The sequence below is a fragment of the Sciurus vulgaris genome, assembly GCF_902686455.1.
Source record: "Sciurus vulgaris genome assembly, chromosome: 6".
In the NCBI taxonomy this organism is placed as follows: domain Eukaryota; kingdom Metazoa; phylum Chordata; class Mammalia; order Rodentia; family Sciuridae; genus Sciurus; species Sciurus vulgaris.
Genome location: NC_136466.1, coordinates 56,805,667 through 56,931,801, shown reverse-complemented (window position 1 = coordinate 56,931,801; position 126,135 = coordinate 56,805,667). Strand labels below are relative to the sequence as shown.

The following is a 126,135-nucleotide window of genomic DNA, read 5'->3' as shown; positions in this document are numbered from 1 at the left end:
TTCTCCAGGTTGACCTCCGCCTCCAGAGTCGCTGGGATTACAGGCATGCACCGCCGGGCCGGCTTCCTTAAAGCTTTTGCAGGGGCTTTCCTGCAGCCACCGCACGTACAGAACGCCTGGCTCTGACCATCTGGGTGATAATAGTGCGCACCTCCCAAGACGTGAGCAATAATAGCAGGCAGAAGGCTTGCGCCAGCCCCAGACTACAAACTACTCGCTTTCTCAAAGAGCCGGACTGGGAACCTGCCTGGTGAGCTGTCTCCCTTACGCTCGAGCATAAGCCCCAATAAAGCCTTGTTAGGATGATATTACTTACCTGTTTGTGATTTCTATCTCAAATAAAGCAAAAGAACCCTCGATTGGTTGGTGATTAAAGCAATCTATTAAGAGAGAATGCTGCCGGCCGCCAAAATCCATTCCAAAGAACTTCAGTGCCCGCCTCCTATAACTTCAGGGCAGAGTACTGGCTCCTTGCCCACCACATCCAAATTATTCTATTTAGGAATTTTGGAACAACTTTGAAGGTACTCTGCCCAGATTTTGTTCAGGGCTCAGGAACTCATTCCGCTGCTGCAGGAAGTGTCAGTGGGAATTGCCCAGAGATGTTGGAGCTGCCCTTTCCAGCCTTTCTCAGAGGCAGCCCTAAGCAAATGACTACCTGCAGGGCTGGTGGGTACAAAGCTCTGGTTTCCTTGCTTCGATGTGGGACAATGCAGAAGGACAATCCCACTCCAGAGCTCTCCGTGGGACTGCAGAACAGGCTCAGGACTCTGTTGCAACTGCACTGTGAGCCAGCTTCTCCCAGCCCAAAGCAGCCATTCTCCATACCAGATTAATCTGCACTCATTTTTGTTTGAGTCTTTTCCGGAAAATTCGATTTAAAACAATTGGCAAAAAGTCTTCTCCCACCCTTATTCTCCAGCCACACAATTTCTTTGGAGTCAATCATATTTATCAGTCTGCTGTATATGTTTGCCATGAATTTATAAAAATAGATGCATATATTCTCTCATTTTTTTTTACACAAATGATAACTTACTACACAAACCACCTCCTAATACTATATCTTACAAAGTTGCCTTATTATTTTTAATGGATGTTTATAGTAAATGCACCACAATTTATCTAACCGTCACTCTATTATTATTGTGCATAGCACTCATTGTGTGTATACACTGTTTCCAGTCTCTTGTTATTACATATCATGCTATGATATATAACTTCTGTATGTATGTGTCTTTTCAGAAATATGTGATTATATCTCTTGTTTACTAGCTATTAGTAGAATTATCTGGTCAAAAAGTTCATGCCTTTAAAATAATAATAGAAGGGATGGGGGTGTAGCTCAGTGGGAGTGCATGCTTGGCATGCACAAGGCTGCAGGTTCAATCCTTGGCACTAAAAATAATAATGATGACAATGATAGATGTTGCCAGCGTGTTCTCCATGGAAGCTGATAAATGAGAATGCTATTCCCCTGTGCTTTAGCCAATGCCCTGAATTACTACCTTTTTGGATCTTTATCAATGTAATAGTGAAGAAATTGCTTAATCATAGCTTTAATTTGCTGTTTTGAGACATATTGAATGTCTTGTATTTAAAAGTCATCATAGTTGTTTTTTGTCTGTATATGCACATGTGAACTGTTTGTTCAAATCCCATCGTCCACTTTCCCACTGAGTTGTTGCTCTTGTTTTTATCTATTTGTAGGAACTCTTTATATGTTAGGAAACCTAGTTCTATAATATAAACAAAAACATTTTTTTTTTTCAGTTTTTCATCTGCATTTAAACTTTGTGGGCAGTTTTGCCACGCTCATTTTTAATTAACAGTTAATTAATTAATTTTCAGACAGGGTCTCGGTAAGTTACCCAAGCTGACCTTGAACTATGATCTTCCTGCCTCAGCCTCCTTGAGCAGCTGGGACTACTCAAGAGGTGTTCACCACCAAACCCAGCTTGCTTTGCTAATTTTTAAGATGTAGTTTATTAATCTACTGTGGCTTCTGAGATTTGTGTTATAATAGTACTGGAGAAAAAGACTTTAAGGTAAAATTCAAGAAGAACTAGTAAGAACTCAATTAAAACTTTGGATAAGATCAGAACTATTTTATCCCTGATAACCTCTCTATCTTCCCTCCATCCCACCCTCTAAAACTTGCTTCTCTCCTCATCTAACACATCTCCATAAATGAGAATTTGATCTTTCTATTTGCTAAAGGATAGCCTTGGAATCAACTCCTTTTATCTCACATCCTTTATTTAACCTATTGGTTCATCTTGTCAACTTTACTTTTTCTTTTTCTGGTGTTGGAGATTGAACCTAGGACCTTGTGAACACTAAGTATACCCTGTACCACTGAGCGATGCTCACAGCCCAGCTCTACCTTCAAAATATCTCTGGAATTTGTCTTCTTTTCATAGCTTCCCCCTCAAGTAGTCCAAGCCACCATCACTGGTTATTGTAGAGGCTCCTATGTGATTTTTCCTGCTTCTGCTCTGGCCTTTCCACAGTTCACTCTCAAGCAGGCACAGAACTTTTTTTTTCTTTCTTTCTTTCTTTTTTTGGGTACTGGGGATTGAACTCAGGGGCACTTGACACTGAGACACATCCCCAGACCCTACGTTGAATTTTATTAGAGACAGGATCTTACTGAGTTGCTTAGGTCCTCACTTTTGTGCCGAGACTGACTTTGAATTTCGATCCTCCTGCCTCAGTCTCCGCACCCACTGCAATAACAGGCATGTGGCCACCCCACCCAGCTCAAAGAAACTCTTCTTAAATAAAATTTGGATCTGTTTTAAGCACTCCTGTGCTCAGATCCCGCAAAGGGTCCTCAATCTAGCTTGGAGTAAATATCTGAACTCCACACAATGTCTTCTGGTCCACGTTGACCCGCAACTGTGTCTTCCACTGCACGTTGCCCAGCCTGCTCTGCTCTCCTTGTTATCTATTACTCGAACATTGCAAAACTCATGCCTCCAGGACTTTGCATATCTTTGCCTCTTTCCTTAGAAATCACAAACTCATTTCTTTACTCCTTTCAGGATTTTGCTCAAATGTCACCCTTTTATTGGGACCCTTTTGAATTACTCTAATTCAAATTTCACTTCTCACCCCACCACATCTGGTACTACTCCTACCCTCTTCCTACCCTACCTTTCTCCATAGATCACATTTCACTTGGTATTTTAGATATGTTTCATGTCTACTTGCTTAACATCTTCCTTCCTTACTCCTGCCCCCAGTTTTCCCCATGAAAGTATCCTGTGTCCCATTGCATTCACTTCTGTGTCCTTAGCCCTCAAACAGTGCCTGTCACATAACTGTGATTGAATGGATCCTGAATTGCATCCAAGGGATTTACTTATCTAATTCCCTTCCATAACATACTAAACACTAACAATGTAAATGGTTCTGTCCTTGTAATAGTGGAGGTTATGAAGAAAAACAAAGCCAGACCTTAACCATATGGGAAAAAAATTCTAAGGACACTTAAGATTCTCCTAAAAGCCCAGGTAAAAGTAGAATAATCTTTAAGGGTAGAAGGCATAACATGAAGAAAGGCATAGATGTTAAGAAAACTTAAACTTTTCCAGGTAGATGTGTTAAATTGGTACTAAAATATTAATGCTGGAAAATGCAAGTTTAGCTTGCTTTTAAGAGATCTCGGGGTAAGGTTATATATACTTAATTACATATGGAGTTGGGAAACACTGAGGAGAAATGAACAGAAAATAATATACGGGGAAATGGGTCTAAAGTGCTTAGTCTGCTAGCATGGCAGATGTGTGGGGATTGCACATGTCAGAGAGCACTGCCATCCATGAGCAAGGCTGAAATAATAGTGAAATGATAGTTTCAGAAAGGGATTCTACGGAAACCCCTGTATGTCTGCATAGATATAAGTTGGCAAGTGGTGGTGAAAAATGGAGTTTGAAGATGAAACTCTATTTCTGCTTGTGCTGGTTCAGTGGAGTCCATGTAAGTTGCTGATCTCTGCAGCCAAAAAAGCCCATTTTTAGTGTTAGCAGCTCATCACCAGCAAGGGGACACCTGCTGGTGTCAGCTCCTAGATGTCAGTTCGGCAGAGGGTTGCAGCGGCAAAGCCCAATTCTTTTCCACTACCACTGAATGGCATTTGACAGCTGTTGGTACTAGCAGTTCTAAATGGGGGGCTATTGCCCTCTGGTGTTGCAATAGACTCCAGCAGCTCACTGCCAACTATCTTTCCAACTTCTTGTTCACAAATCTAGGAAAAGAGAAGGTAGAGTGAAAGGAGTAGGACTTATTCAAGTGTGGAAGACAGAGAACAACTTGCAGGGACAAGAAGGAACCTCCCATGGGGGTTGCCTCCTGAATATGTTAGCCTAGGGTTCATATAGCACTTTGTTCAATTATATTAGTCCAAATTATGATAATCAGGGTTTGGAAAGTACCAATGTCTGTTCCACTTCTGTTGTCCTCCTACGTCCCCAGGAGGAAGAGGTTCTAGGCTGCGTGGGGGTTCTAGGCTGTGGCATTGTATGGAGCAGGTGTCTCTTCCAGGTTGGGCTGGGCTGACGTTCACGACAGTTTCATGTGCCCTGGCTTGCTTCAATGCTGGTTTATTGCACCTCAGGCCCAAACCAGCATGGTGGCTCATGTAGATGCACAGAGCCCAAGATACTGGCTTGCCCTTGGCTAGGGGTAGCAGCAGGTAGTTGAGATGTGGCTGGACCTCTGTGTACTTGAGCCTGCCCTGGTCACCACTCCATCACTCTGGGACAAGTGCTTGACTTCACTGGATTATAGAAGATAAACAAGGAAGACAGAGAGTGCTGAGATTTAAAGTCTGGATGATACAATAGTCGTTCCTTAACAGCATGTCCTAAATGCTATTGGTTCCTTATGGAACCAGGACTCTGATTCCTCGATAGTTCCTCCAGGGGTTTGATGTATTTGCCTATAAGGAGAAAATCACCTAATTGAGAAAATAGTTGTTCCCTTTATACTTAAGTAGGAAAACCTGGAATAGAACACTTCAATATTGGGGAGCCAGGTTTGCACAAGTCAAATAGAGCAAAATGCTTGGTAAAGAGGCTGAAGAACTTCTGGGGCTGTTGCTTGGTGGTTGCACACTTGCCTAGCTTGCCTGAGTCCCTGGGTTCAATCCCCAGAACTCGCCCTCCCCTACCAACACACATATACAGCTACAGTCATCTACATTTTCTGTTTCTCTGTCTCTTTAAATGCTTCATGGGATGTTATTGATCATGCAGAATTTGACAAGGACTTTCCTGGCTGTCCAGTGAGGCAAGATCCAACAGTCAAAACTGAAATCCGGTAGCTCCTCCAGTCTCCCAGGATTGCTTAGAATCTTCACTTGTGTTAAAGTTTCCCCACTGAAGACATGAGTGTTATAGTTATATAACAGGTAAGACTTAGATATCCCAGAAAAAGGTCAGAGAAAGTCCCAGATACTTCCCAGTCCCTCCATTATCTACATTTGGCCTAACTTTCTTACATAAGCACCAAGTGATTAAATGCTGTGCTCCATACAAAAAAGAAAGTCTATGGGATTCAGAGGGACAGGTCATCCAAAGACTGACTTTCTACCAAGAAAACAGATTCATCTACAAATCTTTTCTTTATTCATTTTGCTTCTTCTAAATTAATTTCCTTAGGCTTGTTAATTTTTTTAAAAAAGTGATTACTGAAATCTGTAAATAAAATTTTATTGAAACATAGCCATGCCTATTTACAAAGGAAATGAAACTTTAATCAGCTTGTAGCTTAATGTTGTATTCATTCTCAGCTTGGGCCATGTGTCACTGACAGGGTCATGGCCAGGTGCCCTGGAGCGTTCCTTGGCCTTGCCAAACACAACCATTTCCCTCTGGGTTTTCTTGGCCCCAATTCCTACTACTCTGAAACATGAATCATCCCCAATCACTGCTTTACTTGAATGGAGTATTTGAGCAGTCTCAAATACTGTGTCAAGCTCAAAAAGCAAAGAACCTAATGTATTTGACTCATCTCCAAATTTTAAAGTCCAACAATAAAAGATATTCAGTGACCAAAGGGTTTATTTATTATAGGGTAAGCTTGTCATAATATTTAGCATAGTCAAGTTCTGTGCTCCTATTCTTCCAAGTTATAAAGAACCCTTGCTGTACATTTCTTGAAGAAATTTTAATACAATATAGGGAACTGTCAAGTGTAAGGTAGAAAGTTCCTTTTGAGGTCACACTGTCCTCTCTTCCATTTCACATTTTGCAATGAAATGTAAGAAAGTGAAAGGAAATAAGCTCTGCAAGGTAATTATTTGTTACAGCCCCTAAAACAGTCTAGTAGAGGAACCAGAACTGGAATCCAGGTCCTCTGACTCAGTGGCCTTTAACTTTACCATGTTTACTATTGGGTAATTAGGTACACTATTTGGCAATATAAACTTTGAGTAGAATTAGCAGATAAACAATTTAGTCATGTTTCAGAGGAAATGTACCAGAGATTTGTATCATAAGGGACCTTTGGAAGCCTCCATTTAACTTCCTACTGCATGAGGAAGCCCATTAGAGTTCACAGGTGCAGTATATTAGTTGGAGTGATGCCAGTTGCTGTAACAAAATAACTCCCAGACTTTAGTGGCTAAACACAGTTTATTTCTCACTCGTTTAACAGCATGGGTGTTCCTTACTGGTGGAAGTCTTTCACATGATGATTTGGATACTCAAGCTTCCCATTTTAAGGTTTCCATATTTAGGATTTCCATATCCTCCCCATGTAGGAGGAGGATAGGGAAAGACTAATCAGAGAAGCCTTCTTGCTCCTTTTGATCTTGAGAGAATACAACTCTTCTCTCACATTTTGTGGGTGAAAACTATTCATGTGTCCCCATCTGGCTGAAAATGCAGTTAGTGACTGACACTGCCTCTTGTGCTGTGGAAGGGGAAGCACAAATGTTTGAGCCCACTCAAAAGCAAAGGGTCTACACCTACATCCCTGCATCTGTCATTCAGTGGCCCTCATATATTCATGAGCTGGGAACTGCATTAACCTCTCAGTCACATCTGGCTTGGGCAGCACCTTTAGCCAAAAGCAAACCCCTTGGGAGAAGTGCAAACATAAGCTACTAGGAGCCAACATTGGTGTGCCAGCCTGGGAAGTGGATATAGGAGCACACCAAGAGCATCTGGTACAGTCTAACATTTGTGTCACTCAGCTTCAATTGCTTCTCATGGTAATGTCATCCCATCTGGCTGCTGGTCCTCTAGGATTCTGGCTGATAGGATTTTGGGGTGCTTATAAGGAGAGGGTTAGTGGACCAACACTGACTGCTGCAGCTGGTCTTCAGCCCATGGTAAATACAATCAAGCCCAAATGAATTCCTGCTCCTTCCAGGATGAAAGGGGCTGAATATAATAATTTTGCCACCAAGCAGCTGATTGGTTTTCTCCAGGGCTTGTTCTGTACAGAGGGCTCAGCTTTGCTCTATTCCTGCTGGCTGTCCACATGGCAGCAGCAGTAACTATGTCAGCTTGATGATGGAGCCCATGCTGTTAATCGTGCATAGCCCCGGTTCTCAAGTGGGTTGTGCAAGGGCTGGTGTGGCTGGTGATAGAGGCTAGCTGGCCTCTTCTGGTTGACTTCCTGTCCTTGGTTGCTTAGTGCTTCATCTGCAGTGGATGCTCTGGTGCATACTATTGGGCACACTTCTTGCTCACTCACTGATCCGTACTCATGTTTCTTTTTCTAGACCTCCTTTATGATTTCCCTAGTCTCATTCTTTCTAGGCCCCTCACTAACCCAACAGACCCTTTGCCACTGCCTGTGATCTGTGTATACACTTTTGTTGGGCCGTTTTTCTCTCTACACAAAGTAGATAACCAGGAAACCCATCTGAAGTTCTGGTTACTGAGGAAATCTGTCTCCACCATTGTCCTTCAGTCCAAGTGGAACTTTTCTTCTTACACCAACTAGTCCCTTAAGCATGCTTCATGAACCTATTTATATGAACCAAAGGAAAAATGTCTGTGTAAGAGTAGAAGGTGATGTGTCATCCTGGACTACTTGTTTGTACAACCTATGTGCTTTTTGGACTTGTTTGAGCCAGTTCCAGATATATCATTTCTGTTTTATGATTGAATGCTGCTGTATATTCAATATTATAACTTGGTAGGTCTAACAAAACCCATCTCATAGCCAGGTGCTGTGATAATATCTGTAATCACAGCAGCAGGTTGAGGTAGGAGGATCACAAGTTCGAGGCCAACATCAGCCACTTAGTAAGGTTCTAAGTGAAAGCACCCAGAAACCACTCCAGATGCGGGAATTCACACAAGAGATTTTATTAAATAGACAGGCAGAGTGTCTGCTCGCAGGGTGAGAGAGAGAGCGAGCGTGAGTGAGAGAGTGAGCAAGAGTGAGGAGACAGAGAGAGAGAGTGCGGAGGAGAGAGTGAAAGTGGCGGGGGAGCTATTAAGCAGTGGAATTTTGAGGGCTAATAAGAACGGATCAATGGCTGGCAAGGAGGTTTTCATGGGCTAACAATCTGGATCAATGACTGACAAGAATATTTGCAGGCTGAGGAGTGGACCAATGGCTGACTAGTATGTTCACAGACTGACGATCTGGGTTGTAAAATGGTGTGGAGTGGCAGAATACTGGCCACAGCAAAATGGCAGATGTGATGCCAAAACTACGTAACTTAGGGAGAACCTGTCTCGAAAGAAAGAAAGAAAGAAAGAAGGAAGGAAGGAAGGAGGGAAGGAAGGAAGGAAGGAAGGAAGGAAGGAAGGAAGGAAGGAAGGAAGGAAGGAAGGAAGGAAGGAAGAGGAAGGAAGGAAGGAAGGAAGGAAGGAAGGAAGGAAGGAAGGAAGGAAGGAAGGAAGGAAGGAAGGAAAGGATGAGCATATAGTTCCCCAGGTGTTACGGTGAGATTGCAATAAATCACTGAGTCAAGCTTGGAGCAGGAGATGGAATTTATTCACCAGCTGGTGGGCTGAGGCAGACAGCAAGTCTGCACTCCTTGACCCCTTCAGGGTTTAGAGCACACCTTTTATAGATCAAAACCACAAAGAAGGCATGTCAGTACATTAATCATAAGTGGCTATAGCTGTGATTCAAAACCACAAACAAAAATCACGAGATCTAAAATAATAATCAGAAAGGAAAGTATCAAAATAACCCTAGTTGAGTTGACATTCTATGGGATCAGGGTACATTGCATTGCCAAATATGCTATGCTAAGCAACTCTTGATGGGTACAGAGGCTAGGTTTTCCCATGGAAGAAGCATTTCTTTCATGACATAGAGTCTCAGGGTAAAATGGAGTCTGTTTGGTCATTGCCCATACAGCCTGGCCCATAGCATGCATTCTTTCCCAGTACCAAAGGTACAGGGTGTGGGGAGCCCAACTTATGAGGACAGGCCGCTCTAATTTCGTGATCACTTGAAGTCTCTTAATCACATAGTCTTTTTTGGGGGGAGTATTGAGGATGAACTCAGGGGCACTCAACCACTGAGCCACATCCGCAGCCCTATTTTGCATTTTATTTAGAGACAGTGTCTCACTGAGTTGCTTAGCACCTCACCGTTGCCGAGGCTGGCTTTGAACTCGCCATCCTCCTGTCTCAGCCTCCCAAGCCACTGGGCTTACAGGCATGTGCCACCACACCTGACTTCACATAGTCTTTTCTAGGTCCCAATAGTGTACCCTAGAACCCTTCTAGTCTGCCTGGCAACTCTCATGTGTGTGTGTGTGTGTGTGTGTGTGTGTGTGTGTGTTCTACTGAGGATCGTACCCAGGGTCACATGCAGGCTAGGCAAATGCTCTACCATTGAGCTATATCTTCAGCTCCTTCTTATTTTATTTTGAGACAGGTTCTCCATAAGTTGTTCAGTTTGGCCTAGAACTCATTCCTCCCCCTTAAGCCTCTGTAGTAGCTGGGATTACAGGCATGTGACACTGCACCAGGCAGTAACTCTCATATTCGAGCTTTCCAAATGTTTCACATGGTATCTATGGATACATTTAGCACTCTAGAATTTCCTGTGTCATATGAACCGAGTGGCAAATGTTTCTTATACTGGAACTCAGATATACTTACTGAGCTCTTTTCTGCTCTGTGTCTCACCTGATATGGTACACTTCCTCATCACCTAATAAGTGGGTCAGAGTGGTATTCCCCCAATGTGATGTATACTGTCTTCAAACTGCAAAGTAGCCAACCATGCTCTGTGCTTTCTTCTTTCTTTCTCCCCTCCCTCCCTTCCCTCCCTCCCTCCCTCCCTCTCTCCCTCCCTTCCTTCCTTCCTTCCTTCCTTCCTTCCTTCCCTCCTTTTACCAGGGATTGAAGCCAGAACCCTGCACGTGCTAGGCAAGTGCACTGCCATTGAGCTACCTCATCAACCCTTCTTTTTCATTTTTTTCTTGCAGCATTGTGTATCAAACCCAAGGCCAGGCACATGCAAGGCAAATGTTCACTGAGCTCCATCCCCAGCCCTGTGGTATTTTCTTAGTGGTAAGAGACACAAAGTACACTATCTTGTTCTCTCCCAGAGGGAAGATGTCCTGGCATGCCCCAGAGCTCTGAACCCTTAAACACTTCACAAATATGGCAGGCTCCTTCATCTTTTTAGGGGTTGTCTTCCACAACATACACCGATGTGTTTTAACAGCATCCCAGAGCACCTGCAAATTCCTTCTTATCAGGTTCACTTAACATCAAGGCATCAGCGTAATTGACCAATGTGAAATTCTATGGAATGGCACATGATCCAGGTCCCTTTGGACTGCATTATGACTAAGAGTAGGAGAGTTAACATAATTCTGGGACGAAGTCATAAAAGTGTACAATTATCCATTCCTTGTGAATGCAGACTGGTTCACATTCACCTTCCTAAAGGATATGAAGAATTTAGTGGGCAACTATCTGCATGTCACATACCAAATTCCACATTAATCTGGTCTAGTAATGATGCCCTGTCCAGTCCAACAGCTCCAGTTGGGACAACTGTTTTGTTTCTAGTAGTCTATGTTGTGTTCCCTAATTCATTTTATTTTTGCAGAAATCAAGCTATTGTCTCTGCACCCCTAAGTCTTTGAGGGTGGTATTAATGCCTACCATTCTACCTACGATACAATATTGTTTTCATGTTGTTGCTGTTTATTTGTTTTCATTTTTAATAATTGCAGATTCACAAGAAGTTTCAAAACAGAAGCACTTTGGGTGAGGTTTCTCTGTTTTCTCCACATCTCAAATGCTGGAGCCCCACTATTTAATGAAGTCTCTTCTATTTAATTTTTAATATTTATTTATTTAAATTTTTTTTTTTTTTTTTTTTTTTTTTTTTTTGTGGTCAAGAGGATGGAACCCAGGGGCACTCTGAGACTGGCCTCAAACTTGTAATGCTCCCAGCCACTTAATGCAGTTTTTTAAAAAATATAATTTGTTTAAGTAAACTACATACAGGTGAACATTCTTAACAATTGCATCACTTTGGTAATGTAATCCCAGCAGCTCAGGAGGCTGAGGAAGGAGGATTCCAAGTTCAAAGCCAGCCTCAGTAACTTATCCTGTCTCAGAAAAAAAGGCAGGGGATGTGGTTCAGTGATTAAGTTGGTTCAATTCCCGCTACCAAAAACAAACAAACAAACAAACAAAACTAATGATATTTCGCCCCCCATTGATGATGGAATTCTCGTTGCCATCTAGTGGATGAGTGATTCAACATTTCCTAAGACTACCTCCATTGCCAACTCTGTTAGCCCATGTTCCCTCAAAACCAGAGGTAGGAATTCTTGCTTCAGTGAAAAGGTAGAAGACAGCAGGATAAGAAGTTAGGCAAAGATCTGACTTTAAGAGCAGTCACAGACAGATCCACAAGGCAAGTCCCGATAGTGAATTGCTCCATACAGGTTGTCCTGCTCAGGGGCTAGTCCAGTATAGCCCCTTATCAGTTAGTCTTTGGCCATGGCCCTCCCCTAGTTGCCAGTCTTTTAACCATTATTTCCAGGACCATGCCCCTGCAAGCAGGACCATCCTCCATAAAGAGACGAAGTCCTGAACCACTGGCAGCCAGCACCCACAACTGGAGGATGAGTAGAGTCTGCTAAAGGGCAGGGCGGCCACCAGCATTCACTCTGCCTCTCAGAGGAGACATAAAAATGGAATGATAAAAAGGAGTCGCCATGCGAATATCTCAGGAAGGGCATTTGAGTAGTTCTGAGATGGGGACAAATTTAGCATGACCAGAACTGGGTTTGAAGTCCAGAAATTAGGTCACTCATTTCTGAGTAAAATGTGGTAAAGGCGGGGAGACGGGGAGCCTGTGCTTGTGCATCTAACAGAGCATGAGGTCATGCAGAGGCCTCCTTTTCCTCTGACTACAGCTTCCTCAGGGCACTTTATATATCCTCAAGGCAGGTTGAGAAAGTGATTATTTTCTAAATAAATAATTGTAGACTTTTTTTTTTTATAATCACAGAAACAAGAGTCATAGTGTTAAATTTGATTTGCACCACGGCACAGAGAAATTTGAGTTAGTGACAAGATTAGATATGCCATCCCTATTTTCATTAAAAACACACACCCACATATTGGCTCATAGCTCATTCCAAATGTATCAGATCTTAGATATTGCCACTTTCATGAATTTTTATAAGGTAACAAAGCTAGTCCGATGTTGACCTTGGGTTGTCTTATCTATTCCCTCCTTAATTAGGCTGAACTTAAATGAACCATCTGTGAAGGGGAAAACACATTAGTCATACTAAATGGCTTTCTTAAAATACTTCAACATAAAAGAATGCCCCGCACCTCTTACTACTTCTGACATTACACATTGATTTCCCTCCACTACATCACCATCTGTCTTTCTAGTAGAAGTATTTTGTTACTTTTCTTGGATGTTAATTTACTCTCTTTAATAGTGCATTACTGACCTCATTTAAGAAAGTACCAAGTGCAGTTCAACAGTTTCAGTGTGGGTCAAGTCGGTCTTCAAGTGCTCAAGCCTCTTTGGCATACTTCATTCACACCAATGTAAAATTATTCTCCACTCATATAGCTTTGATCACAATCCAGTACTTCCTGTCTGAATTTGTTTCCAGACAAGTGTTCCTGTCTCTTAGTCTCCAATTCATTCTTTAAACTACTGCCAGATTAATTTTTGTCAAAACCAGTTCTGATCATTAATATCACCCTCTAATCCATAATAATCTGGTTCAATTACTTGATTGAGGATTTAAAGTTCTTTGTGAGCCAGGTCCCTTCTCCTGTCTAGAAGCATCTTTTTTTGTTCTCCAACAGAAGCCTTCTTCTCTGTCCAGGATGCTCTTCTCACCTTCCCATAGACATGGCACCTTTCCGCCTCCTTGTGGCTTCTATTTGTGCTTTTCCCACAAGTAGAAAGCCCACTCTGGTTCTCATCTCCGCAGAGCTTGCCCATTGTTGGAATCCTGTGTCCTCCTGGATTCTGCTCTGACTCCTTTGGCTCTTAGGATTTCTTTTCTCTGAAAGATAGTGCCAGTCAAGGACTGCTCACCTAGTACACACTTGGAATAAACGTAGGTGCGATGCTTGAGAAAACTAGGATGCAACCACCATTCCTTGTCTTCCAAGACCAGAGTGACAATGAACCCATTCCTGTACATGCAGAGTTCTTTCAATTCCCTAGAAAGACCAAAGGATGAACAGTTCGTTATCCTGACCACAAAACCAAACCAAAACAAAAAACAAACAAACAAAATTAAAAAAAAAAAAAAAAAAGAGATCATTTTGAAGATATGAGGTTCCAAACTTTAGAAAAGTGATTCATGAGCCAGGTGTGGTGGTGCATGCCTGTAATCCCAACCATTCAAGAGGCTGAGGCAGGAGGATTCCAAGTTCTAGACTAGCCTCAGTAATTTAGTGAGACCCTCAGCAAATTAGATAGACCCTGTCTCACAATTTTTTTAAAAAAAGGGTGGGGGATGTAGCCCAGTGAGAAAATGCCCCTGTATTCAATTCTAAAAAAAGAAAAGAAAGAAAGAGAAGAAAAGAAAATGGTTCATGAATTCAGAAAAGAGAAACTGTACGCATTGAAAACAAACTCAAAAAGGTTACAATCTTGTGGACTGATCCTAAGAAAGAATGATTAATAAATCTAAAGAGTACCTTTCTTATAGGGGTTATTGTAATAAAAGACATAATGATTATAGGGTACTTAACAGTGCCTATGTTAGCATCTTAAGATGTTAGCATTTTTAAAATTCATTTTTATTGTAAGCAAATGGGATACATCTTGTTTCTCTGTACATGAAGTAGAGGCATACCATTTGTATAATCATACATTTACCTAGGGTAATAGTTTTTGATTCATTCTGTTATTTTTTTCCCTCCCCCCCACCTCTCCCACCCCTTTTATCCCTCTATAGAATCCCTCCTTCCTCCATTCTTGCCCCCTTCCAACCCCCTATATGTGTCATCATCCGCTTATCAGTGAGATCATTCGTACTTTGGTTTTTTGAGATTGGCTTATCTCACTTAGCATAATATTCTCCAACTGCATCCATTTGCCTGCAAATGCCATAATTTTATTATTCTTTATGGCTGAGTAATATTCCATGGTATATATACCACAGTTTCTTTATCCATTCATCAATTGAGGGACATCTAGTTTGGTTCCACAATCTGCCTATTGTGAATTGAGCAGCCATGAACATTGTTGTGGCTGTATCTCTGTAGTATGCTGATTTTAAGTCCTTTGGGTATAGGCAGAGGAGTGGGATAGCTGGGTCAAATGGTGGGTTCATTCCAAGTTCTCTAAGGAATCTCCACACTGCTTTCCAGAGTGGCTGCACTAATTTGCAGCCCCACCAGCAATGTATGAGTGTACCTTTCTCCCCACATCCTCTCTAACACCTATTGTTGCTTGTATTCTTAATAATTGCCATTCTAATTGGGGTGAGATGGAATCTTAGGGTGGTTTTGATTTGCATTTCTCCTATTACTAAAGATGTTGAATTTTTTTTTCATATGTTTGTTGATTGCTTGTAGATCTTCTTCTGTGAAGTGTCTGTTCATATCCTTAGCCCATTTGTTGACTGGGTTATTTGTTTTCTTGGTGTAGAGTTTTTTGAGTTCTTTATATATTCCAGAAATTAGTGCTCTATCTGAAGTATGAGTAGCAAAGATTTTCTCCCACTCTGTAGGCTCTCTCTTCGCATTGCTGATAGTTTCCTTTGCTGAGAGAAAGCTATTTAGTTTGAATCTATCCCAGTTATTGATTCTTGCTTTTATTTCTTGTGCTATGGGAGTCCTGTTAAGGAAGTCTGATCCTAAGCCAACAAGTTGAAGATTTGGACCTACTTTTTCTTCTTTAAAATGTAGGGTCTCTGGTCTGATTCCAAGGTCCTTGATCCATTGTGAGTTGATTTTTGTGCAAGGTGAGAGATAGGGGTTTAGTTTCATTCTGTTGCATATGGATTTCCAGTTTTCCCAGCACCATTTGTTGAAGAGGCTATCTTTTCTCCATTGCATATTTTTGACACCTTTGTCTAGTATGAGAAAATTGTATTTATTTGGGTTTGTGTCCGTGTCCTCTATTCTGTACCATTGATCTACCTATCTATTTTGGCGCCAGCACCATGCCATTTTTGTTACTATTGCTTTGTAGTATAGTGAAGATCTGGTATTGTGATATGCCCTGCTTCACTCTTCCTGCTAAGGATTGCTTTAGCTATTTTGGGTTTCTTATTCTTCCAGATGAATTTCATGATTCTTGCCTATTTCTGTAAGGTACATCATTGGGATTTTAATTGGAATTGCATTGAATCAGTATAGCACTTTTGGTAGTATGGCCATTTTGACAATATTAGTTCTGCCTATTCAAGAACATGGGGAGATCTTTCCATCTTCTAAGGTTTTTCTTAATTTCTTTCTTTAGAGTTCTGTAGTTCTCATTGTAGAGGTCTTTCACCTCTTTTGTGAGATTGATTCCCAAGTATTTTATTTTATTTTTTTGAGGCTATTGTGAATGGGGTAGTTTTTCTAACTTCTTTTTCTGAAGATTCATCACTTATGCATAAAAATGCATTGGATTTATGGGCATTGATCTTGTAACCTGCTACTTTACTGAATTCATGTATGAGTTCTAAAAGTTTTCTGGTAGAATTTTCTGGTTCCTCTAAATATATAATCATGTCATCAGCAAATAGGGATAGTTTGAGTTCTTCTTTTCCAATTCGTATCCCTTTAATTTCTTTGGTTTGTCTAATTGCTCTGGCTAGAGTCTCAACAATGATGTTAAATAGAAGTGGTGAAAGAGGGCATCCCTGCCTTGTTCCAGTTTTTAGGGGGAATGCTTTCAGTTTTTCACCATTTAGAATGATATTAGCCATGGGCTTAGCATAAATGGCCTTCACGATGTTAAGGAATGTTCCCACTATCCCTATTTTTTCTAGTGTTTTGAGCATGAAGGGGTGCTGTATTTTATCAAATGCTTTTTCTGCATCTATTGAAATAATCATGTGATTCTTGACTTTAAGTCTATTGATATGGTGAATTACATTTATTGATTTCCTGATGTTGAACCAACCTTGCATCCCTGGGATGAAACCCACTTGATCATGGTGCACTATCTTTTTAATATGTTTTTGTATGCGATTTGCTAAAATTTTGTTGAGAATTTTTGCGTCGATGTTCATTAAGGATATTGGTCTGAAATTTTCTTTCCGCCATGTGTCTCTGTCTGGTTTAGGTATTAGGGTAATATTGCCTTCATAGAATAAGTTTGGGAGGGTTCCCTCCTCTTTTATTTTATGAAATACTTTGAGGAGTATTGCAATGAGCTCTTCTTTAAAGGTTTTGTAGAACTCGGCTGAGAATCCATCTGGTCCCGGACTTTTCTTTGTTGGTAGGCTTTTGATGACCTCTTCTATTTCATTACTTGAAATTGATCTATTTAAATTGTGTATGTCCTCCTGCTTCAGTTTAGGTAATTCATATGTCTCTAGAAACTTGTTGATGTCTTCGAGGTTTTCTATTTTGTTGGAGTATAGATTTTCAAAATAGCTTCTAATTATTTTTTGTATTTCAGTTGTGTCTGTTGTGATATTTCCTTGTTCATTGTGAATTTTAATAATTTGGGTTTTCTCTCTTTTTCTCTTTGTTAGTGTGGCTAAGGGTTTATCAAATTTGTTTATTTTTTCAAAGAACCAACTATTTATTTTGTCAATTTTTTGATTGTTTCTTTTGTTTCAATTTTGTTGATTTCAGCTCTGATTTTAAGTATTTTCTGTCTTCTACTACTTTTGATGTTGCTCTGATCTTCTTTTTCTAGGGCTTTGAGTTGTAGTGTTAGGTCATTTATTTGTTGATTTTTTCTTCTTTTATTGAATGCACTCAATGAAATAAATTTTCCTCTAAGAACTGCTTTCATAGTGTCCCAGAGATTTTGATATGTTGTTTCTTTGTTCTCATTTACCTCTAAGAATTTTTAAATTTCCTTCCTGATATCTTCTGTTATCCATTCATCATACAATAACGTATTATTTAATCTCCAGGTGTTGGAGTAGTTTCTGTTTTTTACTCTGCCATTCATTTCTAATTTCAATCCATTATGATCTGATAGAATATAAGGTATTATCTCTATCCTCTTGTATTTGCTAACAGTAGCTTTGTGGCATAATATATGGTCTATTTCAGCGAAGGATCCATGTGCTGCTGAGAAGAAAGTGTATTCACTCTTTGTTGAATGGTATATTCTGTGAATGTCCGTTAAATTTAAATTATTGATTGTGTTATTGAGATCTATGGTTTCTTTGTTCAATTTTGTTCAGAGGATCTGGTCCAGTGGTGAGAGAGGTGTGTTAAAATCACCTACTATTATTGTGTTGTGGTCTATTTGATTTCTGGCATTCAGAAGGATTTGTTTGATGTATATGGATGAGCCACTGTTTGAGGCATAGATATTTATGATTGTTATATCTTGCTGATTTATGCTTCCCTTAAGCAGTATGAAATGTCCTTCTTTACCCCTTCTGACTAACTTTGGCTTGAAGTCCACATTATCTGATATGAGGATGGATACTCCTGCTTGTTTGCTGTGTCCATGTGCATGGTATGTTTTTCCCCATCCTTTCACCTTTAGTCTGTGGGCATCTCTTTCTATGAGATGAGTCTCTTGCAGGCAGCAAATTGTTGGATCTTTCTTTTTTTTTTTTTTTTTTGCGGTACTGGGGATCGAACTCAGGGTCTTGCGCATGCGAGGCAAGCACTCTACCGACTGAGCTATCTCCCCAGCCCTCGATCTTTCTTTTTAATCCAATCTATCAGTCTATGTCTTTTGATTGATGAGTTCAGGCCATTAACATTCAGGGTTATTATTGAGATATGATTTGTATTCCCCGGTCATTTGGCTCATTTTTTTTTTTTTGACACGACTTGATTTCTCCTTTATTTGGCTGTTCCTTTAGGTAGTTCCTCCCTTTGATGATTTACATCATTGTTTTTCATCTCTTCTTCATGGAATATTTTGCTGAGAATGTTCTGTAATGCCAGCTTTCTTTTTGTAAATTCTTTTAGCTTTTGTTTATCATGGAAGGTTTTTATTTCGTTGTCAAATATGGAGGTAAGTTTTGCTGGGTATAAGATTCTTGGTTGGCATCCATTTTCTTTCAGAGCTTGAAAAATGTTGTTCCAGGCCTTCTAGCTTTTACAGTCTGGATTGAAAAATCTGCTGATATCCATATTTGGTTTCCCCCTGAATGTAATTTGATTCTTTTCTCTCACAGCCTTTAAATTCTGTCTTATTTTGTATGTTAGATATTTCATTATAATGTGCCTTGGTGTGGGTCTATTGTAATTTTGTATTTGGAGTCCTATAAGCCTCTTGTACTTGATTTTCCATTTCATTCTTCAGGTTTGGGAAATTGTCTGATATTATTTCATTGACTAGATTGTTCATTCCTTTGGCTTGTTTCTCTAAGCCTTCCTCAATCCCAATAATTCTTAAATTTGGCCTTTTCATGATATCCCATAGTTCTTGTAGACTCTGTTTATGATTTCTTACCGTCTTTTCTGTTTGGTCAACTTTGTTTTCAAGATTAAATATTTTGTCTTCAATGTCTGAGGTTCTGTCTTCCAGGTGTTCTATCCTATTGATTATGCTTTCTATGGAGTTTTTAAGTTGGTTTATTGTTTCCTTCATGTCAAGGATTTCCGTTTGTTTTTTTTTTTCAATATCTCTAACTCTTTATTGAAATGATCGTTTGCTTCCTGTATTTGCTCTTTTAACTGTCGATTAGTGCGATCATTCAATGCCTGAATTTGCCCTTTCATCTCCTCCTTCAATGCCTGCATTTGCTCTTTCATCTCCTCGTTTGCTTCCCTGATCGTTTTGATTATGTACATTCTGAACTCCCTTTCTGACATTTCTTCTGCCATGCTGTCATTGGATTTTATTGCTATACCATCTAGGTTTGTTTGGGACATTTTCTTCCCTTGTTTTCTCATGTTTTTCAGGTATCTACCCCTCTAGTAGTGAAACTCTGGGATATTGCAGATTTCCTCTTTGACTGATATTGTCTCTGTAGATTTCCAGTAACTCACCTCTTAGCCTTCAGTAGCCTGAAGTCTTGGAGGAACTTAATAATGCAGTGCTCCACTAGGAAGCTGGCCTTCTAGGGGTGGTGGCCTTCAGGTGGGGTATATTACCCGGTGGTTCTGAGTTGGTCCTGAGTCTCTCAATACCTCCTCTTCTTGGCCCCTGGGTCTTGTCAAAGGTCCTCTAGCCTCCTGTAGGTGTCTCAGGAAGGGAGTTGCCCTTCCAGTGATGATGGCCACGCCCTCGGAGTAATTCAAAATGCCTGCACCAGCCTATAAAGAAGCCTCTGGCTAACTCCATGATGGCGACAGACCTCAGCATGGTGGTCGGGCGGGGTTGTTCAATGATGGCGTCTGTCTTTGGCCTGGTGGTTGGGCTGGTTGGCTACCTGCCACCCAGCTCTGCAAGGCAGGCAGGTTGGGTGCCCGCCAACTACCTCTGTGATGGAAGCGGCCTGACTTGCCCGCCCACTCACTCCGTGACTGGGACCAACCAGTGAAGGCACCAACCTAGGTGCAGGGGTCAGGCGGGGTCGCTCAGTTATGACGTCTGTCCTTGGCCTGCTGGCTGCTTGGTCCACTGCCTACCTCCGCGATGTAGGCGGCCTGACACACCCGCCCACTAGCTGTGCAACTGCAACCAACCAGTGATCAAGATCTTAAAGAAAGCATCTTAAAGAAAGGAAAAAGATTCTAGTGTTTGAGTGTAAGGGATCCAGAATCACATTACATGGGCTCAACTACTGGGCCAGATACTTAAAATTTGAATCTGTACATGTTAACTTCATTAACTTATATGTCCCATTTTGCTCATTTGAGAACTAGGATTATAATGGTGTTATTGTGAGCATTCAGTTATATATATGAGATGCACAGCATCTTGGCATGTAGCTCTCAATAAATGTCAGCCAATTGAAGAATCATCTTTGGTATGATATCACTTATGTCCAAAAGAAAATGTGCTGTATTAGGAGGTCCAACACAGCTTTATTCGTAATTGCCAAATCTGGAAACAAGTAGTACAGAAAAAAGTTCCTAGAGCATTCTCTTTTTTAGGCAGGGGAGGTGGGTACTAGGAATTGAACTCAGAGGCACTAGACCACTGAGTCATATCCCCAGCCTATTTTGTATTTTATTTAGAGACAGTCTCACTGAGTTGCTTAGCACCTTGCTTTTGCTGAGGCTGTCTTTTGAACTCACAATTCTCCTGCCTCCTGAGCTGCTAGAATTACAGGTGTGAACCATTGCACTTGGCCCTACAGCATTCTGGAATGGCTATCTTTGGAATGAGTCTGTTTGCAAGGTCAGTCTTTGGCTGGCATCTGGGAATTTAGGTTTCTGGAAGGTTCTTACCTTTAACTGATGAGAGTGGCTTACTGTTCCTAAATTGTTTATACAAACTAATGGTTTATCCTGAATATCCACTTTCCTTCTGGAACTCTGGAATTTGCCAGGCAGAAGGTTCTATGTGATCGGCACCCCCAAGATGTATTCTGTATGACCAATCAGGCTTTTGATCCAATGCCGAGAACTCAGTATTCTGTCTTTGGTGGTGAGGAATAGTTCTACTGTTTCTAGACCATTTTCTTTTCTTTATTTTTCATACTGGAGATTGAATCCAGGAGTGCTTTACCACTGAGTTTCATCCCCAGCTCTTTTTATTTTTTTTTGAGACAAGATTTTGCACGTTGCTTAGGGCCTCACTAATTGCTGAGACTGGCCTTCAACTTGTAATTCTCCCTCCCCAGTCTCCTCAGTCACTGGCATTATAGGTGTATACCACTGTGCCCAGCTATTTCTATTTTCAAATGAGGTATGAAGCTTTTTATTTATTTATTTATTTTTTTATTTTTATTTTTTTTTGTGTATCTATAAAGCACCAATTTATTTTTTTTTATTTTATTGTAAACAAATGGGATACATGTTGTTTCTCTGTTTGTACATGGCGTAAAGGCATACCATTTGTGTAATCATAAATTTACATAGAGTAATGTTGTTTGATTCATTCTGTTATTTTTTCCCTTCCCCCTACCCCTCCCACCCCTCTTTACCCTCTATACAGTACTTCCTTCCTCCATACTTGCGCCCCTCCATAACCCTAACTCTAACCCTAACACTAACCCTTCCCTCCCCCCATTATGTGTCATCCTCCACTTATTAGCGATATCATTCTTCCTTTGGCTTTTTGAGATTGGCTTATCTCACTTAGCATGATATTCTTCAATTTCATCCATTTGCCTGCAAATGCCATAATTTTATCATTCTTTATGGCTGAGTAATATTCCATTGTATATATCAGTTTCTTTATCCATTCATCAATTGAAGGGCATCTAGGTTGGTTCCACAGTCTGGCTATTGTGAATTGAGCAGCTATGAACATTGATGTGGCTGTATCTCTGTAGTATGCTGATTTTAAGTCCTTTGTGTATAGGCCAAGGAGTGGGATAGCTGGGTCAAATGGAGGGTCCATTCCAAATTTTCTAAGGAATCTCCACACTGCTTTCCAGAGTGGCTGCACTAATTTGCAGCCCCACCAGCAATGTATGAGTGTACCTTTCTCCCCACATCCTCGCCAACACCTGTTGTTGCTCGTATTCTTGATAATCGCCATTCTAATTGGGGTGAGATGGAATCTTAGGGTGGTTTTGATTTGCATTTCTCTTATTACCAGAGATGTTGAACATTTTTCCATATGTTTGTTGATTGCTTGTAGATCTTCTTCTGTGAAGTGTCTATTCATTTCCTTAGCCCATTTGTCAACTGGATTATTTGAATTCTTGGAGTAGAGTTTTTAGAGTTCTTTATAGATTCTGGAGATTAGTGCTCTATCTGAAGTATGATTGGCAAAGATATTCTCCCACTCTGTAGGTTCTTTCTTCGCATTGCTGATAGTTTCCTTTGCTGAGAGAAAGCTTTTTAGTTTGAATCTATCCCAGTGGTTGATTCTAGCTTTTATTTCTTGTACAAAACCTTTAAAGAAGAGCTCATTCCAATACTTCTCAAAGTATTCCATAAAATAGAAGAGGAGGGAACCCTTCCAAACTCATTCTATGAAGCCAATATCACACTGATACCTAAACCAGACAGAGACACGTGACGGAAAGAAAATTTCAGACCAATATCCTTAATGAACATCGACGCAAAAATTCTCAACAAAATTTTAGCAAATCGCATACAAAAACATATTAAAAAGATAGTGCACCATGATCAAGTGGGTTTCATCCCAGGGATGCAAGGTTGGTTCAACATCAGGAAATCAATAAATGTAATTCACCATATCAATAGACTTAAAGTCAAGAATCACATGATTATTTCAATAGATGCAGAAAAAGCATTTGATAAAATACAGCACCCCTTCATGCTCAAAACACTAGAAAAAATAGGGATAGTGGGAACATTCCTTAACATCGTGAAGGCCATTTATGCTAAGCCCATGGCTAATATCAGTCGTAATGGTGAAACTGAAAGCATTCCCCCTAAAAACTGGAACAAGGCAGGGATGCCCTCTTTCACCACTTCTATTTAACATCATTGTTGAGACTCTAGCCAGAGCAATTAGACAAACCAAAGAAATTAAAGGGATACGAATTGGAAAAGAAGAACTCAAACTATCCCTATTTGCTGATGACATGATTATATATTTAGAGGAACCAGAAAATTCTACCAGAAAACTTTTAGAACTCATACATGAATTCAGTAAAGTAGCAGGTTACAAGATCAATGCCCATAAATCCAATGCATTTTTATGCATAAGTGATGAATCTTCAGAAAAAGAAGTTAGAAAAACTACCCCATTCACAATAGCCTCAAAAAAAATAAAATAAAATACTTGGGAATCAATCTCACAAAAGAGGTGAAAGACCTCTACAATGAGAACTACAGAACTCTAAAGAAAGAAATTAAGAAAACCTTAGAAGATGGAAAGATCTCCCATGTTCTTGAATAGGCAGAACTAATATTGTCAAAATGGCCATACTACCAAAAGTGCTATACTGATTCAATGCAATTCCAATTAAAATCCCAATGATGTACCTTACAGAAATAGGCAAGAATCATGAAATTCATCTGGAAGAATAAGAAACCCAAAATAGCTAAAGCAATCCTTAGCAGGAAGAGTGAAACAGGGGGTAATGCAATACCAGATCTTCAACTCTACTACAAAGCAATAGTAACAAAAACGGCATGGTATTGGTACCAAAAATAGAAAGGTAGATCAATGGTACAGAATAGAGGACACGGACACAAACCCAAATAAATACAATTTTCTCATACTAGACAAAGGTGTCAAAAATATGCAATGGAGAAAAGATAGCCTCTTCAACAAATGGTGCTGGGAAAACTGGAAATCCATATGCAACAGAATGAAACCAAACCCATATTTCTCACTATGCACGAAACTAAACTCAAAATGGATTAAGGACCTCGGAATCAGACCAGAGACCCTGCAGATTATAGAAGAAAAAGTAGGTCCAGATCTTCAACATGTCGGCTTAGGACCAGACTTCCTTAACAGGACTCCCATAGCACAAGAAGTATGAAGCTTTTTAAAAAAATTTTAAAAAACATTTTTCAGTTGTAGATGGACACAATACCTTTATTTTATTTATTTATTTTTATGTGGTGCTGAGGATGGAATCCAGTGCCTAAGAGGTGCTAGGCAAGCACTCTATCACTGAGCTACAGGTATGAAGCTCTTAGGAAGCGGGGATAATCAAAATAATTGGTGTTCTGTCTAGTGCTAGTTTCCATTCATCAGAATGGGTGCTGCTTGCTCTCAGCCTGTGCTAGCAAAATGGCAACATCACCAACCCTGCTGACAGGGAATGAAGACAGTTTACCTGTGATCCACTTTCTCTAAATCTGTCAGCAGTGTGGATTGTGGCTTTGGTTACCTTCGGATGAACATGATCTTTGTGGAAATACTTGATGTAGGAGGCTTCTTGTACAGCAGCACTGCTTGCATTCAAGGATCCTCACTGGAAGTTGGCTAAAAATGTGAATTATTTGGTCCCATCCTACACTGACTGAATCAGAATCTCTGGAGTTGAGGTCCGTAAAGCTGTGTTTTAATATTTTTTCCTGGTGATTTTTATGTACACTAAATTATGAGAACCTCTGCAGAACAAAATATCTACCAAAATAAACAGAAAACTTAAGATTTGTCCCCAAATTAAGCACCTGACACCTAACACATGCTCAGTAAATGTTTGATGAACAAGAATTTGATTGCATGAATGAATGTGGAAACAATGATTAAAACCACGAACTACACTTAGTCTTACTGCTGTTCATATGTATTCAGTTGCCAACACATGCCGCATATCTTCCAGTCATTTAAAATTAGCCACGCACAGTGCATGCCTATAATCCCAGCAACTCAGGAGGCTGAGGCAGCAGGATCGTAAATTCGAAGTCAGAGGCAGCAACTTAGAGAGACCCTCAACAACTAACAAGACCCTGTCTCAAAATTAAAAAATCAAAAGGGCTGGGGATATAGCTCAGTAGTAAAAAGTCCCTGAGTTCAATCCCTAGTACCAAAAAGAAAACAAAATAAAACAAAACAAAAACAGCAACAACAAAAAACCACTTTAAGGTAGGCCTATGGGGGAAAAAAAAAGTTTACTTGTATTTGATCCATTAAAAAAAAAAAAAGACACAGGATTAAAGGAAATATGATGATTGGTTGGTATATTTCAAGGTCTTTGTGAGAACTCTTCCTTCCTTCCTTCCTTCCTTCTATCCTTCCTTCCTTCCTTCCTTCCTTCTATCCTTCCTTCCTTCCTTCCCTCCCTCCTTCCCTCCCTCCTTCTTTCCATTTGCAGTGCAGTGCATCAATCCTAGGACTTGTGCTTGCTAGGCAAGGGCTCTAGTCTGAGTTACATCCCCAATCTATTATTTTCTTTATATTTACCATAGACCCAGTCCTTAGGAGTGTTCAAATTCTTTGTTTTGTAGTTTCATTTTCTTGTTATTTAAGAGTCAAACTTTTTCTCTAATATAAAAATGGCTTCCTTTCCCCTCTGGCTGAGAAGTTGGAATCCATTTTTAGCTCAGGAAAATAATTTATGGTGAAGATTCACTTTTTTTTTCTTCTTCTTGTTTTTATAATGGCAACACTGATCTGTTAACTTTTTGCAATACTGGAGGCAAAGTTATATCATGGACAACCACGCATTCTTCTGGGATTATGTAATTTCTTGCAAGGTGAAATATTGCTCAAGGAGAGTTCATTCATAAGGTAATAGAGCACTGGGGGTGTGGCTCAGTGGTAGAGTGCTTACCTAGCTTGCATAAGGTCTTGGGTTTGATGCCCAGCACTAGGGAAAAAAATAAAACATAAACTTGTACACTTTTCTAATAATTTTTTGAAATTATGTCCTTAGACCATCTAACAGCATCCAATGCTGCTGGTGCACCCCCAAAATAAGTAGAATTAAAAGACACAGGATTTTTTCAAGATGGCGGCCTAGAGGGTGGCTGCATTTCATGTTGCTCCAGGACTCAGGATTCAAAAGAGGAGATATTGAGACGCTTGGGACCAACTCAAAGCAGCCGGGTGACTCTCACCCCCTGGGGAGGCATCCCGGATGGGACGGTGGTCCCGGAACGTAGGAAACTTTGTGAAGTAGAACTGCCGGTGAGACGCCCCTCCCCCCCGCTGGAGCAGTGAACTCGGACAGCTGGGAGCGCCGTAAAGGAGGCCGCTCGGCACAGTGCTGGGACTCGGAGCAACCACTGGGGCTCCAGCGGCTGCCCAGGGGAAGAGTGGTGAGGAGAGCTGTGTGGACTCAGGACACCGGGGCCTGCCCTGAGGAGGAGGAGGAGGAACGTGGCCACTTGGATTTGGAGTGACTGCACCAGAGCTACAGGCAGTTGCCAGAGGAGAAGCCGTGCGGCGAGCTGTTTGGACTCAGAAGGACGCTTCTGAACACCGGGGCCTGCCCTGAGGACGAGGAGGAGGAAGAGGAGCGCGGCCGCTTGGATTCGGGGTGACTACACCAGAGCTACAGGCGGTTGCCAGAGAAGGGGCTGCGTGGCGAGCTGTTTGGACTCAGACCACTTCTGAACCCCGGGGCCTGCCCGGAGGAGTAGGAGGAGGAGGAGGAGGAGCGCGGCGGGTCCTTTGGACTCGCAGTGACTGCATTAGCGCTCCAGGCGGCTGCTCAGAGGAGAAGGCGAGTGGTGAGTTGTTTGGACTTAAAGTGACAGCTCCTGAACACAGGGGGGCTGCCTGGAGGAGAAGCGTGGTGGGACGCTTGGTCTTGAGTGGCCGCACCAGAGCTCCGGGCGGTTGCCCAGAGGACCCGTGCTGCGGGTCACGTGGACTCAGAGCCACCCAGAGCGACCGCTCCTGAACACCCCGGGGGTTATCTGGAGAAGGAGGAGGAACGGGGAGGGTCACTTCGACTCAGAGTGATTGATTGCCCAGGGCTACGGGTGGTTGGTGGAGGTGGAGGCACGCAGTGAGTTTCTTGGACTCCTAGTGACCCCACCGGAATACTGGGCGGCTGTCTGGAGGAAGAGGCGTGTGGCGGGTCTCTGGGATTCAGAGCGATTGTACAGGGCCCCAGGTGGCTGCTCAGAGGAGGGGCCGCATAGCCAGGCGATTAGGTGCAGAGCAGGGTCCCAGGATATAGGAGGCTTCTTGGTGGAAGAGTCGCACAGAGACAGGCTTAAGGCAGAGCGAAGGTTCCAGGCCTGCGGGCAGATTCTCTGAGGAAGGGCAGCCTAAGGAGAGTCATCTGCAAAGGGTGAGGCTCCCAGGCCCAGGAGGTACGGCCGGGCCCCTGGGAACTTTGCAGAGGAAGGCAGCCCAGCCCAGGCGGTAGCTGTAAATTGAGGGGAACCTCTAGGAGGGAACTGACCAGCGAGACCTCCCCACCGGGTGAGTCTTCCCTGCTGGGTGAGGTTTCCCCACAAGGACTGTAAAACCAGAGACTCAGGCCCAAACAGGCCTTGCCTCAGCCCACAGCCTAGGTCCCATTTGGATGACCATTGGTCAACAAGTGGAAGCACCTCTGCCCACTAGCAGGGATTATACCCCACCTGAAGGCCACCACTCCTAGAGAGGCAGCTTCCTTGTGGAGCACCGCATAATCAACTTCCTCCAAGACTTCAGCCTACTGAAGGCTAAGGGAGGATATATATAGAAATCTTCAGGGACATTGTAAGTCAATAGAGGAAATCTGCAATATCTCAGCGGTCCTCTGATACCTGAACAATATGAGAAAACAAGGAAAGAAAATGCTGCAAACAAATCTAGATGTTACAATCAATAAAACCCAGTGACAGCATGGCAGAAGAAATGACAGAAAAGGAGTTCAGAATGTACATAATTAAAATGATCAGAGAAGCAAACGATGAGATGAAAGAGCAAATGCACGCACTGAATGATGAGATGAAAGAGCAAATGCAAGCATTGATTGATCGCACCAATCGACAGTTAAAAGAGCAAATACAGGAAGCAAACGATCATTTCAATAAAGAGTTAGAGATATTGAAAAAAAACCAAACAGAAATCCTTGACATGAAGGAAACAATAAACCAAATTAAGAACTCCATAGAAAGCATATCCAATAGGATAGAACACCTGGAAGACAGAACCTCAGACATTGAAGACAAAATATTTAACCTTGAAAACGAAGTTGAACAAACAGAGAAGATGGTAAGAAATCATGAACAGAATCTACAAGAACTATGGGATATCATGAAAAGGCCAAATTTAAGAATTATTGGGATTGAGGAAGGCCTAGAGAAACAAACCAAAGGAATGAACAATCTATTCAATGAAATAATATCAGAAAATTTCCCAATCTGAAGAATGAAATGGAAAATCAAGTTCAAGAGGCTTATAGGACTCCAAATACACAAAATTACAACAGACCCACCCAAGGCACATTATAATGAAAATACCGAACATACAAAATAAAGACAGAATTTTAAAGGCTGTGAGAGAAAAGAACCAAATTACATTCAGGGGGAAACCAATACGGATATCAGCAGATTTTTCAATCCAGACTGTAAAAGCTAGAAGGGCCTGGAACAACATTTTTCAAGCCCTGAAAGAAAATGGATGCCAACCAAGAATCTTAAACCCAGCAAAACTTACCTTCAAATTTGACGATGAAATAAAATCCTTCCATGATAAACAAAAGCTAAAAGAATTTACAAAAAGAAAGCCAGCATTACAGAACATTCTCAGCAAAATATTCTATGAGGAAGAGATGAAAAACAAAGAAGCAAATCAGCAAAGGGAGGAATTATCCTAAGGAATTGTCAAATAAAGGAGGAACCAAGTTGTGTCAAACAAATAAATAAATAAAATTTTAAAATGAACCAAACGACCGGGAAACCAAATCATATCTCTATAATAACCCTGAATGTTAATGGCCTGAATTCATCAATCAAAAGACATAGACTGGCAGATTGGATTAAAAAGAAAGATCCAACAATATGTGCCTGCAAGAGACCTCACCTCATAGAAAAAGATACCCATAGACTAAAGGTGAAAGGATGGGGAAAAACATACCATGCACATGGACTCAGCAAAAAAAGCTGGAGTATCCATCCTCATTTCCGATAATGTGGACTTCAAGCCAAGTTAGTCAGAAGGGATAAAGAAGGTCATTTCATACTGCTTAAGGGAAGCATAAATCAGCAAGATATAACAATCATAAACATCTATGCCCCAAACAGTGGCTCATCCATGTATGTCAAACAAATTCTTCTCAATTTCAGAAACCAAATAGACCATAACACAGTAATACTAGGTGATTTTAACACGCCTCTCTCACCACTGGACAGATCTTCCAGACAAAAATTGAACAAAGAAACCATAGATCTCAATAACACAATCAATAATTTAGACTTAACGGACATTTATAGAATATACCATCCAACCAAGAGCGAATACACTTTCTTCTCAGCAGCACATGGATCCTTCTCTAAAATAGACCATATATTATGCCACAAAGCTAATGTTAGCAAATACAAGAAGATAGAGACACTAGCATGTATTCTATCAGATCATAATGGATTGAAGTTAGAAATAAATGAAAGAGTAAAACACAGAAACTATTCCAACATCTGGAGATTAAACAATATGCTATTATATGATGAATGGATAACAGAAGATATTAGGAAGGAAATTAAAAAATTCTTAGAGGTAAATGAGAACAAAGAAACATCATATCAAAATCTCTGGGACACTATGAAAGCAGTACTTAGAGGGAAATTTATTTCCTGGAGCGCATTTAATAAAAGAAGTAAAACTCAACAAATAAACGACCTAACACTACAGCTCAAAGCCCTAGAAAAAGAAGAACAGAACAGCACCAAAAGTAGTAGAAGACAGGAAATAGTTAAACTCAGAGCTGAAATCAATGAAATTGAAACAAAAGAAACAATACAAAAAATTGACAAATAAATAGTTGGTTCTTCGAAAAAATAAACAAAATTGATAAACCTTTAGCCACACTAACAAAGAGAAGACGAGAGAAAACCCAAATCACTAAAATTCAGAATGAACAAGGAAATATCACAACAGACAGGATGAAATACAAAACATAATTAGAAGCTATTTTGAAAATCTATACTCCAACAAAATAGAAAATTTTGAAGGCATCACACAGGTTTCTAGAGACATATGAATTGCCTAAACTGAACGAGGAGGACATAAACAATTTAAATAGACCAATTTCAAGTACTGAAATAGAAGAAGTCATCAAAAGCCTACCAACAAAGAAAACTCCGGGACCAGATGGGTTCTCAGCCGAGTTCTACAAAACCTTTAAAGAAGAGCTCATTCCAATACTTCTCAAAGTATTCCATAAAATAGAAGAGGAGGGAACCCTCCCAAACTCATTCTATGAAGCCAATATCACCCTGATACCTAAACCAGACAGAGACTCATCAAGGAAAGAAAATTTCAGACCAATATCCTTAATGAACATCGATGCAAAAATTCTCAACAAAATTTTAGCAAATCGCATACAAAAACATATTAAAAAGATAGTGCACCATGATCAAGTTGGTTTCATCCCAGGGATGCAAGGTTGGTTCAACATCAGGAAATCATAAATGTAATTCACCATATCAATAGACTTAAAGTCAAGAATCACATGATTATTTCAATAGATGCAGAAAAAGCATTTGATAAAATACAGCACCCCTTCATGCTCAAAACACTAGAAAAAATAGGGATAGTGGGAACATTCCTTAACATTGTAAAGGCCATTTATGCTAAGCCCATGGCTAATATCATTCTAAATGGTGAAAAAACTGAAAGCATTCCCCCTAAAAACTGGAACAAGGCAGGGATGCCCTCTTTCACCACTTCTATTCAACATCGTTCTTGAGACTCTGGCCAGAGCAATTAGACAAACCAAAGAGATTAAAGGGATACGAATTGGGAAAGAAGAACTCAAACTATCCCTGTTCGCTGATGACATGATTATATATTTAGAGGAACCTGGAAATTCCACCAGAAAACTCTTAGAACTCATAAGTGAATTCAGTAAAGTAGCAGGTTACAAGATCAATGCCCATAAATCCAACGCATTTTTATACATAAGTGATGAATCTTCAGAAAGAGAAATTAGGAAAACTACCCCATTCACAATAGCTTCGAAAAAAATAAAATACTTGGGAATCAATCTCACAAAAGAGGTGAAAGACCTCTACAATGAGAACTATACAACACTAAAGAAAGAAATTAAAGAATACCTTAGAAGATGGAAAGATCTTCCATGTTCTTGGATAGGAAGAATTAATATTGTCAAAATGGCCATACTACCTAAAGTGCTATACAAATTCAATGCAATTCCAATTAAAATCCCAATGATGCACCTTACAGAAATAGAGCAAGCAATTATGAAATTCATCTGGAAGAATAAGAAACCCAGAATAGCTAAAGCAATCCTTAGCAGGAAGAGTGAAACAGGGGATATTGCAATACCAGATCTTCAACTCTACTACAAAGCAATAGTAACAAAAACGGCATGGTATTGGTACCAAAATAGAAAGGTAGATCAATGGTATAGAATAGAGGACACGGACACAAACCCAAATAAATACAATTTTCTCATACTAGACAAAGGTGCCAAAAATATGCAATGGAGAAAAGATAGCCTCTTCAACAAATGGTGCTGGGAGAATTGGAAATCCATATGCAACAGAATGAAACTAAACCCATATCTCTCACATTGCACGAAACTAAACTGAAAATGGATTAAGGACCTCGGAATCAGACCAGAGACCCTGCAGATTATAGAAGAAAAAGTAGGTCCAAATCTTCACCTTGTTGGTCTAGGACCAGACTTCCTTAACAGGACTCCCATAGCACAAGAAATAAAAGCTAGAATCAACCACTGGGATAGATTCAAACTAAAAAGCTTTCTCTCAGCAAAGGAAACTATCAGCAATGCGAAGAAAGCGCCTACAGAATGGGAGAATATCTTTGCCAATCATACTTCAGATAGAGCACTAATCTCCAGAATCTATAAAGAACTCAAAAAACTCTACTCCAAGAATTCAAATAATCCAGTCGACAAATGGGCTAAGGAAATGAATAGACACTTCACAGAAGAAGATCTACAAGCAATCAACAAACATATGGAAAAATGTTCAACATCTCTAGTAATAAGAGAAATGCAAATCAAAACCACCCTAAGATTCCATCTCACCCCAATTAGAATGGCGATTATCAAGAATACGAGCAACAACAGGTGTTGGCGAGGATGTGGGAGAAAGGTACACTCATACATTGCTGGTGGGGCTGCAAATTAGTGCAGCCACTCTGGAAAGCAGTGTGGAGATTCCTTAGAAAACTTGGAATGGACCCGCCATTTGACCCAGCTATCCCACTCCTTGGCCTATACCCAAAGGACTTAAAATCAGCATACTACAGAGATACAGCCACATCAATGTTCATAGCTGCTCAATTCACAATAGCCAGACTGTGGAACCAACCTAGATGCCCTTCAATTGATGAATGGATAAAGAAACTGTGGTATATATATACAATGGAATATTACTCAGCCATAACGAATGATATAATTATGGCATTTGCAGGCAAATGGATGAAATTGGAGAATATCATGCTAAGTGAGATAAGCCAATCTCAAAAGGCCAAAGGACGAATGATATCGCTAATAAGTGGAGGATGACACATAATGGGGGGGAGGGAAGGGTTAGTGTTAGGGTTAGAGTTAGGGTTAGGGAGGGGGGCAAGTATGGAGGAAGGAAGTACTGTATAGAGGGTAAAGAGGGGTGGGAGGGGTGGGGGGAAGGGAAAAAATAACAGAATGAATCAAACAACATTACTGTATGTAAATTTATGATTACACAAATGGTATGCCTTTACGCCTTGTACAAACAGAGAAACAACATGTATCCCATTTGTTTACAATAAAAAAAAAAAAGAAAAAAAAAAGACACAGGATATTCCTTTTCTATAGGTTGTTATAGGACTCTAAGGGAAATTAGCTGCAAATCTATTATATATCAGTAGTACAATTAACATAAAAGTTCACAATTTGGAATTTAGTGGCTAATGAAATGAAGAAAATAGGAAAGCTAACATTTCCAAGCCCCAGCAAAATAAAATGTTATAACAGGTCACATAAAGCCCATTATACAGCTGCATGGGCAGGATGGGCAGTATGAGGCTGGATATTCAGATTCAGGTGTGGTGCAAAGCTCCATGGGCTCCAGGCTTAAGCTCCTGGGCTCCTCTTTTGTTTTTCACTTCAGTCACTCCGTGAACATCTGCTGTAGAATTGTTCTGTGCAAAGCACTGTGGTGAAAGCAAGGGGAAATACCAGGAGGATTAGGGGATGGCCTCAGGAAGAGCAGTATGGGCAGAGTAGTGAGTAAAGTGCCATCGGAGCCCTGAGAAAGCGGGGATTGTCGGGAAGGGATTGTGGCCCAGTGGTAGAGCACTTGCCTAGCGTGAATGAGGCACTGGGATCGATCCTCAGCACCATGTAATAAACAAAATAAAGGCACTGTGTCCATCTACAACTAAAGAAAAAAAGAAAGCGGGGATTGTTTCACAAGAGATACAGAGGGATGGCTTAGTGGACAAAATACAGTTGAACTGGCTTTGAATGACTAGAAGGCCAAAATATGAGGCAGGATGGGAAAATGAGAAGGTCGAAAGGAAAGTGTTTGCAAGGAAAGGAGTTCATGCTCCTTGTGTGCTTGTGTGGGGTGGGGAGGAGACATATGAGGGCCCTGTGGAAAAAGACTACCATTTGCACATCCTTTCTTATCCATCGGTCAAACACTATACAAATGAAGATTGGTTAGGGTCAGGGTTAGATGTTGATGGTCCTAATAGAACATTTTGCGGTGAGTATTTGAACTATTATTTTTTTGTACTAAGATACATAAATAGGGCTGGGGAGGTAGCTCAGTCGGTAGAGCGCTTGCCTTGTAAGCACAAGGCCCTGGGTTTGATTCCCCAGCAAGGCAAAAAAAGAAAAAAAAAAAAAAGATACATATATTAAACATAGTATTTATCTTTTTAACCATTTTTAGGCATATAGTCAGTGTCATTAAGTATACCATCCACATTACTATACAACCATCTTTATGCATTCACTTTAACTCTACATGAGTGGTTTTATTTATTTATTATGTTTTGTTTTATTTTATTTTATTTTATTTTATTTTATTTTATTTTATTTTATTTTATTGGTACTGGGGATTGAAGCCAGGGGTGTTTAACCACTGAGCCACATCTCCAGTCCTTTTAATATTTTATTTTGAGACAGGGTCTCACTGAGTTGCTTTAGGGCCTCAATAAGTTGCTGAGGCTGACTTTGAATTCTCAAGCCTCCTGTCTCAGCCTCCTGAGCCACTGGGATAACAGGTTTACACCACCTCACCTGGCTCCATGAATGGTTTTGAGCAGAAGGATGAAGGGCTACAATGAACTTTATTAAGATCTCTTTAGTAACAGGTTGCGGAACTGAAGGACTGAGCTGACACATTACTTAAGGGAAAAGAGAAAGAAGACAGGGAACAAAGCAGGAGGTTATCCTAAGAAATGTGATGCAAGGAGGAGAGTAGGGATGGGGAGAGCAGGTAGCTATAGAAAGCTCCACCATCCACCTACAAGGACCAGAGGCCACTAAGTGGCTTTGAGTGGGGTGGAGGGAATATGGAATCCAGAGCTATTTCTAAGACCCAGAAAACTGAGAACATGAGGATATCATGAGTTGATGGCGATTATCAATACTAAAGAACTTTCAGAAATACAAGTCTAGAGAGAAGAGGAAGTGTGAAAAGAAGAGTGGGAAGATGAGGTGCATCTGATGAACTGGAGGCTCTGGGGAGACAGTTATGTCAGACAAGCGATTTATAGTCAGAAATTCCAGCCCAGATTGAAAAAGAGATCAGACCTGTAAGTTTGTGGTTTTCTTTTAGAGGTGGCATTTGAAAGCACCATTGTAGATTACAGACATTCCCTTTTCCTATCTTTTGGCACTTTCTATTTTTTCCACGTTTTTATTGGTGCATTATAGATATAATGTTGGGATTTGTTCTTACATATTCATACGTGCACACAATGTAACAATATAATTTGACCAATATCGCTATTGGCCAAATTTCTATTTCTTGCATTCACTATATTCTTCCTTATGGAAAAAGTTACTTTTTAATTAAATTAGGAACTCAATCCATATGCCTGTCCACAGGCCTAATAACGAGAGTAAGTACACTGGTTTAATACTGCCATATATCATGCTAAGTACTTTATATCTGTAATCTACATACTATTTACCACAACCCTAGGAATTATCATTTTTTTTTTACCTCCATTTTCCAGATGAGAAATTGAGAGAGAGGCATGTGATGTTTGGAGCTTGCTTGAGGTTGCACAGTATGTAACAGAGTCAAAATTCAAACCTAGGTCAGTTTAACTCTGAAGTCCATGTTTTTGTGAAGTTGAAGTACTGTACTGGTGGTTCTTAATTTGTTCTTGGATAAATTATGTTTTCCTGTCTAAATTTATTCTCCCGTCTTTTCTCTTTTTCTACCTTCAATCTTTTACATATTGGTTAAAATTCCTCTTACTCAACATAGAGCTATGTACTAAGGAGAGCAGTCCAAAGGATGTAAGTTCCCATTTATTGATGAAATACTCGACCTGAAAACTTGTTAGTTACAGAGGCACTGATGAATTTTTATCTCTAACTTGTATAATATTATAATATCTCCAAAGAAACAGATTTCTCTTATTAAAAAGAGCCCAAAAAAACCACATTTATTTAAAAAAAGAAAAAAATCTTAAGCAATGCAACAGAGACCTCTTCTGGTCAAGAAGAGAAATTATTAGGCAAGTAACGAACTTGGAAAAGTTAAGAGAGTGGAACAGGTCTCACTGGAGTTGGCCTTTCTGTTGGATTTGGAATTGAGAGAGAAGGATAGAGGGAGGAGCGTGCTTCATACATGAGGAGCAGCTTCTGTGGGAGGGACAGGCATCCCTTCTTTCCTTTGATAAAATGCCTGTTTGTTGTAGGTGATTTATACAGGTACAGGGATGTAAATATGAATCATCCATAATTCCACCACCCAGAAATAATGCTAGAAACATCTTGGTGTGCTGACTTTCAGCATTGTCTTCTGGTTGTATCCATTATTGTTATGCACAAAACTGTGTTCTAACCAATGTCTTTTTTTTTGGTATTGGGAGTTGAACCCAGGTATACTTTACCCCTGAGTCACATTCCCAACCCTTTTTTATTTTTCATTTTGAGACAGGGTCTCACTAAGTTGCTTAGGCCCTCAGTAAGTTGCTGAGGCCATCCTGGAACTTGCAATCCTCTTGACTCAGCCTCCTGAGTAGCTGGGATTATAGGTGTGCACCACGACACTAGGTCACTGCATTATACTAATCCCAGTTTGCCAGGGCCCCATGCACATAGTGCCATTTAGATTCCAGCCTCTGCTCACCTTCTCTACTAGTTGCCCCAAGTGAAACTACCTGTGCAGCTGCTCCAGGTGACCCCTCAGCCTGCCTGGAAGCAAATTTCCAGTATTTACCAATATTCCCAGTATATGAAAACTATATCCATCAGCATTTTTTACTTTGGGAATCCTGAGAACTCACAATCACTGAGACCAACCCATTTAGCCTAAAATGTAGGATACTATTCCGTTCTCTTGGGAGGATTTAAAACCTCAACCTAGCTCACAGACTGGGTACAGTGGCATCTGCCTGTAATCTTAGTAACTTAGGAGCTAAGTCAGGATGATTGTAAGTTCAAGGCCAAACTTGGCCATTTAGAGATGCCCTGTTTCAAACAAACAAAACTAACTGATGATGAAGAAGGGGAACCCTGAAGGGAGTAGACCAATGGTACAAATTCATTAGTGCTTATATTCAGGAGAGTGAAATTAAGCAAAGAGCAATCCGAAAGAGAATCACTCACTAGGAAATAACTTGAGCATCATAGAAAGTGGGAAAATTGAGAATGAAATATTGATATTATAGGATAATAAAGCTGCCTCTGAGAGGACCTTACAGAAAGGTGAATGGGTTGTCTGTTTTTTGTTGTTATAACAATATACCTGAAGCTAGGTGGCTCTATAAAGAAAAGAATTTGGATGGGGGAGGTGGCTCAGTGATAGAACACTTGCCTAACATATGTGAAGCAAGTTTATTTAATTCAGAGGTTTGAAGGCTGAAAGTCCAAGATCAGGCAACCCCATTGATTCAGCCTCTGGCAAGGGTCTAACGGCAAATGGCATCATGGTAGGAGCATGTGTGGGGTTGAGATCACATCAAATGATGAGAAACTAAAGAGCATCTCAGGGGTCAGACTCAGACTTTATAATAAGTTGCTCTTAAAAGTTGATCTCTGGGTCAAATGAGAACTACCTTAATGTCTTCTGAGGGCATGTCCCCAATGATCTAAAGACTTTTCATTAGGCTCCAGAGCTTAACATTGCCAAATTGGGGACCATTGCCTATCACATGAACCCTTGAGGGACAATTGTATCTGAACCATAGAAGGTTCTCATGTGGCGGGAACCAAGCACCATACAATGTCTAATGCAACTCTTCAGTACTCATTTCTCATTTATTTCCAGAAATGAACAAAGATTCAAATCAGATCAGCTCTTGGAGCTCAAGTTATACCTTTTTAGAAGTCTTGGGCTTTTTTTTTTTTTTTTTTGGTAATTGCTGCATTATAATTATATAATATTGGAAATCATTGTTATATTTTTATACATGATCACAATATAAACAGCATAATTTGGTTAATTTCATTTCCCAGCATAAAGCTTAGGCTCTTTTTTAAGATGTCGTATAACATTCCCATTCCTTATTCCTGAGAAGTTGGACCTCAATCGTCATGTTGGATTTTAAACTCTAGTTGAATGGTATACACGTAAAAACTATCTCAAAATTTAAGTTGAAGGTCTTGCTAGAAATTATCTCATTACCAGTCAAATTTGCTTGTTTTCAAAGGAAGATAAAATAGTGGAGCGATTCTTAGCAGGAGCAGAGTCCTGGGAATGTTTACTCTCAGAAAAAATGGGTTAATTGGCTCAGGTCTATTTTAGAGGGAAGGTAGTATTAAGAGATTATAAGAAGTAAAAATCTTCTACTTATCCTAAATAGCTTTTAGGAACTCAGGATGACCAGCTTTTCATTTCTTAAATTAGATGTGTAAAATAACTATTCTATTGGGAACTCCAGTTATTTCTCAATCCTTGGACTGAATCAGTGGATAGAGTTACATAATTATGTAAATCATATTTCACTGTTTTTCTTTCTCATGTACCCTTATTCAGGTTCTAGTACATGTCAGAGGAGGAGACAAAATTTTTATGGTGTTTTTCCTAATTCTTCTGACTGAGCTTTGTGTTCTCTAGAGAGGCTGACTCTAAAGGACAATAAGATTCTTTAGAACTGCTTTTAAAAGCATAAGCCTGGAACTTCAGGTGCTGGGTATTATGGTTTGGATTTTAAAATGGCCCCCAAAGAGCTCATGTGTCAGGCAATGCAGCAATGTTCAGAGGTAAATCGACTGGGTTTTGACAGCTTGTGCTAGTTTTTCATCACTGTCTTCAAAACACCTGACAAGAATAGCTTAGAGTAGGAAAAGTTTATTTTGACTCATGGTTTCGGAGTTTTGGTCCATGGTCAGCTGAAACCATTGCTCTGGGCCCAAGATGTGGAGGAGGGCTGCTCATCTCAGGGCAGCCAGGAAGCAGTAAGAGAAAGGGAAAGGAGTTCATCAGGGAAGACGCACCCTTCCAGGGCATGCCCCCAGTGACCCATCTCCTGCAGCCGCACGCACCTGCCTACAGTTGCCACCCAGTTAGTCCTTTCAAACAAAGATTAACTGCTTAGGTTGTAGTTCTCATAATCCAATCATTTAACCTTTGAACATTCCTACATTAACACAGAAACTTTTAATACCTACTATCTAAATCATAACAACTTGAATCTCATCAGTGGATGAATCCATTTGATTAATCCATTTGATGGATTAATAATTCGAATGGGTTACTAGATGGTGACTGTAGGCCGGTGGGGTTTGGCTGATGGAAGTAGGCCACTCGGGCGGGGTTGGGGAAGATGCATTTGGGTACTATATCTGGTCCCTGGCTCCTCTCATGAGTGTCCTCCCCTCCCCAATCTCTCTCTCCTGGCAGCTTTCCTCTACCACACCCTTCTGCCGTGGTGTTCTGCCTCATCTTGGGCCCAGAGCCATGGAGTTGTTTGACCATGGACTGATCCCTGAAACCATGAGTCAAAATATACTTTTCCTCCTCTAAGCTGTCTTTTTTTTTTTTTTTTTTTTTTTTTTTTTTTTTTTTTTTGGTACTGGGTGAAGGGTTATGGAAAATAATATTCCTACAGACAGCTCCCCAAGAAAAACAGAGGAACAGTGTGGCTCTGGAGGAGGGAGAGGAAATTGGCCAAACATTAAACCTCTTCCAGTGCACCCTTTCCTAATAACAATGGGCCCTAAAGGAAAGGGGCAAAAACTAAATGCTGGGCCCTAAACTTTGACCTTCCCCCATGGCAAATTAGTCCTATATGGAGGCACAGTAGAATTTGAGTATTCATCCCTCGGGATCTAGACTCCTCTTTCCCCAGATAACAATGGGTTTCAACCTTTTTATAACTACCTTCCCTAAGTTAAAGTTGTAACCTGTACAACTAACCCCTGACTGTCCAAACTGCACCTCCACAGTCTCCACTGAGACTATAAAACCCAGACTCCTTCTGTAACTCAGGGGCCATCTCCATACCCAGAAAATGGGCCTGATTAACGGATCTCGCTGCAGAATAAAGGAAAGCTTGCCGATCTGAGGTTTGCTTCCCGTCTCCTGTCTCCGTCATTTGTGGGCCATGAGCTTACACTGGGGATTGAACCCAGGGGCACTTAATCACTGAGCCATGTCCCACCCTTTTTAAAAAATTTACTTATTTAGAGACAAAGCCTTGCTAAGTTGCTGAGGCTGGCTTTGAACTTGCAATACCTCCTGCCTCAGTCTCCTGAGCTGCTAGGATTACAGGCGTGTGCCACTGTGCCTGACTCTAAGTCGTTCCTGTCAAGCTTTTTTGGTACAGCAACACAAAGTTGACTAAAACACAGCATGATAATGTGAAACTACTCCCCAGCACAACTAGTGACAATTTAAAAGGGAAACTATGTAAAATCTCTATGAACAGTCTTGGGGGAAACATGTTTTTTTTTTTTTTTTTTTTTTTTTTAATATTTACAAAAGTTCAGAAGAACCTGAAATGTGTGAATCAGGATACACTCTTTTCTTCTTTCCTCCCAGCTTGAGATGGAGTTTCATTTCAAATGCATGTGGCCAAGAATATAGGGTACCCTCTTCCCCAGTCCTTAATTCTAAATTCCAACCAACTGTGGATAAATGGAGGCTCCCTTCTTTTACTCACATCCAACCCATGGAATGGACGCTCTACCTTGGGCATAGTGCCACTGAAGGTACTGTGACCCCGACTTCCCTTGCCAAGGGTGGTGGCTCCATGCTGGGAGAGGTACACTGAGGTCAGAATATTATCCTCACATCCACTGAGTGCTCAGTTCCAAGTGGGGGATGTCTCTTGGAAAGAAGTGTGCCATTGTGCTCACTCCAAGCTTCAAACCTAGGGCTTAAAGATTTTTTCTGAGAGAAGTAGGTCATAAAACAGATACTTCCTAGTTTTTTCCCATAAGAACTAACTCTTCTGCAATGGTGTTTGAGGGGAAATCTAAGCTTGAGGATACTCTCAAAAAACAAGGAACTAAGGACTGGGGAGGTACAGCACTTGGCTAGCATGAACAAGTCCCTGGGTTCACTTCCCAGTACCCCAAACAAACAAACAAAAAACAAGGGACTATTTAGAGGCCGAGGTGGGAGGATGATTTGACCTCATGAGTTGGAGATCACCCTGGGCAACACAGTGAGATACCCATCTCTCAAAAAAACAAAACCAACAAAAGCAAAGACTAGTAAGGGAGGTTGTGGTGGAAGACAATTGGGAGACTGGTAGAATCATCAGAGATATAAGCTAAACCATAAGCTGTCTAGTTTACCTGAAAGAACCAGGGAAAGAGGCAGCTAGAAGGAGCCCTCCAGAGGTCAGAAAAGACCTCACTGACTTTGGGAACTGTCTTTTCAAGAATTCAGTTCTGATGCCAGTGGTTTCTGGAGCAATTTTATTTCCTAGAGCAAAGTTGAAAACAATAGAGCAGTCAGCCTGCAATTAGTAGAGTCTAATAGCTGGGTGTGGTCAGGGAACAAGACAGCAAAGAGAATCCTGCCAAAGCATACCTCAGGGAGTGAATGTGGGCATACCCAAGGCTGAGGCCCTGAGGATCAGCCTGGGAGGCTGCACACTGGGTGTGGGAGTGGGGATGGGAATGGGGCGCAGACAGATTAGGTTTAACTAAAACAATCCAGTCTGTCACTAAATAAATCAACAAGCAAATAACAATAAAATACCCAAGAGTAGGGTAGAAGTAGAAGGAACCAGTAGCTAGAGTTGCTACAATATATTTTCTAAAATATCCAGTTGCCAACAAAAAATTATGAGATATGCAAAGAATAAGAAAGTAAAATTTCTACATCGAAGAAAAAAACAAAACAAGAAAGCAACACAATCTGCCAGATGTCAGTTTTAACGGACAAAGCCTTCAAAGGAGCACTTACAAATATGTTTAAAAACGAAAGAAAAATATCATTAGAGAAGTAGTTCCAGCTAGGTGTGGTGGCACATGCCTGTAATTCTAGCTACTCAGGAGACTGAGAGAGCCGAGGCAATTTAGACCTTTCTTGTTTGAAAATAAAATAAAAAGGAGTTGGGATATAGCTCAGTGTGTGACTGGGTTCAATCCACAGTGCAGGAGGGAGAGGAAGAAAGAAGCTCCAGGTTGCAGAGCAAAAGGAAGTGCTGAGCAGGTGACCTACCTGGAGAAGGCACGGAAGTTCATGTCCCTTTTTCCATACCTCCCCTGCACATCTTCCATTCGGCTGCTCCTGAGTGATAGATTCTTTTAATAATAAACTGGTAATATAGTAGGTGAAAAAAAGGTAATGTATGATGACAATGTTGCATCAAATAGAGAATATGGATAGAGAGATAGAAATTCTAAAAAATGAAAATTCTGGAATTGAAAAAAATACAATAATTGAAAAATTCACTAGGGGGTTTCAACAGTGTATTTAAGCCAGCAGAAGGAAAAAGCAGTGAATTTGAAGATAAATTTATATTATGTATGCAATATGAAGAACAGAAAGAAAAAAGAAAAATGAACAGAGCTTCAGAGAAATGTGGAACAATCTAAGTTCATCAACATACATGTGAGGAGAGTACCAAAAAGACAGGAGAGAGAGAAAGGAGAAGAAAAAGTTGATCACATCATGGTTGAAACCTTGCCAGATTTATTGAAAAAACAGGAGGCACAATGAACTACAAATAGGATGAACACAACACACAAACAGTTTCATAATAAAACTGGGTGAAGTCAGAAACAAAGAGCGCTGAGAAAACGATATGTTACAAGGGAACACCAGTTAGTATTAACAGCTGACTAGGCAGAAAAATGGCAGCCAGAAGATAGTGAGATAACAGATCCAAAGTGTTCAACAACAAACAAACAAAAAAAAGAAATTCTACATCTACTAGAGCTTCTTTCAAAAATAATGGTGAAATAAAGATTTTCTAGATAAGCAAAGACTGAATTTGTGGCTAGCAGTCATGCCCTAAAAAACAGTAAGGCAGTTCTTCATGCTGAAAGAAATTGACTCCAAAAGGTTATCTGAATCCACACAAGAAGCACTGGTGTCTTAGCCAGTTCGAGCTGCTATAACAAAATATCATACAAGTGGCTCAAACATTCCCTTTTCATAGTTTGGGGACGGGGGTGAGAAGCCCAAGCAGAGGTGCCAGCAGTATATTCCTGGTGAAGTTCCTCTTTCTGGCTTGCAACCACTGCTGTGTCTTTGACATGGTGATATTATCGGTGGAATTGGGATGAGGTTCATGTACCATGGAGTAGATGAATGAACACCATGAACACCACTTAGGTAAGCAAGCCAGCAGGAATTTTATTAAAAAGGAAAGTGAAGGTTGGGGATACAGCTCAGTTGGTAGAGTGCCTGCTTCACAAGCACAAGGCCCTGCGTTCAATCCCCAGCATCCCCAGCACCGCAAAAAAAAAAAAAAAAAAAAAGGAAAGTGAGAGAAACATTCAGAACTCCTGGCCCAGTGCACCTGGGAGGTCTTGCAGCACTCCTCTTTTAAAGGCAGAAGTTAATAGGCTCCTCTTGATTGGCTTTCAATATTTCAATTGTCCTGCATCTGGCGTGGGCCAGATTGTGGATTATGCAGTTGCTTTTAGCAATATGGAGACTTAGGCCCTTTCTGAGCAACAGGAACTATCTTATAACATGTTGGGGCATGGTAAAATGGCTGTCCTTGTGCTTGGCCTCTTGTTGGCCTTTATTGTCCCTTCCCTTCTCTCCACTGCCTAGCCTTTTCTACCTCAGTGACACAGACAGAAGTGGATGTGAGGATTATTTTATTTAGTGTGATATTTTTCAGGTTCCTCCATGCAGTAGCATGTATCAGAAGCGTATTCTTTTTATGGTTGAATAATATTCCATCAGATGTATACACCAATTTTTATGTTGATGACATTTGGACCATTCTACCTTTTTACTATTGTGAATAATGCTAAGAGCATCATTATACAAATATCTGTTTGTGTCCCTGCTTTCAATTTTTTTGAGGATATACCCAAGAGTGAAATTGCTGAGTCATGTGGTAATTTTGTTTCATTTTTTTGAGAAACCACTATATGAACTTCTCTGTATAGGTAAAATGACTGCACCATTTTATATATGATTGCTTTAGTTATTTAATTTTTATTTATTTTTATGGTACTGGGGATTGAACCCTGGGTTGTTCTACTTCTGAGCTACATTTCCAGTCCTTTTTATTTTGAGACAGGGTCTAAGTTGTTCAGGCTGTCCTTGAACTTGTGATCTTCTTGCATAGCCTCTCAAGTAGTTGGTACCACCATGTCTGCTATGGGTTTACTTTTATGTTAAATTATGTGAATCAATTCTTTACTGTAGGAAATTGACACTTCTGTACACTGAACCAATACAGAAAGTACCTCTCTTTGTTTTCCTGTCCTTATTTGATTTGAGATAGGATCTATGTTGCCTAGGCTGGCCTTCAACTTGCAATCTTCCTGCCTCAGCCCACATACCTGGAATCATAGGTATACACCACCCTTTCTGGCTGAAAATAATCTCTCCCAGCTAAGATTATATGATGTATAATAGAGTTATCTGCCAAACACTTCTAATTATCATGGTGATTAATTATCATGGTCCAGAGCCTTAGGAGTGTGTATTGGAGGGGGGTGGGTTGTGAAGAAGGGTGGTGGGGGCAGTCAGCAGAGTAGCAAAAGTAATTCCACATCCTGCAACTCTATTTCAGCTCAGCTCATCTGACACTACATATTAGATTAGAGGGGATGAATAATAGAGGAGAAGATAAAGGTAGAGGAACATGATGAGGTCAGACAGCAGTACTAGACCAGTCTGCTGTTCTTTATCTGCTTCATATTAAACTAGTATGCAGTTCTCCTTCCTATCCCACTGTAATTTATAAATCACATATTGATTTATGATCTTTAAAAAAAATTGAACTTGTAGATGAAATACAAATGTACAATGGCCTTAAACGCTTATCAGAAGAGGGTGGGGAATAAGGGATTGAAACACTTTATCACTTTATTTTTATTTTTTGGTGGTGCTGGGGATCTAACCCAGAGCTTCGTTCAATCAAGGCATGCGCTCTAAAACAGCTGCAATCCCAGTCAGTTTTATCACCTAATTCCTCTGATCAGACTAGTCGCCTCCTGAAGCCATGGGAGATCACAGTGCTTTGGTATTTGGAGAGGGGCGAATGCAAAGGCATGTCTGCAATTTTTACTTCTGGTGGGCCTTTCTTCAAGACAACTTTGCGATCTTCCCCATGGCAAAGCCTTTCACTGTGATCCAAAAAGAGAGAGTCTTCTAGTGGTCCTGTATAGATCCCACATGCTTCTGCTTGCTAAGGGGGAAAACAAAACAAAACAAAACAAAACAAACCTCTGCTTAATATCACATCAAACATCATTTTCTTGTTATGTTAAGATGGAAGTTTCCTGATAGTTTTTCTAACTATCTGATGGACAGAGGAATATCTTCACTAAAAGCAGAGCTCTGTGACTTGGTATTACCTCACTACCAGGAAAAGCCAGCAGGACTGAAGATTATAAAAGTGATAGGTAAACCTGGAGTCAGATCATCGAGCTTCAGATTCACCACTTATGTGACCTTGTACAAGTCACTTGCCACTTGCCCTAGACTTCGTTTTCTCAAGTATAATAAGGAAATATCAAAGGATTCTTTGAGCACTGAACAAAACACATATGAATGAGGGCTGAGCAGCTCAGCAGTAGAGCAATTGCCTCATCTGCTTGAAACCCTAGGTTCAACCCCCAGCAAGAAAACAAGAAAAAAGAAAAAAAAAAAAAAAAAAAAAAAAAAAAAAGGAAAAATTAAAACAACTTATGTGAATGAAAATGCTTTTTGTTCGTTGCAAGGTATTAAACTGACAAAGTTTGATGCTGTAGTTATAACTGTTGCTGAAGTATATATCGACTTTTGATGCCTCAATATTGCAGAATAGCATTCTGGCCTGGCTTTGGGGTGCAGCCCTCTTTCTGGTACACTGTGTTATCACTTCTATGTTGTTAGGTGTGTGTGTGTTTGTGAGTCTATATGTGTGTTATCCTCTAAGGAAAAATGGTGAGGGTAAATAGAAAAAGAAAACAATAAACTAGAATGTATTAGAATTTACTCAGTGTGAACGAATTCACTTCATTTAATTCTTTATTTAAATTTCATGGTAATTCTATAAGGTATAATGTACCAGTCCCCAGTCGCTAATAATATTTTAAAAATTGTTGGGAGTACTTTAAATTGCAAAAGTAAAATAGTTCTGAAAAATTAATGGAACTATAGCTCTAAAGACTAAGATCAAACTAGGGGTATAGCTCAGTGATAGAGCATGTCACATCCTTAGCAGACACAAGGCCCTGGGTTTAATTCCTAGCACCAAAGAACAAAACAAGGGAAAAATGCTTTTGATGCATCAAAACAAAGTTTTTCTTAATGATTTCATTACATAAAGTTTACACCTTGTAGTTCTGTTAAATGAAAAGATCATACTGTCACCAGGCTAAAGTTATATAGGACATTGAAAATTACTTAACAAGTCACTAATCACATTAAATATAGCCAAATATTAAGACTGTAGCAAGTCTTAATTATAAACATATATAAATTTGGTCTGTTAGTCTAATACTTGAGTCTTGGTTTCCTCAGGTTTTGTTTTTAAACTATCAGATAGAAATACATATAAAATCATCACCCCAGGGCAAATGCAGCCCCATTTATAAAATTGGTCATGTGCATTTTATAAGAAAACAATTGAACCATATCTTATATTTAACATCAATATTTTTAGCTTATAAAATCTCTGTCTTGGCAAATGTATTCTTACTCAACATTAACCATTTAGCCAAGGAGAATTTGTAAATTATGTATATATTTTCTTCTTTGCATTCTTATTTGAAATTTCCTCTCAGTCTGATTATTATATTCCATTCTCCTTAAAAAAAAGAAAACCTTACAATTTCATAAGTAAATATGCTCAATCCAAATTTAGAAAAGGTTTTAGAAGTACTGATTAGGAACACTGAGTGGGCAATATGTAAGTCTAGCCCAGCTCTTCCCATTACTCTCAACTTGAACATTCAGCACAACTTAAAATATATGTGCTATATACATGTATGATGTAGTTTTAATACTAATGGCACCTGCTTCTGATGGGCTTAACACTGCCAGTTAGTATCATGTGGAGGTTCTGAGATTCCTTGGTAGATCTAATTTGTTTGTATTTGTATGATTGTATTGCATAAACTTTTACTTTCAAGTTTATGCAAAAGTACATCGAAATCATTTTTAAAAATAATTTGATTCATTGTAAACAAATGCGGTATGATTTGTTTCAAAATCATTTTTGTATAGTCACGTATGTCTTAAAGATTATATTCAACGGTTACCGGCTTGTAAATTATGAATACTTGTGAGAAAATACCTTCAGATTCACTTTTCTGAATTCCATATTTTCTTTCCAAGGCATGACATAACGTGCTGGGATCATCCCTTGCTTTAATGAAAACCGTGGCAAATGAGTATCATACCTGAAGATTAGGAAAGCAAGAAAAAGGTAGAAAAAGGTGTATTTTGTGACTGTTGTTTCAGCATTATTCTAAGAAATTGAGGTAATTGTGTGTCCATGAAGTTTGGACCCCTGAAGCTGCAAGACAGAGAGCTCAGCTCTTCAGGCTTACCTAATAGGCCATTCTTTAAATCCCCGTTATCACCAAGATAAGTTAAGGTTGGGTATTTGTACCTCCAACTGAATGCAGTCCTTTATAGTCTGCCCACAATGTCCATGTAACTGGGTAGTTTTTTGTTTGTTTGTTTGTTTTTTTCCCCTTTTTTCTTTTGGTGCAATGCTGGGGCTGGAACCCAGGACTTTGCACATGCTAAGTAAATGCTCTATCACTAAGCTACATCCCCAGCCCCCACATAACCTGATTTTAAGGGAGCAGGCAGTATACCATGATTTGCCTCAGGCTTACTCATTGTCTAAAGAAAATCTTTGGCCAGTGACAAAAACAACCCCCTCCCACCAAAAAACAAACAAACAAACAAACAAAACGGAAACTAACTTGGCTTCTAAATTTATATGTGCTTTACACTCAGATCAGACTTTCACTGCCATATATGATGTTTCCCTCTGGAACATAAAGCTATCTGTATAAATGTGAAGAAGAAACAAAATTATTGTCATTTATATAGCTCCCACACTGTAGAACAAATCGGTAGTCAAACTGGCACCCCCACCCGGGCCCCTTAAGTCCTCACTTATTAGCAGGATCATATGAATTCTCATCAGAGCAGACATCGGCTAGTTTAGGTAAGGTTGGATCAGTGTCTTTTCCTGAAGCCATCCCTGCCAGCAGTGACGGAATTCTCATCCAGAACCTAATTCACTGGTCTAATTCTGATGGAACTACTGCCTCTGATGTAACAATGTCTTAATAATTTAATAGAAAACTTTAGAAATTACATAAGCAGCTGAGAGGGTCAAGCTCAGAGCTACCTTCAGTGGTATTTTTTTAATTCCCCTTCTTGGGAAAGACATTTATAATTAACATTTAAAACTGGGAATGCTTACAGACATATTGCAAAGTTGACACAAACGTATTAGAAATACTCTTGCTAAAAGTATACATTTTATATTTGCCCTTGGCTAATTTTCCTCCTCACATACTGAACATGATGGTAGATACATGTTCCTTTTGTTTTATCACCTATTACTTAAGACACATTTTTAGTGTAAATCAAATTTGCTTAAATCTACACCTATTTTATCTTGTTATATTGCAGAATATTTCAGACTATAAAACTCAATAAAGACACAAGATAAGCATTTAAATTACTATGACAGAGGTGGTGTTATTAGTGTAAATCCTATAAGCCAGTAAGAAAAAATATTAGGCTAAGCAGGAAGAATTATAGTGAGATATGATTGTTATGGGGAATATATACTGAATATATACATGGGAAGTTTGAACAACTTTCTTTCAGAAAAGTTCAGAGAAGAGTAATCTTAATAGATTAAAAAAATGTAAAGAACGTTAAAAATGGAAGCATTTGTTTGTACGACAGTAGGATGCAACACAAGTCAGAAATCTCTGTGTGGTTTCAAATGGTAAAGAAGTAAATGCTGATAAAAATGAACTGGTATAGGGGATAAAAGGGGCAATTTTAATGAAATAGCCTCAGGCATCAGTGTCCTTTAGAAACCATAGTTTTCAGTAGGAAAAAAAAAAAGCAATATTTACTCGAGTATGTGGCAAAAAATACATCTTTAATCACCTCTCCTAGTACTGGGGATGTAGCCCAGGGGTGGAGCACTTGCCATGTGTGAGGTCCAGTGTGAGTGTGTGTGGAGGCGGGTGGTGGTGGTAGATCACCTCTCATAAATGATTTCAGGTACAATATCCAGTTACCTATTTAAAATATTTTTCTTCCCTTGGTTATATCACTTTTATGAAAGAATATTTGAGATTTAAAAATGTCAGAGCTGGGGAAGGAGTTCAGTGATGACAGCTCATGCTTGCCACATGCAAGCCTTGGGTTCAAACCCTGGCATGAAATAATAGTCACCTGAAGTTCACTAAGGATTGCCAAAAATCCAATTTTACTTTTGCATTATTTATAAATAAAAAACATCTGATAACCCTTCCCTCTGAGATCCAACTTCAATAACTATTTTTTAGGTACTGAAAGATTTCAAGTACTTTAAAAGGAATAGTTTATAAATAGTTATAAATAGTTAAAATCTTATTAAGCACATTTTTGCTCAAGATATCTTTCTATTTAACTTTTGGAACATTTTATTTTTCTCTTTAATAAAAATGAGCAATTTGAAACTTCATGCAGATATGACATTTTAAATACCTAATTTCTATAACATAAGGTAAAACAGGCTTAGGTGGGCCACTTCTGGGAATTTTAAAAATGTCCATGATATCACACAGGTATGGATCACATTCGGTATCTGGTATATGACCAAGTAAATTAATAAAAAGTCACAAACAAATTTAATATTGGATGTGGTGGTACATGCCTGTCGTCCCAGCTACTGGGGAGGCTGAGGCAAGAGGATCACAAGTTCCAAGCTAGCCTTGGCAACTTAGCAAGATCCTGTATCAAAATAAAAAAATTAAGGGTTGGGGTGTAGCTCAGTTATAGAGCATCCCTGGGATCCTTCCCTAGTACCGAATCCCTAAAACAAATGTAAGAAATAAAAAAAAACCAACAACAACCAAAAAAACACACCAAAATTCACAATCGATACTTCTTCGAAAAGTTTGACATTTATTTGCTTCTGCATAAACAAGAGGGAAGAACCTTCAATATAAATCTTTTTGAAGTCTCTATCCTTAAAATATCCTGGGAGTTCTTACAACATAGAGAAAACAAATTTGAATGCATTTGTAACAGCTTAATTATGTGTCCCATATGGATCTCTTAATGGAATGTTTTGAAACCAAAGCATAATTCACCACAAAGATAAGTCAGAAAAAGAAATTAGATTTTTGAGTGGTGTGTTACAATAACCTGGACAAAACCAATTATTAACTAGTAAAATACTCATAATAATTAGCACATGCAACAGAGAAAATTAAATCCTATGTTATATACTGTTAAGCATGGTGTCAGACATAAGCAATCTTTAAATGTTTCTATCAATTGTATTGTATCTCCCCACATATATTAATTTTTATTTAAAACAAGAAACTGTTCTCTCTTCTCCTGATTCTCATGTTTATCAGTGCAAAGTAAAACAAAGCAATCTCAGTAAAAATGGTTTATTACAATGTTATTTTAGAAAGGTCTATTCCTCAAAATGTCCAAAATGTTCTTAAAAGATGTCCAAATCCTGAGAATGATCAACCTCAATGGCCTCCTCTGCATCCAACTTGGTTTCACTGTGTCCTTCCTGTGGCTCATCAAGAGAGGCCAGGGCCTCATTTGTGTCACTTGCAAAAGTTTCTCGTGATGTATCATCGTCTTCTTGAAAATTCAGACTTTTAATAGCTTGTTTCATCTTTTTACCCAACACTTGTGTCCTCCTCTTCCTAGCAGCTTTTTTATTTTCATATTCCTTTTGATTTTCAATGTAGAAAATATCCTATAATAAAAAAGAAAAAATTTAGTAAAACAAAATTACCATTTTTTAAAAGGTAGTCAATCATTATCTCCATTTTTCATAAAAAACAAGCAAATATTAATAGACTCAGTACAGTGTCTTAAATAAGTACTGATTACAAGTAAAGATTGAAGCTATAATTCAAGTCCAATCTAGTGTCAAGAACATGATCATTACCTTAATTTGTTCTTCACTGATACTAGGGGTGTTTTTTAGGAGATTCAGAAAAACTCCACCTGGTGTTCTTCTTCGGCTACCATTCTACAAAAAGGAACAGAAATCATGAACTACATAACTTTTTTTTTTTTCCCCCCAGTGTTGGGAACTGAACCCATGGCCTTGAGTGTGCCAGCAAGTGCTCTACCAGTGAGCTTCCATGCCCAGTCCCCAAACTAGACTTGTCCCAGGAATAGCCAAGGTATCTTTTAAGAAATAAGTGTAAAGAGATAAAAGGAATACCAGATTTCAAACCCAGTCCTAACTCTGACTCTCAAAATGAGTGGATTTTCTGCTTTTATCTACCATCTGGACAAATCAGTAAATATTCTCCTAGATATTAAAATATGTCATAAAACTTCAATAACAATGGCAATAAAACTAAAATGACTTATGTAATAGAATAGAAAATCTAGAAGTAAAGCTGCATATATGATAATTTAATGTATAACAGTATCTCCAACCACAGTCACGTAGGGAAATATCAATACCTCATGCCTTATACTATGATATATTACAAATTAATGAAAGATTTAAGCATAATGACAGCATAGAGAGAGATACAGTCGCTTCTTTTTTTTTTTTTTTTTTTTTTTTTAAAGTACTGGGGACTAAACCCAGGAGCACTTTATCACTGAGTCACATCCTTAGCCCTTTTAATTTTTCTGTCTTGAGAAAGGGTCTTACTAAGTTGCTAAGGGCCTCACTAAGTTGCTGAGGCTCATCTTGAACTTGTGATTCTCCTGACTCAGCCTCCTGAGTCACTGGAATTACAGGAGTGTGCCACCACAAGCTTGTCACTATTCATGGTAGTTATGGTTTTTAAAGTTGCCCCAAACACTGAATTAGCAAATAATGAAATACAGAGGAAATAAATGGTTTGTGTAAGCCACTGTCACCACCAGTTTGTCAATAGGTCAACATGTAACTTTGTCATATGTGAGTATTATTTATAAGGATATCTTATTTAAAATATACCCTTGGTGTTGAAAGTATAGCTCAGTGGTAGAGAGCATGTTTAGCATAATGCCCTGGGTTTAGCCCTCAGCACTGCACACAAAGACAGACACACAAATATTCATTACAACATTGCACTCATGGCTAACGACACTATAAATCATGCCTAAATGAAGCTTATCTAATACATATTTTCTCTGTAAGGCAAGTCACAGTATTCTTCCATTCAGAAGCTCTCAGCATTACCCCTGGGGGGGATGGGAGTTTTGTTTTTTTTTTTTTTTTTTTTTTTTTTTTTTTTGGTACTGGGGATTGATCCCAAGGGTGCTTAACTGCTGAACCACAATCCTCACTCCTTTTTTTTTTAAATTTTCAGACAGGGTCTCACTAAGTTACCAAGGCTGGCCTTGAACTTGCAATTTTCCTGCTTCAGTCTCTTGAATAGCTAGGATTACTGGTGTGTATCATATGACTGGCTTGGGGTGGGTGGGCACATTTTAAACAGCTAAATTACCAGAAATATAAAGCACAATAGTGTGGAAAGCATGACACTAAATAAAAAGACACTGAAAAGGACACTTGCTTACAGAATGAGAGATGAAAGATGCAGAGTATTGCCTTGTTCACCTTCGGCTGGGAATGTATGCACTTCACAAATTCAATTTTTTTTTTTTTTTTTTTTGGTCACTAGGCAAATCTGTGAATAACTGTAAAAATACCACTAGTATTGATTTTGAATTTATAAATAACTTTTAGCAAGTAGGCAAATATGCAAATATAAAATAAACATAATGAGTACCAACACGTGTGAGTGTGTGTATACATATGTAAATATGAAAGAAAGAAAAAACTATAATACCACCAGTCACTGGCAACTTTTTAAAAAAGAATGAAGAGCCAGGTGCAGTGGTGCACTTTTTAAAAAAGAATGAAGAGCCCTGTAATCCCAAGGGCTCAGGAGGCTAAGGCAGGAGGAACCCAAGTTCAAAGCCAGCCTCAGAAACTTACTGACACCCTAAGCAACTTTAGTGAGACCCTGTCTCAAAATAAAAAATAAAAGGGGCTGGGGATGTGGCTCGGTGGTTAAGCAACCCTGGGTTTAATCCCTGGTACCAAGGGGGTGGGCGGAAGAGGTTCTCTTTTCTTACATTTTCATCTAATTTATTGGGAAATCCTGTTGGTGAAACCTAGAATCTGACCACTTTTCTCCATACCAGAGTTATTACCGTGATCCAACCCACATTATCTTTCACCTCCATTACTGCATCAGCCACTTAAAATGTCTTTGCTGCTTCTACATTATCCACCACCCTCTTCAGTTCATTCTCAACATAGCTGCTAGAATGATATGCTTATCTTCTCTATTCAAAATTTTAAAAAAAATTTTTGTAGATGGACACAATACCTTTGTTATTTATTTATTTATTTTTATGTGGTGCTGAGGATTGAACCCAGTGCCTCGCACGTGCCACTGAGCCCTAGCCCCTGCCCCCTATTCAAAACTCTTTAAGAGCTATTTCATAGCCAGTTGTTGTGACCCACACCTGTAATCCCACCAACTTGGGAGAATGAAATGGGAGGATCTCAAGCTTAAGGCCAGCTTCAGTAACTTAGCAAGGCCCTAAGCTACTCAGTGAAACCCTGTCTCAAAATAAAAAAATCTTAAGAAGGGCTAGTGGATGTAACTCAGTGGTAAAGTGCTCCTGGGTTAAATCCCTAGTAACTGCCTCCCCCCCCCCAATAAAAAATAAACAATTAGGTATTTCATTAAAAGCCAACTTCTTTAAGGTACAAACAATGCCCCACTAGATCTTCCTGCACATGACCTCTCTGACCTTATATCCTACTTTCTCTAAAGCACTCTGCTCTAGTTGCAATGATCCTTGTTCAAACTAGGCACCAGAGATTAGGGTGAAGAGAGAGAGCTGAATCTTCCAAAGACAGAATTGAAGACTGGCCTCACTTAAAATTTTGTGTATTGGGATTAGGGTTGTGGCTCAGTGGTAGAGTGCTTGCCTAGCACATGTGAGGCACTGGGTTGGATCTTCAGCACCATATAAAAATAAATAAAGGTATTGTGTCCATCTACAACTAAAAATATATTTTTTAAAAATCTATGTATTAATTTTAAATTTTGATAATATTACATTAAAATACTATTTGTCTTGATTACTGAGTTTTTTTGGCACTCCATCAAATTTTGTACCTAAAACAAGTAATCACTTACTTTACCCTAGTTCTAGACCTGCCAAGTACCTTTTACTTCTTTTTTTTTAATCGCAAACAAATGGGATACATATTGTTTCTGTTTGCACATGGAGTAACAGCATACCATTTGAATATTCATACATTTACAGAGTAATGATGTTTGATTCATTCCGTTATTTTTTCCTCCCCCCCCCACCTCTCTTTTCCCTCTATACAGCCTTTTACTTCTAATATGGCTGTTACTTCTACTTGTCCTGTTCTTCCTGTAGTACTCGCTGTTTCACTTTCTTCAAGTCTTTTTCCAAATTTCTACCCTAACCACTCCTGTTTAATAGTGACTTTCTATACTTCCACTTGATAATTTTAGTGTTTAATAGATACTACCTATATCTTCATTTGATCTATTTCTTTTTCCATGAACATACCACTTTCGAGTTCATTTGAAGTTATTATTATATTTGTTGTTTATGCTGACAAGCTGTTTCCTTATTTAGCCAATGCTGCCAACTCTAATTCATTTCTTTTCTCTTTGTTTCCACAACATAATATTGATCTACTCTCTTGTGCTGTGAGGTGAGGACTGGATAAAAAATAAATCACAAAATAGGAGTAACAAAAGAGAAGTCATTCATACTTGGATCCTCACCCTGTGGTAGAAGCTGAACTGAATGAGATCTGCAAAACCATTCTACACTGCCTCTGCCCATGGTCAGGTCCTGGCCAGATGCGGTTTCTCCACTTTCTTTTCCATTGTTATTCTCCTACTCCAGGAGTTTTTTCAGATTTTTTCCTTTTGGTCCCCACACCCATGAAATTTTAATATAAATGGATCATTATAAATCTGTCCGGGCTTTATAACATAACAAGAGTGAATCTGTTTTGCTTGACTCTTTTTTTCTTTTTTCTTTATTTTTAATGCATGAATCAGGGATGGGGATGTAGCTCTGTAGACGAGAACTTAACATGGATTTACTCCCCAGTACTGTCAAAAAAAAAAAAAAAGAAAGAAAAACAAAAAGGAAAAAAGTCTGAATTAAATGAACCCAAAGTAACACTTCTGTTCTACTGACCATAACTGAGGGCTGGGCACTGTGCTAAGTACGTGTGTTATAATTTCATCTAATCCTTACTGAGAGAGGGATTAGGATAGAGAGAGAGAGTTATACTGAATCTTAAAGGAAACACCCATAAGTCATTGAGGTGTAGAAAGTATGGTGGTAAATCTTGAGCATATGCTCTTGTAAAAGAGGGAACAATGCAAGTGCAGGGAAAACTGTAACAAAATTGTGCACCCCCACCCTGGATCCATCTCCAGTCTGGCCCCTGATAACAGTCCAGATAAGTCAGGGCTGCTGCTCATTGGAGACAGCCCATATTCTCCCTTGAATGTGTATCTACTTCCTAAATAAACCTCTGTCTATGCCTTTGTCTAGCCTGTGCTGAAATTCTTTTCTGTCACATATGCCAAGAACCCTGCTGGTCTTAAGTTGAGTTCCCTCTCCTCTGGGAACTCCTCGGATCCTTCTCTAGAGATATCTCTTTTCTTATGATATCTTGACATAAGGTTAATCTTCATTTCATACCTAAGGGAACTGAAACTCTTTAAGGAGTTATATAATTAAACCAAATTGCAGTCAGAAAGTTGTAGTTCAAGATCCATATTCTCAAAATTCTTCGTATTCTTCTAAACTTCTACCAGACTACTGTCTTAAAATTTTAGGGGTTACCTTTAATGAATCATATGAGGGATACACTGTTGACTATACACTAAAGGCTACAATTTATGTTTTTTTGTAGGGAAAGTATTAATTGAAAATAAGAAGGTACCAAACTTTTACATTCAGTTCTCACTGTTAATGGAGTCTGAAACACATTGCAATAATGTATGGTAAGTAAGAGGTTCAAAAGAGGTGGGTTCATTTTCTGGGGTGAAAAAAACCATGATAAACAATTCTAAAACAAACTGTGAAACAGACTTACCATTATAAAAAGGCCGCCATTTTGTTCGACTTCTGCAGTTTCCATCAGAAGTTCAATTGCCTTTTTATTCCCAATTATTCTCACTACTCGGGCTATCAGATCTTTCTTTGGTTCCTGTAACCTGATAAGAAACAAAGTAAAATTAACCTTTTATTTGTTGTTGATAAATTACTTTAATCACCAGTGTAGCCCTTAACTAGAACCCAAACCCTATTCTATTAACATTTGCTTTTCTAAATATTCAATAATTAACCTAAGGGTCACTGACATGGAAACATTTAATTTGGGGTCACGCAAAGCAATAGTAATTTCAGGGTTCTATATCAAGTCTCATAGTTGACATCTTCATTTGCTTTACTGGATTATGGCAGATTTCAAAATATATGTGCATATAAGCAAGGTGAATATAAGCTTGCATGCAGAAAAGATAAACCTAAAAGTTAGTTTTCCTAATTCCAGAGATATCTGCAACCTTTAAAATGGAAAGAATCAAGTCAGACATGATGGCACACACCTATAACCTCAGTTACTCAGGAGGTTGAGACATAAAGATTACAAAGCTTAGGTCAGCCTGGGCAACTTAGTGAAACTCTGTCTCAAAATAAAAATTAAAAAATGGGCTGGGGATGTAGTTCAATTGTAGAGTGATTGCCTAGCACCTATAAGGCCCTGAATTCAATTCCCAGCACCATAAACTAAAAACAAAACATAAAGCTTGTGAAAAACACATGAATTATAAATTTACCATCCATTATAAGCAATTCTACTCCTAAGTATTTACCTAAAAGAAATGAAAATATATATTCATGATAGAGGAATATTCATATCCATCTGACATAGATATATACATATCTAAAGGGAATTAAGTATTGATTCCTGCTATAACATATCATTCTCAAAAACACTAAGTGAAAGAAACCAATCATAAGAATACATATATGATTCCACTGTCCAGAAAAGGCACATTTGTACAAACAGAAAATATATTAGTAGTTGTCTGGGAATGAGAGCAATGAGTAACTGTAAATGGATGGACAAACATGAAGGATCTTATTGGGTTATGGAAAGGTTTTAAAAGTGATGGTTGAGCCAGGTATAGTGGTGCACACCTGTAATCCCAGCAACTTGGGGAGGCTGAGGCAGGAGGATTGTATTGCTGAGACAAACCTTAAAAACTTAGCAGGACCTTGTCTCAAAATTAAAAAGGGTTGGGGATGTAGCTCAGTTGTAGATCACTCCTGGGTTCAATCCCAAATACTGCCAAACAATAACAATAATGAAATATACTGAGACACCAACACTTGAAAATGAGTGAATATTATCAAGTGTAAAATACATCTCAATAAAGAGTCACAAATGAGCACTCAATACATGAATTTAAAAATGTATTTAAAAATGTTTTGTGGTGGTTCTGAGAATCTAACCCAGGGCTTCACGCATGCTAGACAAGTACTCTACCACTTAGCTACATCATCAAAATGTTTTATTTAAAGAGCTGTACAGCACTAAATAAGAGTTCCTTAAAAGTTCATGAAAGCATATAAAATTATCCTACCAGTCCTGTCCAAATTTAAGAAAACACAAACATTTTTGGTAACCAAATAAGCCCAGTTAATTCCTTAAGTAAAAAAAGTCTCAAAAAGGAACATCATTATTAATGTATTTGGCATTTATTTCCTATAAATAGAAGGTATTTGGTCAAATGTTCATTTGTAGGTTCAAATTTAAATGCTTACCTGAAAGAAATTTCATCAGCTACTTTCTCTTGAGAATCTTCTTCTGTGATCTCATATCGGCCTTTATAGTTCATTTCTAGTCTGCATCCTACTCTGTCTTTGACAGGTCGTTTCCGTTTCAGATGACCTTGCCCATTTTCCTCTTCCCTTGACCCCATTTTTTTGCTGCTATGCATATATTCATCTAGTTCTTTGTCTAGTTCTTTTGTACATTCTTGAGATTCCCTCTTAAGTTTCTTAGCAAGCAAGTAATTATAGGTTTCAGATTGTCTGCTTTTGTCAATAGTGCCCTCCATTCCCAAGATACCAAGTTCAGTGGCCACTGCATCTTGATTCTGTTCCTGTAGCACGGCACCCCATATATTGTTAACCTTCTTTCCCCCAGCAACAGGTGGTTTCTCACTGTTCTGGTCAAACTGAAATGGCTCTGGTTTGGAAGGAGGGTTAAGACACTTCTGCCGCTTGCGTTTCCAAATAGAGCTATCTTCATCTGAATCAGAAAAACTCTCTTCACTTGAATCCACACTTTTAACAGTCCGATAATGTGACACTGGTACATACGCTGTTGCAGTACTTTGGAAGGACCTCACAGCACTGTCCCCATCTAGTATTTTCTGCAGGTGAGAGAAAATATAGTCAATTCCATAAAACACAGCAAGCCTACCCATCATGAGTTATTTTTAAAAATTTATTTAGATTCATCTGGAGTATTCTCAAACAAAACTCATCTCCAAAGACATTTCTGAAACCAATCCAGGCTCCACTTTTCCAAAGTTCTACATGAAATTTGTTCATTTTAAAGCCACAAACTTAATTTCCAAGCTAAAGACATCACTTAGTTGTAAAAGGTCTCCTAAAAATTTACCAAAGCTTTCAATTCTCACCTTTAAAAGATTTCAATCAGAATGTATGATAATGATATACACAAATAATTGTTACTGGCAGTTAAGAGAGGACTTGTTATCTTTATTTCCAAAGATACCTGTCTTGAATGTGGACACAAATTCCCTAATATGGATAGTTCTGTGACCACACTTCTTTTAGAGTACACGGTGAACTTCTAAGAGGAAAAATTCCCACTATAATACTTCTAAAACTGAGAGTTCATGGCATTAAGTTAACCAAGTCTGAAGTCAATTTATGTAAAACAACTTGAAAGAGATTGAAAAACAAAATATCCTGGTTTTAATTTTGTAAGGCATTTATATGCAAAAGAAATCACTTTTACATTTTTAAAAATATAATAATTGTATAATCTTACGGGGTTTAATATGTTATTTGACACACATCTACCCTGTGTATACTCAAATCAGAGTAATTAGCATATTCACCAATTCAAACATTGATCATTTCTTTGTGGTCAAGTATTCAAAATTCTCTCTTAGCTACTCTCCCCCACCCCTTACTGTGGATTGAGCCTAGGACCTTGCAAATGCTAGGCAAGGGCTCTACCACTAAGCTACATCCCACCCTTTTTAAATTTTGAGATGGCTGGCCTTGAAATTTGATCCTTCTTTCAGCCTCCTGAGTAGCTGGGATTAAGGCATTCAACAGTACTGCACTTGGCTGCTTGTAGCTTTTTTGAAATATATATTAACTACAGTCACGCTACTGTGCTACACAACATTTGAACTTATTTCTCCTAACTTTGTGTTTGACTTTTGCTTTTTGTACTAAACACTAAATCACGTATTTGTTCAACTCCTGCTATATGCTAGAAATAGGGGTGGAGGTGATTAAGTGAGTAAGAGGATAGCCGCTCTACCTTCCAATAATAACAGCAGCTAACACTCATGGAGCATTACCGTGTGCACTATGCTTCATTGAATCCTTAAAACTCTACTGATAGGGGCACCAAAATAGTGAGGCTAAATAACCTGCCGGTCAGACAGTGGCGCCGCCAGGATTTGAATGCTGGCAGCTCAACACCAAAGACCTCTCAGAGAGGCTGCTACCTAGCACGGGGGAATTCACAACAAATTCCCATTTAGAAAACTGGGAGGCTAAAACAAAACCTAGTGCCACGGTACCGTAGGACAAAGCTGGGGTTCGGTGAGAAAACCAAAGACCAGGCCCTTGGGTGTGCAATGAGCATCATTCTTGGGGTTCGGTCTCCCAATCTGCCGTGAACGAAAATAAACACCATACGTAGGGCTGGGTCTTTGTTCCCCAGGTTCCACGTTTTGGGCAAATTCTGCTCTTCCAAGCCAACCTAACAGCTCTGGAGTGGGGAAGCCGGTTAAGTTTAGAAAAAGCAGCGCAGGGCTCGGAGAGCAGAGAACATACGCCGAGACCTAAGCATGCCCGCCTCCCGGAGGCCACGGAGCTCACGGACCCCGCTTCGCCGCGCGCTGCCGGCCGGGTTCGCAAGCCCCGCGGTCGCCGCCCAGCGCCCCCAGCCCACCCCACAGCCCCACGCCGCCCGGCGCCCACTTCGAAGCCTGGTTCTGCGCGCCCGCCGGGAGGCCGCCGCACTCCCTCCCCTCCCCGCCGCCCGCACCTCGCTTGCAGCTGGGGCTCCGCGCGCCTGGCCTTTACGGCAGCCCGGCCTTACACTCACCGGCACTTGGAGCGGCCTGTCGCTGGCTGCGACCGTCATGTCGGAATCCGAGTCCGAGAGCTGCCCGTCTTCCATGTCGCTGGCTTCCAGCGCCATCTTCCAGCGGCACGGCGCGGACCGGCACCGCGCGGCGGGTCAGGAAAGCACTTCCGGCGGCGGCGCGAAGGCCCCGCGGCGCGGCTCGGGCGCCCCCGCGCGCCAGAAGGCGTCGGGTGGAGACGGGCGCGCGTTCGGTGGTAACGAGCCTTGCCGCTCTGGGTAAAGGAACCCTCCCTGTGCCCCCAGCAGATTTCTCCCACTTTGTCTTGGTGGGAGCACAGATATGTGCCCGGTTAACGGTCGTCTGGGGCTCCTCCCTCGCCCTCTCACCCCTGGCCTGGGTGCTCTGAGCGGCCTCCCCGCTTCCATTCTGCTCCTCCACAATCCATTCCGCGTGTGGCTTGGGGGGTGTGGGGGTGGGGTGGCCGGGGGTGAGGACCGTCCAGACGGTGCCTGAGGTCACTGTCCTTCCGGACCTCTGAGGGATCTTATAATACGGCCTTAATTCTCAGCACCGCAGACAAACCCCAGCGGTCTGGGCACATGGCCAGTGGCCCGGGATCCGTCCCTTTCCCCAGCCTTTGGCCCTGCTCGGGACACCCTTTACTTTCCAGAATGAAAGCCTTTGCTGTTGCTGTTTTCCTGTCTGGAATCACCCCCTCTTCTGGGCCACCCCAGCCTTACAAAGATTGTTTTCTCACGGGATTCAGGTTTCTGATCAAATGCCACCGCAAAGAGTTCTTAGCCTACTTCAACCACCCTAAGTAAAACAGGGTAATGTCGTTCTTGAATTCCGTATGTTTTCCTTCGTGGCACTGAGAGTTGTATTTTTAAATTTATTTTTGAGTTTTTCCCTGAGTTTGTTTTATTCACTGTTTCCCCGCCCCTCTCTAATGCCCCTCCCAGTTACTTTGTGCACATGATAGGTGATGGAGAAATATTAGGGTGGCTCCCGCCTGTAGTCCCAGGGATTTGGGAGGCTGAGGCAGGAGGATTGCAAGTCTAGCAATTTAGCAGGCCCTAAGCAGCATATTGAGACCTTGTCTCAAAATATAAAATACTGGCCATGTAACTCATTGTTAAAGTGCCCGTGGGTTCAATCCCCGGTATCAATCACCACCACAACAAAACAAAAAAAGTTATTAGGAATTTGGCACGGTTGGCACACACCTGTAATCCCAGTTTCTCTGGGAACTGAAGCAGGAGGATTGCAAGTTCGACCAGCCTCAGCAATTTAGCAAGACCGTGTCTCAAAGAAAAGAAAGAAAGAGAGAGGGAGGGAGGGAGGGAAAAGAAAGGAAAGAAAAGAAAGAAAAAGAAAAAGGGCTGGGGATGTAACTCAGTGGTAAAGTGCCGCTGGGGTTCAATCTCCAGTGTAGATTAAATAAATAAATAAATAAATAAATAAATAGGGCAGGAAGTGGAGCTCAGTGGTAGAACCCACTGGGTTCATTCCCCAAAAATGAGGGGGGAAAAAGAAAAGAAATTTATTGTGGCTAGGAGCATAACTCAGCATAGCTCAGTGGTAGAGTGTTTGCCTAACATACACAAGGCCTTGGGTTCCATTCTACACTGCAAGAGAAAGATTCTGATCCATCTCAAATTAATATATGTCTGTGCTGTGATTTAATACCTGGATTCAGCTAAACCAGACCCAAGTCATCTTGAGATTTTACTGCCATGGTTTGCCCCTGAGTAACCTTCAGTTTCCCAACATGAATAAAACCATAAGAACATGTGGGGCTTTATGACTAGATGTTGGTACCATTAGTGCCGGGAATGTGCCTGACCTTGATAAAAGCTTGTGATAAACTCAGTACATTCTGACTTGAATGAATTCTCTTTTGTCCTGAGGATTAAATAAACCCCATCTTTTTGATCCAATTGTCAGAATCCACTAGTCTTGCTGCCACCTAAGATCATGCTTCTGTAAGAAAGTTCCCAATAAACCTTATTCTATGCAGTCCTGGATGTCAGCCCTTTTGGCTTTATAGCACCTTATCACTGGTTCTTGTACACTGAAACCAGGTTTTCTGGAACATACAGAGATTGTTGTTCTTTTTTCTCTCCATATATATCTGTTATCCCAGCATCATTTATTAAAAATACTTTCCTTTTCCCATTGAATAGCTATTTGTTGGAAAAAAAATATATTTGATGGCTAGGTATATACCTCAGTGGTAGAGATGTACTTATCATGAATGAGACCCTGGGTTCAATCCCAAACACCAAAAAAATCAGCCAATCAACCAAACCAACAAAAGTCATTTGAACATGAGTATATTTTTGAACTTCCTATTCTGTTCTGCTATTTTTCTATCTTAGGGCTAATATCACTATTTTAATTACTGTAGCTTAGAGTAAACTTGGATTGAGGTGTTGTAAGTCCTCTTAATTTGCTTTTCCTAATGAGGTATAGTGGGGCACACCGGTAATCTCAACCACTCAGAAGACCAAAGCAGAAGGATTGCAATTTCAAGGCCAGCCTCAGCAGCTTCATGATACACTCAGTAACTTTGTGAAACTTTTTCTCAAAATAAAAAATAAAAAGTAGTAAAGCACCCCTGAGTTAAATCCTCAGTACCAGTAAATAAAAATAAATTTGCTTTGGCTATTCTAGGTTCTTTGCATTTAATAATTTTTTTTGTTCTTTTCAGATATACATGACAGAATGTATTTTGGCACCTTATACATACTTGGAGTATAACTTATTCTAATTAGGATTCTATTCTTGTGGTTGTACATGATATGGAATTACTCTGGTCATGTATTCAAACACAAGGATAAGAAAGTTATGTCTGATTAATTCTATTATCCTTTCTAGTCTCCTCTCTTCTTCCTTCCCGGTCCTTTGCATTTATATATAAATTTTAGAATTAGTCTTTCTTGTCAGGCCCAGTGATGCATACCCATAATCCCAGCAGCATGGGAGGCTGAGGCAGGAGGATCACAAGTTCAAGGCCAGCCTCAGCAACTTAGTACGATCCTGTCTCAAAATCAAAAAAGAATGGAGGTATGGGGATATAGCCCAGTGATAAAGCATCCCTGGTTTAAATCCCCAGTAACACACACACAGTATATTTTTACAAAAGAAACATCTAGTGGCATTATGTTTGAGATTTTATTCTATCTACAGATCAATTTGGAGAGAACAGATACCTTAGCAATATTGGGTCTCCAGTTCATGTTCATGATATAGCTCTCTATTTATTTAGATTTTATCTCTCAGCAACGTGTTATAGTTTCAATATCATTGCATGTCTTTCGTTCTAGTTATTCCTAAGTATTTTATTTTTAAAATCATCTTTAAATTAGAACCTGTTATGGTTTAGATATAAGGTGCCCCCAAAAGCATATGTATGAAGCAATAAAGTTTAGAGGTAAAATGATTGAGAGCCTTAACTTAATCAGTGTATTAATTCCCCTATAGGGATTAAGTGGGTGGTAACTGTAGGGAGGAACGGTATGGGTAGAGGAGGTGGGTCACGGGGTGTTTACCTGGGTAGAGGAGGTGGGTCACGGGGTGTTTACCTTGGGGAGATATATATCTCCATGGTGAGAGTTCCGTCTCTGTTTCCTGGTACTTTCCTCCACCACAGTCTTCTTGCCATGGTGTTCTGCCTTACCTCAGGGCCCAAGGAATGGAGTCAAGCGACTATGGACTGAGACCTCTGAAACCATGAGACCCTTATCAGGTCTTTTGGTCACAGTGGTAAAAAAGCTGACTAAAACAGACCCCTCTTACTGAAGTATAATTTACAAATTTATAAGCTTTATATGTCCAATTCAACTGAACTATGATAAATGAATAAAGCACGTAAATACCATGGCAGTTACAATAAAGAACACTTACACTATACCCAAAATTTCCCTCCTGTTTCTTTGCCACCAGTCATCTCTCCCAATCCCCTGACTCCTGGCTACCACTGGTCTGCTTTTTGTCATCATAGGTTTGCTTTTTCTAGCATATATGTAGAGTTATTCAGTATGTCATCTTTTGGATTTGGTTTCTTTCACTTAGTATAATGCTTTTGAGATTAATCTGTGACTTTATGAGAAATGACAAAAGATTTTTCAAAGTGCTTGTACCCTTTTGTATTTAATCAGCAATAAGTGAGAGTTTTAGTTGATTCTCATCCTGTCCAGCATTTGGTTTTGTCAATCTTTTTAATTATAGTCATTTGTATCAGTCAGATATCTCCAGAGAAACAGAACCAATAGGATATATTTAGAAAGAGATTTATTATATAGAGATTTATTGTGAGAATTGGCTCACCTGATTATGTAGACTGAGAATTCCCACAATCTGCCTTCTGCAACCTGAAGACTCAGGAAGTTTAGTAGTATAGTTCCAGTTTAACCCCTGAATATCTCTTGGCTTCTTGTCTTGCTATGGGATCGCTCCCTCTCTCACACCCTCCACCATAACACCATTTACCTTGTGAGACAACCAGGGGGTTCTCACCAGAGCTAGACGATGCTGGTGCCATGCCCTTGAACCTCTAGAACTTGAGCTAAATAAATATCTGTCTCTCTTTTTTAATGATATCTGGGATTGAACCCGTGGTCGCTTTACCACCAAGCCTCATCCCAGCCCTTTTTTATATTTTATTTAGAAACAAGGTCTTGCTGAGTTGCTTAGGGCCTTGATAAATTGCTGAGGCTGGCTTTGAACTCATGATCCTCCTGCCGTAGCCTCTTCAGCCGCTGGAATTATAGGCATGTGCCACTGTGTCCAGCCAGATCTCCTCTTTATAAAACACCAGGGTTTTTTTTTTATTATGGTAACAGAAAACAAACCAATAGAAAAATTCAAATACTGAGAACTTGGGGTGCTGATGGTGTGAGTTCCAGTCTGAGTGCTGGAGAAGACCAATGTCAGCTCAAGCAGGCAGAGAGAAAGAATTCTCCCTTTATCTTTTTTTGTGTTCAATCATGGATAAATTGGATGGTATCCACCATGTGGTGGAGGACAACCTACTTTACTTATTCTATTAATTCAAATGTTAGTCTCTCCCAGAAATAGTCTCAGACACATCCAGAAAAAATGTTTAACCACACATCTGGGTATGCTGTGATCTACTGAAGTTGACACATAAAATTAGCCATTACAGCATTTTAGTGCATGTGTAGTAGCATCTCACTGAGGTTTTAATTTGCATTTTTCCCTAATGAGTAATGATGAGCATCCTTTTGTTATGGAGCAAGGACTTATTGCTTCAAGCACATAGAAGCCTATATTAAGGCACCCCATTTTTGCAAAGAGTAAAGGCTTTATTGCATGGCCAACTGGTAGGTAAGCCAGGAACTAAAAACTCAGATTTGTTTCCTTCATCATTTGGTATAAATTCAGTGGAAGGAAGAGGGGAGAAGTTGCTAGTTGATTGGATGGCATGCCTCTTCATAAAAGGCATGTATCTTTTTAGTGGGGAGTTACATTCTGCCCAGGGGATTTTGAGCTCGCGACATCACTGATTAGATGAACATTAATTTGTGTGTGTGTGCATGTGTTACTGGAGATTGAATCCAGGGCTTCACATATACCAGGCAAACATTCTACCACTAAGCTACATCCCCAGACCTTTCAATTTGTTGAAGATAGAATCTCACTAAATTTCTCAGGCTGGCCTTGACCTTGTGATCCTCCTGCCTCAGACTCCCAGGTAGTTGGGATTATAGGCATAGGCCACACCATCAGCTCATGTTCATTATTAAAAAACTGGTTCCATATTGCAAGGACTCATTAGTGAAAGGCCTGGAGGCTTTTCCTGGAAAACCACTTGAAAACTTTGTTATTTAAGGAATTTATATCTGAGTGTATCCAGGCCTTAGTCAATTTCACTTTCAAGAGCTTATGTGACATTTATATATCAATTTTGTTTTTTCTTTCTTGTGTGTGTGTGTGTGTGTGTGTGTGTGTGTGTGTGTGTGTGAGAGAGAGAGAGAGAGAGAGAGAGAGAGAGAGAGAGATAGATATTGAGCCCAGGACCTTACAATGCTAGGCAAATACTCTGACACTGAGTTATATCCCAACCCCCGTGTATCTCCTTAGATGAAGAGTCAAATTTTTGTCCATTTTTGAAACGTCAGGTCCTTTTCTTTTTATTGAATTGTAAGCATTTCTTATTATTCTGGAGACAAGCCCTTTACCATACATATTATTGTTATTATATGATATTTTCTCACCATGGGTCATCTTTTCATCTTTTAACAGTATCCTTTGAAAAGTAGAAGGGTTTAATGTTAATAAAGTCCAATTAACTAATTTTTTGGTCCTAAGAGCTCTTTGATTAACTTAGCTGTTCTCACCTAAGGGCTCTTTTCTCCCCTGTGAAGGTAAAATTGGGTAATGTTCAACCCCAGAACTATAAAGGCCCTAGAATACTGTTTTTCAATCCCAAAGAAAGAACATGGAGGACTCAATAGAGAAGTTATGGACATTTTATTACTTACTCTTTGGTGGCGGCAGGTCAAGATGTGATGGAGGTCCGCACCACACCTACAAGCAGGGGGTATATATGTATGATAGATTGCATACCCACTATACAGGTGACTTTCTTCAGATGTTTTATGAGTATATTCCTTTATTTATAACCAAGGTCACTCTCTTCAGATGCTGTCCAGCTCCCCCTCTCCTTTTCTCTTGTTATCACATTCTTTTAGAGACCTTCTTATCTCACTGCAAGCTATTTAAGGCACTGTTTAGTGTTTCACCCAACAGGCAATGTCTGGAGATTTTTTTTTTTTTTTTTTTTTTTTTTTTTCACTTATTTTTTATCTGGTGCTGAGGATGGAACCCAGTGCCTCACACATGAACAAGTGAGCACTCTACCACTGAGCCACAACCCCAGCCCTGGAGATGTTTTTTAATTGTTACAACTTGGGGAATGGGAATGTGGCTCAGTGGTAGAACACTTGCCTACTAGCGTTTATGAGGACCAAGTTCAATCCTCAGCACCACAAATTAAAAAAAAAAAAAAAAAAAAAAAATCATCACAACTTGGCGATGCTAACAAGGGCTTAGAGGCTTTCTTCTAAAACCACTGACCCTTCGTGTGGGCCTACCTCTAGATCTATAGTCTGTTTTAATTATTGTGTACAGTATGAAGTAAGATTTTTTTCTTTTTCTGCACATGAATATCCAATTAACGTGTCACCAATTGTTGAAAGAACTACACTTTCCTCATTGAATTTCCTTGACATTTTTATTGAAAATTGACCAACCATATGTATGAGGGTCTATTTTGAGGGTCCTTTATTCTGTTCCACTGTTTTTTCCCTTCAGTGCTAGAGGATCAAATCCAAGCCCTCACACGTTCTAAGCACATACTCTCTCACTGAGCTATGCCCCCAGCCCCACTGTCCAGTGATCTTTTGTCTACCACTATACTAATATGACAGTTTTGTTTACTATAGTTTTATAATAATTGTAAAGTTGTTATAAAATGTTTAAAATTTGGCAAAAAATTTAAAAAAAGTACATTGTTTTGGCTATTCTAGATCCTTTTGCAATTCCATTTAAACTTTGGAGTTGACTATTACTTTGATTGAGATTGCATTGAGTCTATAGATGAATCCAGGCACTGGGGGTGGCTATCTTAGCCTAATGTCATTAAAAGTTAGAATCGTATACTGTTAGGCAACAACTCTTCTTTTGGTTCTGGGCTCATTAAAAAACTGAATAGAGTGTTGACACTCTGTAATCTCAGCTTCTTGAGAGTCTAAAGCATGAGGGCTGAAAATTCCAGGCCTGCCTTGGCAACTTAGATCCTGACTCAAAATAAATGAAAAGGGCTGGGAATGTAGTTGGGTGGAAGAGTGCTTACCTAGCATTTGTCAGGCTCTGGATTCAGTTCCCTGTATTGTAAAGATAAAAAAGGAAAAAGCAACAGCAGCAGCAGCAACACCACCACCAAGTAGATAGTTTGTTGCCTGGAGAGAATGAAACAATTTGAGGATGTGAGTACCCAGTCTTTTCGGAAGATATTTTCTCTGTAAAATGATAACAGCATTCTGGTTGTAGCAGTTTTTTTTTTTTGGAGAACTTAATTCATATGAGTTTAACTTGTACTTATCAATGCATCAACAAATCAGGTTCTGGGTTTTTGAAATCCATATGGTACCCTGAGTGATGGTAAATTCACCAATTTAATGCTATTAGGGAACCAGCAGATTTTTTCAGGTCTCCTCTGTCTCCTGGCCAGCTATCTTTGAAAAACAAAGACAGCATTCACTGAGGACATCTTAAGTAGAAGTCATTTGTACCTATGCTTAATTACAACTCTATGACACATTTGACAAGTTGTTTTGAAAAGTAGAATTGGTCATGTGCAAATTTCCCCACTTTTAATAGAATTATTAAAATTAGTAAAAAGTATTAAAATTATTAAAATTAAAATTAGGTTAAAAGTGTGCCCGGTTCAGTCAGTACATTTAGAAGGCAGAAGATGTACAGGGCTGGTGGTGATGTGGCTCAGTGATAAGAGTCCCTTTCTTTGCATGCTGGCGAGGTCATGGGTTCAATCCCCAATACTGTAAAAGAAAAAGAAAAAAAGACATACAACTAAAGGTAGTTGATCAAAACCTATCTGTGTTTTTCAACAGTAAGAGAATATCGAGGCAGGATATCTAGAAGGAAATGCAATAATTTGGTATTTTCATTTATTATGAAACTTAATTTGTAATTTACCTTCTCCCCACCCAGGCTACTCCAGGGACCAGGGACGTCACCATGACTTGAGAAATGGTTAGAGATGCCAATTCTCAGGCCTCAGCCGAGACCTAGATTCAGAATGTGTACTCAACACCATGGCCAGGGTGACTAAATGCATATTGCAGTTGGCGAAGCTCCGCTCTAACCTAGCGTACTTCAGAGGCAGCATTTTGCTGTACGGAATTCCTAACACGTGCCGCGGTTCGCGGTGTCTTTCACCGGGTGGCGACCCTCCCCCACCACCTCCCTCCTCGCAGCCGGGTGGTTCCAAACTGGGGTTAAACTCCAGGCTCCGCCCGAAGAAGAAGCCTCAGAGGCGGCGGGCGACTGTGGGGGGCGTGCGGTGTGGGAGGGCTCGGGCCTGCCCAATGGCCTCTCCCCGACGCGGGGCGGGACTCTATTTCAGCCGCTCCCCAGGCTGCCCGCGCGTCACGCGTCTGGGTCTCAGTATGTGGTATTTTGCTCGCGAGCTCTGTGTGAACGCTACAAAGAACCGCAAGCTTCTAGGGCTTTGGAACAGGCCTGCTGCCTTCATGTCCACTCTGCTGATCAATCAGCCCCAGTATACTTGGCTGAAGGAGCTGGGGCTCCGCGAGGAAAACGAGGGCGTGTATAATGGAAGCTGGGGCGGCCAGGGAGAGGTATGCGGCCGCCAGCGAAATCTCTGCCGCCGGGGTTTGCTCTGGGAGGCTGGGCGGGCTCTGCCTTACCCGACTCCGCTTGGCCTTGGCCGCGGGTGTACGGGATGGGACGGTTGAAGCTACAGAGTGCCTTTACAAGTAAAACCGAAAACAAAAATGAAACAATCCTTAGATTTTAGGTCTCTGTGTGCCATGAAGAATCGAAGCCATTATGGAGCTGTTAGGGGGCTAGATGCACTCATACTTAAAGCCTTATGGCAGAGTCTTGCTTGGGTTTGGTAGTGAGAAGACGCCACACACTTTGCTGAGCAATTGATCTTAATTATGAGCTTGATTGTAGCTCTTAAAAAGTAACCTGCCCCGCAGGTAACATTCTACGGTGTAGTTTTGTGTTGTTTTTTTCTTTTTTTCCTTTTGGTACTGGGAATTGAACCCGGGGTTACTTTTACCCCAGAGCTATACCCCCAGTTCCTTTTTATTTTTGAGACAGGGTCTCACTAAGTTGCTGAGGCTGACATGGAATTGGGGTCCTCCTGCCTTAGCCTCCCAAGTGACTTGGAATTATAGGCGTACACCACCGCACCAAGTTTATGTTCTCTTTTCTGAACAATGATGAACAAGGTTTTACTCACTAAAATCGTGTAAACTTCCTTGAAGATGGGATTTTCAGTATTTCTCTATTGCGCAGTTTAACACCGTGCCTGAGAATGTTTTATAGAATGCAATGAAAAGGTAAGGTTATTATGCCCCCACTTTTGAAAGAAGTGGCCTACAAAAGGAAGCTTTTATAGGAAAACATTATGTAACACTCAATTCAGTTGACTGTTTAATAAATAACTTGCTTTGATAGAAGAAACATCTTTTTCATTTATCTGTGGTTGTAGCAGATTTAATTGTTCTCTAAATTCCATTCAGTTGGTCATTTCATTCTGTTTTTCTTGTGATATCTAATCATTAGGCTCTTCCATTAAATATTCTCTCCTGAAGGCCTTTTAATTGCACCTTGGTTTTTGTTTTCCCAATTGACCTGAGACCTCTCCAATTTGTGTGGACTTAGGCCTTTGCCATAGTTGTCTAGACTTTATCATTTCATCTTCAGAAAAGAGGGTGGGTAGAATAAGGGAGAGAAAGAATAAGTAAAACTTGGTCAGTTTGGTTCGCTAATTGAAAAAGAGTTGAAATAACTGGTTAGATGAAGACTTTTGTTTGTATATCTATTATTCAGATGGCAAGGGTGGGTTTTAGGAAAAGGTGGTTCCTAATGAAAGGCCTGATCATTGTAAAGCATCCCCCGCCCCTCTTTTGGTCCTGGGACAAGCCCAGGGTCTCACATACACTAAGCAATTGCTCTGCCACTGAACTACATCCCCAGCCCTTTTGATTGTTGAGAATCTTGTTCAGTTACCCAGGCTGACCTCTAACTTGTGATCCTCTTGTCTCAACTTCCCAAGTAGCTGGGATTACAAGTATGTGCCACCATGCCTAGCTCTAAGAGTGGTTTTGTCACAGGACAATAAGTTTCTGGATAAGGGTCGGAGGAGGGGGAATTCAACTTAGGACCAGCAGGATTCTTGGCATATGTGACAGAAAAGGCATAGAGGTTTATTTAGGAAGAAGATACACCTTCAAGGGAGAATGTAGGCTGTCTTGAGAGTGAGAAGTCCTGCCTTGGACTGGGGGTCTAACAATTATAGAAGGGGCTGAACTGAAGGTGGAACCAGGGTAGAGCTGCACAATTTTAAGCCATATTTCTTTCATTTACAAGGGCATAGGCCAAAGGCCTGTTGGTCAACATTTATAGCTGTGCTTTCTGCATCTCAATGGCTCATGGATGTTTAAGACTCAGTTATCTATCTGTCTTTATCCTGAGTCCCCATCTCATTTTAATTCTAACAGTGTAAAGGGTTCTGTTTTGGACATTGTATTTGTACCGCCCCCATATGTTCCTTCTTTGGTCTGTTCTCTTAATTTGGAAGGAGTTACGATTTCTGTAAATACTGGTCATTTTTTGGTTTTGTTTTTAGGTTATTACAACCTATTGTCCTGCTAACAATGAACCAATAGCAAGAGTCCGGCAGGTAAGTTTTTAAAATTCAAACTGCTCATAGGGAGTTTTTGCAAACTTTCTTTAGAGATAGAAGCCTATTAGGCAGTTCAAGAGCAATACGAACATACAAATGCAAAGAACAATGTGTTTCTGTTTCATTTGACATTAAAGAATGTCTGGGAGAGACTACTCTTTTGGTGGGTGTGGCGTGTCCTAGAGGAGGTGAACCTTAGAGAGGACTAAGGAGTTCCATTTAACACTGTGCTTCTGAATCTCCTGAGGGGTTTTGTTAGAATGAGGTTTCTGGTTCCTTAAGTCTGAGTTGGAGCCCAAGGTATTCATTTCTAACACAGGTCATGTGGTATGCCCAGATAAGGCCAATGGACCTTGCTTTGAAAAGCAAGGTTTTAAAGCACAGCTGGATTCCATCCTGTCTTCCTGGGTTCTGGCCAGATTTTGGAAGCTTAGACTCAATCATATAACTTAGGGAGACCCAGAGACTTCCAGCTTATATCCAAAAATGTCTTTTTTTTTTTTTTGAGAGGGGAGAGACAGGGATTGAACTCAGGGGCACTCGGCCACTGAGCCACATCCCTGCCTTATTTTATATTTTATTTAGAGACAGGGTCTCACTGAGTTGCTTAGTGCTTCACTTTTGCTGAGGCTGGCTTTGAATTCTTGATCCTTCTGCCTTAGCGTCCGGAGCTGCTGGGATTATAGGTGTGTGCCACTGTGCCTGTCATCTGTGTGTTTTTGAAGGAGGTCATCACCTCCTTTTACTGTTTCATTTCTCTTTCCCTCTAATTCTTAATGTAGGCCAGTGTGGCAGACTATGAAGAAACTGTAAAGAAAGCAAGAGAAGCTTGGAAAGTCTGGGCGGATGTAAGTATGCTTTTTGTGATTTAAAGCACAGAAGAGATCACCTCTTAATCATGATGAGATAAATATGTGATCAACAGGTCAGTGCCTCTCACTGAAACATGGGCTCCTTGAGACTGTGATGCTGAAAGTGGGGCAGTGATTTGTTTCCACTCAACTCCTGGGATAGTGCCTTTTTTGTATTTGGCATTCATTGAATAATTTTATTTTTAAAAAGTTTTTGTTTTTAAAAAAATTTGTTTTAGTTGTAGATGAACACAATACCTTTATTTATTTTTTTAATGTGGTACTGAGGATCAAACCCAGTGCCTCACATGTGCTAGTCAAGCACTCTACCACTGAGCCACAACCCCAGCCCCTGAATGAGTAATTTTAAGTGGATTAAAATTTTCTACTGATGCAGTATGAACTTGGGCTATAAATATTCTCCTCTGAAGTTATTAAGTAAGCAAGTAGAAAAAGAATGAAAGGTCTTTGTTAAAAATGCTTATTTGCTTTTCTTTGTCCCTCTTGCCAGATTGACCTGGGAAGGATGCAGTAGGCCAAGAGCCCAAGAGCAATCACAGTGTCTCTTTCTCAGGTCAAGGGACTGTAGGCAGAGTCCACCTCCCTGATCTGAGTCTCCATCAGGGGTTAAATGAGCAAATGTGAGAACCGTGACTGGTGCTGGGCTGGGCCACACTGAACCACTGGGCTGGCTCCTGAGGAGGGGAGAGTAAAGGAGAGCAGGGAAAGCTTGGGTTTATCCATTGCCCTCCTCCCTCCATCCTTAGAGTGCTTTGTCATAGTGCCCATCTTCTGAGGTTGTCCTGAGAGTTGAATACTTAAAGTGCTTATAGGAGAGCCTGGTATTTAGCAAACTCCAGTGTTATAAAACCATGTGCTGCTGAATGGGACTGCCAGGGCTTGGTGTTTTCTCTGAGTTAGTAATTGGAGTTGGGGCCATGGCAGGTAGGAGGGGACAGACTCTCCAAGAGAGCCTGGGTGGTACACACAGTTGTCCTCAGCCAAGACCATCTTTATGCAAAACGTGGAGAACATCTTTCCTCTACTTTAATTCTGGATATAAGTGGGTTGAGGGTTCTACTTTATGCAAAAAAGAATGAGTAGAAAAATGCCACTTATACAAGTTAATGGTGTCCTAAGTAAAGTTAGCCAACCTGGGTAATGTCCCAAACAGTATCATTTATTGTTTTAAAGATTACATTTTCTAGGGCTGGGGAGATAGCTCAGTCGGTAGAGTGCTTGCCTCGCAAGCACAAGGCCCTGAGTTCTAATCCCCAGCACCGCAAAAAAAAAAAAAAAAAAAAAAAAAAAAAGATTACATTTTCTTTCTCAATGTAGAAGCAATACATACTTCTTGTTGAAAAAAAAAGAGCTGAGTATGGTACACACCCAGCTACTTGGGAGCCTGAGGGAGGAAGATTCCAGGTTTGAGGCCAGCATGGGCAATTTGGCAGGACCCTATCTCAAAATTTAAAAAGGGCTGAAGATGGAGTTCAGCAGTAGAGCACTTGCTTAGCATGCAAGAGGCCCTGCATTATTAGCATTCTTTTGCTGTAACAAAATACCAGAGAAAAATCAACTTAAAAAAGGAAAATTTTGTTTTGGCTACAGTTTCAGAGATTTTGTTCCATAGTCTGCTGGCACCATTGCTTTATGTGGTGAGTGTCAGAACATAATGGTGGGGAACACATGATGGAGCAAAGCTACTCACCTTGTGGTCAAGAATTAGAGAAAGAGGTTGGGCCCAGGTTACCCTTCAAGGGCATGACTCCAGTAATCTACTTCTAACTAGGCCCTAGTCCTAAAATTTCTACCACCTCCAGCTGAGGATCCTTTGGAGGACATTTCAGATCCAACGTGTAATAAGATAATCAAATTTAGTTCCCTTAAACTCAGTCTCCTCAATACAGAGTGGCCATTTGAATTGTGTTTTGGTGCATTTTCTTCCCATTTTGCATATTTACTCCACAGTTGTGATTATTATACATACAAATATACATACATGTTGGAAAATCTTGTGACTTGTGTATCATCATATATCAGTCTAAAGTTACTGTACAATTCTTCAAGTTAATATGTATACTTTAAAAAAATTAATGCTTCATTTTTAGAGCAGTTTTAGGTTTACAGAAAGTATAGATTTCCTGTTTATCCCTTCATCTCTCCTCACAGGTTTTCCCCATTATTAATATCTTACATTATTGATGAGCCAATATTGCTATATTATTATTAACTAAAGTATATAACTTAGGGTTCATTCTGTATACATTGTTTTGAGTGCTACTGCAACTTCATTTTGTGTGTGTGTGTGTGTGTGTGTGTGTGTGTGTGTGTATGGTTTCACGAAGTTGCTCAGGCTGGCCTCAAATCTGAGATCTTTTTGCCTTAGCTTCCTGAATAGCTGGGTAGCCCTATGTGTAACTTTACATGTCTTCCCACTAGAAGCCTCTATTGTGTGTATTACCCAGGGTAAATACAAGCAGATTTGGGAGGAGAAAAAAAGAAGTTTGTGTAATCTTTTCCTGAACTGGCTTTCAAGGCTTTTTACTTTGCCCCTAGGGTGTGGGGGGTGGTTGGTATCTGATATTTTGGTGATCTTTCTTGAATATTGTGCTGTACTTTTTTGTCATTGCTATTTTCAAATTCAGGATCTCATTTGGTAGTCCACTCTGTGCCTAATGTCTCTTCTTATGCTGCTGATGGTTTTTAGACTTTCCAGTAGAGTGGGGGTGCTCGGTGACAACAGGTCACTTTCCTAGGTGATAGTGAATAGAGCCAGTTGATGATCCTGCTTGTTACAGTTAAGCAACTGAGTTCAAAGTTTAAGGTAGAAACTGAGCATTTCCTGACTGCCTTTGGGGTTCCTGCCGACAGGGCAGTGGCTTAGAGAGGTAATGGATGCCTCAAACAAGAACAGACCAGAGCTTGCTACCCTCCTGTCTGCAAGCTTCTCTCTAGGGGCTGCTTGTGCTTGGCCCTCCTCCTTTTTGAAATAAAAAAAATTTAAATTGTTTGTTCTATTTAGTTATATATGACAGCAGAATGCATTTTGATTCATTGTACACAAATGGAGTACAACTTTTCACGATGTAGAGTCACACCATTCCTGTAATCATACATGTACATAGGGTAATGATGTCTCCTCCTTTTGGCTGGCCTTGCCTATGTTAGGATAAATCACTGTTTCATTTAATTTTCTGTTTATTTGTTTGTTTGTTCATACCAGAGATTGAACCCAGGGTCATTTAACCACTGAGCCACATCCCTAACCTTTTTAATATTTTATATAGAGACAGGGTCTAGCCGAATTACTTAGGGCCTCACTAAATTGCTAAGGCTGGATTTAAACTTGTGATCCTCCTGCCTCAGCCTCCTGAGCTGCTGGGATTGCAGGTCTTTCTTTTTTGAGGCAGGGTCTCACCATGTCCTAGGTTACTCTGAAACTGTGGGCTCAAGTGACTGTCCCACTTCAGCCTCCTGAGTGCTGAGATTATAAGTATGCACCACTACTTCTGGCTTTCTCAAAGTCTTGCCTAGTCATTTCCTCAATGCTTTTAGTTCCCTACATATGGCCATATTTGATGTCCATTCTACACTGCACTTTATGTGGTGATGTGTGAAGGGATGAGGACTGTTGTTGCCTATTTGGGAGTCTCGCTAAGTTGCTCTGAATGACTGGCCTTTTTTTTTTTTTTCCCCCTCTCTCAGGGGTGCTGGGGATTGAACCCAGTGCCTTGTGCTTGCGAGGCAGGCACTCTACCAACTGAGCCATATCCGCAGCCCTCTGACTGGTCTTGAACTTGCGATCCACCTGCCTCAGCCTCCAGAATAGCTGGGATTACTTGGGAGTCATATGCCACCACTTCGGACCAGTGGAAGCATTATGAAATGCAGGTCATGTGCTAGGAAATATATAGAATCTGTGGTAATTTATTTAACATTACACGTTTTTGTTTCCTATTTACAAAAGAGTGTGTGTGTTATAAAAATGGCAAACTTTGCTGACATAAAATGGGGACAATAAAAGTCTGTTGTAATTTCCCTGCCTAGAAATTATCAGATAACAGCTTAGTGTGTAGTCCTCCAACTTGAAGTAGAAGTTTACTTACCATGTGCATCATTTTGTACTTTTTTATTATCTCGTTATGGCTCTTAAATGTTTTTCTTATAAATCAGCCTCATTCTTTTAAGAGAGAGTTCCATTTTATGGCCGTTCTATAATTAACTCATCAAGTGCTGATAGACTGATGGACATTTAGATGGCTTCTGCTTTTCTCTACTAGAAACTACACACAGTGAATATTGTGTTTATGCTTTTGCACACTTACATACAAGCTCAGTTTCCACTCAGTTTCCAGAAGTGGAACTACATAGTTAAGTGTAGGAACATTTTTTTTTTTTTTTTTGGTACTGGGGATTGAACTCAGGAGCACTCAACCACTGATCCACATCCCTGGCCCATATATATATATATATATATATACACACACACACACACACACACACACACACACACATACATACATACACATACACACACACACATGTGTGTGTGTGTGTGTGTGTATGTGCATATATATATATATATTCTACTTCTACTTCAATTTGGAGGACTATACACCAAGCTGTTATCTGATAATTTCTAGGCAGGGAAATTATAACAGACTTTTTTTTTTGCGGTACTGGGGATCAAACTCAGGGCCTTGTGCTTGCGAGGCAAGCACTCTACCAGCTGAGCTATCTCCCAAGCCCTATAACAGACATTTATTTTCCCCATTTTATGTCAGCAAAGTTTGCCATTTTTATAATACACACACTCTTTTGTAAATAGGAAACAAAAACTTGTAATGTTAAATTAGCACAGATTCTATATATTTTATATATATATATTTATTTATATATATATATATATATATATTTAGAGATGGAGTCTTGCTAAGTTGCTTAGGGCCTTGCTAAGATGCTGAGGGTGACTTCAAACTTGCAATCCTCTTGTCTCAGCCTCTGAAGCTGCTAGGATTACAGGTGTGTAATCCCACCCACGCCCAGCCTGGAACTTTTAAAAAATATTTATAGATTATCAAGTTACCTTCCAGAAAACCTGTAGTAAGACACAGTGATGCAGGAGAGAAGAAGACAGAGCAAAGAAGAGCCTGGAGCTTACAGGCTTTGTGAACTGGTACAATGATGAGGACAGATGGGGAGTGATTGGCTCCAACCCTGGGGGTGAATTCCATGGAAAAGAAGGTTCCTTTTAGTTCCTTTGGAAGCAGAGGTAGAGGAAAAGCTGGAGGAGAAGGGAGTAATGGTCCTTTTCCACAGTTCCACAAAACATATCTCAGGTTTAGTATGTGCCGACTCATCCTCTTCACCCTGCAAAACACTGGCTCCTTCCCCCAAATCATCCTTGTCTAATAGTTGCACTTCCATCTTCTTGGATTTTCAAGTCAGAGACCTGAGAGTCATCCTTAGTTCTTCTATTTTTCCTATTTCTTGAACTTGTCTTGGATCCATTCCTTTAGTGTGTCCTGTCAGTTCTACTTCTAAAATAATCTAGAGTCCACTTAGTCTCCCTTGGTATCACTGCAGTGTTAAGACCAAGTCACTGTAATCTTTTGCTCTGGCTACTATAATTTGTGTGTGTGTTACTGAGTATGGAACCCAGGTCTTCATGCTGAATTATGTGCTCAGCCCTTTTTAAAATTTTGACACAGGGTATTGCTAATTTGCCCATGCTGACCTTCAATTTAAGATCTTCCTGCTTCAGCCTTCCAAGTCACTGTGATTACAGCTATAATATGTGCACTCCTGTTCCCAGCTATAATACTGTCTCAACTGGTATCTCTGCTTCTGTTCTTTCCCCTTCAATTTATGTTCTACTTGTCAGATAGTGATATTGAAAGATAAAGGAAATCATCTTATTCTGTGCCTTAAAAACCATTAAAGATTTTTTAATTGCACCAGGAGTAAGATTCCAACTCCTTAAAAGCCTTTGCAAGTTTTAGATGCTCTGGTTTTCCAACAAGCCCCTTTTGTTTTCCATGATTCCTCTTATACGTTTTTTTCCTTTTTCTGGAAGAATCTTCCTGTGGCTAAATGTTTCCCATTCTTCTTGTTTCAGCTTCAGTTTTACCTCCTTAGATATGTTCCCTGCCAACCTTTTAGGTAGACCAGCTTGCCCACTTACCCTCCAATTTTAGTGTCTACTCTGTTTCAGTATACCCCCACCTTTGTCTTTATAGCCCTGATGACAATTTGTAATTTCTCTCTCTCTCTCTTTTTTTTTTTTTTTTTGTGAGGCAGGGTAGTACGAGGGATTGAACTGAGGGGCACTAACCATGGATCCACATCCCTGACCTTTTTAATTTTTTATTTTGAGACAGGGTCTCATTAACTCATTAAGCTGCTTAGTGCCTCACTAAGTTGCTGAGGCTGACTTTGAATTCATGATCCTTCTGCCTCAACCTCCTTGGATTACAGGCATGTGTCACCATGCCCTGCGACAATTTGTAATCTTTTCCCTTCTGTACCTCCCGGTAGATATTAGCCCCATGAATGCTTTGTATTTATTTTAGCCACCATGTTTAGCCATATCACAGTATTGATGTAATCAAAAAAGTCTTTGGTGTGATTGACTTTGTTCTACAATGTACAACTAGCACTGTTATAGACATGAATTTACCTTTTGGGTCACACACTAAAATTCTATTGTTTTCTTAGATTCCTGCTCCAAAGCGAGGAGAAATAGTAAGACAGATTGGTGATGCCTTGCGGGAGAAGATCCAAGTACTGGGGAACCTGGTAATTTTTTTGCAGTATATTCATAATCCTTGGAATGTAGAATAAAGCTGTTATGCATGTTTTTTTTTGGGGGGGGAGTACTTGGGTTTGAACTCGGGGCACTCAGCCACTGAGCCACATCCTCAGCCCTTTTTTGTATTTTATTTAATGACAGGTCTCACTGAGTTGCTTAGTGCCTCACTGTTGCTGAGACTGGCTTTGAACTCGAGATCCTCTTATCTCAGTCTCCCGAGCTCTAGGATTACAGGAGTGTGCCACTGTGCCCGGCTGTCATGCATTTTTGATATAAAATTGTGATTTTTGAGTTTATACGTTTCAAAAATCCTTTCTATAGAGGAAAGATTAATGAGATGGACAGGAAAATTAAAGAAAATTCTCTAGTTTTAAAATTCTACAGGAAAAAGGAACAGACTTTCCTCAGTTTGTTACTATCACAAAATAGACACTAAATGCCTACTACAATTTAATGTTTAAAGCTTGAATTCTGTTGGAAAAATTCTACTTGGCTTTTTAATTTTTAGGTGTCTTTGGAGATGGGGAAAATCCTAGTGGAAGGTGTGGGAGAAGTTCAAGAGTACGTGGATATTTGTGATTATGCTGTTGGCTTGTCACGCATGATCGGGGGACCCATCTTGCCTTCTGAAAGTAAGCCATGACATCAGTTAAACTGAGTTCTGTACTCTGATAGAGAGAGCTCTAGAAAGTGCTCTGGATGGGAATTATTTGCACCAAAGGAATTGCAAGTGGAATGTAAATATGTGAATATGTCTTCAATCTTTCTAAGCAATGTACATTAAAGCAGGTGAAAACATGAGATCCAGAACACCCCAACCTGATCTGCCTCATGCGGGGAATTGAACCTGGGCCTCACACAAGGTGGGTGCTAGGCAGGTGTCTACCATTGAGCTACATCCCCATCCCATTTTGTTTTGTTTTAAAGCTAAAACCCAGTGTGGTGGAGTACATGAATGGGATACTCTTAACACGTCTAGAAAACAATTTGTAAATATACCCAGAGTCTTAAAGTCAGTTTTTAAGAGTGTAACTGTTTAGTCACAGCAGCAAAATGGCTGATAAAATGATCTGACCAGCACAATTATGGAGGAGGAAGGATTTATTTGAGGGCTCATGGTTTCAGAGATCTTAGTCCATTGAAGGCTGACTCCATTCCTTGGGGCTCGAGGTGAGGAAGAACATCGTGGTGGAAAAGCATGGCAGAGTGAAACAGCTTGCTTCATCAGGAAGCAGAGAGGGAGAGAGACAGACTCCACTCTCCAGATACAAAATATATAACCCATAGCCAATCCCCAATTCACACCATCTCCAGCCACACCCTACTATTTTAGCAACTCCCATTAGAGATTAATTCACGGATTGGGTTAAGACTCTTACAACCCCATTATTTCTCCTCTGAACCTTCCTGTCTCACATGTGATCTTTTGGGTACCTCACATACAAACCGTAACAATAACTAAATGTAAAACGTGACAAAGATTTATGTATAAAGGTGTTCAGCAGGTCACTGTGGTGTGTGCTTGTAATAACCTAATGACTTGGAAGGCTGAGGCAGGAGGATTTCAAGTTCAAAGCCAGCCTTGGCAACTTGGCAAGGCTCTAAGAAACTTAGCAAGATCCTGTCTCAAAAGAAAAAATAAAAAAGAACTGGGAATGTAGCTCAGTGGGTAAGCACCCTTGGGTTCAATCCCTGGTACAAAAAATAATAAATAATAAAAAGGACTTGGAATGTAGGTTACTGGTAAAGTGACTCTAGGTTCAATCCCCAGTACCAAAAAAAATAAAGTGTTCATTATAGATCTCAATAAAATACATTATAAATGACTTAAATTCCTAATCCCAAGGAAAACATTGAATTAATTTTGGTGAACTATTAGCATGTCCTCAAAATGTTTATGAAGAGTGTCTTTTATTGAAATGCATTTATTGAACACTTTTATTGAAAGATTGCATTTACTTATTTATAATATTTAATTTTTTTAATTTGTTCTTTTTATACATGACAGTAGAATGTATTTTCACATATTATACATATATGGAGTATAACTTCCCATTCTTGTGGTTGTACATGATATGGAGTTACACTTGTCATGAATTCATATGTAAACATAGGAGAGTTGTGTCCGATTCATTCTACTGTCTTTTCTGTTCCCCTCTCCTTTCCCTTCATTCCCTTTGTCTAATCCAAAGTAATTCTGTTCTCTCCTCCCCTCCCCACTTATTGCATGTTAGCATCTGCATATCAAAGACTTTGGTTTTTTTGGGGATTGATTTATTTCACTTAGCATGATATTCTACAGTTCCATCCATTTAACAGCAAATTCTCTTTATGGCTGATCAATATTCCATTGTGTATACATACCACATTTTCTTTATCCATTTATCTGTTGAAGGGCACCTACGCCAGTTTCATAGCTTGGTTATTGTGAATTGAGCTGCTATGAACATTGATGTAACTGTGTCACTCTAGTATGCTGATTTGAAGTCCTTTGGGTATATGTTGAGTAGTGGAATAGCTGGATCAAATGGTAGTTGTATATACTTATAATTTTCAATTTAATTTTTTTCAAGATGTGATATGAAGAGCAGAAAATTAGAAAAGGGTAAAGGATGAAAAGTTTCCCTCTATCCCTTTCAGGCTATTCTATAACAACCCACAGAAAAGTGAACATTTCTGATTTCTTGTGTATCTTTTTTAGAGCTTTTGTTCACATATAGGTAAATACATATTGTTGTTGTTTTTAAAAACAGCAAATTATTCATTCTGTTCTCTATTTTTTTCCTATCTCATACATCTTGGAAATTATTTCATGTATATGGTAAGAAGCTTCCTTCATTTTTTGGTGACTATTTTGTTTTAAGGTTACTATAATTTAGCCAGTTCTCAAATGGTGGATATTTAGGGTAGAATTTAATCTTTTCTATTACAAACTATGGGGCAACCTTGTACTTCTACAGTGTTGAACTGATGAGGATGAGGGCTACATTGGTAATGTTTGCAGGGCTGATGAACCAAAACAGGTAACTGTGCATTTGCTTTGACAGTACATGGGATTGAGATATGCTCAAAGGGTACTTAGTAGTGATATCTGTGTGGTGGAATTATTGGGGTGTTATTATCTTCTGTTTTTCTGTATTTTCTAAAATTTTCATGATGGGTATTATACTACATTTATAATCAAGAAAAAGTTTTTTTTTTTTTTTTACAATAAGATTTATTTATTTTTTTTTACAGTAAGATTTATTTTTTTAATGTTGGACAAATTCCCTACTTGCAGAAGTTTAAGCCATTTTTATTTTATTATTATTTTTTGGTACTGGAGATTGAACCCAGGGGCACCACTGAGCTATATCCCCAACCCATTTCACTTTTTATTTTGAGATAGGGTCTTTCTAAGTTGCTGATGCTGGCCTTGTACTTGGTTGCCAGGATTACAGGATTACAGATGTGGGCCATCATTCCTGGCTAGAAAAGCCTTTTTTTTTTTTGGGTGCTGGGGATTGAACCCAGGGCCTTGTGCTTACAAGGCAAGCACTCTACCAACTGAGCTATCTCCCCAGCCCCTAGAAAAGCCTTTTTTTAAGTGACTTGTTCATGACCTTAATTAAATATACAAAAGCAATTCTTATTATCAAAGATTAAGTTTATGTCATTGAACACTTACAAGAAGTTCCTCCAGTTATAAAAGTTAGTACACTGTCAATTTGGGGAAGTATACATGTGTAAGCAAGTAACTTCTTTGATCTGTGATTGCTATGGTGTCTGCCTCACCAATTATGATCTTTTTCAGTCACATATAATTTTTTTTGTTGGTGGTGGTACTACGGATTGAACCCAGGGTCTCTACCACAAAGCTACATTTCCAGTCATCCCCCTGACTTTTTAAATTTTGTGACAGAATCTTGCTGAGTTACCCAGGCTGCCCTCAAACTTCTTACCCTCCTGCTGCAGCCCCCTGAGTAGCTGGGGTCAGAGGTGTGTACCTTTGTGCCCCAGCCTAAAAATTGTATTTAATATATAAGTATTTCTATTTGTAGTTTTAATTATCCTGTAGTGAATTTAAGTCTTTTGTAACTTAGTCTTTCAATATTAGTCTATAAATGATCTACCTGTTGTAAATATGAAGAAGATTGATGCCCACTTCAATTGGCAACATAAAAAAGCCTAAAAAGGCACAGATCCTATATTCTGGTCATGTTCTGTCTTTCGTGATCACATCTCTTAGGGTACCTCCTACCACCTCTCTGAAATTTCCTTGTCTCCAGGTAGGATCGATAACTGCCATGATGTATGCACTTCCTGTGAGATTCAGAGGCACAGTGAGCAGCCTTATGGTTTGTAAGGGATAGTTTAGTGATAAACACTTCTGTTTTATATTAAGAGTGTATCTGTATCCCACACTGTGTAAAGTGATCCACTGCAAGACATCTGGAATTTCCCCTGGTCTGGCATATGTACTTTTGTTCTGAAAATGAAAGACTTCAGACATTATTCTTATTAATTCATATGTGTTAAATTAATGTGCCTTGAGCATGTTCTGTGCCTTCCCCCATCTCAGGACCTGGCCATGCACTCATTGAACAGTGGAATCCTGTAGGCTTGGTTGGAATCATCACTGCATTTAATTTCCCTGTGGCAGTGTATGGCTGGAATAATGCCATCGCAATGATCGCTGGGAATGTCTGCCTTTGGTAAGACCTGCTCACTTCCCTCCCCAGCAGTAAGAAAGTGATAAAAGTAGTCATTTTTATGAACTATTAAAACCATTTTAAATACATTGAAGTGTTTTCTATACTTACTGTTGTTATGTGTGCTAGTCAGGAAGCGCTGATCTTTAATTATTCCATATTTTGCCATTAGTGATGCGACTTAGTTTTTTGATACAGCATGGTCCCCCTTTTTTTCCCACCTTCATTTCTACCCCAAGTGCGTGTACCGTAATTCAATTCTGATGCTAACTACCCAGAGTTAGTGTTAGTCTCTACAGGTTAAGAATTCAGTCCTCAGCAGAATTGCCAGTGCTTCAGATGTGACCTCAAATGCCACCCTCAATTGAATATGCTCAGATCTATCTATAAAACAAACCATAGTTGGAAGGAATAATGATTTGGCACCATGTCACCAAAGAAACCCACACTTTAAGTCCAAATAGCTAGTTGTGTAGGTGATCCATTTCCATTTCATTTGGTTCCCATAATTGGCAGAGGTTAGTGCAACAGAGACTAATCAGGCAGGCTCAGAGTCAAGTGGTGCCATTGCTATGTTCATACAAGTTTTGTGGATCCTTAGGTCCCAGAGATGCCACTTGAAGAATCGGTTTTTATTTCACTTACTAGACTCATTTTTGTAGAATTGGACAGTGCTTTTTCAAAGACTTTTGCTTCTGCTTGATAATGAAAGGTATTTATGGTTTCCTTAAAATTAAATTTCTTTCTCTTCTTTTTTTTTATTACCATGTCAAGGAAGGGGGCTCCAACAACTTCCCTCATTAGTGTTGCTGTCACAAAGTAAGTGAATGTGGCCTTTTTCCTGGGTATGGCATAATCTAGAAAGGATGATTAAAAGATCCTGAGTTTTTAATCTGATGTCAAAATGTCATATTAAGCATGGAATTTAGATAACCTTTTTCTCCTTTGGTTGCAATAACATTTTTGTATTATTTTGTAGTTTACACAGCTCTTTCAGAATCATGTCGTTTATATCTTTGGAAACATGCCAGATATTGATATAGGTGTTGAACTCTTCTGGACATTTTTTTTAATCACTTAAAAAATTAAAAACATCTTCAGTGGAGGAGAAATAGCTTGGTAATTTAAGAGCTATATTTGATAACTGTTCAACAAATTAATAATTCTGTGTATAGGTTTCTACTCAGATAATTTTCTTTTTCTTAATAGACTGCTAAAAAAAAGAACTGATTATATTAATCCACTGATTTACCCAACACTGTTTAAAAGGAAACTCGTATTTTAGTTAAAAAATTATTAGCATTTTATTCATTATTGAGAGCTTGTCAGCTCTGATGAGGTCATAAAATGGTTCTATAAATTTATCAATCTGGAATATAATAGATTGGATATTTTCCTGTGTAGGGCTGTGATGTGCCCTTTGGCAGAAAATACTTAATGATTATTTGAAATACTTGAGCAGTGCTTTATGTCTTCTCTTTATGTTTGATGTTTTTTTTTCCTTCTTAAGATTATATTAGAAATAGAGAAAAAAGGTGTTCTGCCTGTAAGTATTTGGAAACCTTATTTCTAATATGTGAAGAGAAATTCAGGTCTGAATGTTTAAAAGGTGGGAGAGAAACTTGAAAAAGGAGAGTGAAATGGTTGGAATACATTCCTAGTTTTTAAAAAATGTCTTAAATTATTATCTATCTTAATAATAGCTCTTCCTTTCTAGGATAATAGCCAAGGTTCTGGAGGACAACAAGCTGCCTGGTGCAATTTGTTCCTTGACTTGCGGTGGAGCAGATATCGGGTGGGTGAATTAGATGGAGAGCATCCTTCTGTTGAAGATTCCCAGGGTGATCAATGAGAATCCTCTTTACTGGAATAACAAAACCCAGTGCTGCTAAGGAGATAGAAAGGATCTTTTAGAATTGTCACTGTTCTGGACTTTGCTAGGCTCTTACTTTATAAGTGCATAACCTCTCTTGGAGGACAGTAATACTTGTCTTTTTAGTTACCCAGAACTACTTGTTAATAATAGTTTTATATCCTGACATAACAAATTGCTGTAATGATGGGCAGTTTCTGCCTTCCCTGACCTTTGATTTATAAAGGTGTTTACAAAGCACAACTGTGGAATTATAGTGTGGCGCTGTACTCCTCCTGAAAACCTAGCCTGTTGTTGGAGTTCTTCAGCTGACCAGGAAGGGGAGCCTTGGGAACATAACCTCGTTTTAAATAAATGTTTTAAAAAGCTGCCATATAATTCAATACCATAAAATTCTCCTTTTTAAACTATAATTTAGTGGGATTTTTTGTTTTGTTTTGTTTTGTATTGTTTGTGTGGTGCTGGCGGTTGAACCCAGGACCTTGTGCATATTAGACAAGTGCTCTACCACTGAGTTATATCCCCAGCCCTGATTTATTGTTTTTTTAAAAGAATATTTCAGGATATTCAGTGTTATGCAACCATCATCATTATCTTATTCCAGAATGATGATCTGCCCAGAAACTGAAACTCCATACCCCTAACCCAGTTCCCATCCCCTCATTCATCATCCCTTGACAACACTATTGGGCTTTCTATCTCTGGATTTGCCTATTTGGGATATTTCATACAAATGGAAACATATACTATATGGCCTTTTGTATCTGGCTTCTATTATATAGCATAATATCAGTTTGTTTAAGCTAGAATTGACCATATTTGCTCTGACCCATGATGAAAGCTGAGGTTGTTATTTCCATCTTAGATTTTGACTAGGTGAGATCTCCTAGGAGTCAAGTCTTATAACCCATGCTGTTATGGCTGGAAGGCTAATTTCTCTCTGACACTTTTATCATACTACTCTACCTACTAGGTAATTTTAAAAAGGAGCAATAAGTTTCTCCTTTGTTCATAGAGTTGAGAATGTATTAGCAAAACAGCTCCCACATATACAGTAAATAATGAAGTATTATCCAAATGAGTATTGTGTTCTTTGATTTACTCTGTTTTTGCAGTCTTTAGTATCCAGTCCTTTTGTTGACCTTGGAATGAATGTGTTAAGCAGAACCACTTTGAGTATCAGTGCTCATATTTGTGGGCTGAACCTGAGGAAATCTGAGTAAATGAATCAAGCTGTCTAGCCCTGCTCTAGACTGATGCGCTTAACTTACCTACTTAGTTCAGTAGAACTCTTTGAAGGACTGATCTGTGAACAGAGATTCAATCAATAGTGCTGATTGCCATTCCTTAGAAGCAACTGGAAATCCTAGCACAAACTTTCTAAGGCAGCTTGTTTGAGGGATCCTGTAGGACGTTTCCGTATAGCATCTATGATTTTAATCCTTTTTTTTTGATACTGAGGATTGAATCTAGAGGTGCTTTACTATTGAGCTACATCTCCAGCCCTTTTTAAATTTTGAGACAGGGTCTTGCTAAATTGTTGAGACTGGTCTTGAACTTGTGATCCTCCTGTCTCAGCTTTTCAGGCAGCTGGGACTACAGGCGTGTACTATTGTGCCTGGCACTGTTTTTAATTCTTAAGGAATTATATAGTAGATTATAAGTTAAAAAAGCAACTTGAATGCTCATGAAGGGAATAGTAGGGTGATATCCAGTCACCCACTCAGTATAGGAAAGATTTTCTTCCTTGACTAACAACTTCCTGTAAGTGATTTCTGTTTACAGAGAACTCACAGAGCAGGTTATCCTGTTTTTCTGTACTTGTGAAAATGCATTTCATTTTCATGAAGGCCTTCCCTGGCATGGACTTGCTTATAACCTTGGCTGACTGCCTTGCCAGGGGCCCATGTCAGTGTTTTCTTGTGGCACCAGTAGGTGCTGCCATCACTGGGTTTCTCTGCTTGGGTAACCATGCCTATTTCCCTTCAGCACAGCAATGGCCAAAGATGAGCGGGTAAACCTGCTGTCCTTCACTGGAAGCACTCAAGTGGGAAAACAGGTGGCGCTTATGGTGCAGGAGAGGTTTGGTAAGTGTTGACTTCTGATGAGAAGTATAGATGTGGAATATAAAAGTTGGCTTTTGTTTAGTCCATTCAACGGTCAAGGAAAAGCTGGTTATGTTTGTTTGAATATTCAGTAAAAGAAAAGGGTGCAGCCAAAATGATCTTGAAAAAAAAAGAACACAATTGGAGAACTCATACTTCTTGATTTCAAAATTGACTACAAACAATAGTAATCGATACTAGTAGCAGCATAAGGATACACATAAAGATCAAAGGTCAATGGAATAAAATTCAGAGTCCAGAAATAAGCCTTTGCAATTATCATTGATTGACTTTTATTTAATAAGAATGCCAAGACATTTCAGTGGGTGAAAGAACAAGTAGTGCTGGGACAACTAAGTATCTATATACATTAGTTTGAAGTTGAGCCTTTATCTCACCTCATACAGAAACAAACTAAAAATGTATAAAGACCTAAACATAAGAGCCAAGACTGTAAACTCTTAGAAGAAAATAGGAGTAAGACTTTGTGACCTAGGGTCAGGCAGTGCTTACTTAGATATGACACCTAAAGCACAAGCAGCAATAACAAAAACAGAAAAATTAGATTTCATCAAAATAAAAACTTGTGTGCTTCAAAGGATACCAGGAAAAAGGTGAAAAAAGCAGCCCATGGCAGGAAATATTTATGAATCACATGTTTGATGAACAACTTGTATCTATAAAATATAAAGTACTCTTGAAACTCAACAACATAAAAGGCAAGTAATACGGTTTAACACTGGGCAGTGGATTTGAATAGACAAATGGCCAATAAACTCATGAGAAGATGCTGCCCGTCATTAATGTCACTGCTCCCACTGATGGTTTTCATCTTCTGTTTCTCCCTGTCCTCTAAAGCATACGTTTGTTATCCACGTGCATGTAGTACTGTAGGATTACAACTTGTTAAATATGTCTGGCTACCTTAAGGTACAGGTGCTTTTTAGGGAAAGGATTGGTGGTTAGGTGTGTGATTAAAGAGCAGTTCACAGAGGACTGAATGGATGCAGAACATATAGGTTCCCCTTTTGTGCCAAATACCACTTGCAGCCAGGCAGGAGAAGCTACTATCTTATAATAGAATGGTCAATTTCCTTCCTTCTCTTCTTAACATCTAGCACAGTGCTGTCCTGTAGCCAGTAAGCTATCATTAAATCAACTATTGCAGCAGAGGCTAGAACTGTGGTAGTGCCCAGAGGCTTTTGGTAATAACAACCCCATCCCTTCCTGGTTAATATCCACTGGATGCTTAACAGTTCGAGAGTGATGAAAGTGGCAACATATTCTCCCACTGTCACATATACTCCTGAGACTACAAATAAGTAAATGTTATTTTAAAGTGCATTTGAGGAAACTTATGTTCAGAAGAACAATAGGAAACATATACTTTTAAAATCAAGGCGAACAAATCTCTCACATCTGTGTGCCGGGGAGAGTGAAGTGACAATGGCATTCATAGACTGCTGTGTGTCTTCTCTGGAATGTGAGTTGGTATTGCGTGTCAGGATCCCTGATATACATGCCCCTTGGCCCTGACCTAAGTAGATGATCGAATAGGTAGATAACCAACAATAAATATACTCAACACTGGAAAAGTAACCAAATAAATTTCATCAGAATAGAATACTATAAAGTGATCCCATCCACCCCTACCCCCCATGCTGGGAATCAAACTCAAGAGTTGTTTGCGTGTGGTGCAAGCACTCTGCTACTTAGCTATACTCTCAGTTCTGAACTTTTTAATCTTGCAAAACTGAAAATCTATACTCATGAAACAGTAATTTCCCCTACCCCTGGCAACTTTTTATATCTGCGATTTTGATTACTTTAGATATGTCTTCTGAGTAAAATGATATTTGTCCTTTTGTGACTGGCCCATTTCACTTGATGTAGTGCCATTGATTCATCCATGTTGTAGCATGGGACAGGATTCTCTTTTTTAAGTCTGCGTAATATTCTTCTGTGTATGTGCACATTTTTTTCACTCAGCAGTTGATGGATGTTTGGGTTTCTTCCATCTTTTCGTGTTTGTGAATAAAGCTATTAAGAACATGGGTGTATAGGTAACTGTTTGAATCCCTGCTTTCTCTTCTTTTGGTGTATACCCTGAAATAGAATTGTTAATATCATATAAAAATTCTGTGTTTAATTATTTGGGAAATTGCCCTACTGTTTTCCATAGTGACTGGCCCATTTTGCACTATTTTTTTTCCTTACTTAATTCCAAACTTAAAAGTTATAAGATTAGCATAAGGAATTCTTATACCCTTTAACCAGATTCACTAATTGCTTACATTTTGCCCTAGTTTGTTTTATCATTTTCTCTCTCCCACAACATATATGCACACTGTGTGTGTTCACACACACAGTGTGTATATATTATTGTTGAACTCTTAGTGGAGTAAGTCAAAGACATTGTGTCCCTTTATCATGAAATATTTCAGCATATTAAAATATAGGCATTCTCTTATGTAAGCATGGTACAATTTTCAAAATAAGGAAATTTGACATTAATATTTATCCTAATTATAGAATTTTTTAAAAATACTGAGATAGACTGTAACTTGAAGCTATATAGCAGTGTGCAGTAAATAGTAATTAATTTGTGTTTGTGTTTTTAAAGGGAGAAGTTTGTTAGAACTTGGAGGAAACAATGCCATTATTGGTAAGACTGTCCCTTTTTTTATTGTTTTATTTTCTGTTTAACGTAGCCATTTAAACATACAGAAATTGTTTAGGAAGTAATCCTTTTTCTGTTATGTGAGCTGGGCCTTATTTCCACGTAGGAATTTTACTTATGAGACAGGACACAATCTGGGGTTAGAGAGAGAGATAACCAAATAGGAAGTATTCATGTTTGGAGAATGTTACCCGGGTTCTAGAGCTTGCTGTAAGACTTCTGTTGTCTGTGGTGTGGCATTATTGCTTCTTGTTTTTCCTTGTTTTGTGAAAACTGGCTGCATGTTTCTCCAGAATAACTCACTTTGCATGATGTGCTGATTCCTTTCAATTTCAGAAATGTTAACCAATCTTGAGTGGAGTGTGGGAGCTTTCCTGTTAGGAAGGAATGCTTCCTTGAGGCGTTTTTTGCTAATCACTAACCTGTAGATGTGGAGATGATTTACATCTCTCTTTCCATTGTTTGAATTTGGCACAAAAGGGTATTAGAAGATCACCTAATTCACATGCACAAAACCCTGGGTTCGATCCCCAGCACCACAAAAAAAAAAAAAAAAAAAAAAAAAAAAAAAAAAAAAAAAAAAAAAAAGATCACCTAACTTCTATCTCCTAACTTCTGGATAATGTAATGAAAATAAGTATGTTGAGACTTAATAGAAGCATAGCTTTTGTGATAAAAAGCAAAACTTGCTAATTTCTATATTGCTATATCTTCATGTTTCTGTGCCTGTATATTTGTGGTAGACATCAGAGATTTAAAAATAGATGGCCAAGAGTTTGTTTTAGATGAACTTCTAATCTAGTTGAGGAGAGACTATTAAGAAATGTAGTTAGCAGTTAGTGAGCACTAGATGCCTGCCAGGTAGTGTGCTCAGCTTTGGAGGCAGAAGGATCACAAGTTCAAGGTCAGCTAGGTAACTTAGACTGTCTCAAAATAAAAAGTAAAAAGGGCTAGAGGATGTAGCTTAGTGCTCCTGGGTTCAATCCCTAGTACTAGAAAAAAAGAGTTGAAATAATACAACTAAGAAATGGTGATGAATGAGAATTTTGGTCTGTTTGCACAAACCACTTTCTTAACTATCACGCTAGTCTGACAATACTGTTTGATAGGAAGGATATAATTGAAGATAGAAGGAGGAATTGACTAAGTTTCTAGAAGGTATAAGAAGGGAAGAATTACAAATAATATAAATGGAACAATTGATCTTATAAAGATTATACTATCTTTTTTCTTCTAAAAGCAGAAGAAAAATAGATAAAAATATAGAAGAATTTATAAGTGACTTTGCATTGACCTCTTTAGAGGAATAGAGGAATCTCAAAAGGGGCTTTTTCCATATGGATTTTTCCAGAAAGTAAAAGATGAGATCATTCCATGTAGTAGAGCAGAAAGCAGAGGTTTTTCAGTGGTTTGAAAATGATTTGGAAAAGCTTTTGCAGGATGGCAGCAGGAAATTGACTTATGCAAGTGAATGCTTGGATGTTTCCAGAGAGCATAGTTGTCTTTTTTTTTCCTATTTATTTATTTATTTATTTATTTATTTATTTATTTATTTATATGTGGTGCTAAGTATCGAACCCAGGGCTTCCCACATGCCAGACAAGTGCTGTGCCACTGAGCCACAACTCCAGCCCTGGAAGCATCGTTTTTTATGGAGGCGATAGTCTTTTAATTGTCTATGAACCAGGGACACTGGCATCAAGAGACCATGGAATTGAGACTGGAGGCAAATAAAGCTGATGAAGAGCATGGTAGTCTTAGAGAAGAGAGCACAATAAGCATATAGAGGAGATTTAGATAGTGTCAGAAACTGAGGGATGCCAAAGATGACGGGGTCAGAATGAGAGCCTCACTTTCCTGTATGTTTGGGTAAAGAGCTAATTGCTCTGTTCTTCTATAATCTTCCCTAGAAGAAAAGTGTGTCTTCACCCCTAATGAGCACATGTGTATGTATCTGCAACGTGATCCTGCTTACTTTATGATAGTTTTTTTATTCTCTTACTTTTTAAAGTCATCCTTTTATGCCAGTTAGCAAATGCCTTCTCTGCCTATTTCCCCGCACTGATAGGCATGTGTTTTGCTTTTCTAAGCTTTTGAGGATGCAGACCTCAGCTTAGTTGTTCCATCAGCTCTCTTTGCCGCCGTGGGGACAGCTGGCCAGAGGTGTACCACTGCAAGGCGACTGGTGAGTGTGTTGTGTAGTGCATGAGATCGTCCTCCTTTATACACCACATTTTAATGTATTCTGCTGAATAGGTCTCATAGAAGTATTGCCAGAAAAATATGTTCTGTAGAAATGGGTTGCAAATGTGTGGCCTTGCTTCTCTCCAGTGCTTGAGGCAAATGTTGATCAATCAGGTACTCCGCGTTTTCCCCCACCTCAAGACTAGCAGTGATGTCAAAACCAATCGATTGGTATTGCACTGGAAGGTGACCTATTTTTATTCATACTTCTGGGAAAATATGGACAAAATCCAGTGTCACACAGAAAAATAAAACAAGCTAGAAATTTGAAACATTCTAAAACTCAACTGAAAGGTAGCCTCACTTTTTTTTTTTTTTGTAACTTATTTATTTTTTATCTTTTGTGGTACTAAGGATTGACCCTAGGGCTGTAGGCAGCCAGACAAGGCTCTACCATGGAGCTATATCCCCAGCCCTAGACTTGCTTTTTTATAAAAACATTTTAAAAGATTTTGATTTTTAGCCTCAAGGTTTCAATTTGACTTGATGTGACATGATTTTTTTGAAAAGCAAATGACTATTTTTGTGTTTTCTCTAAAAATATGATCTATATATACTATACACACACATATATGCATAGGACAGATAATAATAAGAGTATGTAAGATGTGGTTTACTTTTGGTGTGTGAGATTTCTAAACCTTAAACTATATATACTTAGATTGAGTTGGATTTCAGTTTAATGTGAAGTACAACCTTGATGTTCATGACTCCTTATGATACTGAAATCCTATATAGTACAAGTATTCGGTTTGGTTAGGTATAAAATTTGACCACATTTGCTTTTTTTTCCATTGTTGAGTTTTCCATTTGTAATTTAAAATAACAACAATCAAATCCTGAAGGAATTGTGTTTGATTTTGCTCTCATTCACAATGAATATGAACAAATTCTGTAGAAAATGGGCAAATTCTAAATTAGAACAAGATAAAAGATATATGAAAATTCGATCTTTATCTTTCTCACACTTTTCATATTTACTTTTTCTTGCATTTTGCAAATGAAAATTACATTATTCAGTTGAAGTTCTCAAAAAACTCTAAGATATTCATAGCATTTACAATTTATTAATTTGTTCATCATAAACATTAAATTGCATTGAACATTACATTAAAGCCAAGAAAGAAGCATCCTGCAAATAATTATACCCTAAAATAAACCATGAGATATGGAGTGACTTGAAAGTCACTCATTTCTCTCTTTAACCCACTTTTTTTTTCCTTTGTGGTTTGGAGGAAATATACATAGCCATGCTTTATATTTAGTGTTAAAGAATGCTATTAATAATTGCCCAAACTATTCCATAGCAAAAGTTAGTGATGGGTAGGAGAAAAACCTTTATAGTACAATGGACCACTTTGTGAGTGCTTCTCATAGTGGCAGTTAATAATGGCAAATTCACCTCTGCCACTAGGAATGTAGCAAGAGCTCACATCCTGCTCAGAATGAGTGCATGGGTGTCCTTGTGTGATTTAAGACCTCATGCTGGAGATCTATGTCATTTGAGACTGAGTGCATGTGGTGACCCAGCAGAGATCAGCCTAACCCAACCATTGTGCTGTGTTTACTGAGACTCTTGGTTGCATTGTATGAGAGGTATACTTGATTCTGATTAAGAAGTTAAGAGTGGGAATGCAGCTCAGTGGGAGAGGCCTTGCCTAGCATGTGCAAGGCCCTGGGTTCAATCTCCAGCACTGCAAAAAAAAAAAAAAAAAAAAAAGTTCTAAATGCTTTAGAACAAATATAGGAATAATGGATTTATGAAAGCTTTGCTGAATAAGTCCTTAGACAATTGATAAAGACCTGGCTTATGATTTTATTCTAGCATCTATTGGAGGAAATTATTATCTTCATATAGTTAATATTACAATTAGAAATGATGTAACTTAAAAAGCATGTTTTTGCTTGTTTATGTTTTCAGAGATTACCATATTTCAATAACTAAGAGCTATTAATACTATTGAGAAAAGTGTTCATTGCTTAAAAAACTTGTACATTTATTTTGCTCCATGAATATTTCTTTTTTCTCTTAGTTTTTACATGAAAACATCCATGATGATGTTGTAAATAGACTTAAAAAGGCCTATGCCCAGATCCGCATTGGGAACCCATGGGACCGTGAGTATCTGGTTCTGTTTTCAAAGATTTTGACAGCTGGTGTCAAAAGTGTTTCTGATCTTTTGAGTTTTTTTTTTTACTCTTTCCTGAGAGGCCTAGGGGCACATGAAGGAGGGTATTTGACATTTGGGGTGACACATGTGCTCCAGGGTTAGGATCTGAGTGTTTGATGTGTGCTGGAGGTTGAGACTCGGAGGTGCTGTTGAACTGAGTTGATGGTTGATGAGCTTTTCTGCATTTATACTCTTACCACTGCCATGTTCTCTCGTGGAAGGCTGTAAGAGTCCCCTAACTGACTTTACTACTTTCAGTACTGCCCTCCAGACAAACCTGAGTGATCATTTAAAATGTATTCAGATTCACTTTTCTGCTTAAAGTACTCCAGTGACTTCTTATTGTGCTTAGACTAAAACCAGATTTCTTTTGATTCCCTCCTTTGAGGGTTCCCAGGCTTGATAATCTCATAGCTGCCCACCTCCCCACCAGACCTATGTCCAGTTTCCCCCCTGAGTTCCAATTCTTCAACCTTCTTTGAGTTCTCCAAGCATTCCTGGCTCTTTTCTGGCCTTCATCCAGCTCTTTCCTTAACTGGCTCTGCATAAAATGCTTCCTTCTCACAGGGGCCTACCTAAATCTTCCTTCTTCCTCTGTCCTGTGGTTATCTTTAATGCTCTTGTTTTCAGCAGCCATAACATATGGCAGCATCAGTCTCTCCCCTTTGAATTGCATGACAGCTATGGAGATTGTGATGTTCTTAGACAGTGCTCACCTGTAATGAATAAACAAATCCTATATTACTTTATTTCATTTCACTTCACTGTGGAGGATCAACCCTGGGTCCTCATGTATGCTCTACCACTGAGCTACACTCTTAAGCTTCTGATCATTTGCTTTTTTTTTGGGGGGGGGGGGTGCTGCTGGGGGTTGAACCCAGGGTTTTGTGCATGAGAGGCAAGCACTCTACCAACTGAGCTAAATCCCCAGTCCCTTATTTATTTTTAAAATATTTTTTAGTTGTAAGTGAACACAGTACCTTTATTTATTTTTATGTGGTGCTGACTATTGAACCCAGTGCCTACTCTTACCACTTAGCTACAACACCAGCCCCTTGATCCTGTATTTTTAATACAGTGCTCTGATTGATAGCCATTTCTCTAAAGCCAGGTTGGTGAGCAGATTTGGCCCACTGCCTGTTTGTATCTGCTGCACAGCCACCCCACTCATTTCTATGTTGTTTACAGCAATTTTCACATTAAAAGGCAAGGTCAAGTAGTTTTGAAGACCACATATGGTTTTCAAAGTGGAAGGTGTTTATCATGTGGCCCTTTATAGAAAAAGGTTACTAACTTGTCCTCTTAACTGAGAGACTACAGGAAGGGATTATTATTAGCCCGTTTATTTTGAAAAGCTGGTATAATAAAACTATGCTGTTTCTGGCAAAATGAAGATCATTCCTTTTTTTCTCTCCAGCTAATGTCCTATATGGGCCACTCCACACCAAACAGGCAGTGAGCATGTTTCTTGGAGCCGTGGAAGAAGCAAAGAAAGAAGGAGGCACAGTGGTCTGTGGGGGCAAGGTAATGAGAGCTCTGGGGTCAGGAGTGACACTTTTTTAATTCCCTTTCCCTTGGGCACAAGCAGGTCTGAGACAACTGGTGAAAGGTCACAGTTGAACATCCTTCCCCCTATCCCTATTACATGGGGAAATAGGTTTAAAAAAAAAACGACAACAGGACTGTAGTTGTAGCTCAGTGGTAGAGTGCTTGCCTAGCATGTGTGAGGCACTGGGTTTGATCCTCAGCACCACATTAAAAAAAATAAAGGCATTGTGTCCACATACAACTAAAAAAAATATTTAAAAAATGATAACATAAAAAGTGTGGAATGTTTTAGGGAGGACACATAAGAAGCTGAGTCATGGTTGCCTTGGGTTGGGTCCCAAGGAGCTTATATGGAAAGGAGACCTTCCTGTTATGGCACAGTAGAAGACTTTGTGTTCAACACAATTAGAATTCATATTTAGTGGTTGTTTGAGATGTTCAGTTAAGGTAGGGAATCATAAAAATACAACCATAAGTATTTTATTTTAACTTAACCACATAGAACTACATTTATTTGTGATTTTTTTGATATATAGCCAAGGTGTTTTATTCATGGAATATGGGAATTTGTTGTCTTCATCTCTGTAAAAGCTGCACCTGTAATCTTTTATCTATACAATTGAGTCTCACTTATTTAATATTCATGGAAACTTGAGTCTTGTAGAGCAGTCTGACAGCAGAATCCTCCTCTCTAGTCTTACCATCAACACACCCACATCTCATTGGGCTAGGATGTGTAAGTATGTTCATTATTTCTTATTTTGGGCTTTCTCTAAAGCATGTAACCCATTCTATACAGGAATAGCTTTTATTCTTTAAGTAAAATTTACTTAAGTTACATATGTAGTATGGCATAATAATAACAAACACAGCTGCAATGCACCCAATTAAGAGTTGACTCTGGTGTACACGAATACACCACAGTGAAACTCACCATCATGTACATCCATAAGAATAGAGTCCTAACTAGAATAAGATATATTCCATGCTTGTATAATTATATCCAACTGGACCTAAAAGAACTAATTAAAAAAAAAAAAAAAAAAAAAGAGTTGATTCTTGGTAAACATACAGCTCAGAGGTAAAAGAAGAATTTCAGAAACTTGGAGGAGGATTGAATCCCCAACCAGAGCAGCTTGCTGTGGGCCTCAGAACATTTCACAGAAGGAAAGATAATTGCTAGTTAGGTGGAGGTGGAGTAGGGGTTTGGTTGTATGGAGGTTGGTTATAAGGTTATACTCTTTTGGAGGCTTCAATTTTGTATGGTATGTTTAATCTGCTAGGGCTGCCATAACAAAATACCACACATTGGGTGGCTCAAAACAACAGCAATGTCTTTTCTCACAGTAGGAGGATTGAATTTCAAGATCAACATGCTGGTGGGGTTGGTGGGTTGGTTGCTAGTGTAAATGGCCGTTGGTGTGTAAATGACCCTTTCTTGCAGTGTCTTCACTTGATTTTTCCCGATGGAGGGCAAAGAGATTTCCAGTGTCTCCTCCTATTCTATGAGATGAACACTGTAAAACTAAAAAGCAGTAGGACACTAGTCCTATTGGTTTAGGGCCTGACTCTGCTGATCTCATTTATTATCAGTTACTTTAACAACTTCCTTAAAGGTCCTGTCTCCAAATGTAGTCACATTGAGTGTTAGGACCTCAACATATGAGTCCTAATTCAGTCTATAACAGAATGGTGATACATTACCCATTTTACAATTAATTATAAAATAACTATTTGCAACAAAGTTTTGTTGACATAATTTGTTTGTGACATATGACGTGGCTTTCTCCCCAAACTCCTCCCTTTTTCTTCTTTTTCTTTCCTTTTTTTTTTTTTTTTTTTTTCTCCCTTTCTTTTTTCCTGACCATCTAAGTTAGAATCAATAGGAGGAAGAGATAGTATTCACTGGGATAGAATGTTGTTTTGGAGAAACAATTCTCCTATAGTTTTTTTTTTTTCTCATACACGTAAGCATCCTCTAACTCCCAAGTACTAGAAACTGACATGTTTCAGTCCTTTTATTTCATCTCTCTACTCAAGGTTATGGATCGCCCTGGAAATTATGTGGAACCTACAATCGTGACAGGTCTTGCCCATGATGCCTCCATTGCACACACAGAGACTTTTGCTCCTATTCTTTATGTCTTTAAATTCAAGGTAAAAACAGATTCTATATCTCTAGTCTAATGTTCAAATAAATGATGAAAGTAGGGGAAAATGAAGATGTATTAAATTTCAATCAGTTACCTTTTGAAGTAGTAGAATTTCAAATGTTCAGGACAAACTATGAGTCAAACACTTTAAAACTATAAAGCATGCCAAGCTAGGTGCCAGGGAAGTTGAGATGAATAGTGGAGTTTGTGGGGTATGTGACCTTCAATTCCTCTGTCACCTTTCTTAGCTGTGTGGGCCCCAGAGACATCTGCTCCTGACACAGGGACTAGAGTGTTCCATAGCCTGAGCACTCTACTTGTCAGCAGACAAGATGAGAAAATGTGGGGGCAATCTGAAGACATGTACTTGTCAACCCTATCAGGGGTCAGGCGATGGCAGTTTTAACATGTAAAGATAATTCCCTGGCCTGAGACAGGCTCTGGCTTTGCCAGCAAATATTTAGGATTAGTTTTTGAAGAGATTGAATCAAGATTTGAGTGTGCCATTATTATCAAAATATAGTGAGACTTGCAACTTGTTGCAATAATAAGATTGCATTTTTATCTTTTAAATGATCTATTGTTTTGGATATGGTGCTTAGAGAGTATAATTTCATGTTTGATAATGAGAGTGTGTGTGAGTTTTTGAGCAAATTATTTAGTTTCTCTGGACTTCTGTTGGTGAATCTGTAAACTGGTGATAGTATAAAACTTGTGTCATAGAGTGGGGATTAAGTAACTAAATGTATGTTAAGTGTATAAATCAGTGTGTTGTGCATGATAAGAGTTCACTATATATTAACTATTATATTTAGTAACTTGAATGGAGGAACATACTAATCTTTGTTTCTTAAAGTATCATTGAGGAAACCCCCCAAAGTATTAGTATTAAAAATTATCTTAGCGGCTGGGGATGTTGCTCAGTTGCTAGAGTTCTTGCCTAGCATGCACAAGTTCCTGGGTTCAATCCTCAGAACCAAAAAAACAAAAAACAAAAAACAAAAAACCAAATTATGAGAGAAAATAGAATTAGTAACATGTTGACTGGTTTCTATTTGCACACTAAAGTGACATTAGTATATCTCATGAAATGAGTTAAACATTAGTGAACTTTGACCTGAGCATTGTACTAACAGCTTCCAACACTCCTTGTTTTAGACTGAAGAAGAAGTCTTTGCATGGAACAATGAAGTGAAACAGGGACTTTCAAGTAGCATTTTTACCAAAGATTTGGGCAGAATCTTCCGCTGGCTTGGGTATTACTTTTGTCTATTTTTAACACTTACACATCTCATTTCTATAGTGAAATGGATTTTAAAAAATGAATATATTACTTAGCATTAGAGTTTTTTGAGTATTTGGGGTTTTGTTTGTGTTGATTTTAATTTTGTAAACGTTGCTCTCACTATGCCTCTCCTTTTACACACAGACCTAAAGGTTCAGACTGTGGCATTGTAAATGTCAATATACCAACCAGTGGGGCAGAGATCGGAGGTGCATTTGGTATGTAGAGTCATTTCTCCTTTTCCAGGTTGGGTGGCAAAGAAAAGCAGTAGTAGCTTTTAGAAAATTTGATCCAGAAACTAAAGTATGACTTGCATTCTGACATAATCTGTGATCTCATATGCTTGAAAGAGTTTATTATCATTTTTGAAGTTATAACCCAGAGTCTGGCATCTTCTGCTCAGATGCAGCATTGGGTAAGAGCAGTGTCCCTTAACCCAGGATATGTGAACCCTGGAAATGCAGCGTCTGTTTTCTAGGGAAAAGACTCAAGACCCAAAAATATTAAGAACCCCTGCTTCAAAGTTAGAAAATTTCACATAAAATATTCTGGTGTTTATTTGCAAAGTTGGCATAATGTTAATTATATTTTCTTTTGCTAGATGAAATACTAGGTTGTTTCTCTTTACTGGGCCCTAATCCTCTTTTCTGTTAATAAGCCATGGTTTATTGATACTTAAATTATTTATTTGAGACAGATATATAGCTTTATTGTGGAAAAGCTGAGTTCACAGAAGTTTGAAACAACAGTTAAGCCCTTCTATAATGTGTAGGAGCTGGGGTTTCCCATTCAGTCTGTACTGCCCTTCCTCACTCTCAGATGGGTTTATCCCTTTCAACAACTTCTGGGTCTGCCAATGGTCACAAAACAGGTCACATACCATCACGTAATCCTAGGCACTACCTCCTAATCCCTCAGATTCCCTCCTCAGTTTGTAAATCTTATGGAGTGTTCTGGGGGCTGGTCTGCTCAGTGGAGGAGGCTTCAGTTGGTGGTGCCAGGGGCACCTCAGGCATTGACTCCAGTGGGGGGCCACTTTCTTCTAGGAGATTGTCCTGATAGAGCCAGCGAAGGCCCAACAGTTCTCTTTCTGGTGGCTGCTTCCAGCTGTACCATGGGTACCAAGAGTCACCTGAAACTAGGGTAGGGGCTCACAGCTCCATGAGGTGTACTGAAGTCAAGGTCCTCGGGTTCAACCTGAGGAATGTGGTAATTGAGGAGACTGTGATCTCTGGCTTTCTGGATAGCCTGGGTTAACTTTGCTGCTTCATACAGACTCCTGTATGTGGAGCATGGAAGATGATACCTGTGTGGGCACAGACAAACTGTTCTAAGAGCTTCACAGTCATAAAGTTGACATGCAAGTTGTGATCCCCCCAGATGAGACAAGGATTCCCAGCAACTTTATTCTTATGAATACAGGTCTTTCGAGTCCGCTGTGGGGGGATACCACCTTTGTGGTTGCGGCAGTAGTCAGCCCAGACGGGGGGAGTACCATAGCGGTTCTGGTATTCTTCTGAGTCCACATATTTCAGGGTTCACTCTCATAGGGGAAATGGGAATTGGGGGCAATGATTCTTTTTCAGGGGGGACGCTGGTGCAAAGAGTCTGGAGGGGAACCTGAACTCCACTGGCATTTCTGGAGGTGGAAAGTCTAGGAAATAGCCTCACTGGCGTGCTCAGTATGGCGACTGCCATCTTGAAGTGTGCCCAACGTAGAATGCCTTGATACTTAAATTTAGTAATGGTTTTTAAAAAACCCTTCCCTTTAATAAATTTTACTTATTAAAAATGATCCAAAGTATGGTAAAATCAGATTGCCTTGTTTTTCAGTATAGAAGCAAAACAAACGTGCAGTAATACCTGAGAGTTTATGTAAGCAGTGGCATTCTTTTAAATTTTTAGACCTAACACTACAGTAGTGTTGAGTGTACTTTGACAAAGGTTCCAGTTTTCAGTTTGGCCCCTCACCTCTGCCTTCCACTCTGGTTGCTGGAGGCAGGACTGTCTGTCTGCTCTTCTGTGGGCATTTAATCTCAATCTCTAGCTCATGCCTCATTGTCTCCAATTGATTCTTTAAGCTTTCAGTTAATTTTTTAAAACTGGTATACTATTAATTATTCAGAATGGTGATTTTCATGTGGCATATGCACATATACATAAAAAATGTAATTTGAAAAATTTCACTCCCCTGTACCTTCCCTATCATTCTTGCCTCCCTCCCCCTGGTTCCCTTCCTCTACCCCATGGTCTCCCTTCTACTTTTATGGCTTCCTTATTTTTTTGGCCTGCTTTCTCCCTCTAGTTTCTACATGTAAGAGAAAACATGATAATTTTCTCTGAGTCTGACTTATTTCTCACAAAATTTTGATCTCTTTTTCTATCCATTTTCCTCCAAATGAACCATCATTCTGTATAATTAATATGTAAGTTCAAATATTTGGATAAATATAAACAAGAAAATAAAATCAGATTTTCAATATCTAGAGCTTTTTATTCCTAATACCTTAGATTAATGGTATATATATTTGCAAGAGTTTTTTTTTTTTTTTAGCCTCCTGACGTATTTTCATTGCCTCTTAATTCCTTAGGCTTTATTTTCTCTTGTACTTCCTTTTTGTGTTTATTTTGGTCTCTTTTATTTGTAGAGGATATACTCTGGGCTAAATGTAAAATAGCTGATCAGGTAGCTTGGTCTCTTTATCTTCATCTCAGTGATACCAAACTGATCCAAAATGTGTATTTATTTTGTATTTCTGTAGGAGGAGAAAAACATACTGGCGGTGGCAGGGAGTCTGGCAGTGATGCCTGGAAACAGTACATGAGAAGATCTACTTGGTAAGAGAGGATTTGGGGCAATGTTGGGCATGTGCTGTCAAATTCTTCTTTCTATTTTGTCTTTGTGCAGTTTCATTTGGTTTGATTTTTCTATTGTTCTATAGCTATCTCCTCGTAACAAGTTGATCATCTTTAATCCAAAATGCTCCAAAGTCTGAAATAGTTTGAGTGATGACAGGATGCCACATGTGGAAAATTCTACTGTGCACTAAAAATGCATAAAGTTACCTTCAGGCTGTGTGTATGTAATACATATGAAACCTAAGTGAACTGTATGTTGAGATTTGTGTCCCATCCCCAGGATGTCTCATGTACATGGCGTGTGGTGCTATGTTGAAGAGCCCTGGGTGAGTAACCCAGAGGCACCCTTCTAGTCTCTTTCTGCTTCTCACCAGCTCTGTAACCTGGACTGGGTTCCTTAGGGTTGGCTCCTTACAGCCTCAGTGACTGCTTTCCTATCTGGGACTTCTGAAGAACTTTAGATTTGGCTTGTTGCATCTCAAACATGCACTGTCTTTGTTGGTTTTTCATTCTTTGAAGTCATTCTTGTCCTGTTTGCTTTTCTTGTGTACTCAAGAGCTAGATAGGCAAACACTTAGCTATGGCTTTTCTGAATCCATTTAGTGGGGATACTTTCCTCTTAGGAGAGAAACCTGGTGGCTCTCAGGTAAGTAGTTAATTGGGAAGCTTCTAGTTTTTAAATTATTTTATTTTCTTAAATTTTATTTCTATTGAAATGGGAATATGTGTTTATGTGTGTGTGTGTGTGTGTGTGTGTGTGTGTGTGTGTGTGTGTTTATAATTCAATACAAGTTATTTAAGTTGTTTTTATTTTTGTGGTCCTGGGGATAGAACCCAGGAGCATTTCACCACTGAGCTACATTTCCAGTCCTTTTTATTTATTTTTTGAGACAAGGTTTCACTGAGTAATTTAGGGCCTCACTAAGTTGCTGATGTTGGCCTTGAATAATTCTCCTGCCTCAGCCTCCCAGGTTGCTGGGATTACAGGCATGCACCACCATGCCTAGTTCAATACAATTATGGAGAGATACAGAAAGATACAGTCTCCATATTCTTGAGTCCTATTCAGAAGAAAGACTGAGTAATATGTATGATATGTGTCTTTCAGACTTTGTGTTTCTTTTTCTTTTATAAAACTGGATCCATACTAACGTCGTTTTGTATCCTGAAATTTTTCTTCATTAATTTCTAACTTGTATGTTTGTGTGTATATATATATATTGTTTGTTCGTTTTGTAGTATTGGGGATTGAACCCAGGGGTGCTCAACCACTGAGCTGCATCCCCAGCCCTTTTTATTTTCTAATTTAGATTTTTTTTTTCTTTTTTAAAATTTGAGATAGGTTCTTGGTAAGTTGCTAAGACTGGCCTCAAACTTGTGATCCTTATGCCACAGCCTCCTGAGTAGCTGAATTTATAGGCATGCACCATTGTCCCTGACCTAAATGGATTGTATTTTTTAATGGCATAAAAGTATTTTATATTATATACTATCATTCATTTAATTTGTTCATTTTTCTCCCCCTAGTACCATCAACTACAGTAAAGACCTTCCACTGGCCCAAGGAATCAAGTTTCAGTAAAGGTGCTTTAGATTGGCCTTATTTAAGGTCTTTTAGACATTCCTGTAGCTGCTCTAAAGAAGACCAAGAAAATAAAGATTTACTCTGATTAAATGCATTACCCTGAATATGACGTTGGCTAATATCCTATCACCCCCACAACTCTGTCTAAATTAAGAGACTCATTTTTTAAAAAAGCTCATAATGTTCACAATATAACCATATTTAGTAAAAAATGGGTTGGATGAATTTTTATGTCACTAGTTGTACATGATCATTTTATAATTAGAGAAAGCACACATCTTGGTAGGAAATTGGGAATATATGGGACAAAATAGAGAACAAAATAGAAGCCTTTACAGTAGATGCAGGATGTCTCCTAAGTAAGGAAGGAATTCTTATGTGGGGCATACCCTCCTCTGGCATGTTTTGGAAAAGGTGTGATTGAAAGGGAATGTGTGCTTATGTATATGCTGAGGACCCTAGCACGTGGGGGATCACTTGCTATTTAAAATGACAGGGTGTTTACCACCAGTAATAGCTCTTGCTATGATGGCTATGTCAACTTGGGAGAGATCTGCAGGGTGGATATAGATTGTGCTCTTGCCCTGGAACCTGTCACCTGCCTAGGGCTCTGAGGCCAAAGATGCCTGTGCAGCATGCTAGTGAAAGCATGTCTAGATGTCTCATACAACCTGACTGTTTTCTTCAGCTGTTAGGCTTTTACAGTTGCTCTTGAACTGTTCTTAGTCCCTGAACCTCCACATGTGGCATCATGTACTCAGAACTCTGGGCAGGTTGCTTCCTTCCCTATGACCTCCCCATTTTTTCATACTGGGGATTGAACCCAGGGGCATTTTACCACTGAGCTACATCCCTAGCCCTTTTAAATTTTTTTATCAGGAGACAGGGTCTTATTAAGTTGATTCGGGCCTCCCTAAGTTGCTGAGGCTGGCTTTTGGTACTCCTGTCTCAGCCTCCCAAGTTGCTAGTGTGGCTGGTGTTGTAGGAATGTGCCACCATACCCAGATGTTTGCTTTGTTTTTGTTGAGAGACTCCTCATTGGGAAGTTGCACAGTAGCCTTTGTACTGGTTCAGGCCAGAGGCTTCTGTCCTGGCACACCATGCTCCCCTTCTGCTTGGCAACCCCTACTTCCTCTATTCCTGTCAGACTGGACCAGAGCAGAAGTCCTTGAAGAAGAAGATCTTTGTAGACAACCTGTTGTGTCAGGATGTATAGAGAGTTTACAACTGGTGGAGAGTTTGTGGTTGGATTATGACACAGAGAAGCAATCAAATACAAAACTAAACAACTATCAATGTACCAGAGAAGGAAAGGTATTCATGGTGTGTTCCATGACCAGCTGAGAATACTGTTTACCTAGGTATTCTAATGTCACCATCGAATATGGATCAAGCCAAGTATGGATGATAAATCTAGTGAGAGGCTGTTGGCAAGAAGAAATCAGATGAAGGCAGATGGAAAGCAGTTCTTCATTTTCTATAATAGTTCTTCATTTTCTGTTCCTAAAATTATTAAAACAATCAGTAGCAACATGGGCTTATTAAGAGAAGAAGGTAAGTTTGGAAAGAGTCATTGCTAGGAGCTTGGGGCATGGAGACAGAAGTTGCTTTTTTTTTATAAGCCTTGTAGAACTGTGTGATTCTTTAAATCAAGAGAATGTTTAACTAATAATAAGTAACATAAATGCATGATGTGCAGTCCGTCCTGGAATCCTGCATTTCTAGACCTCCTCCCATGCCTCTCCCATTGTTTGCTCCCCATTATTGAACTAAGGACTACCTTTAAATGGTCCTACTGAAAGCCAGATTTCCCTCCATATTATCAGGTTCAAAATGGACTTGAGAGAGAGATGCTTCTAAGAGTAAGCACTAGTTTAAGAAAATCATGCAATTTGGTCATTATAAAAATCTTGTTATGTTTTTTGTTTTTTGTGTCACATGTTTAAGTATTCTAGCCCTATTTCATTTATATCTGAAGAAAGTTAAACATTCTTAACATTTTTAGTAATCACATCATGATAGACCATGTTCATTTTGTGAAATTATGCAGAATTATTTTTGATTGAAATACGTTTTTATATCCTATTTTCCCAGCATCATATTTTAAAACAAGTGTTCCAGAATAAAAGCTATGTCAGTGTTCTCTTTGATTTCAAATATTTTATGTTTATACTTTTCCTCTAGTGAGGTATTTAAAGAAGCTCTCCATCCTCCTGTGTGCCTGCTGGTGTTATGACATGGTGGCCACTTTGTAATGATATCTCTTGTATGTTGGTTAGAGGGGGTGACTGGGATTTGTAATCTTGGCTGTTGAATTCCTGAACGCTTTCTTTGAAACTACTACATAATTTTTCTACTCATATTTCTAAGCACAATAAAGAGTCATTTTTTTGTCATAATGTTCTCTCAAAATTTTTGCCTTTAAATTGCTCCTCTTTGTTCTTTTTTACTGACTTAAATAAAAGTTGCTTAGTAATATTTTTAACCACAAAAATAAAAATGTACATCTGTATATGTCATTGCTTGCTATGGTATTTGAAGGTGCTAGGAGCCTTGAATTGCTAATTACTGGTTATACTGAACATTTCATGACTGTTGCTCCTCCCTCCTAAATCCTGCATCTGGCCACTACTGCTGGCAGTTCCCAGCCCCCATTGTGCAGTTGTGGACTGTGGTTAGCATGCTTGGATCTGCCACTGCTGTAAACCATAACATTCTTAGGGTCTTGCTGTACTGCAGTCCCATGAGAGAGCACCCATCCATCCGAAAGCAGGCTCTGTGGCCCCATAGGAAGTGACTATGGTTCCATAGGAAGTATGGAAGGACCTGGCTCCTGCCACTCATCATGAAGACCTCACACAATGGAGATGAGGCACTTGCCACAAAGGAAATTGCAATGCCATTATGTTCTGCACTCCCCTCTCTACTTCAGGAAGTCCCTTCAGCCTCTTCTCCCTTGCTCTACAATCACAGAACATTGTGGTATTTTCTCCTGGGAATGCTGAAGAGGCTGAGATACATTCTTCTCCTCCTGTGGTCCCCAACACGTTCATGTCTTTTACCCATTGATTCACTTGTTCTCATATTTTTTCTGGTCTCAGGAGATGTTTGCAATAGTGACCATTTTTGCATTTTGTAGCCTCTGTACACTTACCCACCCCTTCCACATAACTACTGGAGTTTGGTTTAATTTGTAGTATTTGTTCAATTTAAGGTTTAAGAAGATCACGAAGAGATTAGGGTTCATGGGGCTGCCTTTATTCTTCAGTTCCAGAAAGCTGTTACATTTTGATATACTGAAGTCTTGAATTTTTCATTCAGTCAAATCTTAAACTTTTGTAGTTTTTCCAACTTCAGTTTAGAAACTTAGGTAACAAATATTTTCCTCTGCTTTTTTTTGTTTTTTGTTTTTGTTTTCTGAAATGGGGTCTTGCTATGTTGCCCAGGTTGGCTTTAATTCCTGGGCTTAAGCAATCCTGCCTCGGCCTCATGTGTTGCTGGTACTATAGGTGCACATCACTGGAGGTGTACTATGTTCTTTATATCTTTTTAAAAGTCAAAGCAATACTTATGTGCTGTTAGACGTTCAAATGGGCTAGGATCTTTGTAATAAAAAGCAGTTCTCTGGACCAGTCAACCCACCATTTCTGTTTTACCTCCATATTTTTTTTTAATTTAAAATTTTAACTGAAGACAAAAGCTATATACAAATGGGTACCATGTGATTTGATTCATGTACACATTGATTTACATCAGGTTAAATGTACCTAACAAATGTGTCAAAAATATTCCAAATCCTTTCCTATAGCTTTTTGAAATATGTTATAGGTAGCACCTTGCTGTGCAACTGCACACCAGAACTTCTTATTCCTGTCTAACTGTGTATAACCCAGGGATCACCCTCTCCCTGCTGCTCCCCTGCCCCATTCTCTTCATCTCTGGCAACCAACACTTTACTCTCAACTTCGATGAAATCAACTTTTTTAGATTCTACATATGAGTGAGATCATGTGGTTCTTGTCTTTCTGGGCCTACTTATTTCACTTAGTGACCTACCGTTCCATCCACATTATCACAACTGAAAGAATGTCATTCATTTATGACTAAATAGTATTTCATGATTAGTATATACTATTTTCTTTATCCTTTCATCAGCTGATGCACATTTAGATTATTTCCATTTCTTAGCTGCTGCTTTTGCTGCAATGAACATGAGTGCAGATATTTCTCTGGATCCTGTTTTCTTCTCTATTGCTTTATATTCTTTTTCTGTTGAAGCATGCCCTGCAGAAGTTTCCTAACCAATGATTGTTTTGGGGGTAATTGAAAACAAAACAAAACAAACCTCCCATCTAAAGGAAAGGAATTTATCTCCACATTGATTATGTATAGGATTCTGGATTTAAGGTGTTAAGAAAGTTTATTTTCTATCAGAAATGTCCATAAATATTTTGTGATACTTTAGCCTTTAATCAATTTGGGATTTAGGTTTATGTTGTGATTTATCTAAATTACTTCCCAAATATCGGAGTAATTCCCTCAGTTTAACAAAAGAGCTTTTCCTTCCCCAGTGATGACTCATATAACACACTGCATTCTTATGCACACCAGGATGTACTTTTAGGTTGTGTATTGATTCAGCAATTTGTATATATACACACATGTACTGGATGTATTAAATTCTTGCAGGCTTTTACATTTCCATTAAATTTATTTTAGAATTCTACACATATTTCTATGTGATCTTCATAAAGTAACTTTACCTCTTTGAGCTTATTATATGGGACTATAATATGGGGCATATTAGTTTGGCTTCTTATAAGATTAAAAAAAAATTCTGTCTTTAGCACAAATAGACTATTTGGAAAGTGTGCTGGCCAGACTCAGTTTGCCCCTTCAATATTCTCTTTCCTGCAGGGTGTTTTTGGAGCTGACCTCTATGCATTACTTCATTTGGGCTGTTTTTGTCCTCTGGTTTATCTCTCTCTCTGGTGTGTGTGTGTGTGTGTGAATGGAATGTGGCCTCACACATGCTAGGTGAGGACTCTACCACAGAGCTCACCCCCAGGGCTTGTCCTATGGATTTTGATCCTGTTTGGCCAGTGGTAGAAAATCAGAGTAGACGGGAGAGGAGGTCAGGATATTCATTTCCCCACTTCCTCTCTACTAGCCCTTGGTAGCGATTGCCAGTGGTTAACCACATCCTAACAGGTGTCCCCTCTGCTGTGGCTGCAAAAGACTCTGCCAACACCACTCCCTTTCCTTAGGCTTCTGTTTGTAAGCTGAAATGGTGCTCTACTGATGCTACCTGGGTTTGCCTTCTTACCCTTAGGCTAGCTAGCAGGTAATAATCAACCTTCTTAGCAGGACTGAATTTCAACCTTTTTTTTCTTGTTTGTTTCTCTACTCAAAATTTCTGAGAAGAAACAAGCAATAGCATGAATCATTGCCCTTGAAGTAATTTACCTGTCCCTTGGTTAGGGGAGAGCAGAACACCTAGATTAATAGCCCTAATGCTGAAATCAAGGTCAGATCATTTCCCCAAAGGAAAGTGGAGTGATGTTTTCATAGGTTAAGACACGGTGATGCTGTTAACTTAGATAAATAATACATTTCCACTAAATGGGAACGGTAATATCTGTCCCACAAGACTATAAAGATAAAAAAGAAAAATTATCAAGATAATGTGCCTGGGGCATTATGCCTGACACAAGGTAAGGGCTCCATTAATACATTCTACTGTCATTAGGGTGTTTTTCACATTAGTTTTGCAGTTTTACATATTTTGGTTATTTCATAAGGTTTAGAAACATTTCAGATGATAACTTACAATGCTCAGGTTTTTAAAAAATCCATGTATATGATATATATCTTGATTTCTTTATATTTTTAAGATTTCTTGCAAAATTTTATTTCATGTAGTGTCCTAAAAGCTCTTAAGATTATTCCTGGCTGGGAGGAGTGGCACATGCCTGTAATTCCAGGGGCTTGGGAGGCTGAGGCAGGAGGATTGCAGTTTCAAAGCCAGTCTCATCAACTTAGCCAGGCTGTAAGCAATCAAGCAAAAGCCTGTCTCAAAAATAAAGAATAAATAGGGCTGGTACCAAAAAAAAAAAAAAAAAAGATTATTCTTATATGTACTATGATTTTAGTTATTGTAAGTGGGGTCCCACCTGCCTTATGCATAGGCCGTTTACTATCCAAAGTAAACTGCATTTGAAAATAGAAACACGGATCTAACGACTGCTCACAGTTTGCTCTTTGTTGCTGGGCCTAGAAGCCTGGCAATTCCAGGATTTCAGGAATCCGGCTGACTTGGATATTAGCAAATTTCTTTACGGGGCTGGCCTGTAGATGTCGCTGTTGGTCGGAGCAAACGCCTCTGTCGGGCAGGAAGGGGAGTTGAGCTGACTCTGGAGTCCAGAGGTCGCCAGGGAAAAGTTTTTACAGTCGGCAGGCAGATACATTGAGCTGAGTGCCCCATTTTAGGAGCTTCTCTGCTCTTGGGCACCATGGCTAACCTCTGCCCTGCCACTCATCTGTCAGCTGCACAGGTCACCCCAGCTTCTGTTACTTGCTCTTCTCAAGTAAAACCTAAGCCCCCAAATGTCAGAAAAGTAGCAATGTTTGCTCATAATGGCTTCTAACTTTTCTTTTCAATTAAGAAATGTAGTTAAGTGGTTTTCTTTTCCTTCCACTCCCTCTTCCCCACAGTGAACATGTGTGAGGTTACTCCATTATGGATAACTCCAGGGACATTCTACTTGTTTTAGGTCTGTTTATCTGACCCTAAGTTCCAGACACTTTTCAAAGCACTTAACAAATATGAACCCATCTAATTTTCATAACTTTCCTAGGAAGTAGATACTATAATGATACTCAATATTTGACTTTTTGGTTTTGTTTGTTTTTTTGGCACTGATGATTGAATCTTGGCACTGAGTCATACCCCAAGCCCATCATATTTTATTCTGAGACAGGGTCTCACTAGGTTGCTGAGGCTGGCCTCCAATTTGCAATCCTCCTGCCTCAGCTTCCTGAGAATCTGGGATTATAGGCATGGACCACTGCACCCAGCCTAATGATCTTCATTTAATTAAAGAGGAAGCTGAGGTTCAGAGAGGTTAAGTGATTTTCGCCAAGTCACACACATGACAGGGCTGAGATCTGAATCCAGGCAGCCTGGCCCCAGAGTTTGTACCTTTATGAATGTGAATAGCGTATGTGAAATTGTTGAGCTCTTAGCTACTTTTTTTCCTGACTCCCTTTAATTGACAACCCTCCCTTTTTACTTTTATCATGGTTATATTTTATTTTGACATCAAAGATTTAAAGTAGTCCACAGAACTAAACTAATTGAGAATTGTTTTCCCTAAACTATTTGAGAATTGTTGTCAATCCAATGCCCCCGATTCCTAAATACCTTAGCACATATTTCCCACAAACAATGATATTCTCTTGTGTAACTACAAAACAACTAGTAAAGTCAGGAAATACACAGGGCACCTGCTCAACCATGTAATGACTTAATGGCTGCAGGCCTGAAGTTTTCAGGAAGAGAAGGGGTAGAGGAGGAAGGAATGATATGTCTGTAAGTACAGACTTTTGAGTCAGAATCAAAGTAGTACTTGATTGTCCCTGCTTGCCTGCGTGCCTGGCAGTAGGGAGTGTAAGACCCCCAAAAAGGAAACCCCAACTCTGTCCCATGGATCGACGGCAACCCCAATCAACCGCAGGAGGTGTCACTTGATGCAAACCGCAAGAGGTGTTTATTCCAGCGCTCTGGGACCCAACTCATGACTCACGCAGGAGTCCAGGAGTCGAGTCCCTAGCAGAAAATCTTGTAGGTTTATAAAGGCAGAAACCACACATTGGGAGGGGTCGCACATGAAAGGGAAAAGGGGAAAAAAAAGGAAAAATGGGGAACAAAGCTGCCGGGAAAATTCAAAGGGGGTCTGGGTTTGCTGATAACATACAACATGTTTCACAATGTTTTACAATAGGGTGTAGATTCTGGTGTCTTAACTGCCTGAATACTATCTTGCTCCAATTACTCTTTTACTCTCTGTTTGGGGCTGTTTCCTGGAACAGCTTTAAGGGCTTTGTTCCCATTACTGGGAGGGAAACCCTAGGGAGTTGAGATAAAACAGACAGCTTAAAAAAATGTCCATTCTTTCAGGAGCAAGATGCCTGTGGCTTTAGCTGCAGAGTGGCATGGATTGAGCAGCCACAGGTCTCAGAGGGGGACCTGTTTTCTAAGCTCTGCTCTCTCCTCAGGGCTGAACGACTTTAGAGAAATAAACCCATCTCTCTGTGCCCCAGCTTTCTCATCTGTAAAACGAATGGACTGCACCAAATATGAAGTCAATGACTGGTGCTCCCTAGGACAAAATCAGCCTAGGTGCTTTGTTTAGGAGTCAGCTTTCAAATAAACAATTTTTTTTTTTTCAATACTGGAATTGAACCCGGGGCCTCACACATGTTAAATAAGTGCTTGACCACCAAATCCTTTATTTTAATTTAATTAAATTAATTTTGGTACTGGGGATTCGACCCGGGGTGCTTAACCACTGAGCCACATCCCAGACTTTTTGGCTTTTTTTGAGACAGGGTCTCGCTAAGTTGCTTAGGGCCTTGCTAAATTGCTGAGGCCGAATCCCCAAAAAACAAAGGCCAAATGTTTTCTCTGATAAATGGATGCTGATACATAATGGGGGGCAAGGGGTAAGGGAAGAATGGAGGAACTTCGGATTGGGCAGAGGGGAATGAGGAGAGGGAAGGGATGGGGGTGGGAAAGATGGTGAAATGAGACAGACATCATTACCCTATGTACATGTATGATTGCACAAATGGTGTGACTCTACATCTTGCACAATCAGAGAAATGAAAAGTTGTATTCCGTTTGTCTACAATGAATCGAAATGCATTCTGCTGTCATGTGTAATTAAATAGAACAAATAAAAAAAAGAAAGAAAAAGAAATAAACAAATTGCTGAGGCTGGCTTTGAACTCCTGCTCCTTCTGCCTTGGTCTCCCAACCCCTGGGGTTACAGGCCTGTGCCACCAGGCTGGCAAGCCCTTTATTTTATCTGGAGATGGGGTCTTGCCAAGTTGCCCAGGTTGGCCTGGAACTTTCCATCCTCCTTCTCAGCCTCCTGAGTCACTGAGGTTACAGGAGTGCCCCACTGTATCAAGTTAAAATTAAAGTTTCTTTCAGTGGAGGCTGTGACTTCATTAAGCTATAGCTGGAACATGGATCAAGTGATCTTTCCCAGCTTCATATTTCTTTCATCCAGGCTAAGTGACATTTCAAGTCTCTTCCAGCCCAGGATTCAACAGCTTTGCCCTTTAGGCCCTGATGAATGAGGTGTGCCCCTAGTTCCCCTTCCTAGCTAAGGACAGTCCTTCTGCCTAGAAGAGTGAAATAGGCAATCGACTTCCAGGCAGGGTTCTCGTATTAAATAACATGACATTTAATTATTAAATAATATGCACTAAATAATATGATATATAATAAAATACATCCTAAGTAGGATATATTTAAGCTGTTCTAATAATAAAGTGTAGACAAAATAACTTCTGACTGAAGAGCTCCAGTGTAAACTGGTGTGTGTCCCCATCTCCAGCGACACCCAGGCTGTTGTGCACAGTCCGGGATGGCCCTTCAGTGTCTGTATTTGGGCTGGTGGTTACAGAGGGCATGCCTCTCCTGTGTCAGGGTGTGGTCAGAAGGGGCAGGTGACCAGACACAGCACGTCCACTCACTTTGCATTGGCAGAACTTAAACACAGCTCGCTCAGCCAAATGAAAGGTGGAGAAATAAGCCTTTGTTGTAGGAAGCCACGCACTTAGTCAGGAGTTGGTGTTCTACTATTTAGAGGATGGGACAGGTATTTGTGGAACGAAAACTAGCAGCCTCCTCCACAGTATTTATTAGAAATACTTTCCACCTGCTGGCTGGAATATCCTCCTCATGCCATCTGATCATGTGCCTATTAAGACTTCATTCAATCTGCTGTCATTCCCCAAATCTATCCCTCATTCGTCCCTTAGTAAAAAAAATACAAGAAACCAGCTTCATCTAAAAGCAGCCAATCAAGGAAAATTGCTAAGTTGGTTAGGTAGGAAAGAGTAGGAGGTGGAAGGGACAAAGGGGACAGCTGGACATAGGGCTTGCAGAGACCGGAAACCCATGAGGGCCAATGGGCTGCATGGGAAGGGTGGCTACCTGGAAAGGGGGTGCTGGTGAAAAACAAGTGGGAAACCAGGAGGAGAGGTGCATGACCACCATGCGGGCTCATTTTGTGGGGTCTTGTGCTGTTTTCTGTTCCCTGGCTCAGCGGATTCTACTCTATGGCATCAGAGCTGCCAGGAGACTTGGACTCAAACTGTGGGAAACTACTGGTAGATAAAGACTGGTTAGTAAAAGGTGTTATATGGCTTCCTCTGGTGCCATCTCCTGGCTGGTAAAGGTCTAAAGCTGTCCCCAGTGATCAACTTTTGTCCTTCCTGGTGGAGAGAAGATGAAGAAAATGTTTGCAAATTTCTGTCCTGCTTTTAGTAAAGATGGGGAGGGCAGATAACTTTTCTTATATTTATTTCTTTTCAGTTGCTTTCAGTTCAAAATAACCCTCATGACAAAGTGGCATACTATGGGATAGCAGATTCTGTCTCCCTACAAACCCAAGAACCTGGGATTGAAATGATGTCAGGTTGCAGTGAATGAACAGCTGCATGGCATACTCTCCTCTGATCGTCTTTGAACCCCATTTTGCCTGGAACTCAAATGTACACTGAGTATTCAGATTGTTTGGTTTTCATTGTGAAAAGCCTGAGTAGAATAAAGAGATATTTGTTCCCATTTAGTGGGCCATTGGGGCTTGCATGCCCTCATGTCCAGGGCATCTGTCTATGAGCTAGGAAGGTGAGCTTTGCCACTGTCAAACAGGACCTGAGAGAAGCTCAGTGCTCAGAGCCCAGGGCTTTCTTGGGGCCAGATGACATATGGCCTTGTCTTTTCTGGGGATAGCATGAGAGGGCAATGTCTCAGGACATGCTCATTCTTATTTTGTACTGCAAACTTGGAAAATCAAATGTTAGCTTTATACTACATGTCTCAGTATAAGCAACTTTATGCCAATCAGATTTCAGTTGCTGTAATAAAATACCTGAGATAAATCAATTTAGGGATTGGCTTATAGTTTCAGTCCATGGTCACTTGGTTTCATTTTTTCTGGGCCTGAGGTGAGGCAGAACATCACAGCAGGGAGCATGTGGTAGAGCAGAGCTGCTTGCTTCATGGTGGCGGGAAGCAGAGAAGAGAGGAAAGGGCCAGGGACATACTTTCAGGATACACCCCTGATGACCTGCTTCTTCCAGGCAGCCCCTCCTACAGTTTCCACCAACTCCCAACAGTCCATTCAATTATGAACCCATCAATGGATTCAGTCATTGATAAGATAAAGCTCTCATGATCCAATCACTTCCAAAAGCTTCACCTCTCAACATTGCCAAACTGGGGACGGAAACTTCAACATGTGAGATTTTGGGGAACATTCCAGATCCCAACAATAGCAAGCTTCAATTTAAAAACTATTAGCAAATTTTTATAAGAGGACCTGATTCATCGAAGATTTTCTTTCCTTCCTTGAAGGATCTGTTCCTACTTAAATGATCATGAATTATCACTACAATTAAATTCAGACTCCAGATGCTAAAAATGGTGTTCAACCGATTTTAACCTCTTGAAATGAAAATGAACTTCTAAAGAAATTCCCTATAGCTTCTGGGCATAGAAGTCACAGCAATGACTCCATGATTTTTTTATTTTTGTGTTTGCTTTGTGCGAAGAGTCAGACCAAGACAAGGTCTTTGCTTACCTCTGCCCTCCTCTGCCATCCGCCTCTGGCAGGTAGAATGGGAATTATTCTAGCAGTCCCTGTCCATGTGGGTTAGGTTAGCACTCCCTGGCCTCATTCTGTAGTTATCTCAACTACACTCTCTCCCTGGTCTTCATGAACACAAATATTAAAATTAGGTCTGGCTACATTTTATATTTTTGGACCTCTACAACATTTAATGGTGGCTTCCTTGTGGACACCTTGCCTTCTTTCTTCCTTGAGGAATTTCATTTTATTCTTGCTCACAGAAAACACATAGCCACGCTGCCCACATCTGGTTTAGCCAGGACTCTGCTCTGTGGCCGCCCTGAACTTCTGAAGTTTGCTATAGAGGTTTTTTTTTTTTTTTTTTTTTAAGTGGGGGTGGTTCTGGAGTTTGAAGCCAGATACCATCTACCACTGAGCCACAACCCCTACCCTTTTTATTTTATTTTGAGACTAATTGGCAAATCTGCCCTGGTTGGCATTGAACTTGTGATCCTCCTGCCTCAGCGTCCCCAGTGTCAGAGATTATAGGCTTCACCACACCACTGAGATTTTACAATCTAGGTGTCTCTCCCACTACATGGCTGGAGTTACCATATTCATTCATTCCTGAATCTTTATAATAACCTAGGCATGTGTTGTTTAATAGGATTTTTCTCTGTAAAATGCTTTCTTCAAAGACTGAAAGCATCATTCCCTCAGAGTTGCTTAAATGACTTCAAGGGCTTAGATTTTTTTTTTTTTAGTAGCTTCTGGTAACAAAAGGAGCTTTTCTAACTGAATGAGCTGTCTCCTCCAGCAAAGTACCCCTGGCTAACCTTTGTTTACCATTTTAAGCAGCCTCATGCTAGCTGCACTATGGAGTATAGTTAAATAATTACTCAGGAAACTCGCTTCAGGGTTGTTATTGCAGATACATGGTCTACTTCAAGGTGCATTTGTTATTATTTCTCTTTTCTCCTGCATGTTGCCTAACAACAGTAAGGAAAATTACGGAAGCTTTTCATGACCATCTCCACCTGAACTGCACATTTGCCTGAACTTCAAATTTCTTGCTCTGCATATGCATATACCCTTATTTATTTATTTTTTATTGTTCCATTCACTAAATGAAAGCTCCTGTACCTTGTCTAGCGGGTTCAAACTTGTTCTCTCCTGTTTCTAGCAAATGCCTGACATATTTGCATTTATGAAGAACCAATTAACATTTGATGAATAAGGAAGGAGATGGAAATGTTGTGGAGCTTGGGGCTTTTTTTGGGATGTTTGGTAGAATTTGGACTGCTCATCTCTACTCAACAGTGATGTCTCCCTCTTAAGACTGTCTGGAGGCTGAAAAGTCAGCGTCCTCCTGGCTTCTTGCTGGAAGGGTGACCATGTGAGAAAGCGGACTCCCAGGCACAGGCGGGTGACCACACACTGCCCACTCTGCCCTCTGACATTTTGTTCATGCTACTCTAATTTTGGTGCTTTGTTTATCACTTGTAGCCAAACCTAATTTTAACAAGTGTGTTGGTTTGACATTTGTGTTTATGAAGATCAAGAAGAGACTGGGATTAAAAATCTAAATGTAGCTGGGCTCAGTGGCACAGGTTTGTAATCCCAGTTAGCTCAGAGCCTAACGCAGGAAGATCGAGAGTTCAAAGCCAGCCTCAGCAATTTAGTGAGGCCCTAAGCAATTTAGGAAGATCCTGTCTCAAAATATAAAGGGCTGGGGATGTGGCTCAGTGGTTAAGTGCATCTGGATTCAATCAATCTCTGGTACAAAAAAAAAAAAAAAAAAAAAAAAACAACTAAATGTAGTTAAGATGACCACAGAAAACCATGTTAGAGGTGTTCAGAATCTTTTCCCGGTTTCCTTTAAGAGATTTAAATTTTTAATTGTTTACATTAACTTAACTCATATAAATAAAAGTGTCTTTGACAGTGGAATGTTCCCTTATTTCTTAAACTGGAGTTTTTCTGTAAATGCTGATTGCCTAGACTGTGTTTTGCTCACCCTCTTAACCATGAAAAAACAAAGAAATTCCTTTTTAATGGAGTGGTGGCTGTGGGTGATGCAGACTATGGGGAGGAGATGATCTGTGAGCTGTACCTCAAGATGAAGGCTTAGCCATGCTTTATGGGAAAATTCTTTTTCCTCATTTTTTAAGTGAATAATACTTTTTTTTTTCCCCTATAGAATTTTCCATTTAGCAGAGACAACAATGAAACTGAGAGCTTTATCAATCTCATTGGAGTAGTGGGACATTAACATTAGAATATTTTCTCTTGAATGCCTCTAGACCCTGATCCGGTAGAGACCAAAATATCAAGGTTCCTGTTAGGTTGCACCATTTGGCAACGTTATTGGTTTGGACAGCACCTTGGCTGTCAGCAAAGTCTAATTGCTGTGCTTTCCTCTGAACCCCCAGGTCAAAAAACACCGATTATACCTTGCCAATCAAATCGCCACTTTGTTTTAAATTTAAAAAAGGTCAAATATTGGCAGTTTTATTCAGTTCTACCTACCAAAGAGGTTTCAGTTTTCATGCTTTTTTGAAGCATTGACTTCTTAAAATGGCAAGCATGAATGTCACCAGTCTGAAAGGACACCATGACAATAATTTAGTTCAATGATTTTAATTGACTTTATTTCAACTCGAGAAATCGGCAGTACTTCATTCTATATAATAGAGAAAGTGTTCTAATGGGCAGAGCAAAGAATGTTTGTATTATAAGACAGGCCGAAGAAAGCAGAATCAAAGAACAAGAAGTGATGGGTCATTTCCAAGTTACTTTCCTTGTAAGGTGGGGATAGAAAAATAGAAAAATAAACTGATTGGTTGATATCAGTTTACTTCAAGTTACTTCTTGTAAGAATTAAAGGATTAAAAGATGTAAGAATTAAAGGCAGAGAAAACTTCATTATCATGCCAATCAAGTTTGGTTGCTATCTGTCTAATCTTTTCTTGGAAGGCTAAACATCTTAATTTTTAGCATGGTGATGTAGAACTTTAGCATGAGTGACTGCATTTTGATTTTTATCCTCATCTGTGCAAGAGATTAGTCCAAAACAAAACTAATGGCATTCTGTGATTTTTTTTTTTTTTTTTTTTTTTTGGTGCTGGGGATTGAACCCAGGGCCTTGTGCTTACGAGTTACAAGTCAAGCATTCTACCAACTGAACTATATCCCCAGCCCCCATCCTGTGATTTTTATTTAACACCAGTAACAAAATATTATGTATAAAAGGACAGATGAAAATTGACATTTTAAAAATAATAGTTTATAGGTAAAAGGAAACCAAAGCTCAGAGAGTTTTGGTTATTTGCTTTCATGAACACAGCTGGGAAATGAAGCTTGGGACCTTGCCTCTGGTCGAACCTGAAATCCATGATCAAGGTCCACTTCCCTTTCTCCTAGTGTGCAATGTAGTGAACTCCTTGATCAAGTTTAGAAAGGGGTGATCATTGCAGCAATGAACCTTCTTTGGTTTGGGACTTATGATAGAGTCTTGAGCTTCCCCAATTATGTGACTACTTGAAATTAAAGAAGCGTTTCATCAGGTTTTTAATATTAACAATTCCTTTTAAAAATGTACAAATACCTTAATCTTTTTATTGTGAAATAGGAAATTAAAACAAAACGAAACAAGGAGAAAGCAACAAGTGTTACTTGTCCCTAATGCCAATCCATTAACAAGGACATGGTTTTTGTGATGGGCTGACAGATCTGGCTCCACGAGAATGTTACAGGCCAGACTCTAAGGGTAATGACTATACAGACTCCATTTTGCTCTGAGACTCCATGTTATATAGGAAATAAACTTCTCCCATGGGAACACCCCGCCTCTGTACCCATCATCAGTTACTTAGCGTGACATGTTTAGCAATACAAAAATGACATTTCTTATGTAATGAAAAATTACTCTTTTGATTCCTATTGCTCCTAAACAATGTGCCATATGAACAGTGATTGTGTGGATGTTAGTAATCACTCTTTAATTTGTACCTAGATAAAGGTCGTTTTGACCCACTTCCCCCTCTGTTGATGATCTCATGATGTTAGTTTGAAATTTCAAATTATAGCAACAGACACTTAGGGATCGATGTGATTTTTGGTATAAGAACCCCTACAACCCTATGGTTGGGCTGTTCTCCCAAAAGCCATTTTTTGGGGCATTGTGTGAGACGGTCAGCCCGTCGGCTTAATAAAAACTCTCAAGTTTGGACTTTTCAGTGGTGATCAGTCCTGTTCTTAAGTTGTGCCCCATAACATTTTGAGAAAAAGAAAAAAGAAGGTTTATAGCTTTGCTAGCAAAGGAGAAACACAGGGAACTCCTGTCCCAAAGGCTGTGATTCTGCCCATCAGTAGGATCGAGGAGGAGGGCTTTTAAAGAGGTGACTCAAAGGTTACATTCCACTGTTGGAGTTGTAATTCACTTGTTCATTTGGGAGAGAGTCATTCCTGAGATCTTCTGGTGCCATCTCCAAAGTCTGGATTTCTTCATTCCTATGGCGGGTATGTGCTTAAGGACAGAAAACTGCCTAGGATGAGGAAGAAAGGTAATCATGTTTTGCTTGAGATTAGGGAGGGGGAGAGATTAGGGAGGAACAGGGAGAGAGGCGGAGAAAGAAACATGTCCATTTTAAAAATCAGTTGCAGTGGCAGAGTAGCAAGGGTGATAGTCAAAGCCACTGTTAACAAAAGTACAGGCAGGCAAAAGAAAGCAAATGTATCAGACCACGGTCTCACTAGTCGGAGTCAGCCCTGGTTGACGCTGCATATTCTTATCCTTATGTGTCCCTACCTATTTCCACAGGTTTAGGGAGCCTCCTCTGTGCCAGACACTGAGCAGAGTGCTGGGCTGCTTTGGAGAACAAGCAGGCACAGTCTGTGCTCTTGGTCCATGGGAGAGATGGGCCAATACCAACCCACGTCGAGGTATTTGAAACAAAGTTGTTATTAGAAGGAAAGGCTGGGATACAGAATGAAGGGGCAAGAGAGGAGTGCAGAATACCTTCACTTAGACAGGCAGGCAAGAAAGGCCTTGCTGAGATGACTTTTCAGCTAGGTGGGGATGGAAGTGGTTAGTGGTGCCAAGACCTGAGTGTCCCGGCAAGGAACAGTGAGGCCAGCAAGGGGCTCAGAACACGCCACCCCAAAACATGCCGCTTTGGCATGGTGATTATTTTGAGCTGAAGGCACTTGAGAAACAGCAGATGCAGGAAGGGCTCTCCCTCTGCCCTCCCTCTTTCTACCTGATATCAGGGCATTAATTCCTGTGGGAAAATGCCCTCCCTGTGCCAGGAAGAGGGCAGTCTTCTCCCTGGAGATGGAGAATTAATGCTGAAATGAATCTGTACAAATAAATCTTACTGAACTAATCTTCATCTTCCATTAGTGTCTCCCTTTTATTTCCTAGTCACTTAACCCTGACCCCTTTTCCTTTGCCTTGCCACTTCTCCACGGTTCATCTCTCTTTCTTAAAATGGTATACGAGCCCCTGGCCCTGGTTCTTTGGGTTTTCATTTCTTTCTATGAAGCTTTCGTGCCACATAAATATGTCAAGATCTAATAAAATGTGAATGCTTTTTCACACCCCCCTCCCCAGTACTGGGGACTATACCTGGGAGTGCTTTACCACTGAGCTTCACCCCCAACCCTTTTTAGTTTTCACTTTGAAACAGGGCCTCGTTAAATTGCCCAGGCTAGCCTTGAACTTGCAATCCTCCTGCCTCAGCCTTCAGCATACCTGGGATTACTGGTGTGTGCCATTGGGTCCGGTTTAGTCTTTTGTTTTTTTCTATACCAGGGATTGAACCCAGGAACATCTAACCACTGAGCCACATCCCCAACTCTTTTTTGTATTTTATTTAGAGACAGGGTCTCATTAAGTTGCTTAGGGCCTCACTAAATTGCTGAGACTGACTTTGAACTCGCAATCCTCCTGTCTTAACCTTCGGAGAAGCTGGGATTATAGGTGTGTGCCACCACACCCATCTTTAATTTGTCTTTTAATTGTATTAATTTATTTCAGTTCAATTTGTAGAGCCACAGACCATAACAGGATAAAGAAAAAGTCATTCTTCTAAGGCAGGAAGGAGGGGAGCAAATTTGACAGTCTTTCTAGGAGGAGGAAGCGGGAGGCTAGCCTGGCTGGTCTGGAGTGAGGCTGGGGATGTGGCCAAGACTTGGAAGAGTTGGAATTCTGTCTCATGGGAACATTAATTTCATATATAATTTTAAAAACAAAAGTGAAAAATTCTATGTATAGGATAAATTGTAACATTTTTCTTTTAAAAAAATTGTTTTTGTGGTGTTGAGATGGAACCTAGAACTTCATGCAAAATAAGCAGGCACTCTACTACTGAGGCGCATCATTAGCCAAGTTACATATTTTTCTTAATTACCAATACGGGCATATTGGGTCCATTGTCTTCTTGATGGAACTAGGTGTTAGTCAGCATTTTATCACTGTAATGAAATCACCTGACAAGAACAACTTAGAGGAGGGAAAGTTTATTCTGATTCATGGTTTCAGAGGTCTCAGTCCATGGTCAGCTGACTCCATTGCTCTGGGTCTGAGGTGAGGCAGAACATGGAGGCAGAAGGGAATGGAGGAGGAAAGTTATTCAGCTCATGGCAGCCAAGAAGCAGAGAGAGATCAAGACACCAGGGATAAAATATAAACCCCAAAGTCATGCCCCCAGTGACCTACTTCCTCCAGCCACACCCTACCTGCCTATAGTTACCACCCAGTACAATAGACCTTTCAGACTGTTAATGCATCACATGGATTCATACCCTGATTACAGCTCTCATAATGTAATCATGTCACCTCTGAACACTCCTGCATTGTCTCTTTTTTTTTTTTTAAATGGGACACCTCATGACTAAACCACAGCACTACTGTTCTCACGCCACTGTTTCTTCGTAACCCTGCCTATTTCTTACTAGTGTTTCGCTGCCAGTGTATCAGAGAACACTAGACTTTTTATGTCTACCAATACATTATAAATTAGGAAAACAGTCACTTCCCTTTATATGCATCTTTGAAAGTAGTTCCCTTGGGACTGAATAAATGGGGTTTAAAAAAAAAAAAAACTGGCCTCAGGAATCTTAAAACAATTGAATTGGATTTACTCCTAAGAGGTTATTAAGGAATTGGAGGTACTGATCCAACCTGGAGTGGTGGTGTGCATTTGCAATCCCAGCACTCAGGAGGCCAAAGTGGGAGGATCACTAAGTCCAAGGAGTTTGTGACTAGCCTGACCAACAAAGCTAGACCCTGTCTCATAAACAAAGGAAATAAATGAAAAATGAAGTAGGAACCTCCTGGAACTTCTCTGTGCACAGTTCAGATGAGAAGTGATTTTGAGAAGCAGGGCATGGTGGCACATGCTTACAATACCAGCAACTTGGGAGGCTGAGGCAGGAGGATTATAAGTTTGAGGCTAGCCTGGGCAATTTAGCAAGACCCTGTCTCAAACTAAAAAATAAAAAGAAGTGGGGAAGAAGTGGGGATATAGCTCATTGACAGAGTGCTCCTGGGTTCAATCCCCAGCCCCCTCTCTCCTACCCAAAAAATAGAAGTGATTTTGGTCTCTGATCTTTGGTTTCAGGCAACAGGAGCTAGTTGTACAACTCCAGTCTTCTCAGGGAATTAGACGAGGGTCACCTGGCACTGACCTTGAGAGCTAGGGCCAGAAAGCAAGTGGTAGATGGGCTTGGGGAATCTGAGGTCTGCTGGAAGGTCCTGGGCAGTCTTTTGTGGAGTCTGTTTCCCAGGGGTTTTGTTTATCTAGTCAATCTGTTACTGGACTCAGGTCCACAGGCCCGTCCCATGGAAAAACCAATGTCTGAGAGAAAAGTGTTGGGGGAAAAGAAAAGCTTTGGTCAGTGGCCAAGCAGTGGAGAAGGGGGATCCCAGATTTGCCAATCAACTTCTCAACTCCAAAGAGTTAGGGGATTGCAAATATAGGAAAGGAATAATGAGGGGGAGAGAGGCTAACACAGTGGAGGTATAGTCTTTTTATTTATTTATTTTTAATTATTTTAGTTGCTGCAACTTTATTTATTTATTTGTGTGCAGTGCTGAGGATTGAACCCAGTGGCTCACACAGCTAGGCAATCGCTGAGGATTGAACCCAGTGGCTCACACAGCTAGGCAATCGCTGAGGATTGAACCCAGTGGCTCACACAGCTAGGCAATCGCTGAGGATTGAACCCAGTGGCTCACACAGGTAGGCAATCGCTCTGTCACTGAGCCACAATCCCAGTCCCAAGGGAGGGATGCTCTTGTCTTTTCTGGGAGTAGTGGAGATCTTCCAGGAGCTCAGACGTACCTCACTGCTTCCGTGGTCTGGTGTTCCTGGTGATGTGGCTGGTAGGTGTCTTTACCTTGAAGTAGGAGGAGAGATGCTAGGTAAGTCTCGGTCAGGTTAGCCCTGTATTTAGTTCTCAGCAAATCATGTCACCGAGTTCAACATGTCTACCTGTAGAGCTGAGTAGAATCTGACCAAAAGGTTAAGGAAGCAAAAGAGACAGATGCAATATGGAGGTGGAGGCACCAAGCTTTCCCCTGCCACATCAGCAGGTCAAAGGGAAGAGCCCATGTTTTCAGCAAAAATGGACGTCAAGTTCCTACAGAGTAATTTAGGCAACCATTATCATCGTTTCTTGGTGTGGGTGGGTGTACTGGGGGTTGAACCCCGGGGCACTCGACAACTGAGTATATCTCCCAGCCGTTTTTAATTTTTATTTTGGGATAGGGTCTCGCTGTGTTTCCCAGCCTGCCCTCAAACTTCCCAGCCTGGAATCCTGCCGCAGCCTGCCGAGTTGCTGGGATTGCAGGTATGCAGCACTGTGCCCAGTAACTGTGATCTTCATAACCCACGTGTCAGAGGTGCTGCCTACAGCAAAGATGGTGAGAGACTAATGTTGTATGCCCAGCTGTGTGACCTTCAATAGTTTTAAGTGATTTTTAAGTCAACTAAGAGCAAGTGAAGCTAGACGATTTATTTAGATTTTCCCTAGTAACACCTCTCTGAAAAGGATACTTTTCCTGGGAATGTTTATTTTTAGGAAGTAAATTTATGATGTTGGGACATATTTACCAGCCTAATAAGGAATGCTTCACCCAGTGATACAGGATTATTTATCTGGTTTCTCATTTCAATTTGGCCTCATTTTGTCCCAGATAGTGGAAATATATTTCAGGTATTCTAAGATTTGAGGGGTCTAATGAAATATTAGAGCTCATTTGTTGTGCCATTGGAAATAAATAGTAATAGTTTCAATTATCT

The 126,135-nt window shown here is 39.7% G+C and overlaps 3 protein-coding genes, 1 long non-coding RNA gene and 1 pseudogene across 5 annotated transcripts; 1 reads left to right on the top strand and 4 right to left on the bottom strand.

The window, feature by feature from the left end:
• Window positions 1-44,973: 44,973 nt before the first annotated feature.
• Window positions 44,974-48,199, bottom strand: SPMIP10 (sperm microtubule inner protein 10; the record flags this gene model as incomplete). The annotated part of the gene is made up of 3 exons (XM_079144708.1): window positions 44,974-45,183; window positions 47,278-47,383; window positions 48,114-48,199. 3 exons carry the CDS (start codon window positions 48,197-48,199, stop codon window positions 44,974-44,976), a joined length of 402 nt encoding a protein of 133 aa, XP_079000834.1.
• Window positions 48,200-50,112: 1,913 nt separating this feature from the next.
• Window positions 50,113-60,864, bottom strand: PHAX (phosphorylated adaptor for RNA export). The gene is made up of 5 exons (XM_079145525.1): window positions 60,628-60,864; window positions 58,068-58,681; window positions 56,332-56,452; window positions 51,148-51,231; window positions 50,113-50,952 (listed from the first exon to the last, which is right to left on the bottom strand). Exons 1-5 carry the CDS (start codon window positions 60,721-60,723, stop codon window positions 50,683-50,685), a joined length of 1,185 nt encoding a protein of 394 aa, XP_079001651.1. The 5' UTR covers window positions 60,724-60,864; the 3' UTR covers window positions 50,113-50,682.
• Window positions 60,865-69,795: 8,931 nt separating this feature from the next.
• Window positions 69,796-107,472, top strand: ALDH7A1 (aldehyde dehydrogenase 7 family member A1). The gene is made up of 18 exons (XM_079144663.1): window positions 69,796-70,020; window positions 72,045-72,098; window positions 72,884-72,949; window positions 79,673-79,753; window positions 80,275-80,398; window positions 84,328-84,460; window positions 85,232-85,276; window positions 86,175-86,252; window positions 88,320-88,417; window positions 91,059-91,100; window positions 93,206-93,300; window positions 95,393-95,477; window positions 96,948-97,054; window positions 99,119-99,235; window positions 100,390-100,487; window positions 100,661-100,734; window positions 103,279-103,354; window positions 104,903-107,472. Exons 1-18 carry the CDS (start codon window positions 69,829-69,831, stop codon window positions 104,955-104,957), a joined length of 1,620 nt encoding a protein of 539 aa, XP_079000789.1. The 5' UTR covers window positions 69,796-69,828; the 3' UTR covers window positions 104,958-107,472.
• On the bottom strand, window positions 80,443-84,321 carry LOC306663984. The gene is made up of 2 exons (XR_013764605.1): window positions 83,701-84,321; window positions 80,443-83,180 (listed from the first exon to the last, which is right to left on the bottom strand). It is a non-coding gene; the product is annotated as an uncharacterized lncRNA (long non-coding RNA).
• LOC306663980 (small ribosomal subunit protein mS40-like) lies at window positions 100,744-102,264 on the bottom strand (annotated as a pseudogene). Its single transcript has one exon. The product of its transcript is annotated as a small ribosomal subunit protein mS40-like (transcript).
• Window positions 107,473-126,135: the final 18,663 nt, after the last annotated feature.

Coding starts and splice junctions, on each gene's coding strand:
- PHAX (XM_079145525.1), bottom strand. CDS start 60,723: ATGGCGCTGGAAGCCAGCGACATGGAAGACGGGCAGCTCTCGGACTCG. Junction 51,232..56,331: donor ATGGCGGCCTTTTTATAATG/GTAAGTCTGTTT, acceptor TCCTTTTTGTAG/AATGGTAGCCGAAGAAGAAC. Junction 50,953..51,147: donor TCAGTGAAGAACAAATTAAG/GTAATGATCATG, acceptor TTTTTATTATAG/GATATTTTCTACATTGAAAA.
- ALDH7A1 (XM_079144663.1), top strand. CDS start 69,829: ATGTGGTATTTTGCTCGCGAGCTCTGTGTGAACGCTACAAAGAACCGC. Junction 84,461..85,231: donor GCTGGGAATGTCTGCCTTTG/GTAAGACCTGCT, acceptor TACCATGTCAAG/GAAGGGGGCTCCAACAACTT. Junction 97,055..99,118: donor CAGTGGTCTGTGGGGGCAAG/GTAATGAGAGCT, acceptor TCTCTACTCAAG/GTTATGGATCGCCCTGGAAA.